Source organism: Balaenoptera physalus (genome assembly GCF_965194825.1).
Source record: "Balaenoptera physalus genome assembly, chromosome: 7".
In the NCBI taxonomy this organism is placed as follows: Eukaryota; Metazoa; Chordata; class Mammalia; order Artiodactyla; family Balaenopteridae; genus Balaenoptera; species Balaenoptera physalus.
In genome coordinates, this window is record NC_138886.1 from 19,468,310 (window position 1) to 19,612,488 (window position 144,179).

A 144,179-nucleotide genomic window follows, 5' to 3' on the forward strand; every position below is an offset into this window, starting at 1 on the left:
CCAGAAAGTGGGCATAGAGGGAACCTACCTCAACATAATAAAGGCTATATATGACAAACCCACAGCAAACATCATTCTCAATGGTGAAAAACTGAAAGCATTTCCTCTAAGATCAGGAACAAGACAAGGGTGTCCACCCTTGCCACTATTATTCAACATAGTCTTGGAAGTCCTAGCCATGGCAATCAGAGAAGAAAAAGAAATAAAAGGAATCCACATTGGAAAAGAAGAAGTAAAACTGTCACTGTTTGCAGATGACATGATACTATACATAGAAAATCCTAAAGATACCACCAGAAAACTACTAGAGCTAATCAATAAATTTAGTAAAGTTGCAGGATACAAAACTAACACACAGAAATCTTTTGCATTCCTATACACTAATAATGAAAGATCAGAAAGAGAAATTAAGGAAACAATCCCATTTACCATTGCAACAAAAAGAATAAAATACCTAGGAATAAACCTACCTAAGGTGGCAAAAGACCTGTACACAGAAAACTATAAAACACTGATGAAAGAAATCAAAGATGACACAAACAGATGGAGAGATATACCACGTTCTTGGATTCGAAGAATCAATATTGTGAAAATGACTATACTACCCAAAGCAATCTACAGATTCAGTGCAATCCCTATCAAATTACCAATGGCATTTTTCACAGAACTAGAACAGAAAATTTTACAATTTGTATAGAAACACAAAAGACCCCGAATAGCCAAAGCCATCTTGAGAAATAAAAGCAGAGCTGGAGGAATCAGGCTCCCTGACTTCAGACTATACTACAAAGCTACAGTAATCAAGACAGTATGGTACTGGCACAAAAACAGAAATATACACCAATGGAACAGGATAGAAGGCCCAGAGATAAACCCACACACCTATGGTCACCTAATCTATGACAAAGGAGGCAAGAATATACAATGGAGAAAAGCCAGCCTCTTCAATAAGTGGTGCTGGGAAAACTGGACAGCAACAATGTAAAAGAATGAAATTAGAACTCCCTAACACCATACACAAAAATAAACTCAAAGTGGATTAAAGACCTGCATGTAAGGCCAGATACTATAAAATTCTTAGAGGAAAACATAGGCAGAACACTCTGACATAAATCACAGCAAGATCTTCTTTGACCCACCTCCCAGAGTAATGAAAATAAAAACAAAAGTAAACAAATGGGACCTAATGAAACTTAAAAGCTTTTGCACAGCAAAGGAAACCATAAATAAGATGAAAAGACAGCCCTCAGAATAGGAGGAAGTATTTGCAAACGAAGCAGCTGGCCAAGGATTAATATCCAAAATTTACAAGCAGCTCATGCAGCTCAATATCAAAAAACAAACAACCCAATCCAAAAATGGGCGGAAGACCTAAATAGACATTTCTCCAAAGAAGACATACAGATGGCCAACAAATGCATGAAAAGATGCTCAACATCACTAATAATTAGAGAAATGCAAATCAAAACTACAATGAGGTATCACCTCACACCGGTCAGAATGGCCATCACCAAAAAAATCTACAAACAAATGCTGGAGAGGATGTGGAGAAAAGGGAACCCTCTTGCACTGTTGGTGGGAAAGAAAACTGACATAGCCACTATTGAGAACAGTATGGAGGTTCCTTAAAAAACTAAAAATAGAACAACCATATCACCCAGCATTCCCACTACTGGGCATATACCCAGAGAAAACCATAATTCAAAAAGACACGTGCACCCCAATGTTCACTGCAGCACTATTTACAATAGCCAGGACATGGAAGCAACCTAAATGTCCATCAACAGAGGAATGGATAAAGAAGATGTGGTACATATATACAATGGAACATTACTCAGCCATAAAAAGGAACGAAATTGGGTCATTTGTAGAGATGTGGATGGACTTAGAGACTGTCATACAGAGTGAAGTAGGTCAGAAAGAGAAAAGTAGATATCATATATTAACACATATATGTGGAATCTAGAAAAATGGTATAGATGATCTTATTTGCAAAGTAGAGATAGAGACACAGCCGTAGAGAACAAACGTATGGATACCAAGGGGGAAACGGAGTGGGTGGGATGAATTGGGAGATTGCGACTGATATATATACACTATTGATACTATGTATAAAATAGATAAATAATGAGAACCTACTGTATATCTCAGGGAACTCTACTCAATGCTCTGTGGTGACCTAAATGGGAAGGAAATCCAAAAAAGAGGGGATATATGTATATGTATAGCTGATTCACTTTGCTGTACAGTAGAAACTAACACAACATTGTAAAGCAACTATACTCCAATAAAAATTAATTTTAAAAAAGCTATAAAAAAAAGAATTGCATATTTAAGTCTTTGGTTCTGGACTCAGACAAATCCAGACTCTGACCCCTACCAAGTAGGTCATATTGAAGAAGTTACCTGGCCTATCTTAGGCTTTCTCATCTGTAAGATGAGAATGATAGTAACTGGTATCTTATAAACTTGTTTGAGATTAAATATGATTTAATACATGTAAAATCCCTTAGTAAATTCTTTTTAAAAATATTAGCCACTGCTAATATTATTATTTGTGGGAAAGCCACAATCTTACTATGTGACTTTGAGCAGTTAATTTCCTGCTCTGGGCCTCATTTTCCCGATTAATAAACTAACGGGATTGGATGAGTCTCTGTCATGGTCTTTTCCAAGTCAAACAACTTTTTATTCAAAGAGAGTCAGATCCAAGCAATGCCTATAGAGTATCAGGTGGGAAATACTCCCTTCCTTTGGGGCTATTTCTATTCGTCAGAAAGGCCAGAGGCACAAGGGGATAAAATAAATAGAAAAGGAGAATTTAACATTCTTTTTTGTTCTTCTTCTTCCACATTACTGGAAAACAAAAGCATTACAAAGGCAGTGGGAAACACCAGGAATATCTCTCTTCTCCTGAAATCATCCTCTCAGGACTGGGAGTAGACCTTAACTCTAGTCTAATGTCTATATCCTCTCATTCTGTTTGAGCCCAGACTTTGAAGTCAGAGAGGCCTGGGTTTGATTGAGCAAGTATGGGTAAATGAGAGATAATGATACCAGTCCTGCAGGACCAATTGAGATAAGGTATATACCCTGTACATAGAAGGGGCTCAATCAGTGGTAATTCCCGTGGTGGTACCCAGTCCCAAGTACCAAGTAGCCAAGCAGCGGTGGCAGTGGTTTTTTCCTAGAAAAGCCTCCACGGTGTACTTGGTCATGGTTTTGGCTACATTCATTTTGGATTCTTGCTCTCTGGCCCTCCTGGAGAGTCTGAGAGTTTCCTAAAGCCCTTTCAAAAATTCCTTTGCTACTTAAATGAGCCAGAGTGGATTCTGCTGTCTGCAACGCAGAACCAGGACTGTAATAGCGTCTGTCAGCCACCACGTTTTATAAATCATTTGGTCTAAATCCCAAAAGAAGAGTTTTATTGGAAAGAAGCTTTAGTCTACCCATGCAGCTCAGCTCCTATCCTTGACTCTATCGAATATGGATTCAAATTCTGCCTTAGTCAACTTGTGTGTAAATTGTCTTCTCAGCTCAACAGAAGCCCCTTAGAAACAGAGGCAGCCTGTTGAAGCCCACTGGAAAATGACCAGAGGAATGAGTGGGGATGAGGAGATAAGGTCCTGAGTCCACCACTGGAAACCCATGTAGCCCAAGGCACATCTTTTCAATACTGTGGGCCTTGGTTCCCCAGTCCGTGAAATGGGAAGACAGCATCTAGCCCAGGGAACTGATAAGAGATCAAAAGGACAAATAGATATGAAGACCCCTTGTCAACTGAAGACCTAAGGGACACTTTAAATAGTGTCTTTTTCCATCTAACTCCTAGGAAAGGCAGGGACTGGGTCAGACTTTCCTCTTTCTGGATACTTAGCTTGGTGATCAGGTCTCTCAGACCAGGGGCAGGGCCAAAACATGAGTCATATCGCCCTCTGGTGGATTTAAACGGAAAGGGTATGGTTTTCAAATGGGTGACAAAGCTACAAAAACAGAACTCACAGAATCCTAAAATTCCAGAACTGAAAGGGCTCTTTGAGACCCTTTAATCTAACATCCTTATTTAAATATGGCACACTAATAAAGAGCCAAGAGGAAAAGTGACTTTCCTGAGGTCATACCAAGAACAAAAGTCAGAGCCAGGGCCAGATCCCAGCCCCTAATGACCATCCAGAGCAGAGGTCATCCTCTCTGACATGAAACACAGAAAACCCTCAGTGGTCAGTGTCCACATGACCTTGAACCCTTGGCACAGCTCAGCTATGCTGTCAGCAAGTAGAGCTTTAGCTGAACTCTGACCAAGATTGGGTAATTTCCCCACCCAGTTATACTGTCAAAAAGTTTTACTTCTTTTTAAAACCTACCATGTCAATGTTTTGATTTCGATACAAACAAACCAAGCTCTAACTATGGCAACTTCTTAGAAACTTAGAAAATATTCTCAAGCATGACTGGATAACTCTAAGAGAAAAGAACAGCAGAATGTCTGATTTCTCCATGAACTAGAGAAACCCTTTTTTTCAGACACCAATCTCTCCCACAGGTGACTGTCTATGAAGATAGAACAGTCCAGAGGAATTGAATGCAAATCACCTTCACATCAACACAACTGCCAACCTGAGTTTGACTTACATAAGACGCCACATTCTAATGGTGCCCAATTAGTCATCGTAATAAATGCTAAAAGAAGTGGGTCGTGTTGGGTCTTTGCAATGGAGAGAAAAGTTCCCATTCAAGGCAATTCTTAGAAGTCTTATTTTTAGCCTCTAAATCCCTTTGGAACCTGAACCAGCCACAGGGAAGACTTCATTCAAGGTAGGGCTCAAATAAGCCACCTGAGTTCTGTCCCCAGAGAGAGCAGGTGGGACTTTGAGTGAGTCACCCTCCCCCCAGCTCTCTCATGGGTAGCAGGGGGTCATCCAGTAGGTCCTGCCAGCCTTGCAGGGTTACTGAGAGGATCTAGTGGACTTCATCCCAGATCACACATTTTAATCCCCCACACGGAATAGCCTGAGTATTCATACCATGTCTAGACAGGATCCTAAAGCTTAGCCTGATTCAATCCTTTATCTATTATTTTTACTCAACAATAACAATATCTGGTATTGAGTGATTACAGTAACACTATTCTAAGAGGTTCACATGGCTTAACCCAACTCCCACCAAAACTCTATACAGAAGGCACTATTAATTATCCCCTTTTTCGAGATAGAAAAATTGAGGCTCACAGAGGTTAAATAACTCATCCAAGATCAAACAGCTAATAAGTGAAAGAGTCAGAATTTGAAGCCAAGTCCACCTGACTTCATAGTCCATTCTCTTAAATCCAACCCCACTCGGAAGGTAATCTTTACCATCCATTAGCTAAATCCTAGTAGGGAGTGGGACTTCAATCCAGAATTGAAGGTCAAAGTCACAAAAGGTGGGCTTCCCTGGTGGCGCAGTGGTTGAGAGTCTGCCTGCCAATGCAGGGGACACGGGTTCGAGCCCTGGTCTGGGAGGATCCCACATGCCGCGGAGCAACCGGGCCCGTGAGCCACAACTACTGAGCCTGCGCGTCTGGAGCCTGTGCTCCGCAACAAGAGAGGCCGCGACAGTGAGAGGCCTGCGCACCGCGATGAAGAGTGGTCCCCGCTCGCCGCAACTAGAGAAAACCCTCGCACAGAAACGAAGACCCAACACACCCAAAAATAAATAAATAAATAAATAAATTTATTAAAAAAAAAAAATCACAAAAGGTTCTGTTTCAGTTTGAGCCCAGTGTCCTCCCAAAGGCACCTCTAAACTGAATTTCCATGCTCATTCTAAGCATTTTTGTCCTCACTCTGTTTCCTTCTAGCAACATAAGTATATATCTATAATAACAGCCAGATAGGAAGTGACACCACGTTGGGAGCCCATTAGGTGTTTCCTCCTTCTGAAGGCAATATGAAATTTTTAGGAAGAATAAAGGCTTTGGAGTAAGACAGGCCTGGATTTCAGACCCAACTCTGTCATCTCTGCTACCTGCTTGTCCTTGGATATTCACAGTGGTCCCCCCTTATCCATGGCGGATACGTTCCAAGACCCCAGTGGATGCCTGAAACCACTGATAGTACTGAACCTTTTTTCTGTTCATGTCTTCCACCCACAAATTTAATGCCTTTTCCATCTTGACTAAGTACTTATCACACACTGTGGCCGTAACTTCTGCAGTCTGAGGTACTACAGCAAAACTAGCACAAATTTCTTTTTCCTTCTTCACAATTTCACAGGTAAGATTCTGTCTTACCATAGATCTTAGCAATGTCAGCGTATGATTTTTTTTTCCTTGTTAAGTCAGGAACTTTCTCCTTTTCACCTATAGGAAGCACCTTACAGTTTCTCTTTGGCAGATCCAAATTGCCAGCATTACTCCTCTTGTACTTTGAGCCACTATTAAGTAAAATAAGGGTTCCTTGAACACAAGCACTGTGATACCATGACAGTCAATCTGATAACCAAGAGGTGCTACTAACTGACTAATAGACGGGAATGAGAATGGCTGGACAAAGGGATGATTCACATCCTGGGCAGATTCACATCCTGGGCAGGTCAAGGCAGACAGCTCGAGTTTTTATCACATTGAAGTCTAAAACTTATGAACTGTTTATTTCTGGAATTTTCCATTTAACATTTTTGGATCATGGTTGACCATGGGTAACTGAAACCGTTGAAAGCAAAACCACAGATAAAGTGGGGATTACTGTATTCCCTCTGGGCCTCATTCTCATCTTGGAAAATGTGGATAATAATATCAACATTATACTGTTGTTATGAGAATTAGTTCAAACCCATCTATGAATACCTAGCAGTGTCTGGCAGGCACACAGTAAGCATACAAAACATAGTGGCAATTAGCAGACAATCAGCCTGCATTCAGAGACTTATTTTCTTCCTATGCCAACCCAGTAGCAAGAGGTGACGGTGGACATCCGGGTAGGAGGATGCACACCTGTGACCTGCAGCATCACAGTGAGATGTGCATTGGCTTTAGATGGATTCCCAGTTCTACCATGTTAAGCAGATTGCTTAATTTTGCTGAGACTCAGTTTTCTTCCCCATAAACAGAGGCAATAAATTCTCATTATATTTTGTGTATCTTCATGATACTTACCATCCAGTCAGGAAACCAGGGTACAGACATAAAAATAAAAGATTAGAGCATCTCAAATAAAAAATGTTAGAAGTCCTTCAATGATGTAAGCTACTGAGTTAAATATTCTGAACTACCTTTATTTATTTTAAGAAATGAGATATTTATAAGAAATACTAATAATACAATAAAATATCAGCCCTCTGGATGTCCTAAAACTGGGGTGTTATAGTTAAGATATTTAGATTGTTTCAGACAAAAGAAATCCATTTGTTTAATTTTAATCAAATAGAGTAGAATTATTTTCAAGAATATTTCACATTTCTACACATTCTTTAAATTTTTTTAATTGTAAAAGCATCATAAATACACAAGAGAGATTCTTGCAATATACAAAAAGAGGCGTGCACAAGAATGTTCAAAACAAGATTGTTTATAACAGAAAACTGTAAAGAATTCAAACGTCTACCAACTGAGAATGATTAAATTTATAGAGCATTGATACAATAAAAAAACTATATAGCAAGAAAAAATGAAATTAAAGCTATAAGCAGCATGGATGAATCCTCAAAGCATAATATTGAATGAAAAGAACCAACTCATGGAACAATGCATGTAAGCGTTATACCACTTTTATAAAATTCAAAGCAAGCAATCCTAAATTAAATAATGTTTAGGGATACATAGAGAAGTAGTGAAGCCATATTTAAAAAAAAAATTTTTTTTTATTTTATAGTAGTGATTACTGCTGAGAAATATGTGAAGGAATACGATTAGGGAGCAATATATGGGTCAATTCAATAGTTTTGGAAAAGTTCCCTGCTGGGTGGTAGGGTCACCTATTTGAATATAATTTTTCTTAATTTACTATATTTATAGTTATAATTATAGATACACACATGCATATGTATAATATTATATATAACAATGTTACATAATAACACTTTTAAACCCCATGCAATTCAATACTGGGCCAGAAATCTGATTCCCTTGCTCCTGATCCTGTACTGTTAATGTCTTAGGAAATTTTTCTTATGTCTATTCTCTGAGTAGATTGTACTTCTCAGTTACTTATTAAAAAAGATGTCCACTAAGGATCTGAGAGTAAGGCTGTAAACTTAATTACAGGAAGAAAGCAATCCACAAAGGCAACTCTGTATCTGTCCCTCAAAGGTCAAGTGATAGAGGGTGGAGAATGGAATAGCACTGGATACCAGGGATGACATATCAACACTCAGAAGGAGGATATGAGTTAACACCTATTCCAGGGCTATCAGGACTAGTTTATTTCCACAGGCCACGACTGGACAGAACTGCATTCCCAAAGAGTTCAGTGCACTCTCCTGTGCTATAAGCCGGTCAAAGAAAAGTCACTGACTTCGTTTGCCCAGGCTGCCATAAAAAAAAAAAAAAAAAAGTACTACAAAAGCATCATAGACTGGGTGCCTTAAACAACATAAATTTATTTTCTTACAATTCTGGAGCCTAAAAGTCAAAAAAAAAAAAAAAAAAAGGTGTTGGTGGAGTTGTTTCTTCTAAAGGCCTTTCTGCTTGGCTTGGAGATTGCTATCTTCACCCTGTGTCTTTACAGGGCCTTCCTCTGTATGTATGTGTCCTAATCTCCTCTTTATAAGGAAACAAGTCCTATTGGATTAGGGTCCACGTCAATGACCTCAATTAACCTTAATTACCTCTTTAAATGTCCTATCTCCAAATACAGTCACATTCTGAAGTAGTGAGAATTAGGACTTCAATATATGAATTTGGGGGGGGACACAGTTCAGCTCATAACAGTCACCAGGGGTTCTTTGGAAAATGACGGGCTTGATTATATTTCAAATTAGCCCAGTGTTGTCCAAGAAAACTTTGCATAATGATGGACATGTTTGCTCTCTGCGCTGTCCAAAAAGGTAGCCCTATGTAGCTTGCTACTGAGCGCTTGAAATGTGGCTAGTGTAACTGAGGAACTAAATATTTTATTTTTATTAATTTTAATCAATACTAATTTTAGTTTTACTTGTCACATGTGGCTAGCGGCTACCATTTTGGACATCTTCAGGATCAGACAGAGCATGAGCACAGGGGAGGCATACATCTGACAGACTGGGAAAGATCAGAATATCAGATTAGAAGGACTTTTTAGAGGACCTTCAGGCAACCCACCCACTGCCCAGAGAACTGTACCCCAGAGAGAAAGAACATTTGGTCCAGGGTCCTAGAGAAGTATGAGAAGCCTCATGGTAGATTTATCTGTTATTCTTTCTTTCCTTCATTGAAATTCTTCTTTGACATCCTCAGAGCATTAGTTCCAGACACTTGCTCTATGTTCCCTTACCAATAACTAGCAGCCCTTATGTCATCCTGCAAAACACCATCTCCCTCTCATCTCAAGGCCTTTATACTTCCTACTCCTTCTGCTGGAGGCTTGTCCCCCAAGATCTTTGTACAATGACTTCCTTCTGGCCAACCAGGCCTCAAATCAAGTGTCACCTTCCTTGATTGCCCTGTCCAGATTAGCAGCCCCCTCAATCCTGTTGCCCAGTTTTATTTCTATCATGATACTTCACTCTATATTATATCGTCTTGTTTATTGATTTTTTTATTGCCCATTTCCTGCTCTCCACCCCTACTGTACTGTGAGCTTCATAAGAGCAAGAACCTTGTCTGTCTTGCTTGCTGCTTTTATCCCCAGTTCCTAGGGATAGATCCTCAATAAATATCCAATGAAGGACGGAAGATGGATGGATAGATGAATGTTTGTCCTCCTAAGAGAAGGAGAAGGCCCCTGCCATGCTTTAAGTCTTATGAAGCAATTAAGACCTCCAATACCCATGCTCTCACCTTCCGCCCCCTAGAAAGCCAGCCAATAGGATGGCCTTGGGCCTCAGCCAACAGGATTGAGGAGACCATGTTGCACCCAGGAAATCCAAGAAGCCATTCATAGGGTAACTGATTACTTGTATAGAGCGCTGCTGCTTGCTCACCCTCACAGACTCATTCCAACAAGACAGCATCATCATAAAAGTTCCCCTCCCTGGAGTGTAGAGGGGGTGACCATGAGTGGGTAAAAGTCACAAACCTAACTGTGTAGGGGGCCCAACCTGGCACCAGGCCCAAGAAGTATAAAACTGTTCCTGCCTGCTGATAAAATAAGTCCACTGTGGGAGTGTTCCCAAGGAAATATTCCCAATATGAGGAGGGGTTGGTGAGGAGGGACACTACATACGATAGTGTAGAGCTATCTACAGCAGTGTAGAGCTGAAAACATCTCAAACACACAGCAACAAGAGAACAGCCAAGCAGACCATGTGGTCCATTATGCAGGTGCACAATCCCTTACTCCAAACCCTTACAGCTTGATATATTTTGGAAATCAAATATTTCCAATTTTAGAAAAGCTATGCATTGCTGCTATTCTTTTTTCTTTTGAATTTTTGAATTTTATTTTGTTTATTTTTTTATACAGCAGGTTCTTATTAGTTATCCATTTTATACACATTAGTGTATATATGTCAATCACAAGCTTCTATTCTATTGTATATCACACCCAGCAGAGTCTGGCGCAGCCCACACTCAAACACACTAATACTGCAGCAAAACAGATGCATAGTCACCCTGGGTGGGATAAAGAAAGAATACAAAGAGCCTCAGATCAATTCAGGTGAAGTTAGGAAAAAGAATTTTCCCAGCAGAAGAGCTTCTGGTTTATGGAGCATCATAGATTTCAGAACTGCAGACAAGAGATAAGGACCTACACTATTAGCAAGAACACAACAGACTTTCAGGTTAGTCTGTTGAGACTATGAAGAGACAGGCCCAGGTTATGTGGTGATACTGAAAAACTTATTTAGTAAAAGAAAAATAGGTCAGTCAATAAAATGTGTTCCACCAACCTGTAAACTACATGCTAACGAGGACTGGGAGAGGATGGGGGTCACAGGAAGGTCAGTCCATGAAGCTGTAAGTACATGATTGAAAGGAAAAGCAAGGACAGGGGCAGTGAGAGCAAGAGAGGGTAGGAAAGAGAAAACTGTGTCATCCAAACTGCCCTTCTTCCTGACCTTCCTCCCTACTCAGGGCTCACCTAACATGGAGAAGTGGCAACAAAGTAACAGGACCTTATACAGCAGAAGAGAAGGAGGTCCAGGGCACATCTATATGACATGCATTACAAATCACGTGCAAAGATTTTTAGTGGGACCCCTGCTGAACACCAAAGAAAGTTCTCACCAGGGCCCAAACTCATTCTCTGTGGCTCAATCCATACTGCAGTGAAAACCCCAGGGACTACATTCACAAGGTCAGAAGCCCTGTTGGGCAAATCACCTGCTATTTTTTCTGGTGCAGACAGAATGGGCAGAAACAAATGATGCTGAGAAAGTTGCTCTGATCTGGAATTTGAAAAACAAGAGCATTCATCCTGGGTCAGCTTTTCAAAACATTGTTTCAAAATGCATGGTCTCCCATCTATGTCTCTTCAGCCTCTCTTTTTCTCAAGAAAGTGAAATTCCACAAGCGCTTTTATTTTTCCTGTTGTGATAAGAACACTTAGCATGAGATCTATCCTCTTAACAAAATTTTAAGTGTGCAATACAGTATTTTTAACTATGGGTACAATGCTGTACAGCAGATCTCTATAATTTGTTCATCTTGCGTAAGTGAACTGTATACCCAATGAACAGCTCATTTATTCCTTTCCCCAGCCCCTGGCAACTTCCTTTCTACTCTCTGCTTCAACTGTTGACTATTTTAGATACTTGATATAAGTGGAATCATGCAATATGTAATCTTCTATGACTGGCTTATTTCACTTAGCATACAGTCCTCCATCCACGTTATCACATATGGCAGGATTTCTTTCTTTTTTAAGGTAGGATTTCTTTCTTTTTTAAGGTTTAATTATATTCCATTGTGTGTATATACCACATTTTCTTTATTCATTCATCCATGAACACAGAGGTTATTTCCTTATCTTGGTCATTGTGAAGAAAGCTGCAATGAACATGAGAGTACAGATATTTCTTTGAGATCCTGATTTCAATTCCTTTGGATATATACCCAGAAGTGTAACTGGTAAATCATATGATAGCTCTATTTTTAATTTTTTAAGGAACTTCCATACTGTTTTCTATAATGGTCATACCAGTTTACATTCCCACTAACAGTGTACAAGAATTCCAACTTTTCCATATTCTTGCCAACACTTGCCCTTCGTTTTTTTGACAAGCACCATCCTAACAGGTATGAGGTGATATCTCATTGTGGTATTAATTTGCATTTCCCTGATAACTAGTGATGTTGAGCACCTTTTCATATACCATTTGATCATTTGTATGTCTTCTCTGGAGAAATGTCTATTCTAGTCCTTTGCCCATTTTTAAATTGTGTGTCTTTTTGCTATTGAGTTATAGGAGTTCCTCACATATTCTGGATATTAACCACTTGTCTGATATAGGGTTTGCAAATATTTTCTCCCATTACATAGGTTGCCTTTCCACTCTGTTCAGTGTTTCCTTTGAGGTGCAGAGGCTTTTTTTGTTTGATGTAATTCCACTGTTTATTTTTGCTTTTGTTGCCTACACTTTTAGTGTCACATTAAGGAAATCATTGCCAAGACAAATGTCAAGAAGATTTTCCCTTATTTTTTTCTTTTAGAAGTTTTACAGTTCCAGGTCTTACATTTAAGGCTTTAATCCATTTTGAGTTGATTTTTGTTACACAAATAAATAAATGACATCCTGTGTTCATGGATCAGAATACAACATTGTTACTGTCCATTCTATTCAAAGCAATCTATATAAATTCAACACTGTCCCTAGCAAAATCCCAATGGCATGTTTCACAGAAAAAGAAAAAACAATCCTAAAATTCATATGGGACCCAAAAAACACTGTGAACAGCCAAAGCAATCTTGAGAAAGAAGAACAAAGCAGGAGGCATCATACTTCCTGATTTCAAAATATATTTCAAAGCTAGAGTAATTAAAACAGTATGGTACTGGCACAAGCCCTTTTGTTAGAAATCATCCTGCTAACAGCCAGGAATTGAACAAGAAGGCTATTCCTGACAAGGAAGGGAACTTTGGGGCTTGAATAACACCATCTGGGTACTACTTTCTGCTGCACCGTCCCCCAGTGTTCCTTGGTAATCCATGAAGATGCTCCAAAGATTCCTAGGATTGAGACAAGAAGGTGTTGGGACTCACCTGCTGAAGAGATCTGATCTTCAAATGCCTACTTGGACACAAAAGCAGAGAGGAATGACAGCCCTGTGGTTACATGCAGGAGCAATGGAGCCAGTAGGCCTGGATGCAAATTCTGGCTCCTCCTAAGAAGCTGTGTGACCTTTAGCAAGCTGCTTAGCCTATATGTGCCTCAGTTTCCCATCAGTAGAAGGGATAATGATAGGATCTACATTATAGAGTTGTATGAAGATTAAAGAAGAAAGTCCACCAACTGTGATAAACACATAGTAAGGGTCTGAGAGAAGCTGGTTTTCACTGGCAATGTGCCAGTAAGTGAAGACTGACTCTGTGTTGCCATCTTAACTCATGCTTATGCCCAGTTCCTCCCAGATGGGTCCTTTTCTTTAATTTCAAGTTTCTCAAACACAGGGAACATCTGCCATGTTACAACAACCCTCAGATTTGGGGATCCTTGGCCCAAATTGTAGGGGTGGAAACTGACACTCAAACAAGAGAAGTGACTGGCCCAAAATCACACAGTTTCTCAGGCAAGACAAGGATTTGAACTAGGTTTTCTGACTCCAATAAACAGTGTTTTTTTTTTTTTAACATCTTTATTGGAGTATAATTGCTTTACAATGGTGTGTTAGTTTCTGCTGTATAACAAAGTGAATCAGCTATACATATAACAGTGTTCTTTTCATAGAACAATTATCCCATTAAAAAATCTTTTTGGTGGGGAATCTATGTCCTTGGAAGGAAAGTTTTTTAGAAATACACAATAGATAGCTGAAGTCAAGATAGACAAGTGAGGTGGATCTGTGCGTAGACTACATAGAAATTTGACCTTGAAATAGAAAAATAGATTTTGGGATCTTGGGCAAGACCTGTTGCCAAACTGGGCCTCAGTTTCCTCATCTGTAAAGTGGGTTTGTTGGACAACATGACCTTAAAGGGACTTTCAGGAAAGGTTTGAATAATGGAAACCCCAGTGGCATTATGCTTGTTGCTGGATATATGAGTTTAGCTAAGTTTTGTTTAAATTATACTTAACTTTATTGCATAGGTGCTTCTGAAACAACAAAGACGATCACTTCATTTTACAGAGAAAAAGAATAGTACCCAGAGAGGTATTAAATCTTTTTGAGGAAAAACAACCTCCGACCATCTCCTGCCTCATCCCCAGAGATATTCTCTGAATTTGTTTGTTCAGAGACATAATCGGTAACATCTAAAATTAGCACCCAAGCTTCTTCCCTCTCCCACTTCATCATCTCTGAGAGGTTCCACAGATTGAAGAATTGCTTATAATGATGATGGAATAACTCATTTTAAAAATCGCAAACTGAGAAAACAATTTTACTGCCTTATCTTTGAATGGTTTCGGCCTGAAAGGAAGATTGTGTCTTCCACCAAACAAAGGGGAAAAAAGCAATTATCTGAGATGAAAACCCCCAGCCCACCACTGTGCCTTCAAAAGATGGAATTCATTGATCAGAGTCAAAGTTCCAGGTCTAGATGGAAAAAAATAAGGTCCCTGCATCATTAATTTCAATAGAATCTAAAACAATGGGATGCAGCCAGGCAAAAATACAGAGAAATCTAATGTTCCCTGTTCCCTAAGTCACCTGCTCTCAGAGTGCAACGGGGCAGAAGACACACTCACACTTACAGCTGCCCAGAAACAGTTTTCAAAGCCTCTGGGCTTTCTTCTCTTTTGATTATGATATATTTCAAACATTCAGAAAAATTCAGAGAACCATACAATAAATACTCACATACTAACCCAGATTTCATAAAGTTCGACATTTTGCCATATACACTTCAGGCATTCTAAGGCCATAACATGTTACAGATACAATTGAAACTGCTTCCCTCCCATCCCCTTTCCTCCATCCCCAAGATAACCACTATCCTGATATTGGTATATACAGTTCCATGCAGATTTTTTTATACGCACTACATATATGTTGTTCTGTATGCTTTTTCTTATTATGATGAAACACTCAGAATAAAATTTACCATTTTAATCACTTTAAAGAGTACAATCTAATGTCATTTAGCATACTCATAGTGTTGTACAACCATCACCGCTATCCAATTCCAGTGTTTTCATCACCCCAGAAGGAACCCTGTGGCCTTTAAGCAATCACTTCCTCTTCTCCCCAGCCCCTAACAAACACTCATCTTATTTATATCTCTACAGATTTGCCTATTATAGACATTTCCTACAAATGGAATCATACAATATATGGTCTTTTGAGTCTGGCTTCTCTCACTTTGCAGGATGTTTTCAAGGTTCATCCCTATTGTTCCATGTATCAGTACTTCATTCTTTTTATGGCCAAATAATACTCCATTTTGTGCATATGCCATAATTGTTTATCCACTTATCTCTTGATGGGCATTTAGATTGCTTCTACTTTTTGGCTATTATGGATAATGATGCTAAGAATATTCATATGCAAGTTTTTGTGTGAACAATTGTTTTCAGTTCTCTTGGGTAGACGCTTAGGAGTGAAATTGCATATGGTAACTCTATGTTTAACATTCTGAGGAACTGCCTGTTTCCAAAACTCTACATGTTTTTATGTTGGTATCATCCTGCATCTACTTTTTTCACTCACCGTTATGTTTTGGACAGTCTTTGGCTGCAGTTCATTTATTTTAATGGTGGTATAGATGCCGTTGCAGGAACAAACCACTGTTCCTTTGCCATTACCCTCTTGCTGGATATTTAGGCTGTTCCTGGTTACCATAAATAACACTGCCGTGAAGGGAGTTTCAAAGGTTTCAGTCTACAGACCCATTCTGTAGAGCAAGAGACTCTCACAGACCACTCATCGTATCTATTCTTAGTTGACAGCCCCCCAAATCTCCCAGAGTGACGCTTCTGGGAAGTGGGTTGAGACTCAAGGTGAGCAAGCTGAAGGGATGCATCAGAACATGCCCCCCAAATAGCTAAAGCTCTCAGACCAGAGGGTGGTCAGTGTATTATTAGTCCCTGTTATTGGCTCCCCTCCCTGGAAGAGGATTACCCATCCCACTCATTGCACTGTGGTCTGCAGTGCATCCTTGAAGGATAGTGGTACACTCCCCGCCCCCCCGCCCCCGCCCCAGAAATGAGGCTTAGCCATGTCATTGGTGTGGCCGCGGGATGTGAGCAGTAATGATGTAAGCGACATAGAAGAGGGAGCTTTGGGAACCATTCCCCGCCTCTTCCTTCCACCACAGCAATGACACATCACAGATGAGGGCTGCTTCCTCAGCCTGGACCCCAAATGAAGAAAGCAACTTGCCCACAAGGACCTACAACATGAGCAAAACAAACGTTTATTGTTGCAAGCCTCTGAGAGGTTGGTGCTCTTCATCACTGCAGAATAACTCAGCAAAAGCTAATGCAAAGGGCCTCTTCTTTATTCTCATCATGACTGAATTCTCTGCAATTTTTATCTAAAGGTCCACCCACCTAATTTTTAAACCCTTTTAGGCATCATTCCAACTAGAATGCATTTACCAAGTTTGGACCCCACCCATTACCCAACCCAGAGCCTGGGATTGAAAAACACGGGAAAAAAATAATAGCAAGTGTTCATGAGAATCTGCTCTGGGCCAGGCACATTCTTGCAGGCAGCATATCATTTGTCCTTGTGTAACCAAACAAGGTAAACCTTGCCATTATCCCCATTTAATTGATGAGTAAATGGATGCTTCAGGGTATTAAGTAACTGTCCTCAGGTGACACCTGATCTAGCAGAGACAGCTGGAGGAACTGAACCCAAGGACTCTCACTCCTCTGGTCCTTTGAGACACAGAGCCTGCTTCCATGAGCTCACTGACATGTGACGGAGAAAACATCCTCCTGTCACACCACAGCTGTTTGTTTGTGCCAGGGACTTGGCGAAGGTAAGCCAGGCAGACAGCCCCAGCTCCTACCCTGGGGGAGGTGACAACATAGGAAAAAAAAAATTTAATACTAATTTCATTCCGTGAATATGAAATATCCAGAATAGGTAAATCCATAGATACAGAAACCAGATTAGTGGTTGCCAGCGGCTGGGGGTAAGGAGAATGGGGAGTGACTGCTTAAAATGTGTGGAGCTTCCTTTTGAGATGATGTAAATGTTTGGAACTAGACAGCAGTGATGGTTGAGCAATATTGTGAAGGTACTAAATGTCACTAATGGTAAATATTATGTGATGTGTATTTCACCTCAATAAAAATAAAACTAACTGTACAAGTGTGTATCATTGCAGTAAGTGCTGTAGAGAAAGTGTTCAGGGAGCTATCCGGCCACAGGACAGGGAGGCTTGCCTTGGTCTGGGGATCAGGGATGCTTCTCAGAGGAACCCCCATTACGACCCCACAGTCACGAGTGCCTCAGTGGGGACTCGGCAGAGGTCAAGCCCCCGCAGAGTGTGCCCTCATGAGTGCTGTGAACCTCCCTCACAGCAGTGACCACAATGCATAGTGATATACCCGTCTGATGGAGGCCTTGTTAATGACTCTTTTGCCCACTGGAAAGCAGGCTTATCCATTCATTCAGTCACCAGGTATACTTTGAGCACAGAGGCCATGCAGACACCGTGGTGAAAACAACGACAGAGTCCCTGCCTGAGGTGGGGCTTAGCACCAAGAGGGGAAGGGGCGATGAGCAAGCAAATCAGTGTAGGCAGAGATGGTGATGGGGAGTAAGCAAAGGAAACAAAGTGAGGCCACTAGAGAAAGAAGAGGGAGGCACTGTGGATGTGGCAAAGGGCTGGAATCAGCTTCCCTGGGAACACAGATGTGAAGGAAAAGGGGCCAGCTGTGCACAGAGCAGGGAGAAGAGGCTCCAGGCACAGGGAACAGCAGGGACAAACGTTTGGAGGCTGAAGAGTGTTTGACACATTAGGGTGATGGACAGCAGGCTACCGAGGATGGACCACAGGAGAGGAAGTCCATCAGCATGGTGCGTGTCTGTCTTTTCCCTGCTGGGAACGGAGCATCTGGCACAGGGCCTAGCAGGCAGTGTGCTTGTACTGGGAGGGATGGGGGTTGAGAAGCTGCTCCTGGGAACCATAAGATCCGGGCCCTAGTCCCAGCTCTCTGCCCACTTGCATTATGACCTCAGGCAAATCCCCGCACCTCTTTGGACCTCAGTTTCATCATCTGTAAAATGGTGGGTGAGGGCCCCATGATCTAGCAGAGGTTGCCACCTCTCTGATTCTGCTTCTATGTTCACACGGCCTCTGCCAACAACCTATGCACAAGCTATGGTTTCCTGAAAAAGGGAGGATGGGAGCAGAGAGGAGAAACAGAAGCCCTCGCCACCCACTATGAAGTGAGCTCCCCGAACCCCCTCAGCCCCGTTCCTGCTGGAGGAGGTCAGGAAGCCAGCAAGGTGCATCCTCTGTCCCTCCCTGGGCCCCCAACCCTCCTCCTCGGCCAGACTCACAGACTCCAGAACTGGAAGAGGGGACTATGGGGGGAATGTTCACCTCCTTCCCTGCCGCTCCCAGGGAAGGAGGCGCACATTTTGCCAGACATCTTGCCTGATAGAAAGTTCTTTCACTGAGTTGAAATCTGCTTCTTGGAGAGTCTACCCTTAGCTTTTATTCTACTCCAGAGAACCCTCCATTTCTCCAGAAGAGAGCACAGAACTTGGGATCACAAACTTGTATCTGCGGCAGACCTTGAAACCTTGAATGACCTGTTTCTCTGTGCCACGTAAGATGAAGATGATGCTGTTATGATGATGGTGATGATGATGGTGATGACTTTAGATAATGCCTATTGGAAGTTTACTGTATACGACAATGTTCTAAGCACTTCGCTTAGAAATAATTCACTTAATTATCAAAAACAACACCATACGATAGGTACTATTATCCCCCATTATACAGAGTAGGGGACTGAGGTTCAGAGATGCTAAGTAACCAGCCCAAGGTCACACATCAAGGATGTGATAAAAACTAGACAGAATAATAGTGTCTGTTTCTCCAAGTCATTGCTAGAACTAAATGAGATTAACATAGCTAAACTTACCGAGCCCTTACTGTGCTAAGCACTTGTGGTACGCAGAATAATGGCCCTTCAAAGATGTCCTGCCTTAATCCCTAGAACCTGTGACTATATCATCTCACACGGCAAAAGGGACTTTGCAGATGTGTTTAAGTTAAGGACCTTGAGGTGGGAAAATTATCCTGGACTATCTGGGTCTAAACTGTATTATCAGTCTAATCACGTGGGTCCTTGAAAGCCAAAAACATTTCCCAGCTGAAGTCAGAGGGAGATGTGACCATGGAAGAATAGGTGCTCAATAAATGGAATCTCCCCTCCCCACTTTCCTTAGAACAATATTTTGAGTTTCATTTTTAATGCTTTGTCATCTCCACTGGAAATCACTTCTTGGAAGCCTCACCAGCAGCCCAGGCCCATCCACAGAGACTCTAAAGTCACTGGTCTGGGGTGCAGCCAGAACACTGACATTTTATAAAAACTGCCCAGATATTCTAACGGGCAGCCAAGTTTGCGAACCATAGGTCTGCAGCAATATCATCCAAGACACGTATGTTGACTTTCATTCCAGTCCTGAATAGATGCACAGAAACCAGACACAGACAAAGGCTTCCTCCAAATGCATTAATGAGCAAAAAGGCTTTGTGACATATCCTCTCTCTCTCCCTCTCCCTCCCTCTCTCTCTCTCTCTTTCCCCCAGCCTTAGACAGTACCTCTTGGAGTCAGCAATTCCCAATTACAAGTGTCAAATTAGTGAAGCCATGTCCGTCCCTAGTAAGCAACAGGACTGTGCACTTCTACTGTCACCGTATCTTCCATATGAGGCTCCTTACCCTTTCCTTCCACACCTGTTACCCCATTGCTGGCTCGAGGCACCCATGTTTCCATTTTACAGACCAAAATACCTGGACTCAGAGTGACAAATGCTTTAGAAAAGCACAAGTGATGCTAGAAATCAGGTCTCAACTCCAAAGCCTGACTTGTTCAGTCCACTGATGTCTCTAGATCAAGCTCCTTACCTCTCTGAGCCTCAGTCTGTCTGTCAAACAGAGGCTGTTGGCAGTACCTCGAGGTTAAAAGAGAGCAGATGCACACCAAGAGCTTGCAAGTAAGTAGGACCAGTACTTGGCTTTGCTGCTCCACCCGAAGCCTAGCTCTACACGGAGGGGCTCTTCCCCAGATGGAGCACAAGAGCAGCTCTACAGAGCAACAGAAAGATGCGTATGGCTTTACTGCAGTTGGTTCCCAAACTTTAACGTGAGTCAGAATCCCCTGGAGGGCTCATTAAAGCGCAGATTGCCAGGTCCACCCACAGGTTCCCTGATTCAACAGATCCAGGGCGGAGCCAGAGAATCTGCATTTCTGACAATTCCTGGGTGATGGGGCTGCTGGTTCTCTTCTAGGGACCACACTTTATTGAAGGCCCTTTGAGGACATTGAGGAGGGAGTCTGACAGCTCCCCTCACACGCAGAACTTCCTTAAACTCCCCCTTCAACATTTCTCCCTCTCTGCCGAGTTCTCTCCTTTGTGAACCTGCTCAAATCTCTGCCCCGTTTCCCACTCATTCTCACTGTGCTCAAATCCTAGAACCTGAGAGTCACACTCTTTTCCCTTCCCCAGCCCCTCAAGTAGAGAAGCCTGGCCCCGGAGGCTTCCACCTTGCTCCTCTCCACACCCCAACGAGCAATGCCCACCAAGCGTGCTCCTTGCAAAACAGACGAGGGATAACCAAGGCCGGCAGTGTTACTTTCGTCCGTTTCGTCCTCACATACAGTATCACCTTTAAGTCAATTAAAATGTGTGATGCACATATTGTGTGTCAGACACTCACTGTGGATCCAGTAGTCGACAGGCGGGCCCACTCCTGCCCTTGGTGAACTCACAGTACAGTGGGGTAGGGGAAGGCGCAGGTAGAGACCACCACAAGGAAGGAGCGATTGCCATGTTGTGGCCATTTCTATGGTAGGATCTGTGGGCGCCCAGAAGCCAGGATCAAATCAGGGTGGGCTTCTCAGGGGAGGTGGTATTTAAGTTGACACCTGAAAGATGAGTAGGAGTTGATCAGACAAAGAGGCAGGAGGAGAAGTTTCCAAGCAAAGGGAGACACACGTACAAAGGCCTAGAAGCAAGAGAGAGGGATAGAATATTCAAGTTACCAGATCCACCCAAGAAGGAGGAGATGAGCCGACTGCGTGGAAGAGAAGAACGTGTGTGTGAAGAGCTTGATTTCCAAAGCCCCAGGGAGGATGATCTGCAGTCAGTGGACTGGGTTCTGTTTGGGGGACGATAATAAACAAACCAGGGTCCATCGCGTATGGCGTCGAGAAAAGGGAAGGACAAGGGGGACAGCTTGGCACAGACATCAAGACCACCCTCGATGGCTATGTGCCCCCGCCTCACCCCGCCGGGGATGGGGGCCGGTGGAGGCGTTAGACACACAGACCCGCCAGTCCTCCCAGCGGCCCCAGGACGGCGCTCTGTGAGCAAAACCTTCTATGCTTCCTGGAAGAGGAGACTGAGGCACCAGGAGGTTACACAAGCCGTCCTAGGTCACACCGCAGACAAGTGATGGGGGTGAGATTTGAATCTACGCAGGCTAGCCCAGGGGTGCGTCCTCTCAGCCACTGTGCCTTATTGGCTCAAGAGAAGAAAAACACAGGCACGCTTTCTCCCTCTCCTTGCTCCAATGCCAGCATTACCAGGAAACTTCTGAAAGCACGCCCATGGGGAACAGAGAACTCCTCCAAGCCCCCAGGGCAGCCCAGACCACACGGGGCTGTGTTCTCCTCGGGACCGACCCCTTGGCATCGGGGGCGCCACACGTGCGTCGTTCTTTCTGAGTCGGCTGGTGTCACTCCGAGTTCTGAAGCCGGCGAAACTAGGTGCACATTCTACGTCTAGTCTCTATGAGCTGCGTTCCCCTGGGCAAGTCACGGAACCTCCTTCATGAGCCTCCACGTCCCCATCTGTAAAGCAAAGAGATACCACGCTCACCCCAGGACGCTGCTGTGGAAAGGAAGCAAGACGGTGTGCGTACAGCACCGGGCATGTGCCCAGCACAGAGCCGGAGCCCAGCCACGGGCAGCCGGGTGGTTTTCATTCTCGGTGGGCTGACCCGGGGGGTCTGAGCGCACAGAGCTGAGGGCCACCAGTCCCCACCATGGGGACGTACCAGGACAACTGCCACTTTGTGGGCACCAGGCGGGTTGTCTGCCGTCTCTCAGGCAACCACATGAGGCCTATTCCCCTCTCACTCCTGCCTCCTTCAAGCTCCCCGTTTCCCATAATGCCTGTGAGAACTTCATAAGATCAGTTGTATGCGTTTGCCAGGGCTGCCATAACAAAGTACCACAGACTGGATGGCTTAAACAACAGAAACGTATTTCCTTACAGTTCCGGAGGCCACAAGTCCAAGATCAAGATGTGGTAAGTTGGTTTCTCCTGAGGCCTCTCTCCTTGGCTTGCAGATGGTGCTCTTCTCCCTGTGTCTTCACATGGTCTTCTCTCTGTGTATGTCTAAGTCGTAATGTCCTCTTTTCATAAAAATACCAGTCATACTGAATTACAGTCCACCCTGATGAACTCATTTAAATTAATTATCTCTTTAAAGACCCTATGTTCAAATATAGTCATAATCTGAGGTAGCGGGGGTTAAGACTTTAATTGCAGGGGGGACACAATTCAGCCCAGAGCATCAGTTACATAAGGCATCTGGGGCAGTGCTTTAGCATACAGGAAGCACTCAGTAAGTGGTACCAAAGGTGAGGGTGATGATGGAGATAATGACTCTCTCCAGATTGGGAACTACTGCAACAGGATGACAAGCCATCAGCGCCCAGCGGGAAGTCCCTTCAGGTCAGTGGGAAAGCCTGGATTTAGGAGGCCATGAACCTGATGAATTCACACATCCACTGACTTTGGAGTCAGAGCCATGTGGGTTTAGACCCTCACGATAACACTCATCAGTTGGAGACGCTGAGCAAACTCACTTAGCTGAGCCTCAACTTCCCTCACATATCAAGGTAACAACTGCCAAGGACTTAGCAGTGAGAGGTGCCCACTGCATGCTCTTTCCTCCATCTGTGAGCAGGAAGACCAGGTTTCAAGTGGCAGTTGGGCCATCTACCGGTGATGACCTTAGGCAAGCCGCTCCCGGGGGCTCAGACTCTTCAGCTCTTGCCTGCAGATGACAATCCCAACTTCACGGGTTGTCATAAGGTGGGAATGAATCAAGGTATGTGAAAGCGCTTTGTCACCTGCAGAGCATCCTGTACAGGTGAACTGTCAGCCCCCTTTCAAGATGCAAATCTTCAAAGGTCTTTGTGAGAGGATGCTCACACCCACACACCCGATTCCAAGAAAAACACAAGAGGTGGGGTACCGTGTGGTTTCATCCTTCATGACTCACAGAGGCCACTCCTGCCGGGTATTTAAATTCTGTGGCTAGAGGAGCTGTGCTTTTTGACTATTCAACTGAGTTTACTAACCACTCCCTAAGGCTGCAACCCACACTCATTCTTCTCTGGTCCAGAGGGAGGGAGTGGAAGGTCAGCGTGACTTGGAAATTTATTCCAAGGCTGTGAGATTCTTTCTGGGGGGCAGGTGCTAAACATGTAAACAGGGAAGTCAGGAGGCGGCATGAATTTTCTGGTCAGTAGGAGAGGAGAGGATGCCCAACCCCGACAGCAGGAGATCCAAGTAGAAAAGTCCAGGAGGTGAGGAAAGAAATAATAAATGGTGATGTTACCTACGGTGAGGCTAGAATTGCAGATATGAGAGCCAAAGAATAGAAGAGAGAAAAGAAAAGAAGAAGAAAGAGAAGAAACTGGAGACAAGGAGGGGAAAGAGAGTGAGTAAAGGGCAAAGCCTCAAAGAATGCCAACATTTAGGATCTTAGGAAGAAAAGGAGCTAAAGGGTTAGACAGATGAAGCCGTCAGAGATAAGGAAAAGGGCAGATCCATGAAGGATTGGGAGGTGTCCTAGCGCAGAACAAAAGACCACAGACTGGGAGTCTTAAACAACAGGAGTTTTTTTTCTCACAGTTCTAGAAGCTGGAAGTCTGAGATCAGGATGCCAGCATTGTTGGTTCTGCTGAGGACTCTCTCCTTGGCTTGCAGACAGCCGCCTTCTAGCTGTATCCCCACGTGGTACAGAAAGAGAGCTAGTTCTCTGTATTTCTTCTTATAGGGACACTAAGCCTACTGGATCAGGGCCACACCCTTATGACTTCATTTAACCTTAAGTACTTCCCTAAAGGTCCTTTCCCCAAATACAGTCACACTGGGGGTTAGGGCTTCAACATGTGAATTTGAGGGGAGCTGGTATACCATTCAGTCCATAGTAAGAGGGCAGAGGGGACATGAAAGAGGGAAGACAGCAGCCCAGTTAGGGGGTGGGGGGATCCTGGCCTCACACTGGGCCTAGAAAACACACTGCCCAGAGTCTCCATCTGGTAGCAAGAACCTTGTGTCCAGACCTGCCTCTGCCCCACTGGAGGTGGATTGGACAAGCCCCTTCCCCTGTCTGGACTCAGTTTCCCTATGTCTACAGCACAGGAGGGGATGCTATTCTCCAAGATCCCCTGGGTACTGTCAGGTTCTCAATGCAGACGGTGAATGCCCCTGGCACTCAAAGAAGAGCCAGATATTTTTCAACAGGTCCATTCAAGGCAAAAAGAAGAGATGGGAGGTAACACAAAGTCAGAGGATTGAGACCCTCCCTTAAGAGCAAGGGACCCTGACTCAGCTGGCACAGAAGCAACACTAGAAGTTGCCTCCAGCAGGCTTTGTGTTTCAAGAAAAGACAGAGGGAGCTGCGTGTCCCCCACCCACCCAACTCCATCTCACTCTAAAATAAGAACTTGAGTGGTGTTTAACTTTAGACTAAATTTGAGAGCCATTATCTTAAAAGAGCTGACTCCCATTTCTTTGCCAGTTTAACTGGGGAAGGCTGCTTTGTGATGTGACTCTGTGGGTCTCAGATTGTCACTCATCCAGCAGGGTCTGTCTTGGAGCCCATGACTATAGGCCCAGGCCATGCAAGGGCTCCCAGCAATAAGAGAGACAGGGTAGGAAGAGCTGAAGTTGGGAGAAGCATGAAGGGCAGGAGGAGCACAGAAGTGTGTTATTTAATTGAGCCTGGGGATTGGCAAGGGAGAGGTCTGAGAGGCTTCCTGGAGGAGGTGATTTCTGAGATGGGAACTGGAGGAGGAGTTCCACCGGTAAGGATATGGGGGAAAGGGCAGCATTCTAAGCAAAATCCTAGGAGTGAGATCAAATCAAATGCATTTGAACCAGGTTTAGGAAGCAAGATGGGACAGGCTGGTAGACCCAGAACACGAAGATCCTAAAAGGCTGTGGTAAAGAGTAGGCTCCTTCCTGAGGGCAGTGGAAAGCCAGGGAAGGATCTGAGCAGGAGAGTGACTTGATCCGACTTGGTTTGTTCATCCCTTTGTATGTTTGGAGGAAGTAGAACTGGACCTCGGACGCAGAAAATACGCTCATGGTGTTCATCATCCACCTTGACAAGTTCCCTTCTTCTTTTTCTCCCTTTGGTTTACTTTTTGTTGAGGCAGTGGAATTTTACAATTCAGTTTCCCCAAGCCTTCAAGGCACACATAAAATGAGGTTACAACAGTTGTTTTATAGAACAGAATGAGGAGCAAAACTTACCTATCTCATTTTATAAAGCTATTATAACCCTGATGCTTAAACCTGATAGGGGTGGTGCCATAAAATAAAATATAAGATGAATTTAAATATGGCCACAGTATTTTTTAAATCTTATATAAAATGCTGTCAATTTGAATTCAGCAAGCAATGCGTAAAATACATCATGCTCAAGTATTACAAGAATATTCCTTCAGACAATCCGTTAATGCACTATACTTGTTACGGACTGACATGTGTCCCCCTAAATTTATATGTTCAAGTCCTGACTCCTAGTATCTCAGAATGTGACTGTATTTAGAGATAGGGTCTTTAAAGAGATAATTCAGTTAAAATGAGGTCATTAAGGTGGGCCTTAATCCAATAGGACTGGTGTCTTTATAAGAAGAGGAAATTTGGACACAGGTACAAAGGGAAGAGGCTGTGAAGACACAGGGAGAAGATGGCCATCTAGAAGCCAAAACGAGGCGCCTCAGGAGAAACTAACCCTACTGACACCTTGAACTTGGACTTCTGGCCTCCAGAACTGTGAGAAAATAAATTCCTGTTGTTTAAGATACCCAATCAGTGGTACTTTGTTATGGCAGTGCTAGCAAACTAATACAATACCACAGAAAAAGAATAAAATAGAAAATCCATATAAACATATCAGTAAAGGTAATAAAAGTAGTTGCTAAAATTCAACCCTTTGTAAAAAAAATTTTTGAAGGGTAACATACCTACAGAAAAGCATATAAATCATAAGTGTCAGTCAATGAACTTTTACCAACTAAATATACCTGTGTAATCAGCACCTGGACCAGGAAGCAAGCATCCCAGAGTCCTCCTCATGTCCCCTTCAAGACCAATAGGCCTGGGACTTCCCTGGCAGTCCAGTGGTTAAGACCCTGTGCTTCCACTGCAGGGGACATGGGTTCGATCCCTGGTGGGGGAACTAAGATCTCACATGCCGTGCGGTGTGGCCAAAAAATAATAACAAATAAATAAATAAATAACTTTAAAAAAAAAAGACCAATAGGCCTGTTATGGTCTGAACTGTTCTCTCCCCACCACAAATTCATATGTCTAAGCCTTATCCTCCAATGTTATTGTATTTGGAAATGGGACCTTGAAGAAGATAATTAATGTTAAATAAGGCCATAAAGTGGGGCCCTAATCCCATAGAACCGGTGTCCTTGTAAGAAGAGGAAGAGACAGCAGGGAGGCATGCAGAAAGAGAAAAGGACATGTGAGGACACAGCCAGAGGCAGCCATGTGCAAGCCAGTGAGACGCCTCAGGAGAAACAAGCCTGCCCGCACCTTGATCTTAGACGTCCAGCCTCCAGACCTGTGGGAAAATAAACTTCTGTTGTTTAATCCACCCTGTCTGTGGTGTTTTATTATGGCAGCCTAAGCAGACTAATGCAACACTTCTCTCCTGGTTTTATTCCTTTTTATTACCCCCCCCCAACACGCATGATATATATCAAACTCCTTAAAATAATTACCTACCGGGCCTTGAGGAGGAGGGTAACAAAAAGAATAGCATCTGGCACACAATATCATAGTACTGAGTTGAACAAAGCTAGACAGAGAACGAATTTAGGTAAATGTAAAACACAGATGCGCGTGTTCTGGTAAAATCTGTATGTGCACTTGTTTTAATTCCATCTAAGTGGCACGTGCAAAAACATCATTCAAAGCTGTGCGCCAGGGCTTCCCTGGTGGCGCAGTGGTTGAGAGTCTGCCTGCCAATGCAGGGGACATGGGTTCGAGCCCTGGTCTGAGAAGATCCCACGTGCCGCGGAGCAGCTGGGCCCGTGAGCCACAATTACTGAGCCTGCGCATCTGGAGCCTGTGCTCCGCAACAAGAGAGGCCACGATAGTGAGAGGCCCGCGCACTGCGATGAAGAGTGGTCTCCACTTGCCACAACTAGAGAAAGCCCTCGCACAGAAACGAAGACCCAACACAGCCATAAATAAATAAATGAATACTTTAAAAAAAAAAAAAATGTGCACCAGACACACTTCTACTTTATTTCATTTAATTCTTACAATTGTTTAAAAGCTATCCACGATGCTGTACATATATCCAGTCTGTGGATTCTGACTGATGCATCGTATTTTATCATGTGCCTACACCATATTTTATTTTTCTGTTTCCCCAGTGTACCCTAAGGACCTCCCAATCACCTTGCTACCAAAAGCAGTGCTGTGATGAACATGTTTGAATATGCTTCCTTAGGGACCTACATAGACAGCCTTGGATGCTCACCAGAGACCAGAGATACTGGAGTCCATCGGTATGGATACACTATCTTGACTGAATTCTGCCTGATAACTCTCCAAAGTCCCTGCATCAGCCTACACCCCCACCAGTGGTGTGCATGTGTCCCTGGTTCCCCAGATCTCTGTGAATGCTTGGCATTATCCAATTTTCTCATTTTTGCCAGTCTAGTGAGTGTAAATGTTCACTGTTGTGTTAACTCGTGCCTCCCATTATTAATGAGTTTGAGCAGCTCTTCATATACTCATGAGCCATCTTGGTTTCTATTGTTGTGGATTGCTTATTTGTACACTTTGTCCAATTTTCCACTGGGTTCCCTGTCTTTTTCTTAACAATTTATAGGACTTCTTGCATATTCCAGGTTTTAGATGTGGCATCTGTATGTGATATCTGTCTATAGGAGAGTTTCTCAACCCCAGCACGACTGATATTTTGTCCTGATAATCCTTCCTTGAGGGGCTGTCCTATGCATTGGAGCATGTTTAACAGCATCCCTGGCCTCTACCCACTAGATGCCAGTAGCGCCTCCAGCCCAGTTGTGACAACCAAAAATATCTCCAGATATTGCCAGTGTCCTGGGATGGGGGGCATAATCACCCCCAGCTGAGAACCACTGGTCTATAGGTTATCCCTCCCACCGGGTTATGGTTATCTAATCCCATTGATTAGAAATCCATAATTTTGATTAAAAATAAATTAATTTTTGATATTATACTTTGGGGGGTTTTGTTTGAGAAGACTTCCTCACGCCTAGGTTATAAAAATGTTCCCCTACATTTTCTTCAATCAATCAGTTTTATTGCTTAACCTTTGAGTTTTTAATTTATCTGGAGTCCACTTTTGTGTTCTGGGTAAAGTAGGAATCCAGTTCTCTTCTAATATATGTAATCAGCCAGCTTTCCAAAGCCATCTGCAAGTCAGTGGGACCTTTCCCATTGATCTGTGGTACCATATTTATCATATATCAAGTTCCCATATGTGTGGGGTCTGTCTCTAAGCTCTCTGTCCTCTTCCATTGGCTTATTAACCTATCCTTCCATGAGAACCACACAATTCTTCTATTTCCATGACTTTTTAATGTGTTTTAATATCTAGAAGATATGCCCCTCCTCTTTTTAAAAGTTGCCTCAGCTATTTGCAGACCTTTATACTTATCAATTTCAGAATAAGTGTGTTAAGTTTCTCAACATATCTATCTGGAATTCTGATTGCAATTGTATCAGATTTACAAATTAATTTGAAGATAGTTGACATGTGTACAATGTTATATTATTCCATCATGAATGGAGAATATCTCTCCATTTATTTAAAACTTCATTTTACATCCTTTAATTGAATTTAAATTTTTCTTCCATAGATGACTTGTTTATTCCTTGATAAAATAATTCCTAGGTATAGTTTTTGTAACTACAGTGAGTGGCGTCATATTTTTTCTCTTATGTATTTTATGGTTGGTGTTTGCTGGTGTGGAAACATGCTATTGGTTTTTAGTAGTTGGTCTTGTGTTTGGCAATCTTGCTGAATCCTCTTATTAGTTTTAAAAGAGGGTCTGCTGATTCAGTTGGCTTTCTTTGTCGATGATCATAACACATGTGAATAATGATAGCTTTACTTTTTCCCTTCAATATTCACACCTCTGTATTAGTTTGCTGGGGAAGCTATAACAAAGTGCCATAGACTAAATAGCTTAAACAGCAGAAATCTATTTTCTCACAATTCTAGAGGCTAGAAGTCCAAAATCAGGTGTCAGTAGGATTGGTTTCTTCTGAGGCTCTCTTCTTGGCTTGCAGATGGCCATCTTCTCCCTGTCTTTACATGGTCTTTCCTCTGTACATGTCTGTGTCCCAATCTCCTCTTCTTACGAGGCCACCAGTCCTATTGGATTAGGGCCCACCCTGATGACCCTATTTTAACTTCATTATATTTTTAAAGACTCTATCTCCAAATACAGTCACAATCTGAGGTTCTGGGGGTTAGGACTTTAACTTCTCATTTCTTATTGTTGGTATCAGCTGCAGGGATAACCCAAGGTGCCCCCATAGTTTTCTGTGTCACAGCTGAGTTGTGCCAGGCAGGCACTGGTGCCCTGAGGCAATGAGTGGGAGAGAGGAAAGAGCAGAAGTCACCTCTGTCCCCTGGTGAGGCTCCCCATCCCCGTCTGCCTCTGGCTCATGTTCCCTCCACATGCCAAGTCAGGATGTCCTCCCCAGAGTTTTCCCACAGACTTCATGCCAGTTCTTCAGTGTCTCCATGCTTCACTCTCCTTCCATAATGTCCCCAGAGTTCAGCTTTTGGTGGCAGGGGGTAGGGCAGGAGGGCCAGCAGCAGTGGAGTGAACCATCCAGCCCGAAATCCCCATGATCTGATTGGGCTTTAGAAAGATCTCTTTGGCTTCAGTGTAGAAACTGAATTAGAAGTGGGCAATATTGGAGCTCAAGAAACTAGATAAGGGGCTATTGCAATAAATGAGCTGTTGACTCCTAGGCAGAGGTAGTGGTGGTGGGAATGGAGAAACAGATGGTGTTGACAGAAGTTGGTAATTCTTTACACGCTGGATAGAAAGCAAGAAAGAAGTCATGAATAATTCCTAGGCTGCTGGCTTGGGCAACTGGGTGGATGGTGGTAGCTTGCACAGTATAGCATGAGACAGTCTGGGATTGGGGGAAGGACTCAAGGAGATTGACATACCCACAATACATCCAAACTGAGATGTTTAACAGGCAGTTGGAGCTATAGAGCTGGTGGTCAGGAGAGAAATATGGACTGGATGACCTTGGAAGTCATCAGCCCATGAATGGTAATTGAAGCTATTGGAGTAGATGAGCATAGGTGAACTTCCAGGGATGGTGCGAGGAGGGAGAAGAATAGAGGGCCTGGGACCTATCCCTGAGGATTACAACATTTAAGATCTGGTCTGAAGAAGAAGAGACAGCAAGAGGCTGAGAAGGAGTTATCAGTGAAATACACACTGCTGTCCCCTTGGCAGCCAAGGAAAGAGTGTGTGTTAAGAAATGTGGCCAGGTGAGAAATCAAGTCAGATGAGGCCTGAAAGGTGTCCCTGGATTTAGGGGCATGGAAGTCATCAGTGACCTCTGCCCTCAACAGAGGAGGTTGTCATTCTCACCATAGTGATAATAATAAATGGTCTCATTAACAATGATATCACCTTAGAACTATATGGCATTTTGTATTTTTGCAAGCAGTTTATATTCTACAACCTTCTTTTGTTTTATGGAAACTGTGACCCAGAATATAATTTGTGAAGGAACTAGGGAAGATTTTTCTGGAGAAGAAAAGACTTGGGGTGTGGAGGGATGTTTTGAACATGCTGGGAGTCTTGAATACACAAAACGCTGTAGAGAGTCTGCTGTGGGGAAGCAGGACCCGACTCACATGTTTGCAAAGTCAGAACTGTTTAACAAAAGAATGCGCTGCTCCAAAGCTGAAGAGACCCCCCACCCTCACCCCACCCATTCCAGCCTCTCGAGCCCTTTCAAGTCCATGGTCTCATTTTGCCCTCATAGCAATTCTCTGCAGAGAGGTGATTCTCCCTGTGTTTACACATGGGGAACCTGAGGTTCAGAGAGGTTAAGGAATATGAAGAAGATCACACAGCAAGAATGTGGATGGAGTGGGGCCTAGGCCGGGTCCTCTCGTTCCAAGAGCAGTGTCCTGGCCATGCCAGAGTTAAGTAGCCTCTTAACAGGGAAGCCCAGGAAAGGGCTACTGCCTTCGGGAAGGAGGAGGGTATGTCGGCGGTAGGGTCCCCTACTAGAAGTGGTTGCTTCCAGCTAAGCAATCAATGACTATGATTGTCTGCATCACATGGGGTAATGCATTCTTGACAGATGAGGAAACTAAAACACAGAGGCTAAGAGACCCATGCTGAAAAATGAAGGCGTGCCTCCTGTTAATGCCAGTGCATGAAAGGCTGTGCTTCTAGAGGCCTCAGCAGGAGAATTCCAACCTTACAGGGTGGCTGTAGCCATGGTTACTGATCCGTTTATCTAGATCAGTGCTCTCAGGGGCTGGTGGGAGTCTTTGCCCCCATTGCCCTGCTGCAGGGACAGCCTTGGTGATGACTGGGTCCTTGCACGGGACCAGCAGCGGCCCAGGCTCACACTCCAGGTCAGGGCTCTTCGGTTCATACTCACCTGCTCAGCTCTTCTCCTGGGGATGTTACCATATCAGGGAATAAGGACGCCAAGGACTACGAGAAACAAGTTTTGAGCAGTGACGCCATGTAACTATCACAGAAGCAAGGGCAGCCATGGACTGATTCAGCTCTTGAGCAGAACTCATCCCTTATGCCTAAGAAAGTCACTAAGATTCCTATCCATTTTGGGTGGTATCATAGAATCTCAAGGGGGTGATAGAGAACATTCTGTTAATCGGGGCAGGGAGAGCTCCTACGATTAATTTGAAAGAAATTATAAACAATCCAGGTATCCATCAACAAGAGAATGAACAAATAAATTATAGTATAGCCACACAGTGTAATACTATACAGCAGCAAAAACTGGATGAACAAGGGTATTCATGTGTAGAATGTTGGGTGAAGAAAGCACACTGCAGAAAAGCACATGCACTATGACATAATTCAATGTAATTTAAAAGTCTGCAAAGCAATGCTACACATTGTTTAGGTATACATGCTGGTGCCATAAAAGTATAAGAGAAATGATTGGGACAGATAAAGACTTCATTCAAGGAATTGGTTACCATTTGGGTGAAGAGATAGTGGGGAACATGCAATAGGAAAGGGATACCCAGGAGTTTCTACACGACTGGAAATATTTGTTTCTTAGGATAGGTCAAGTACACCCGTCTTACAAGATTCTTTAGGCCTTTTGGCTCTTAAAATATATTGCCTAATAATTTTTTGTGACTATGTTCACACTCAAAGCTGGTAACACAAATCATAACATTCATATGCGTTCATGAATCTGTCTCTCCTGCTGAGATGTGAGGACACACCCTCTTGAAGCCAAAACCACATTCCTAAGCTGCTCCCAAATTTCTGACCCACTAGGTTTGGGGGTAATTGTTACACACAAGCAGAAAACTATCACGAGGAATCACAGTGTATTACAGAGCAAAGCAGGGACACTATGAAAGTGGTATTTCACCAGGCTATCTTGTGGCCTCCAAAGACCAAATAGCTAAATTTATTTTTGATCTGCAAACCCCCAGGTGGTTAGCACAAACCCGGAAGAGCCTGCAGCCCCAGAATTCGTGGGCGGAGCAGGCAGCACGTTAGTAATTTCAGTACGGCCTCAGACCATTCTTAATCAACTTTGAACTTTTTCCAATCAAACCTACTTGCCTCAACAAAACACACCCTGAGGACAAAAAGTAGACCTTCAGACTTCTCTGCAAACCTCCAGAGCTCAGCTAAGCATAGAGCAGGGGCAGCTGATTTATGATGCTTCAGAGGTGATGAGGAAAACCTCCCCAACCTGGCCGGGAGATGCTGTGCAGCCATAAGGGACAGAGTGACAAAGAACGGAACCAAAGACCTCTACCCTTGCAGCTCTCCTTGCAGCCTGGTAAGACACTGTTCCAGGTTTCGTGTCCTGTTTGCCATCCTAGACCCATACTTCCAGTTAGCACAGAGGTGAGGGCGGGGTAGTGATGGGTGAAAGGGCGCTCATGAAATAACCATAAAGGGAAAAAAAAGAAAAAGCATTTGGCAAAGCAAAGGGAGCCATCTTTTTCCCTGGGCTGCAATTTCTAAAGCTGATCCAAAAAGAAATCTCTATTGTCAGGGTGGAAAAATGGGCTTTTCCCTAAAACGAGCTCTTAAAATTGTCCAAGAATTGAGCCCTCAGTGAGAAGAGGAGGGATGAGGTTGGCGACGGAAACAGATATGGTCATCTGGGTGGAAAGTGTGTCATCATCCCGATGTGCTGTTAGGGGTTCAGCTTGTGACAGTGAAGACTTTGTGCTGGATTAGAAGTAGTCGCCGCAAAGCTAAATTCCACTTCCCCATTTCTTGGAGGTGGACTAGAGAAGAATAATGGGCAAAGGTCACACTACAAGAAGAAAAAATGACCTCCCCACAAAAACAGGGAAAAAAAAAAAAAGGTTTGAGAGAGTTGTTGTTGTTTGGGTATTTCTATAAAATTAAATAAAGTAGTTTAACATAGTTCAAAATTTGAAAGACAAAGCAGATAATTTTACACAGAACCCAGAGGCCTCAGATTTGTCCCTTGGAAGCTTTCCAAGGATCTCTTTCACTTGCAGATGGAAAAGCTGTGGTCCAAAAAAGGGAAGGCAGGAGCCATGGCCACACAAAGATTATTGGCCAAGCTTAGAGCAGGACCCAGGAACCCAGGAAGGGGGCGACACTCATGAAGTATCTGAGCCTTCCCAGTTCAGATGGAGAATGAATGTGAGTGTGCAGAGCTGGGCATCTGTTAGCTATTACTGCCATTAATCTTCATGGGGACAGCCTGCCCAGGTCATGCAAGTTGCTGGTAAGGTAACAAGGACTAGAGGTCAGGAGCTCGCTGACCCAGCAGAGTGTGTACACAGGAGCAGCATCTGGGTCTCTGGGCATTGCGTTTTCTCCTGCCTGGGCCCAGCATGGACTTCTCCAGCAGCTGGGCCTGGGGACAAATGAGATTAGAAATATGGCAGGGAGTGCTACTTGAAAAAGAAGGGGTCCAGGACTGAATGAAAAGACAGACAAAGGCAGCAGGCGGAGCGTCTTAATTCCAGAGAGACCTAGGTGTAAATCCCAGCTCTGCCCCTTCCAGCTGTATGATCTCGGGTGAGTCATGGCACACCTCTCAGCCTCCATTTCCTCCTTTTTGAAACGGACATCATACACATGCAGCTTGCAGTGAGCTCCAGGTATCTAAGAGGGGCTTAATAAGTGTTATTAACCCCTGAATCCTGAGCTAGAAAAGAGAAAGGGAAGAGACCCACACAGGCACACACTTCACCTGCCCAAACTGACAAGACTTGCTGCTGCTTTTAGACCACTCTCTTAGCTGCCTTCGTACAGACCCATCTCCTGGTGATAGAGGCCAGGACACACCTTCCATCTCCATCACCAAACCTGCGTTAAGGTCACTCACAAGACGCACTCCCTGGCTCTCCAGTGGGCCAGATAAAATACCAATGGGTTTTGGAACCAAGATACCCTATACCCTCCCTTCTGCCTCTTTTAAACCTTCCCTGGCTATGCCAATGATGGCATAGAAGACAGCTGGCAAGAGCACGGTTCTGGAGTCAGGCAGAGATGGGTTCAAGTCCTGCCTCTTCTTCTATTTGGCTGAGTAAACTTGAACAAATACCCACCTCTCTAAGTCTTGGTTTCCTCATTTGTAAAACTCCAATGATAATAAATACCTATTTTGCAGGGTTGTCATGAATTAACGTAATGAATTTAATGAGGTAATTAATTAATTAATGTAACAAATTTAATGAGGAAATTAATAAATTAATGTAATGGATTTAATAATAATATTTATTTAAAATATTATAATGATATAATATATAATATGTATAGTATAAAATATACTATTATATATAGTATATTATAGCATACTATAATATATAGTATAATAATATATTATAATACATTATAATATGATTAATGTGATGAATTTAATAAATATAAGGAATTTCATAATAAATAACAAATGATATTATTATAAATATTATAATAATATAATGATATATGGTATAATAATATATTATAATACACATAGTATAGTATACTATAATTTATATTGGTATAATAATAAACTACAATATTATAGTATAATAATATAATAAATAAATGTAATGAATTTAATAAATTAATTTGATGAATTTAATGAGGAAAAGTAATTAAACCACAATCAGTCAATATTTGCAGTGGTTGGATACACCATGAAATCACGGTAGGCTGCCCTCCCCAGAGGAGGTGGGTAGATGTGCTGAGTCCTAGAAATTCTACCTGTGCTGTGTAGTAGTTGTGTGAGTCTAGGTAAGTCACTTAACCTCCCTGAGCCTCTGCTTCCTCTTAAAGACAATAGACATCATGCTTTCCAGACCTCAGAAAGTGTCTGTAAAATTCGACTAACATACTGGAAATAAAAGTGGTTAGAAAACTCTGTAGCATGACTCCATAAAAGGATAATAATTATTCAGATATGACTGGACATCTGTAATTCTAAAATGTTTCCATCCCATAATTATCTCGAATGCAAGCAGAAAAGATGAGAATTAGCAGTGGGAGAGGTAAGATAAAAATCAAAGGATTTTGAAACCTCTAATGGCACAAACATCAAAATTTCATCTTAACTGGTTTTTCACGGCTATTATTATTTTATTTGGGGTTGAGATTTTTGGGTGTTTGTTTCCTGAGAACATTGTCTTTTTTCTTTTCTCTAAAGTTACTAAACAGTATAAATACTCCAGTTAAGAGCTTTAATAAGGACACCCATGTGAATTTTCAGGAGCCAAAATAAAATTCTATGAGACGACAAAAAAATAGGCCAGTCTAAAGCAATACTAGCCATTCCCACGAATGAAATGAGGAATCCACAGAGCCACTTAAGTGTCAATTCCAGAAGCTGATGGTCTTTCCAGATCTTGAAAAGTGGTTAGGAGCAAAAAAACTGCATCACCCAGACCTGGGACTGGATCGCAGTGCTGCAGCCTAAAATGCTCGTGACCCAGAGTCACCTCATCCATAAACAGGGATAATAATACGTGGCTCAGAGGGTTGTTTTGAGGTTTAAATGGATAAACTATGTAAAGAGCTTACCCAAGTGCCTGGCCTAGTAACTGTTCAACAAATGGTAGTTTTAAAAGAAAGCTCCCCTTGAACCTTTGGGGCCTTATTGTACTTTTCTGTTTGTAACTGATTTTCCATATAATATCTGCTTTTGTCCTCTCAACAACCCAAGGAGGTCTGTAGATTAGGATTCATTAGCACCATCTTACTGTTGAGAACACAGAGAGAAGTGAAGTGACTTGCTCGTGGTCACCCTGGAGACGAATGGAAGTGAAGACTGGGCTCCTTCGAAGCCCTGCACTGAAGGCCTGGTTTCCCAGACCTCAGAGTAAGAAGCTAAGGGTAGCAGTCCCCATACAAAGTCCTTACCAGGATGGAATTCAAGACCTCAGTGCCTCGAGGGGGAGCAAATGTGACCCACTTCCCCTACCCCCACTCCTCCACATCCGACCTTCCCTGCCACACACACACAGCCTGGTGCCAGAGCTGCCCAGCTGACCGCAGTCGGAGCTGCTGACACCTGCTCCGGATGAGCAGGCCTGGCGGCGGCTAGAACACCAAAACATTCTGCCCCACAGTTTCCAGTAGCTGAACGTACACGCCTGCTGCTCACCTGCTGAGGGAAATCTCTCTCCACGGACCACGTCAGCGGGTTTACCGTAAAGCCATCCTCCAGTAACTTCCAGCCTCAGTCCCTGATGAGTCATGCCCCCTCCCATTTTCCTTTTGATACAGAATGGAGAGACCCCAGAAATGAAGGAAATCACTGTTGAGCCTCACAAGGCCTTGGACTTAACACATCCTGAATCATCTAGTCTACCAGGATCCCAGACATCTAGACCCTGAGAGTTGGAAAAACACTCAGAGACCATCTAATCCAGGGTAGGGTGAACTTTTTCTGTAAAGGGCCAAGTAGTATATTTGTTACGCTTAGTGGGTCACATCCAATCCCTATTGCATATCCTTATTTTTTAAAAGCCATTTTTTTTTTTTTGGCCACACCGTGCAGCATGTGGGATCTTAGTTCCCCAACCAGGGATCGAACCCGCACCCACTGCGTTGGAAGCGCAGAGTCTTAACCACCGGACAGCCAGGGAAGTCCCTAAAAGCCATTTAAGAATGGAAAAACTATTCGTAGCTCAGGGGTTGTACACAAACAGTCTTGTTGCAGAATTTGGCCTGAAGACCATGGTCCATGGGTCTCTGACTCATCTAACCCTCGCGTTGCACAGAGTTTAAGTACATTTGTCTGAGGTCACTCAGCCATCAGGACTGTCCCTCATACTCAGATCTGACTCATGGGCCACTCAGCCTCCAGAATTAAGAATACTTTATTTTAGTCTATTTCTTCAAAAATCTCAATCGCTGGTTCTTAACCAAAATGCTTGATTAATTGTATTGTCAACATTCAATAGTGAAAATGCTGTATATGAATGCAATAGAACAAAAATTGTTATTTAAAATCAAAACTAGCCGTGGTTGTCGGTGCCTTCCAAAGACAGATGAAATCATTTTCATCAGAGTGAAGGTACATCTATACAGTGGCCTCTAGTCTGACGGAGCTGATAGGGACAGAGAAAGGAATAGACGGACATTCCCCAAAGCCTTTCCTTATTTCTCTTGCACTAGTGAAAAGGCAGGAGGCTGGGGGAAGGAGGATGAAGAAGACTGCCATGGCTTTGCAGCATCTTTGATTGTGCAAAGAGACCCCCCCCCCCCCGCCAGGCCACGTGGTCTGTAGTATCAGCCTAAATTGCTCTACTTAGTAAAAGGAGGGGAATCAGGTGGCCTAAGAGGTGGGGCTCCTAATAATGGGAACACAGAGGGGAGAAACCGGATGGCAGAGCAACATGACAGTGTGACACAGACAGATTGGTAAGATCGGGGACTCCCAATGTTACTGTTAAGTGGTTTGCATTAATAAGATCTAAGGCCCCTTCAAGTCCCTGGAACCTCTACTAGAGTGTGACTTCTGTGGACATTTGTATTGCTGGGGTTTTTTTGTGCAAATTGAAGAGGTGCTAGGGAAAGCAGGGTAGACCAGGTCAACACACACAGAGACAACCCAAGGACTTAGAACACACTGGGCAGAGAGAGGATCTCAGAGCAGATGTGACCAGGAAAAGGTAAGCCTCTCCCCATCACAGAACTGCCTGCCCAAAATCCTTCTCTCTTCTTGCTATCAGAAACTTCCCTGGCAGCTAGGAAGGGCCCTGTGACATCAGTAAGACACTGACAGAAGTCTTGTAGGAATTCTACAAAAGCCTTTCCTTCTCAATAAAAAGGAACAGACATGGTAGCACCATCATGTTCTACCTTTCTTCTTTCTTTGCCGTCTATTCCACACCTAGACAGCAGGAGACATCTTGCTGCTGTCCAACAGAAGCACTGATGGAAGTGCTCTATACCTGTACTGGCCCAAAGCAGTAGCAACTAGCCACTTGAAATGTTGCTAGTATGACTGAGGAACTGAATTCTTTTTAATTTTTATTAATTTTAATTTACCTAAATTTAAATAGCCACATGTGGCAGAAGCTACTTATTGGACAGCTAGGACTAGAGAATCATAGGATCTCTGACCCTGAAGTTGAGCCATCCATCTCCAAACTCCTTGTTAATCAAGAGAAATCCCTAATTTGTAGGTTACTGTATATTGAGTTTTCTGGTACCTGCGGCCAACTGCATTTTAACTGATACTCCCGGGGAGAGAGACTAGGAGAGCCCCAGGGCCCCCACTCCCTAGGAGATAATATTCAAGCCATCAACCCCATTTTATTTGCATCTCAAAAAACAGTTAAGTCAGCTAACATCAGGGCAGAGGAATATCCCCAGAATAAGGAAAGGGTGGAACAAAGTCCTCCCCTGCCTCACTCAGATCCTCTCTTTGACCAAAGACACAAATGTCTAAGACAGCCAAGGTTGTGGGGAGCTGGTAGCCTAGGATCAAAGTGAAGTGTAGAGATAGAGGTCTGGGGACTGCCATGTCCTGACTTGGGTCCTTTCCCTGCCACACTCACCTTGAGCAAGTCACTTCTTCTCTCTGAAGTTCATGTCTCGCATGTCTGAAGTGGGGGGATAGTCAAACTCTTCCAGCCTAGTTCAAGGAGTTATTGTAGGGTTCAACTCAGAATGGATGAAAATACAGTTTGTCAATAGGAAAATGCTGGTGAGGAAATCCTGGAAAAGGTCATTCCTAGAAATACTGGAGGCCTCAGAAAATCCTGTCACCTGGTCTGAGAAGCAGAAGCGCCTAACATCCTGGTCTGGTCGGCTATTCAGGCCCAGATTTCATCTCTAAGCGGCAGAAAGTTCCACCAGCCTTGCGAAGGACCAGATGCGGGGAGAGGAGTGGACTGGAGATGGGCAGCCCAATTCTCATAAACAAACTTAAGGCAGGCACAAGACATTGATCCCTTGAGTGGCCATCTCGCTGGGACCTGACATGACTGCAGATAAGTACCCTCAGACATGCACAGCCTAATCTAATCCTCATCACTTCCCCATGGGAGGTATTTCTATCCCCCTGATCATGATGGGTCAAGTCTAAACACAAAAGTAGGTAGTAGGTTAGCAAGGCTTCAAGGGTAGCTTTGAAGTAGGGAGCTGGGAAGAATGGGCCCCTTTCCAGGAAATGCAAAAAGAAAAACTCAGGGGACCAGAGTTTTGAGGGAAACAGTCTGGACCAGAAAAGCAGCCTCGAGGCTGGAAGTATAGACAAAGGGTTATACACCCCCACCTGTAACCCTTTACCCACCAACTACGAACAGATTTGTGTTGCAGTTACTATACACTGTTAAAGGAGAGTTTATTTAAAAGGATATAGTCATGACCCTCATAGAAATATAAAATAAACACGTATCAAGGATTTTATTTAGCTCGTTAATTAGTGAAGGAACTAGTAAGATGTCACAATTGGTTCAAAGAATCACATATACACAAACAAAAAGAAATGTTGAAATGAAACTACAAAGAGATGCGCAAGTAGCTTATCCCACAGGGGGTGTGCTAAACCAGCTGTACTTGCACTGGAAAAGAAATCATGAACACGAACCATCTGCACTGCTCTCAGTTATCTACGACTTACAGAGTTCTGAAATAGCTCAAAGGCAATGAAAGGCACAGCGGCCCCAGAGAAACACCTAGTTTTCCACTGAAGACACCAGGAATCTTTTCAGTCCACTTCACAGTCATTCACCATCTTCCCTACCACATCTAGGTAGGTACCTCTATCATCCTAACTACTAGATCCACAGCTGTCTGTGGGGTCACTCCTTGAAATGGATGCCAACATCCCAGGAAGTTATCCAGCCTGTTCTGGAGCTAAGGAGAACTGAGTGAAGTGCTAAGAGGGCATGGAATATAGGATTCTTGAGCTCCAAGAGGTCTAATGCCAATGACTGTGTTTTACAGAAGCAGAAACTGAAGCTCAGAGAGAAAAGGGCTTTTCCTAAAGACACAGAACAGAATGGAATGACACCCTATCCTCCACAGCACACACTTTTTAAGGCAGAGGGGCTGAAAAAGGAGGTGCCATGGGGCTATTCATTCCCCCGCGGAGGAGCTCTTTTCCTCCCTGAGTCACACCTGCAAAACAGAGGAGTACCTCCCCCCCTGTGCTGTGGGTTGTGAGGTTTACCTAGGAAAAAATGCCTCACAGCAAGTGCTCCAGAGAAATCATTTCCCTTCACCGTCCTGAGTGACCCCGTGACCCCAGGGCAGTCCCAGGGGTCATTCTGCTTTCACTCCCTCAGAGATGGGTCAGGAGCTCCTTTCTGGCCCAGATTCAATTAGACTGGAACGGCCTCAGGCCACAGCTGCACTTCCTGTGCCAAGCCGCCCCTTTTGTAACAAATTTTGAGGAAAACACACCAAACAAGAGGAGAATTCAAAAGTAATTAAGTCTAAAAGTTGCCCCCACCAGGAGGGGCTCTGGAGCAGGGGCCCGAAAGCGGGTGGTAGAGACAGCCAGGCGGCAGTGGGAATAGGGGGGCCAGAGCCCCAGCAAACCGTGCCCTCAGCACGGGGAATCCGCAAACAGACACGCTGAGTTCGTTTCCCAGCAGGGCAAAGTCGGTGTGACCTTCAAACAGCCCGCAGGGCAGGGCTCTGCGCGTCTTCTGGGTCCTGATATGACTGAGCATCCGTCACGTAACTGTGTGGTGAGCAATCTGGCCTCAGTCCTCTGCCACATTCTCAATTTCGGGGCATCCCTAATTTCTCTCTGCAGAGAGATTCAGAAGAGGCCCCAGGCTAGAAAGTGGTGGGATTTTGTTTTGTTTTTTCCAACATGCACACTCACACCAGCATGCAACGGGGCCTTTCACCTTCTCTGGGAGCAAAGGAAGCAAAAGCATCCAAGCAGGAAGGGACCCTCAAAGCTTCTGGGACCCAGTCTTCTGCCTTCTACCGGGTCAACTGAAAAAGCCACTGCGGGGAGAATCCTGGCTCTTCCAGGACTGATCAAGAAGCCCTTGGATGAAAGCCCTTCCCATTTCTCTGACACTTTGGAGTTTACAGGTCACTTTCTTATCCCAGTTATTGCAGAAAATTTGACCTCACTCTACCGGATGAGAAAAATGGGATTCTGAAAGCCCAGATGAGATGACTAGGGCCACACAGCTGAGTCAGGACTAAAACCCACTACTTCCATCATAGATATCAATGAGCAATGGGGAAACTGAGGTCAGAGGAGGGAAAACAATGTGCCTAAGGTCACACAGGAGGTCACCCACAGGGCTGGGGGCAGAACCTGTGTCCCTCGTAGGTCAAAGCTCTTCTCACTCCACCGCCTTGCCTCTCTCCTTGGAGATCTCTCAGGACAGGCACTCTATCTTTGGCACCATGGGCATTTCCTTTTAGGAAAAGATGGCAAATAGTTTTCCTGTCAGGTGGATGGATTGCCAATGGCTGCATGGAGCTCATTGTTACAAGAATGATGGTTCGTGTGAGCTCAGCAGCAGAGAGGACACTTGTTTATCAGCGTCTGTCATGAGTGTTGTAGGTAGACTGGTCACTCTCAATTTCCTGTGTTTGTCTGGATTCTATTCTCACTCCCTTTTCTCCTATGTTGAGTAGCATTACTGTAGGCAGAATATGAAGGTGACAGAAACAGTCAAATCTAGAACCCTGAGAATGAAAATAAGAGAAATGGACAAAAAACTCATGAGAGCTGCCACCTTTACAAGAATTCTGATCAATTCTGATCTTTTTTGGAAAAGCCAAAGTTCATAGGTTAAGTGTGGACTCAGCTGGGACTTGGTGCTGCCAGCCCAGGAGTACAATGAATAGAGATGCCATGTGATGGGAAACAGCTCGCCTGAAAACCAATACCTACCTTTACCTACCTGCTTATCATTGTGATTTTCAATGTGGAGCTTGTGTTTGAAACCACTGCTTGCTGTCTTATGGGATAGACTCTGAAGGGCAGCGTAACACGGGCTCTCACTGTAATTCCATTTTAACTCCTCTGGGAGGTGAATGGCTGTCTCTCCGAGGTGCTCCCCAGTGCCTCCCACTACGTGAATTTAACACAGGCCTCTGTAGTAGGCTGAATTACTATTCCCAGTTCTTCTCTGCCCTGTCATTATTATTAGGACTACATATCCTTTTTGCCATGTCACTTGTCATTCCCTCTGAGTAGAAGAAATAAAGTATATATCCAAGCCCATTAACACTGGACTCGGCCATAAGACTTGTCTTAGCCAATGGGACGTGGGTGTTAGTGACAAAGTGCCAGTTCTAACAACGGCCTTAAGAGGCATCACACGCTTCTGCTCACCTCTCCTGTACTCCTGCTATTTGCCATGTTAAAAGTTTCCTCAAGCAGTTTCTGCCCCTTCAGTTCAGGTCCTAAAATGAAGACATGTGAGGCAGACCTGCACTGACCTTCATCCTAAAGCCAAGCCCTGCTGATCCAAGCTAAGCCCAACAGAGACACGTGAACTGACCAGCAAATCTGTGAGTAAGAAAAATACACATTATCATAAGTCACCGATATGGGCGTGGGCAGATGGGATTATTTGTTATGCAGTATTACCAAGCAAAAAACATTGACTAATACAGACACAGAGACTATTATTTGGGTTATTCCACCCAAAACATAATCTCTAAAGTCAATCAATATTTTCATATCATGTAATAACAGGCAAATGGACAAATTTTTTTATTTATATAGATTGTAAACTGACACCATGGCATCCAGAGTTTGTACATTAGTCCCTTATGAACTTGGATAAGATGTGTCTACTCCCAAGGCTAATCACTACTCAGGGATTCAGGGGTTCAATCCAGGGCCAACAAGCAGAGATAAGAAGAAAGTATTAACACATAGAGGACAAAAAAATATATTGCAGAAGTCCACTCGTTGCCGAGATGTTATAAGCAATGAAGAGTTTGGGGAATTTTGTTCCCTTACTACCACCTCACGTCCCTGGGACTATTTAAGAACAGAAGTTCTCGGACATCAAGCATAGATCACGTTCATAAAAGAGGTGAGGAAGAGTTCAAGCTTCTTCTTCAATAGCAGAGCCCTTTGTTTGAACACAATCTTACAGGTATCCTCAATTTATGAAATTGTTAAGACTGGAGGTGCTCTCTTTAAAGCCCATGCAAGACGCCAGGGCCCTTTCTGTTCAGCTTTTCCTTAACCCCCTGGGGTGGTCTTTACATGGCTATCAGTTTTGGCAGGGAGGAAAACTGAGGTCAAAGAAGGGAAAATGACTACAGACTCCCGTGAGAAAGCCATGAGACTTTAGGGTCTCTGAAGACTCACTCCGAACTCCAGAACCCTGGATGCCTTCCAAGCCAATAGTCTGGAGGTGGTGGAACAACAAAAAATCTAAAGAAGTAGCTATGAATCTTGATACCAGAGGCATGCCCAATCCTGGCCACTGTCAGCAAGGGAGGTGGGGACTGTTGCTTCTCTCTAAAGTAAGACTCCAGCTGCAAGGTTTTGACACAAGGAATCAGCAGATGAATCTCGAGATCACCTCCTGTATTAGAAGCCATCATTCTGCTCACAGGCATCATTGTGCCACGTGAATCAACGTGGCAGGAACAGAAGCCCTTCTAAGATCTAGCTGACTTCTGATAGAGGGAGATTTGAGACACTCCCGGGAGCCCTTCCATCTCACAGCTGTCAGTGCCTCGTGCTGATGCTTTCAATCTCATGCCTATCCTGAATTCATAATGAAGTGAAATCACAAACCATGCACCAGCAAAAAGAAGGCATCTTTTCTATATTTCAGTACAAGCCATGGAGGAAAGGGATAAAAAGGACTGAGACAGAATGAGACAGGCCCTGGCTCTAGTTAACAAACTTCCGGGGTTTAGGCTGAGTATGCTCAAGTAATAAGGAAATGAAATAGCTATTTCTCCACTTTCCTCGGGGGCAACATTATATGACATTGCTTGCTCTCTTCTGAAAGCAAATATAGAAATATGTTTTGAATCAGTGCATCTCGGAACTGGCAAGTCACTATTTAAAGGGACACAAGCTGTGTAGGATGGAAGAATGAGATCTCGTGCAATGTACAGAGAACCAGCATGAGGATCCAGTATTCCTGGTGGCCCTCTGAGACTCACACAGCCAAGTCTCTTTCCTCTTCCAGGCCTCAAGATTCCCGGGAATTTAAAGGTGGGGGAAGGATCAAAAAGAGGATCAGAAAGACCTGTCTCAGGCCTCCAGAATTCAACCCCTTGCAAAGTGGCCTACTTTGGTGCTCTTGACCTTGACCCTGAAAAGCCTGCAGGATCTGCAGTTGCCAGGGAATTGGATCTAATTTTCCTTTCATTTAAGCTGAGAAAGCAAACAAAGCATTTACTTTGTGTTGAAGATTCAGGAAAATTGCCAGGATCACTTTCATTTCTACAACAGAAGGAAAATGAAGTGAATTGTTCATCCTAACACCATCAGAACCAATTGAGTTTTTTTCCCATCTTTGAGGGAAAACTTGATTAGACTTACTGGTAAATCTCTTGCATCAACAATTACGAAATTTAGAATCATTGTTAATGTTCACATTAATAATGTTTAATTTTCATACTAGCCATCATTTTATGGTATAAACATTTAAGCATTATTTTGAAAGCATTTGAAACAACAAATGAAAAGGATCTTCAATATATATAACAGAAAACTAAGTTACCAAATTTATTAGCACTAGAGAATTTTCATCTTCTTAAAAAATATTATTTCCAGGAGCTCAAACAACCATAAAGAGTGGGAGAAAAATGTATTCTTTAAAACTTCTTTTCTTTTTTTAGCCTTTTCTCTTGCTGACAAGTACTATAGTGCTCAGAAGTTGCCTAAGAGAAGCTTGTATATATGGTGTTTCTTCCTGACTTGACAGAGGCAGGACTGAAACTTAGGCCCCTTGCTTCCCAGTTCAGTTCTCAGGCCACAACACAACAGTCTTCATGTTATGAATTAGTTCTCTCTGAAAAGGCTTCTCGTCTCCAAAATAGACTCTTCCCAACCACTAGGTAAAGCTTGCGAAGCCTTTCATAATTACTCACTCAGAAGCAAAGATTCCCCAGCACAGAAGCAAGTCATAATATAAATACCCCATAGCCTGGGTCTGTGCCAAAGCTGCAGACCCCATGTGCCATGGGCAGTCCCCGAGCCCAAAGCTGCTCACCCCAGAGAGCATTAGAGACTTATACGAAACCACCCTCTAGTGCCTCCTTTTCCCTTGTATTGGACACAGGGAATAGAACTTCCTACCCTTGTCTGCCTTTTTTCTCTCCCTCTTTCCATCTATCCCTCCATCCATTCAGTCATCCATCTGTAGTAGACTGGATCCACTAAGGCCCCAGTTCTCATCCCGCCCTGTACCAATGCCTTTGCCATGTCACAGTTAAGTGACCTCCCACTCACCTCTGGGTCCAGCCATGGCACTTGCTTTGGCCAATGGGGTGTTAGCAGATATGACACAAGCAGAGGCAAGAAAAATTACCTGCATGTTTCTACTCATCATTTGTGGCCTCTTCCATTGGCACAGGCTAGCTTGGTAGGATATAACAGGCATGTGAAGCAGAGTCAAGTCACCCCAGTTGTCTGAGCCATGGCCACACTAGATCATCCAGTAGCCAGCCAATCCCCCAGACGTGTGGTCAGGCCCAGCCAAGTTCAGCAGAGCTGCCTAGCTGACCACCCCAGACACATAAGCAATAAATAGGCATTGTCATAAGCCACCGAGGTTTTGTGGTTATTTGTTACTCAGCATTATTTTGGCAATAAGTAACTGGTATAAGATCCAACAACATTTACCAGTGTCTTCTATATCCTATGCTGAGTTCTGAGCCACAAAGAAAATTCAGTCATGGTCCTCCCTCCTGGGGATCCCAATCTGCTGAAAGAGATACACGAACATCTTTTTCTTTATCTATGAGGATCTTACCTCACCATCCCCCAGCAGAACTCCCAAGACCTAATTTCTATCTTCTTAACAACAAGAAAACTTAACCGGAGGCAGAATGAGGTAGTGGAGTATCAGTAAAGATACAATCCAGAAGCAAATGAAATTTTTTAAAAAATAATTCAATCATATAAAAAGGCCAGGGATGGGCATTTCAGGGCTGGTATCATGTTCTGCAAAGTCAGGCAACCAGGATTCTGCTATCTGGATGTTCCCCCATCCTCAACACATGGCTTCCACCTCATAATCCAAGATAGCTGCTCAAGCTCCAGCCTTCACTTCCATATTACAACCAGTAAGATGGAGGAAGGACCAAGTAATATTTCCAGAAGACGCACAGGATACTACCACTTATTTGTCATTGGCCAGAACTTAGTCTCTTGACTACCTCTACTGCAAGGAAGACTGGAAAATAAATCTTTTTCCAGACAGTTATATGCTCAGCCACAAACTGGAGGTTCTATTAATAAGGGAGAAGTAGAAGATGGAAATTGGGAAACAACTAGTAGTTTCTGCTGCAAGTCCAAACAGGTTTTGGATCAAACAGACCTAGATCCATATCATAGCTCAACCAGGACCTCAACTTATAAACTTGGGAAAATTCTTTCCTTCTTCAGGCCTCAGTGTTCCTATACAATGGGGGCAAGGGAGAAAGTTGGTCTGCATGGCCTCTTAATCTCCTTCTGGCTCTTCCCTTTCCAGAATCATAGAATGAAGATTCTGAGTGGGTTAGCCTTCCATCAGAGATATACCTATTTATAAACCCAGGTGACATCTCCTCTTTAGTCTGAAAGCATTTAGTGAATAAAAGGAAAAATGCCAAATATAAACCTGTGTTGGATAAAGAGAGAGATCTACCTGAGCTCTCTCATTGCTACTTTTTGAGTTGCAAAGAAGTGGCTGTCTCGGGAGCCTAGAAGGTCCTAAGTCTGATTAGCTATAACCCTAGTAGTGGTCAGAGAACAAAGATCAATTACACCACTCAACTCCTGCTCCTGACCCAGTGCGCGAAAGCTATGCGATCCAAAAAGATTTGAGAAGGGAGCAGTCAGATATTCAAAATCCAGCCAGGCAACATTTATGTGACCCTGTTTAGAGCGGGAATAGAGAACAAACATTTTAATTTACCACCATCAAATTATATAGCCCATATGTGCACTTTATAAAGAGGAAATAAACCTTTGCTCTAAGTCTAATTAAATTCTTCTACAAGTCTTATAAAGCCTTACAATTCTGTGATGAAAGAAACTACTTACTCCCTTCTAGGTTAGGACAATATCACGAGGCTTTCAAATCTTAGAGTAAAAGTCTCTTCCATCTGACAGACGTAAGAATCTCTTCTTCCAAAATAAGCCTAGGTCTATGGCTTTGTCTTTATCTACTTTGAAATCATTGTCATTGGATCTGCAGTCAGATTTATTCTACTCTTATAAATCAGACTCATTTAGTTTACAACTCAGAAATCCTCTTCCTTTAAAATTTAAATCTCTCTCTCTTTGGAAGAAAAAATTTCAAAATGGCACTGAAGCCCAGGGCCAGGCAGAATGCTCCATCTGCCATGAAATTCATGGCTGCCTGAATTTTGTATGAAATGTATGAATAACAAGAAAACAGCAACATTAGGTATTGAGTGTTTTCTCTGTACCTATTACTTTGAGTTCAATGTCTCAACAAATCCTTGAAAATTCCTGAGAGTTAGGTGTTATGACCCCATTTAGAGGCATGAACACTGAAGCTCAGAGAAACCACATAACATGTCCAAGGTCATATTTCATCCTAGGTAGTTTCTCCCAAACAAAGCCCTTAGTACACTGCCTGGCACAGAGTTTCCACTCATGTTACTATTGTGCTAACTCCCCATAAAGTGACTCTTGCCTATATTTGAGCAAGGTGGCCTCAGGGATCCTCTAACCCACAGCATCTAGCTGACTTCCATGGGAGAAGCCCATAAGCTGTCCTGTAGAACTCCGGCATCCCTGCCAAAGTCAGAGGATTTGTGTTATTGTACTAGTTTTTGAGAATGTTGGATTTCACTTTTTAGGGCTTTTTAAAACAATCTTAAGAAATAATCTCTTCCGTATGCCTGGGGAGTTGGCAAATTGTCTTGAAATCAGTTATAAGGCTAAGTGAAGAATCACCATGAAAGGGTAGAACTCCAAATTGGTAGTTTCCAATCTTTCTTTACAAGGAGCAACCTCTAATTTATCCAGTTGAAGAGATGACTGATGGAGTTCAGGTGGCTGGATGTTAGAAATGGAAGACTTTCTGTACGTTGCACATGGATGTATTGTCAATTCTAATGGTGCATCTTTGCCCATCAGTAGACCAGAGAAAATACTGGAAGAACGTATGTGGATACACCAGTAGATAAATCCAAATCCACTGATTTGTAAACCGTGAATCTCTCTTTCTCAACTCATTTTTTAAATTTTTTTCTCTGTAAGACTTCGTCCTTTGTCTTGTAACATACTTCTTCTCTGTCCCCCTATAGCTTGACACTGTATGAGTATGTTTTCCCATATCCCCTCTGTTTACTTCTTTCAAGCATCGAGGCAACAATAAATATAGATTCTTACTCAAATCCAATTAAAGTATATTTATGCACCCTCCTCCACATGTATATGGCACTCTGCTGGGATTTGTAATATAAAGAGACATAATAAGCAATATGGCTGTTCAAAGGTCAGGAAAAAAAAGGTGAGGTATCAAGCTTCCCTCTTTATCATTCAGTCAAGTTACTCTATCCCCCTCTGGGTCAAGTAATATGATGGTGCTTTGTGAGCACAAAAGCTTACAAAGAGAGCACAGAGAGGTGGGTGGCTATATAAAGACAGCCTGGTGAGACACTGGGGAAAACACAGATGTCCTTCCAAAATACACACATGGTGCAGTTCAACAAGCAATTTCATAGATGCCCGTTCTTCTTGCCCTGGGAGAGGTGGGAATTATGGGTCCCATTTCAGAGATGAGCAAATGGGACTCAAAGAAGGGAAGTGATTTGCCGTGAATGGGAAAGGCAGAAGTCTGAATCCACACAGGGTAAGTAATTTTTTAGACCATGGACCTAGCAGATGACTTGGTGTAAGGCGAAAACATCCTTGAATGAATAGGGAAAGACCACATTTTAACTCTGGATTACATGCTACCCTACACTGCCCATGGCTCCTTCTTTTCTATCCACTGTTTCAAAAGAGGAGGGAGAAAGAACAAAATTCAGCACCAAGAGGGAGTTCTTGAGAAATGGCCTACACTGTAGCATTGTCCTGTGGGCTGTGCTCAGGTGAGAGGGACTTGTAAAGGGACATGCCTTGCCTCTTTGGAAGCCAAGCCCTTTTAGTTGCTGCCCAAGAAGTCCCAGAATGAAGCCCTCTGGTTCTGCCCCACAGCAAACAGTGTCACTGTGAAGTTTCACTGTAATAAAGAGATGATTCAGTCATTACTCAGAGAAACCATAGCATTTCAGAGATGTTCTCCTGGACCACAGCATGTACAGTGATGCGAGCTTCGTCTTCCTGCCGCAGCCTTTGCATTTAGTGTCAGATCTGAGTAATAAGTGACATATTAAATGACTGGTGACAATGTTTACCCTTCCTTCCTCCCCACCACCATCACACTCAAAAGTCAGCCAACATGACAAAATTTCAATACCAAAACCTTCACCGAAAACAGTGAAACTTTGATTCTCTCCATTTTCCCACAAGTCTCAAATTGATACTGGAAATTTTTTTTGTCTCCAGTGTAATCGAAAAATATGTTTTTGTTTAGAAGCAATCCAAAAGTCAAGCCTATTTTTAGAATGTGAGATTACAGAGGAGTATTTTTCCAAAAGGTTCTTAAGTATCAATTATGTAAGAGCCACAAAAGGGTTTTATTTGCTACCATCACCTTGGGGCTTTGAAGGGAGTCTAGGGGTTAAGATTCCTGGAAATTGAGAAGCCTACATTTTTTGAAAGAATAAACCCAATTTTCAGCTCAAAAAGTATGGGCAAGAGATGAGTTTACATCTAAAATGATGCCCTGGGACTTCCCTAGTGGCGCAGTGGTTAAGAATCCACCTGCCAATGCAGGGGACACTGGTTCGATTCCTGCTTGGGGAAGATCCCATATGCCACGGAGCAACAAAGCCCGTGCACCACAACTACTGAGCCCACGCCCCGGAACTACTGAAGCCTGCACGACTAGAGCCTGTGGTCCGCAACAAGAGAAGCCACCACAATGAGAAGCCCGTGCACCACAACGAAGAGTGGCCCCCGCTCGCCGCAACTAGAGAAAGCCCGTGCGCAGCAACAAAGACCCAACACAGCCAAATAAATAAATAAATAAATAAATAAAATGATGCCCTTCCACAAGCCGCTTAGAAGAGAAACATAAATCTCTCTTAATATTTATTATATAGGTCATAGACATGATGTTGTATATCAAATCAGTACTTCCTAAACTGCATTTATTCACATAACATTGTTGGATCTGCCTATTATCTCTACTATTATTCCCTTAATATTTTTCTTTAAACCATCTCATTACTTTACACTAAAACAAATGTACCACAAATGGAAAAGGTCAACGTAAAAAAATAGAATAAAAACAAAATAATGAGCTGAATTCCTAGTATGATGCTGTCACCTGCAAAGACTCTGAGCCTGCAGGCTATTTTCTTTTTGTTATAAAGGGAGATTGTCAACTTTCTGTAGGCATTACAGAGTGGGTAACACCTAGCGGAGACTTCACCCTTTATGTAACTGAAAAGACTCAAAAGGGAGTTGGTCTCTCATGATATGATTCAATGCTATATAGTGTCATGTCCATGTTTGACCTTAAATCATTGCACTTCCCACTGGGGGACTGCATCCCACACTTTGGGAAAATATGAATGCCTGTGCCTAGCAAACGTCCCAAAGCCTCTAATTGTCTGTGAGTTGAATGGCGGTTGGCTGACCTAAGCTGGACTTAGCTTGACTGCTTGCCTGGAGTGACTCTGATCTATGTCTCTCATTCTTCTTCTGGGACTAATGGGCTAATGGGCACACAGTCTGTCAGGGCAGTGGCAGAAGAGCAAGAGCCGAAGTGGCAACATGCTAGGAATTCTAAGCTCAAAACTCTAATACTGGCCCTTTTGCCCATAAACCATTGACCAAAGCAAGTCACTTAGTCAAATCCAAAATCAAACACAGGGAAATACACTCTGCTTATGATGATGCCACGGAGAAGGTATGACCATTGGCAGGGGTAAAGAATTGGGGCAACAATGCCATCTACCACACTCATTTGACCTTTCTGGAAACCTTCATTTGACTCTCTCTTACAATATCAAATGCAACATTCTCAGAAGTAAATTTTAGTTCTTACATTTATGGTCAACTGATTCTTGACAACAGTGCCAAGACCAAGACCATTCAATGCGGAAAGAATAGTCTTTTAAACAAATGATGCTGGGACCACTAGACATCCACATGCAAAACAATGAAGTTGGGACTCCTACCTTACACCATATACAAATACTAACTCAAAATGGACCAAAGGCCTACATGTAAGAGTTAAAACTATAAAATTTTAGAAGAAAATATGGTAGTAAATCTTCATGACCTTGGGTTAGGTGGTTGATTTGTTAGATATGACATCAAAAATACAAGCAACAAAAGAAAAAATGGTTAAGCGAACTTCATCAAAATTAAAAACTTTTGTGCTTCAAAGGACACCATCAAGAACGTGAAAAGACACATTCAGAATGCAAGAAATATTTTCAAACCATATATCTGATAATGGTCTAATATCCAGAATATATAAAGAACTCTTAAAATTCAACCATAAAAAGACAATCCAATTTTTAAATGGGCAAAGGAGCTTAACAGACATTTCTCCAAACAAGATATACAAATGGCCAATAAATACATGAAAAGATGCTCAATATCATTAGTCATTAGGAAAAGACAGATCAAAATCACACTGAGATACTATTCACACTAAGATGCTTAAAGTAAAAAAGACAGACAATAACAAGTGTTGTTGAGGATATAAAGCGAATGAAACCCTCATACATTGCTGAGGGTAGCGCCACCTTGGAAACAGTCTGGCAATTTCTGAAAAGTTAAAATTGAGTTACTATCTGACTCAGCAAATTCATTTCCAGGTATATATACCCAAGAGAAAAGAAAACACATGTCCATAAGAAAACCTGCACACAAATATTCATAGCAGTATTTTTCATAGAGTCAAAAAGTGAAGAGAACCTAAATGTCCATCAACAGATGAATAGATGAACAAAATGTGGTATATCCATACAATGGAATATTATTTGGCAACACAAAGGAATGAAGAACTGATATATGTTACAACCTGGAGGTACCCTGAAAAGGTAAATCATATTGTATGATTTAATTTATATGAAATGTCCAGAATAGGCAAATCCATAGAGACAGAAAGCAGATTAGTGGTTGCCAGGGGCTGGAAGGAAGGGGGAATGGAGAGTGACTGCTAATGGACATGGAGTTTCCTTTTGGGGTGATGCAAATATTCAGGAATTAGACAGTGTTGCACAATTCTATGAATATACTAAAAACTACTGACTTGTACACCTTAGAAGTATAAATTTTATGGCATATGAATTATATCTCAATAAGCTATCATTTTAAAAACTGAATTTTCAAAACAATCCAATTAGAAAGTGGGCAAAAGACATGAAGAGACATTTCACCAAAGAGGATGTATGAGTGACTAATAAGCATGTGAAAGCATGTTCCACATTAGTAGCTATTAGGGAAGTGCACATTAAAATCACAATGAGATACCAGGACACACCTATTAGAATGACTAAAATAAAAAACAGTGAAAAAACACACTGGAGAAGAGAGTTGCTGGTGGAAATCTAAAACGGCACAGTCTCTCTGGAAAATAACTTGGTCAACAACAGAGCCCATTCACAATTCCCGAGAAATAAAAATAGAATCTGGGTAATAAAATAAAGCCTAACCTTTTTTTTCTTTTTCTTTGTGTCTCGTCTAGCTTCACTTTCTCACACGATACCATGGACAAAGACCTCCACCCGGCACTTCAGATCAGCGTTCCTAGTGCGAAAGGGCTTGCCCGGCACTGCAGCTTGCGGCCGTGCAGACGCGCCGCACTCGACACTGCAATTCAAGATGGCTGCAGCAGGCCGCGTGCAGAGAGGCTGCACCCGGCGCTGTGATCTGGAGCGTGAGCGGCGTAACTGCGCGAGATCCAGGGGAACTCCCGCCCCTTCCGCCGCGGAAGAGACCCCTGCAAAGCAGCCCCGCCCTGATGGCCTGGGGAGCGGGAGTGGGCGGAGCACAGACTCCAAGCGGGAGCTGGCGTCTCTGCATTCTTTGATCAAAGAATAAAACTTTCCTTTGCTTCTGAACCCAAGTCAGTCTAGTTATATTGGCGCGAGCGACACTAGGCAGGAAGACCCCTGTTGGGGACCAGCTTGGAAGGGTTGGTAACGATTTGGCACTTTCTTTTAGAGCTAAAAATGGGTTTTACCATACAATCTAGAAATTGTACTCTTGGGCATTTACCCCACAGAAGTGAAAACTTATCTTCACCCAGAAACTGGTACATGAATGTTCAGAGTAGCTTTATTTTTTTTTCCATAAATTTATTTATTTTATCTTTGGCTGCGTTGGGTCTTCGTTGCTGCGCACTGGCTTTTCTCTAGCTGCAGCGAGCGGGGGCTTCTCAATGCAGTGGCTTCTCTTGTTGCGGAGCACGGGCTCTAGGCGCGCAGGGTTCAGTAGCTGTGGCTCGTGGGCTCTAGATCGCAGGCTCAGTAGTTGTGGCGCACGGGCTTAGTTGCTGCGCAGCATGTGGGATCTTCCTGGACCAGGGCTCGAACCCATGTCCCCTGGATTGGCAGGCGGATTCTTAACTACTGTGCCACCAGGGAAGCCCCCAGAGTAGCTTTATTTGTAATGGCCAAAAACTAGAAACCATTCAAATGTCTTTCACTGGATGACTGGTTAAACAAAGTGTGGTACATCCATACTGTGAATTATGAGTCAGCAATGAAAAGGAATAAACTATTGATACATGCTAAAACTTGGATGAATCTCAAGGAAATTATGCTGAGTGAAAAAAAAAAAAACTAAAAAGATACATGTATACTGTGTGTTTCCATTTGTGAACATTCATGAAATGACATAATTATAGAAATGGGGAACAGATCAGTGGTTTCCAGGAGTTAGAGATGGTGGGGAGAGGGGGTGGTGTGGCTATAAAGAAGTAGCACATAAGGAACTTTGTGGTGATGGTAGTTAAGTGTCTTGGTTGTGGTGGCAGTTACATGAAGCCACATGTGATAAAACTGCATGCAGCTACACACAGACACACATATGAGTACGTACGAAACTGGTGAATGGTCGAATGAGCTTAGTGGATTGCACCAATGTTAATTTTCCGGTTTTGATACCATTAGTGATACAAGATGCTAACACTGGGGGAGACTGGGTAAAGGGTTCATAGAAACTCTCTGCACTTGAAGTTGAGACACAGATGTAGAGAACAAACGTATGGACACCAAGGGGGGAAAGCCGCAGGGGGGTGGTGATGGTGGTGTGATGAATTGGGCGATTGGGATTGACATGTATACACTGATGTGTATAAAACTGATGACTAATAAGAACCTGCTGTATAAAAAAATAAATAAAATAAAATTTAAAAATTAAAAAAAAAACTGCACATTTCTTTGCAACTTCCTGTGAATTTGTAATTATTTCAAAATGAAGTTGTTTTAAAACCTAAATTTATCCTTATCCAAAATGTACTCTTCCTGAATTCTCTAATTTCACATCCACAGGTGTGAAAGCATCAGCCCAGACTCACCCTTCACTCTCAGTATCAAATAATAATAGTAACAGGCCACATTTATTGAATGCTTCTTCTCTACCAGGTACTACAGTCAGCCCTCCATATCCGAGGGCTTCACATCCACAGATTCGACCAACCACAACAGAAAATACTCAGAGAAAAAAAAAAAAAATTCCGGAAAGTTCCAAAAAGCAAAACTTGAATTTGCACCTCTCCAGCAACTATTTACATGGCATTTACATTGTATTAGGTATTATAAGTAATCTAGAGATGATTTAAAGTATACAAGAGGGAAATATGTATGGAAATATGTTAATATAAATGTTTCAGACATTACATGAAATTTCTAAAAATCTTATATTTGTATTTGTATGGAAATATGTATGGAAATATGTTAATATAAATGTTTCAGACATTACATGAAATTTCTAAAAATCTTACATGTTCTGGTATAATGTTATAAGTAATAATCCTAGTTATTACTTTAAAATGTATATCTCAGAAATAACTAATTTTCTTGTCAACTGCATTATTATGAACTTTCATCAAATCTTTTACCGTGGTCATTTTTAAGTCTTTTGTCATTTACAGACAGTTCTGGGTGTACTCTGATGATTTTGCAAATATGTTCCTATAAAAGGGTTTCATCTTCAAGAAATTCATGGAAAAGACTCTGACAAGTACAGGTTTCTGGTAACTGACTGTACTGCTGAACTGAATGAATAACCATTTTCAGAACTCTAATGAAAAACTGATGAACTCATAAAAGTGCTAACAAAAGATCAAGATGAAAAAAAACAATTAATTACATGGGACTGCGTGAACTGATGAGGATGAGTATAATTTTTGTGACTTTCTGTCTGAATTTAAAAAAAAAAAAAAATCCCACAAGGACTCAGAGGCAAAGAATATACAAATCAATTTTCACTGCAAAGTAAAGGAGTTGTTACAGTGGAGGATTACTGGACTGAATGTCAATATTATGACATAGTATGAGTGTGTTTCATGTTTGGTAATTGCAATCATTGTTGCTTTTGCTGTGGTCATCCATGTACAATGCTTGGTGTCAGTCTATTTATCTCTTGTAAAAATAAAATACAGTGTGTGTGTGTGTGTGTGTGTGTGTGTGTGTGTGTGTGTGAAAAAAATAAATAAATAAATAAAGTATACAGGAGGATGTGCTTAGGTTACATGCAAATACTACACCATTTTATATAAGCGACTTGAGCATCCTCAGATTTGGTATCCTTGGGGGTCCAATTCCCCCCACAGATACCGAGGGACAACTATACACGTATAACATTCCATGGCTGGTCTAATGTATTCCTCACATCAACGCTATTATAATTCCCATTTTAAAGGTAAGGAAACTGAGGATTAGAGGGGTAAATGACCTTGGCCAACGTCATACAGCAAATTACCACAGCAGGTTTCTCGTGCAGGCAGTCCAACTCCAGAGCCCATACCCTCTGGTATCACCAGATTCAAAATCCACCCACTTATCTTAGGCCAGTGCCTTAGTTCATTATTCTCTACCTGGACCAGGGATTAGTGCAGGAACCTGCTAACTAGACTCCTACCCCAGATCTAAGCTTGAATGGTAAACCACCCCAAACAGAAGACTATCTCCCAATTTCCCCATGCAAAGATTTTTTTTAAGTATTTTGGCCAACCTGAGTATATAAATGTTTTATGCTATGGATGAAATAACCAAACATCTATTTACAAGGATTCAATACAGGATGTGTGTATACAATGGCATATTATATATTATAAAATATATTAATTTAGAAATACCGCTATCCTGGGGGCTTCCCTGGTGGCGCAGTGGTTGAGAATCCGCCTGCCAATTCAGGGGACACGGGTTCAAGCCCTGGTCTGGGAAGATTCCACATGCCGCGGAGCAACTGGGCCCGTGAGCCACAACTGCTGAGCCTGCGCGTCTGGAGCCTGTGCTCCGCAACAAGAGAGGCCGCGATAGTGAGAGGTCCGCGCACCGCGATGAAGAGTGGCCCCCGCTTGCCGCAGCTGGAGAAAGCCCTCGCACAGAAACGAAGACCCAACACAGCCAAAAATAAATAAATAAAATAAATAAATTAAAAAAAAAAAATATTTCTCTTATGCAGTGTATCTTCTACTGGTATACATGCAATGAATTTACTGATTGTAATCCAATTCCATGGAACACGCTGCTTTCACATATGTCTTCTCAATAAATTATCACAAAGGTCTTAAAAAAAAAAAAAAAAGAAATACCGCTATCCTTATTCTCCCATTTTCTGAAACAATTTCATTCAAATGCTTCTCACATATCTCTAACATCAGTATCTTTACAATTTTCATCTGACACAGGTTTCCAGAGTATATTTTCATTTCTAAGTTATTTGAAAAAGTCCTATTGAATCCATATATAATACTGTCCCTGAAAAGCTAAAAAATACATTTATACAGCATCAAGAAAAGTTATGTTTTTAAAATTTGTTCTGTAGGTCAGTAGTTTTCAATGCTGGCTGCAAGTTAAAAATCATACTGTATTATAAACTTCAAAGTTGCTAAGAGACTACATCTTAATTGTTCTCAACACAAAAAAGAAATAATTATGTGATGCAATAAAGGTGTTAGCTAACACTACTATTGCAATAGTAATCATATTGCAATATATAAATGTATCATACCAACACATTGTACATCTCAAACTTATACAACATTATATGTCAATTATATCTCAATTTTTTAAAAGTGTGATGGGGGAAATCATCTGGGGAGCTTTCCAAAACTACCAATGCCCAGAAATAGTGATTTTTACTGGCCTATAAAGTGGGTACTGGGCGTGGCTTTTTTTTTTTTTTTTTTTTGGCTGTGTTGGGTCTTCGTTTCTGTGCGAGAGCTTTCTCTAGTTGCAGCAAGTGGGGGCCACTCTTCATCGCGGTGCGGGGGTCTCTCACTGTCGTGGCCTCTCTTGTTGCAGAGCACAGGCTCCAAACGCGCAGGCTCAGTAGTTGCGGCTCACGGGCCTAGTCGCTCCGCGGCATGTGGGATCTTCCCACACCAGGGCTCAAACCCGTGTGCCCCGCATTGGCAGGCAGATTCTCAACCACTGCGCCACCAGGGAAGCTGGGGCGTGGCGTTTTTAAATGTTCCTCCTTAAGGGCAGCCTTTGCAGAGAATCACTGTTTATGTGTGTATTTAGCCATCTCCACAATGTAACTTAGTAGTTCTCAGTCTTGATTACGTATAAGAATCACCTGGAAAGCTTTGTAAAACTACTGATGCCCAGGCTTCACCCACCACTATCCCCAAGGATTCTAATTTATCTGGAGTTAGGCCTGAGGGTATTCCTATGTTTTAAAAAACATCTCAGATGAATCTCACTTGCAGCCAGAATTGAGAACCTTCAATATTACCACTTAGGAGTACTTCTTTACAACTGAGGTTTAAAAGACTGTTTTAACCACCATCGAATACTCGTATGGCTTAGGTCACATAGACCAACTGCTCTGTAACCATGGTAACAGATAATCACCAGAACTTGTTTAAACACGTTTCATCTGTTAATAAACTTTTATCTTGATGACCATCCTCCTGAAAGTAACCACCTGAACCCCAATCCACCCGTCCAACAGAACATCCAAAACTGTGCTGAAGTTTTGCTGGCTTCTGTTCCTTTTGTACCAGGTGACCTCTAGAAGCATCCAAAGATAGCACTGATTGAGAATATTTTAACCTAATTTGGCTTCCCCAAATAGAAATTGGTTGTCCTAAATAAAGGAACTGAGAGTTCCCCAAAGGTGAGAGATTTTGTCAGGACTCAAATATAAAATAATTCTTTTCCTGAAAGATAGATCGGGAAGAGAATGCCACTTTACATTTGCACATATCATCAGTAACAACCATTTCTTGAATGTTTACTATACCTAGGCACCGTGTTAAATGTTTACCTGACCTCATTTAATCCTAAAAATATCATTTAAAATTAAATAATAATTATTATTATTCCCACTTTTTAAAAATAAATTTATTTTTAATTTTGGCTGCATTGGGTCTTCATTGCTGCATGCAGGCTTTCTCTCTAAAGCGCGCGGGCTTTAGTTGTGGCATGTGGGCTCAGTAGCTGTGGCTCGTAGGCTGTAGAGTGCAGGCTCCATAGCTGTGGCGCCTGGGCTTAGCTGCTCCGCGGCATGTGGGATCTTCCCGGACCAGGGCTCAAACCAGTATCCCCTGCGTTGGCAGGCGGATTCTAAACCACTGTGCCACGAGGGAAGTCCTATTATTCCCACTTTAAAGAGGAAGAAACCAAGACATGACGTCTATTTGCCTAAGGTTACCACCCTGCTGGGTACGGAGACAGAATGTGGACCCAGGTCTTCTGCATCCAGTGCTATACTGCCCCCTTCTGGCACAGCCATCCTCAAGATGCTTTCACCAGAGGCACCAGGACTTCCATTCCAGTGCCCCAAAGGACAGCATGGCATTGTGGACGGAGGGAAGGACCACTAGAGAGAGGATCAGCAGACATCCTCCCTCCTCCCTGCATTTGTAGTCAGTCCAAACCCCTCTGCCCCCAACATTCCGTGGTTCCCAGGCCCTGTGACATCACAGACAGTTCCATCTCTGCTCTGCCAGCTGCAGGTGAGTGAGGCTCAAAAGTTAGCCCTGAGAGCAGGAGGGATATTTTTTCATACTTAAAGGGACAATGTCTCCATCACTCCTGGGCACCTTTTCACTTTGCTTCAGGAAGCAGACGCCATCCCTCTTACCATGACCCCACTGTTTCTCTCTCTGGGTCCCAGTCTCCCCACCTGTGCTGAATGACCCCTAAGGGCTCCTCCAGCTCTGGAAATCTTCCTGTTTGACCTCATTGATCTTTCTTGTTCTGGTCGAAGTTCTGTGGGGTCACTGAAGACCTGAAGTTCACAGCCCATTGTGGGTAACCCAAGGGCCCTTTTCTTTGGCTCCTGCTTCCACCTAGAGGAGGGCGCTGGTAGTGCAAGAAACACCACACCCACCCTGCCGCCCTAACCAAAATCAACTCCACATTTTCATCAGCATCAGCATTTACATTTATTGAGCCTTTACAATGTGCCAGACAGCTGTGCTAAGCACTTTCCATCATTATTTATGTGAGGATTATTTAATCCTCACAACCACATTCTAGGGTAGATACTATTATCATTCCCATTTTACAGATAAGAAAACAGAAGTTCAGGAAAGTTAAATTCTTTTAAATTTCATAGCTAATAAACTGTAAATCCTTAGGAATTATACCCCAGAGAACGTGCTTGTAATTGCTACAGTGTTCAGATCCTTTCCATTTCTGAAGAGGGTTCAAAAGTTCAAAACTCTTGGCTACCAACACTTAGAGGAGAAAGTGGTTCTACTCCCCTCTCTTTCTCGGGAAATTGCTGGGGAGTAAAGATATGCAAAGCATCAGCGCTAGATTCAGATAAACTTATATTTGAAAATATCTGCTGAGCTGCTGCTACAGAATGATCTCCAAGATGCTATGTACGTATAAGCTGCTTTAGCAGAAGAGACCTCCACTCAACGTGTGGAACAAAAACTGAATTTATTTCTCATTAAACAAGAGAGAACTATGCTCTGATGACAAAGTCTCTGAACAAAGCTAATGGCTAATATTTAAGGGGTTTGTGGAGGCACTGAGTTCGTGGACAGGTGGTGTTTCAAAGGCAGGAGTGCTTAGGAATGGTAGACCATAGGCCATGAAGTACTGTCTGTGGATGTTACTTTCAGGAGAATGGTCATCAAGATAAAAGTTCATTAACAGATTAAATGGGTTTAAACAGGTTCTGGTGATTATCTGTTACCATGGTTACAGAGCAATCAGTCTTCACTTAGGAGTGTGGGAACTCCTTTTTTATTCTCAGTCTCCCCCTTTCGGCCCTCCCTCAACCAAAGCCTCAGGAGAGACCCTCAGGGATTGTCCAGATCTTCACCACTGTTGTCGACTTTCCTTGAAGACACAGTTACAGTTTTCCACTTACAGAGATCTGATGTTCAGTTTGAGCATCAGCCAGCCTGATGTCTTCTTGTTTCTGTCTTTCAATCAGCTGTGGAGCCAGAAGTTGAAACAGTTGCCACATAAAAGTATTCAACTCTCTGGACAACAGCCAATGAATGACTGTGAGACAAACAAAAATAATTAAAAGTATTTTTAAGAGAATGTGGAAGGCAGTCTAGAATCATAACCTATATTTCCCAGGCATGACGGAAGAAGATAAATTTCAAGTGATACCCTGTGTCTACCTCAAATAGCCAGGTTGCCTTTTCTTTGGGCTTAGATATAGATTAACCTCACCTGTGGTATTAATCAAGGTACAGCATGAAGTGAAAGCAATGGTGCATAATCCCCCGATTAGCCAAAATAAAATCCAAAGGTATTCTATTATCCATTACTACCTGAGCTAAGAATTTTCAATTGGTCAGTTGTGCCCTAGGATGTGGCACATCCTTGTGGCCCAAGTAGGATGTGGGCTGTGCTGCGTACTATGTCAGTCAAGGTGAAGGAAAATGAGCCCCTTGTGTTGTCCACCTCCTTTGGAGGGCTCACTGTCCTCAGAAGTCTGGGATATTGATAACCCCATGAAGGGTTTTTTTCCCTTCCAACACTGTGTAAGAAACACAGGCCACTGAGGGTGCCCGGGAGTTGCACACTCGGAAAGGTACACATAGTCATCACAAAGAATGGTAGGTCTTAGTCCCGGTTGGCATTGAAGAGTCTGATTTCCCAGTAAGAAATAAACCATGTCAACAATCAAGCAGTATTACTGTCCACCTTTATTTATCAATTTTCCTTGGGAGTTTAGAGGAAGAACAGGAGAGTGCTGAGTGCTAAGGTCTCCTTAGAGTGGTATCACTGGACAGATTTGGACAGTTGTCCTTTGGCCATTATGGAACATGAGTTCTTCCAATGGTCTTTCTGCTCAAAGTATATATATATATATATATATATATATATATATATATATATATATATATATATATATATATATATATATATATATATATATATATACACACACACACACACACACACACACGTGTCCTCATCCACAGGCTCCGTATTCTTTAAGAACAGAGGAACTTTTGGTCCAGGAGGGCTTAAAGTTATTTTGATTTCTAATTAATTTTTAGGACTATTTAAAAATAATCGGAAGGTCAAAGTTGACATTTCTCATTCCAATTTATTGTATCTAAGTTCACTATTTCAGGTCTGAGTCCTTTGCAAGAAAAGAAGAAAAGTTTCCCTGAAGCTGTTGGTCTACCCCAGAATGTCCTGAAGTTTATTCAGTCTCCTACTGATTCATCTTGATTTTGTTTTCAATTCTGAATCTTTGCCCAATCTACCCTTAAGAAAAAGGTTTTACCTTTTGAAATAACTTTTGAAATAATTTTAAGTGGTGCATTTTCTGTGTTTCTTAACTTCTCAAGCCCTTAATTTTTTGGAATTATGCATAGATGGGTTATTTAAATCTTCTGGTCTTTTCCATCCTGCTGCTTTTAAACATTTTCCCCCATTGTTGAAGGTTAAAAATTAAGTTAACTAATTGATACAAATGTGGTAGTCCAGGGCAATAAGTAACTGAATAACAGAATCCTGAACTAGACAGCAACTTTCTGTTGTTCCAAAATTTGAGATGATTTTAAATATTTCTCCTCAATTCAGCTCTCACCCAGGGTTTAAATTCAACTTCTCTGGATCCACCTTCTGGTACAGGAGTTTTAGGGGAATATTGTGCAATGTTTTGTTCTCTTTTCTAGAGAAATGCCCCATGAAGAAAGTTTATTTAGGTAGTTAGGGAAAGGAACAAGAGAAGTTTAAGTGGGTGGTAGAGATAAAGCTAGGTGGAGAGAGGGAGACATGCAATGCAAGTAGGTTTCAGGTTTGAGTAGTAAGATTTTTTCTTCTTCTTTCTGGGGCGAGAGCATATCAATCAAAGAAGCCCTCTATTGAGTGTTTGGTGTTTTTGTCCTCTCTCTTTTCTACCGCCCCTCTTAAATCTATTATTTTTGACACTGAAAGTTTGCCATAATGGCCATTGTAATTTTAAGTCATCTAGCAAAATTTTGCCATTAATTAAGATAAGCACATCAGAGTACATTCAGTGAGAGTATATATACAAAGCAAGAGTATTTCCAGGAAGAGGAAGCAACTTTAATGCAGCTGAGACCATGACAAACAGGAAAGAATACACTACAGTTAGTCAAAAGTTTGTACTATGCATGACATCTTGAATTCCTTGGCCAAGGAGAACGTAAAAGGCTTCATATGATCAACGCCCTGGAAATCACTAACTCCAAAATACAGGCTGAGAAAAGTGACTTTTCATTGCTTTACCAACACAGACGTGCTCATGAAGGTTTGGAGAGACCCAAGGCAAAGGTTTAGCAATTTCCTTTACACAAACTGACCACCAATCTAACAGACCTCCAACCATTAGTTCCCGGGGCTGCCTGGCGGTGGAGGCAGGTCAGACTTATGTTTTCATTTCTTCCTTATGAAGCATTTCCTTCTACACTCAATATACATAAGGCAGTCTAGAACAAAACAAAATCCCATGAAGCAAGAGTTTATATAAGTAGATGAAGATTGAAACTATAGCAAGCAGCAGAAGAATCAGCGTATTAATGGTAAGCATATTTGCTAAATGGTGCATCTCCAAAACAAAAGATCTAATTGCCTTATATTAATTTCCATTTGTTTATAAATCCTAAGAAAATAAATTCATTAAAGAGAGCTCAGCGAAATATGTCATAGCTCAAATTATGATGAGAAACTCACTTGACAGCAGATCCAAAGGACTATTGGAGATTGAAGCTAAATGGGCCCAGAAAGTACCCCTGTTGGTCCAAGGATCCCACACAGTAGCGACATCGTATGTGTCTAGTCTGCTCGCTGTATCTAGCCACAGTATATAAATTGTGCTATACTGAATAGCTTATGTGCAGGAAGTTAGAGATTTTGTATTAATTATTAAGAAGTCAAGGGTAAGGGCTTCCCTGGTGGCGCAGTGGTTGAGAATCTGCCTGCCAATGCAGGGGACACGGGTTCGAGCCCTGGTCTGGGAAGATCCCACATGCCGCGGAGCAACTAAGCCCGTGAGCCACAACTACTGAGCCTGCGCGTCTGGAGCCTGTGCTCCGCAACAAGAGAGGCCACAACAGTAAGAGGCCCGCGCACCGCAATGAAGAGTGGCCCCCACTTGCCGCAACTAGAGAAAGCCCTCGCACAGAAACACAGCCAAAATAAGTAAATAAATAAATAAATAAAAGTGAAATTCTTTAAAAAAAAAAAAAAAAGGAAGTCAAGGGTAAAAGAAACAGGAAGATCAGTTCAAAATCTATTGCCATAATTCAGGCAAGAGCTGATGGTGGCTTGGACGGTATGAGAGTAGAGAAAGTGAGAAGCAAATGCCCATGAGTGAGACAACTCACATAGTGAGTTGGGTATTGTGAGAAGAATTTCCTACAAGGGGGTTTTGCCCTTTAAGAAAGGGAAGGGAAAACAGGAAGCATTCAGAGACCTGGAAAAGTTGATACACAGTGAAAGGACTTTGGGATGAAAACAAGGCCTTGTAATTCTGGACCACCCAAACTAGGAAGATCCTTGAAGAGATCATCTAACCTAACTTCCTCTTATTATTGATGAGAAGCCTGAGACACAGAGATAAGCATGGACTTACTCAAAGCCATACAGCAAGTTGGTGGCAGAACCAGGACCTACATCTATAAGACTGTGCTTCATCACCATGTTCTCATGGGACCTGGACCAGCTAGAATAGTTTGGAGCCAATGAGCTACATGAAGGGAAGGGAAAGGAAATGCAATGACCACTGACTGGGCACTTTGTGTACCCATCACCATAGGGGTCAATTTTCATATGTTTAAACCTTTACTTTTTGCAAAGTAGGCACTGCTTTTCCCATTTTCCACATGATAAAAGTGAGGCTCGAGAAGGTTAAGGAACCTACCCCTAGAAATGGGGTAGAATACAGATCTCTTTAGAAGTCAAGCATGTTTATGTGGATTTCTGCATGGGCTGGGATTCTGCTATAGTGGGATCCTACCTGGAGCATGAGCACAGGTAAAGGGCTGGCACTTTTCATCCACAGTCTTATGTTTATTTAGGAAACAGCCCTGCCCAGGGAACCGGGCTCAAATTCAAGATCGGTTGATTCAATAAGGCACCCCTGCAAGCAAAGCTGGAAGAATAGGGGCTTCAACTCCTTTCCATGGGTAAGAAAATTTTGTATAAAATAGGGATAGTGACCTTAAGAGAGAGCAACCTAGGCTGAAGGGCTTGGACCTGCTGGCTGTGGGGAGCTACAAGAGATTTGGGAGAGGGAAGTGTTATTATACTTTGGGAGAAGCTGACCCTGTATGACCCACCCCCATCACAGTAAATTTCCAATGGGGCATCTGGAATTCAGGCCCCAGAACCCAAGGCCCCATTCCTTTCTTTCATACAGCAGCCCACCAAAACCTGGCCTCGAAGATCTTCTGTTTATGCTGCAAATGCTGTGAGGAACCCAATGCCACAGATGACTCCAAGATCCCCAGTCAAACTCAAGAGCTTCAGCCATCAAAGCATGGTAGGTACCAGGCGAAAACACCCTGCCTGGCCTCTCGAGGCTTCATTTTGCTCATCCCCCTTCCTGCTGAGATACCCTCAGATTTCCTTCAACTTTTGATTGAATAATTCCAACCTAAAATGAAGTGAAGATTGGGTGGCTAAGTACCCAAATCAATAAACAATAGAGCTTAAAAATCTTGAAACTTAAAGTGCGATTCATGAATCAGCAACATCGGCATCACCTGGGAGCTTGTTAAAGCTGCACTTTCAGACCCTGCTCCAGTCCTACTGAATCAAAACCTACGTTTTAACATGACCCACAGGGAAACCTGAACATACATCACAGTCTGAGAATCTCTTGTCTAAAGACTATAAAGATAGCAGTTAAGAACCCTGCCTTTGGGGCTGGGGTTAGATTCAATCAGCTCTGCCACAGAATTGGGCAAGTCACTTACCCTTTCTCTCTGAGCGTCAGTGTCCCTACCTGTAAAATGGGGATATCCACACTGTATTATTACTTTTCAGGATCACTGGGAGGATTAAATGAGGGAATATATAGAAGCACCAAGCACAGGGCTTGCACTAGGTAGGCATTCAACAAAGGTCAACAAATGGAAACTATAGTATATAGGTATTGGCCAGGATAGGATAGGCTCTGCTGCTAAAACAAATATGCCTTTAAATCTCAATCATTTACAAAACGAAAGTGTATTTCTTGCTCATGCAAAGTCTATTAGACGTCTTTTTTCATCTTTAGTCAGAGCATCTGGAACACACAGTTTCCAAGGCAACCATGTATAAGAGGAGAGAGAGAGGGAGAGAAGGCATCCTGACCTTCAGTTTGTAATTACATCCTTCTTGATGATCCAGGACAAAAGGTCATAGTGGAGAAGACTGGGGGTCAAAATCAGCAAATTCAGACAGAAAAAAAAAAAGAAGCATTATTGTCAAGATCAGGCAAAGCTAGGACTGACAAACACACAGTTGGGCGGTGAGTGGTGGGGTCAGGGAGGCTGGTCAGGCAGCTGGCACAATCCCACTAGGAGACAGGACAGTTCAATGGCAGGAAAAAAATTCTCATGGCATATTTAGCCAGAAATCCATAGCAGGGGCCTTTAAAATACTTCCCCTGAAAATAATTTCACGATAAAAACCAAGAAACTTAAAAATGTCAGTCCCTTTTTCCAAGATGATAATAATGATAATTACTGAGCCCCAATTACATGCAAGGCACTGTCTACGCACAAGGGACCCAGCTGTGATCAGATAAGTCCCCTACTGTTTCAGAGCTTACACACTAGAAAAGTGATCTTATTTAATCTCTGTAATAACTCTAAGAAGTGGACCTGATTATCCAGAATGGATATATCATTTTGCAGGTCTGAAAACACAGACAGAGAGAGGTGAAGCAATTTGTTCAAGGTTTGCGGCTAGAAAAGGATAGTCATTTATTACAGAATACAGCTTAGTCTGTTGACAAGATTGTATGTTATTCTTTTAAGAATCTAGGAGTATGTCAAAACAAAGCCTTATATACAACAGTGGTCATCACAATGGCATTTATGGTAGTGAAATTTGAAAGCAGTCTAAACACCCAACAATAGAACATTGGTTAAATAAATCCTGAATTATCCATAAAATTCTTAAAATTTAGTGACATGAGAAAAATGTTTATGATAGGTACAAAGTAAAATGCATGCATAATATACAGGATGTGATGGACTATGTAAAAATATGCATAGGCAAACACTGGAACTGTGATCATATCTGAGGGGAGGGGTGTTTGGGGCATTTTTTCCTACTTCATATTCTTCAATATTTCCTAGCTTTTCTATAATGGGTATGCATTATATTTATAAACAGGAAAAAAGTAAACTTTATATTTTAAAAAGAATACATATTTTGAATCCAGTGCCTGCTTATGAGGCAGAGAACTCAGAAGACTAGAGGACGCAGACTCAGGTACTCCCCACCCCACAATAATCACCACTGGTCCATGTGCCCTGCTCCAGTTGGCAAAACGCCTTCACCTCTGGTACCTCCTCTGAGCCTCCCCACATGACCACGTGGAATTACCACTGCCAGGTCTGCAGAAGGATGAGCTTGACGGACAAAATCTCAAGCAAGATAATGAAGCGTCCCGTGTGATTTTGGGAAAATCCCTGCTCCATCCAGAAAAGAGGACCTCCTATTTCAGCAGCAGTGAGTTTGAGGGTGAGCTCCAAACTGGGGTCCTAACACTGACCAGGAACCTCTGGGGGAGGGGGCCTTGTCCTAATGACCAAACCCCAATTTGATATTGAGCTAAGTGGGGTGACAGGAGTGGCAGGACTGCTGCCTTCAGGAAGCTGCAGTTACATTCTAGGACACACTGGACAGGGTCCAGGGGTCTAAGACCTGGCTGCAGGACCCTCTGAGCTGGGAATTACATGAGGAGCAGGAGGTCTGGGAAGAAAGAACACATATCCATGCTTTCCTTCTAAGCCCTTGTGGCATTGTCTTCTATGTGTATTGCATGTGATTGTTTGCTTAATGTCTGCTTCGGCCACCAGACCGTAAGTTCCAGGAGGGCAGGGCCTACATCACTTTTGTTCCTCCAAACTCAACCAGGTACATGGCAAATAAACATGCCAGAAAATGCTTGTGGATTGAGCGTAGTCCAGTGGGGGGAGAAATGCCTCTGGTTCCTGGGCTGTAGCCACATCCAGGAAGGAGAAATGCAGCCCCATTGATGGGCACCAACGCTGTACCCAGGTGACCTCACACAGCTCACAACCACCCTGTTAGGCTGGCTGTTGAGAGGTGAGCGTCATCCAGCCCAGTCACTTCAGAATTCTCGTAACAGCTAAACCCTCCTGGCAAACAAAATTTCAAAGTCCAATTTCTATAAAAAATCAAAGGGGTGGGGCTTCCCTGGTGGCACAGTGGTTGAGAATCTGCCTGCCAATGCAGGGGACACGGGTTCGAGCCCTGGTCTGGGAAGATCCCACATGCCACGGAGCAACTGGGCCCGTGAGCCACAATTACTGAGCCTGCACGTCTGGAGCCTGTGCTCCGCAACAAGAGAGGCCGCAACAGTGAGAGGCCTGCGCACCGCGATGAAGAGTGGCCCCCGCTTGCCGCAACTAGAGAAAGCCCTCGCACAGAAACGAAGACCCAACACAGCCAAAAATTAAAATTAATTAATTAATTAATTTTTTAAAAAAGCTAATTATAACAACAAACGCTTTAAAAAAAATCAAAGGGGTCCTGCTCTACTCGAATTGGGGGTGAGGGTCTGGAAGCCCCCCTAGCTCCCCTCCCCCCACAGGGCTCCATGGAGCATAGTTTAAAAACCTCCCTCTCTATGGACTTGAGGACACGGGGAGGGGGAAGGGTAAGCTGGGATGAAGTGAGAGAGTAGCACTGACATATACACACTACCAAATGTAAAGTAGCTAGCTAGTGGGAAGCAGCCGCATAGCACAGGGAGATCAGCTCGGTGCTTTGTGACTACCTAGAAGGGTGGGATAGGGAGGGTGGGAGGGAGACGCAAGAGGGAGGGGATATGGGGATATATGTATATGTATAGCTGATTCACTTTGTTATACAGCAGAAACTAACACAACATTGTAAAGCAATTATACTCCAATAAAGATGTTAAAAAAAAAATAAACCCACCTCTCACTGTATAGAGAAGGCTTTGGCCCACAGTGGGAAGGGACTTTCCAAAGGCCCAGCAGAGAGTGGTGTTAACGTCAGAACCATCATGGGCCCAATTCTTCTATTTTCCAGCCACTGCACTTTGCAAGACACCCTGCTGTCACTGAATGCTCCAATGGGGTACCAATGCGTCCCAGGCCAGGATCCACGTGGCTCACATAGTATTCCAGAATCTGACAATGACCAGGGATGGAGGCGACCGGAACAGTCCACCCAGGGCCAGAGCAAAGCCTTCACTCAGTGTGATTTTTCCCTTTCTTCTTTCAGATGTGAATTCACATGTTTCCAAAAGAGGATTTCACAAGAGAAACCCAAGCCGCTACTCCCAGGATCGCTGGCCGTACCAGCCATGCCTCATTGGGAGACCCTGAACATTCTAGACGGCAGCCCCCTCGCAGGTCTCCGAGGCTGCACGGCTGCTGGAGGGTCTCCGGCAGGAAGGGGGCGGTGAACAGGGGCCATGAAGACTGATTCGGAAACTCCCCAGAGGAGGAGAAGACATCTGAGCCATCCCTGTGCCGCCAGCAAGAGTCACTTCAGCTCCCGGAGAAGCCACTGTGGAGGAGCTGCCTCCAATTAAAGTCCTTAGTTGCATCTTAGGCCTGTGTCCCTCCTCTTTTGCCCTCTCCCAGCCCTACTTCTGAGATTCCCTTGAATATAGAACAATTACAATTAGGCATCTCTTATTAAGAAATGAGGTCTGATTCTAAAACACTTTCGGTCACTCCTTACCAACCTAACGAAGTACTTAGGAGAGGCTGGTCAGCAATGGGCAGCTATAAATAGATGCTGTAATAACTGTCCAGAGCTTGAGGGCACAATACTGCTCGCCTACTGTGGGACTCAATTTGGTGCTCAGGGTCATAGTGAACAGTGGGGCAGGTAGTGCACAACTCTACAACCAGCAGCCCTATAGTGCAATGCACAGCCCATGCAGTTGTAGAAAGCTGTTTGTGCTAAAACGCAGAGCATGCAAACGTAACATGCAGGACACCCCAAGTGGCTTCAGCTTTAGCCAGGGAACCAGGCACAGAAGCATATCACTTCACCTTATAGACAACAACTGGGAAACAATAACAATGGGGAATTTTGCAACCAACTTGGGGATTTGGGGAAGGCTTCCTGGAAGAGATGGTGCTTGAGTTTTTTGAAAGTTGAAAGGGAATTAGCCAAGCAAAGAGGAGAGGGGAATGGTATTCCAGAAGGAGGGAACAGAATAAGCAAATCTGGAAAACAGAAACACAAGCTGGTAGGAGTATAAAGTAGTGAACTTCGATGCTTGGAAAGACAAAAGTGAAAACCTGAGCCAGGGTGTTGGGAGAGGTGAGGGGGACAGAGCTTTAAGAGCCTCGTATCCAGAAAAAGAAAGTTGGACTCTATCCAGAAGGTAATGGGGAGCCAGGGAAGGTAATGTTCAGGCAACAAAGTGACATAGCCATATTTCTGGTTTTTGCAATATGAACACGGTGAGTTGTTAAGACAATACATTAGCACTCCCTGTGTCTGCCCCCAGCACTGAAGAGGAGAATAAAGGAAGATGATGTCTTATACCACAATATTCTAGATTAAGATTCACACCTACAGTGGAAAGCCCATCCTGGCTGCAATTTGAAGGATGTGCAATTTGAAGAAGTGTGAGCAATAACGATAACAGCAGTGTATAAATCTGGTATATTACTCTTCTAAATGCTTTATAAATATCAACTCACTTAGCATAATAACCCAACAAGGATAGTACTGTTACTACTCTGGTTTTACAAATTAGGAAACTGAGACACAGAGAACTTAAATAAGTCTCTGAAGATTACACTAATAGTAAATGGCAGAGCTGAGACTTGAACCCAGGACACCTGATTCCAGAATTGATACTCTTAACCAACCAGTTATGCTGCCTTCACAATGATGGTAGAATGACATTCAGTGATTGCTTTTGGCTCCAAATTGACAGTTCATTGCCTGTTCTTCAAAACTGGAGTTGGGCCCTTTAAATCTTTTTCTCTTGGCAGCTAGTGCAATGTTAGGCTTCGTCAGTAGGGGGTGCTGGAGATACTGGAAGAGGAAGGGCTTTCCGTCTGTTCTGGGGAGCTCACTTAGCAGGGAGCAGCACATGTAGCTCCTTGGGTATCTGGCTCTGGCAGTTCACATGGCTTCTCCAGCACCTAGATCCTGCTGTATATGGTGGTCAGCAGCACTTAGCAGCCAGCAGCTTCTCCCAGTGACTTCCCCCCAACAAATGGGGTAGTGCCGCCACCTCTCTGTGATAGCTTTCCCTAGCACCTTAGAGGGCAGATTTCTAGAACATTCTGTCAACATGGCATCTCAGAGACTTCCCTGCATCCAGTGGGCCACAGCCATGTCCTTCCCAAGATCCATATCTCAGCTGGAGATGCAGCGGGGGGCGGGGGGGCTCTTCCTTGGGGGCTCTATCTCAGCCCTGTGGTGGTGGCTATGCGTTAGACCTGTTATTTCTGTATTCTTTACAGGATCTTACTTCTTATTCACCAATCCATTATTTCAACTCCCTGTTAAAGTTAATAATTCTTTATATTAAACTTCTTATATTCAAATTACTGTGCGCTTTCTGTCTTCTGATTGGCCCCTAACTGATACAGACATCCAAAAAGAGGCTGCCTAGGCAATCAGGACAGACAGTGATGTAGGTGTGAACTAGGTCAGCATCCCTAAGATGGAGATGAGAGCCCCAAGTTACAAAATGTATCTCAGGTAAAGCTGGCCAATTCTAACTCAGAACCATACAGAGAAGAAGATTCTGCAAAATGAAGTTCTTGACTTCTTTCGCAATGCAGAGAACTGAGAAGGGGGTGGTGGTGAGGCCAAGTTGAGCACACACAGGAGGTCATCTCATCTTGGGCTGTGTCAAGCTAAAGGAGTCTGTGGGACATCCAAGTGGCCACATCCAGAAGGAGGTTAGAAATATGTAGCAGGTAAAGTTAAAAGAACAATGGCTGAAAGGAAACAAGGGAACCTCCAGAAAACCCTATGTTCCTTATGTCTTGGAACTGTTTCCTGCAACAGATACAGCAGGTGCTTTGCACATAAAAGATGCTCCTTAAATGTCACCTCCTGCATTTAGAAGCCACTTCACAGAAAGATGGGGGGAGGCTCACATCCTATGAATTTGTCAAAGGGCTCTTGGCCTCAGGGTGATATGTTTCTTTAGAGGATTTTCAAATAATAACAATAAAAATAGTAATGGAAGCCACAGCTGGACCTTACCTCTGACTATGGCAAACCAGCTGGTATCAGACCAATCTTCCTACTGAGAGCAGTTTAAAAGGCTGTAGTTTCTTTTTCTTAAATCTGTCCGAATATGTCAAAGAGCTACCAATGCAGTGAGGACTTGAGGGGCCAAGATCCTCAAGAGGAAGAAAGTGCAGAGAGACGAAATGGACATCAAGGTCTTCTGACCTCCTCAAGGCACTTGCCAACTCCTAAAAAGAGTCTAAAAGGCTGAAGAACTGGGCAGAGCTTTCAGTAGACTCACAGCTTAGAGGCTGAGGGCTCACCCTGGAGGAAGAGGATTGGCTGTTAAAAGTTTTTAAAATACGTTTCCAGTTAAAACCTCTGAAGAGCTAGAACCTGCAAATCAGTGCTAACCAGAAATATACTAAGTCTTACTAGGACTAAACCCGGAGTCAAACTATCCCAACTTTACTTTTCTCAGAAGCAAAAGTAAATCCTTTCTGAAGGAATACCCAGAGTCTTGTACATCTCTTCAATGTTTCATTTTTTAAAAGTGTCTAGCATTCAATAAAAAATTACCAGGAATACCAGAAGATAGGACCAACTGACCAAAAAACCAAAAGGAACATACTTACAGAAGAGCCAGATATTGGAGTCAGCAGATGTGGACTTTAAAATATTGAAGAAAACAGATGACAAGATGGATAATTTCATCTGAGAACTGTAAACTATTTTAAAAAATCAATTAAAAATTATAGGACAATATTACAATAGCTGAAATTAAGAACTCAATTCAAAGGATTAACAACTGAGTAAACATAACTGAGGGTAAGAGTAATGAAGTGGAAGATAAACCAGTAAAAAATATTCAGACTGAATCATGAAAAATACTGTATCACAGATTCAAGATGTGCTACGAATCCCAAACAGGATAAATACAAAGAAAGTTATACCTAGGCACATCAAAATACAATTACTGAAACCCAAAGCAAAGAGAAAATTTTAAGAACAGCAACAAGACTGATAATTGACTTCACAACTAATGAAAGCCAATGACATCTTCCAAAGGTTGAAAAGAACCCAAAAAACCTGTAGTACTCTAGAATTATTGACTTACCAAAAACTTCCTTCAAAAATAAAAACACAATAGAGACCTCTCAGCAAACAAAAACCCAATCTGTCACCAGAAGATCTGTACTGGAAGGAAGATACTAAAGGTACTTCTAAATATAAATAACACTATTCTAAAGAAAAATTCCAAAGGTAGTTTCAGGAGTAGGTGAATGATTCTAGACAAATGTGTGGAAATGCAGGAAGGGATAAAGAGTAATAACAAAGTAATAAATGAAGAATAATAAAAAGTAAACATGTGGATAAACCTAAATGAACACTGACTATACAAAGCATTAATAATAATGTCTGTTGTGGTTTAAAATATAGCAAGAATTGAAATCCATGATAACAAGACCACCACAGACAGAAAGGTGAAAGAGTTCTAAGGTCTTTGGATTATCCAGAAAGTGATAGAAGGATCCTCTTATAATAGAATTGAATAAGTGCAGGATGCATGTTGTAATCTAGGGTAACCACTAAGAGAAAAGAATACATACCTCACAAGCTATTAGAAGAGAAATTATACAAATCACAAAAACTTAATGCAAAAGAAGGCAAAAATAGTACAGAAAAAAGAACACAGAAGGGGAGGACCAATAGAAAGTAAACAGTAAGATGGAACATTTAGGCCCAAAACTATCTAATATATCAGGAAACACACTAGACATAGCATAGTAAATACTCCAGTTAAAAAACAGACTGAATTTTTTTAATCCCATACGTTCACAAGAAGAGCACCATAAATATAAGGATGCAGATAAGTTGAAGGTAAAAGGATGAACAGATATACTACGTAATCACCAATCAAAAGAAAGCTAATGGGGCTTCCCTGGTGGCACAGTGGTTAAGAATCCACCTGCCAATGCAGGGGACACGGGTCCGATCCCTGGTCCAGGAAGATCCCACATGCCGTGGAGCAACTAAGCCTGTGCGCCGCAACTACTGAGCCTGCACTCTAGAGCCCACGAGCCACAACTACTAAAGCCCGTGCACCAAGAGCCCATGCTCCGCAACAAGAGAAGCCACCTCAATGAGAAGCCCACCCACGACAACAAAGAGTAGCCCCTGCTAGTCGCAACTAGAGAAAGCCCGCACGCAGCAACAAAGACCCAACACAGCCAAAAATAAATAAATAAATAAAATCTATTTAAAAAAAAAAAAAAAGAAAGCTAATGTATCAGACAAAGTAGATTTTAAGGCAAAAATCTACTAAAGAGGGATATTTCATAAAGATAAAAGGGTCAAACCATCAGGCAGTTCTAATAATTCTAAATTTGCATGCATGGAATAACAGAGCAAAACTTGTCAGAAGTGAATTAAAATATACGTTCACACAAAAACTTGTACACAGTTGTTCATAGCAGCATTATTCATAATAGCCAAAAAGTAGATTTGATGAATAACCCAGCTGGATGAATGGATAGACAAAATCTGCTCTATCCGTGCAATGGAATATTATCCAACCATTAAAAAGGGATAAAGTATTGATACATGCTACAATATGGATGAATCTTGAAAACATTATGTTATGTGAAAAAGCCAGACATAAAAGGCCACAAACTGCATGATTCCATTTATGAAATGTCCAGAATGGGAAAATCCAGAGAGATAAAGTGGACCAGTGATTGTCAGGGGCTGGGGAGAGGGAGTAACGGGGTGACTACAAATGGGTAGGGGGATTTTGTGGGGGGAAGAGGTGATGAAAATGTTCTAAAATTAAACAGTGGTGATGTTTGTGCAATCTTGTGAATATACTAAAAACCACTGAATTTTATACTTTAAAATGGTGAATTTTATGGTATGTTAATTACATCTCAATTTTTTTAACTATGTAATTAAAAAAAAAAAAAACTTTGTCAAAAGTAAAAGGAGAAACAGAAAATCTACAATCCTAGCTGGAGAGTTTCCTCCCTTGGTCGCTGACAGAACCAACCAACCAAAATCAGTAAGGATATAGATTTGAATAAGGTAAGTGAAAACTCACACAAATAGACACAGGTAGAAAACAGTATGCAGCAGCTGAAGAAAAGCCATCATCAGATGACGGAGCCCTTACTATGGACCACACTATGAACCAGGCCTTGTGCTTTGCACGCATCACCTCAATTCATCTCCCTATTATCACGTGCCCCCTTAATAGATGAGGAGGAACAGAGAGGGTGAGCACCTGGCCCAAAGTCACCAACCAGCTTGTGCTTAACTTCCCTGCTAGGCTATCTTCTGGTACTGAAGTTCAGAGACATCACACTAGAAACTTTATTCACATAAATATACCCCACGGTGCTGGAGTAACTGAGGTCTGATGCAGAATGAATAAACATTAACTGTTAATGAACTACATCATCCACAAAAGCATAAGTCGGGCACCTAAAGCATTTAAGACATAGCGAGAGACAAAAAATAATAATAATAGCAACAATTTCTTGAGCGCTTACTCAAGTTTGCAACTCACAGTTGTAAGCACTTCACATTTTTTATATCATTTAATCTTCACAATCACCTGCCAGGTAGGCACACTTATCCCCATTCCACACTTGAGGACGGAGACCCAAGGATGGGAAGGACGCGGCTCCTAGGTGGCAGACCTTGGATTTGAATACATGTGACTCTAGAATCCAAGCCCTCCGCTCCCACTTCACGACATGGCACCATCTTCACCAGCTCCATGCCTGTCATCAACACAGAGCCTTGAAATGGCGCACATGTTCCTTTGTGGAATCTCATCTTCACAGCAACCCTGTGAAGTAGGCAAGACAGAGATCACAGAATTTTCTAAAAGAGGAAACTGAGGCTCAAATGCGAAGAAATGTACCTCATGGGCACACCTGAATGCCCCACCCACTGGGTGAGACCACCGGAAACTCTAAAGAGAAGAAAAGGCAGGAAACAACACATCAAGGGTCCTTTAAGGAAGCCGTAAAATGGAAAAACTGCTGTTTTGTCAACACACACACATTTTTATTCTCTGTTATTATATTTACCAGGGCTTTATGGTTGGAATGATAAATATGGGCTTCTATTGATCACATTCACAGCCCACACTTCCGCTGTGGCAGGTGAGAAAGACAATGATCGCCTTCATGAATAATTCTCATTGAGCAAAGCGGGCCGCAGCATTTGTTGGCTGAAGAGAAATGCCTAAAAGAGCCATTTCCAAGGGCTGGTCTATGTACATGCTTTCTCTTCTCTGGCCCAGAGTAAGTGAACAGTCAGATTCATCTCTTACATGGTAAGTCACCCACATAATTACATTTCATCTTCACCAGATTCATTTACAGAGTGAACTGACATTCAGAGAGGTTAACCTAACCAAGGTCATACTGCTAAGAAGTAGCAGATCTGAAATGAGAATACAGCTCTCCTGCTGGCTAGGCCAGTGTTCCATCCAGAGGGGTATCAGGTCTGGGACACCTCACTTGTGTGGGTCTATAGAACCTTTCTGCATGTAGATAAAGGCATAACAGAGAGAAAGGCCAAGGGTTAAAATGGAACAGAAAAAGATGGGAATTCCCAGATCTTTGGCTTTGAAAGGGCCATTAAGAATCATCCAATCTACCCATTATACAGATGTGTAAACTGAGGACCAGCCTAAAGTCACAGAACTAAAAGTGGCAGTTGAGGACCAGAACCCCAGTCTGTGACAACTTCATCATTCAACTGAGTACAGACAGCAATTTGCAAAAGCTACTATAGAGATGACAAAGCACTCAGTCCACAGAATTTTTTTCCTTAGCAAGTCCAGGTCACGCACAAAAAGTACAAGGTGCAGTCTTTGTCCTTGAGGAGCTTATAGTCTAGCTAGAAGAATAGGTATATGCACAGGAAAACAGAATCAATAACATAAAACATCAGTAAAGGCAGCAACTACATCAAGAATTTAAAGGCCGCAGAGTCAGGAATTCCCTGGCGGTCCAGTGGTTAGGACTCGGTGTTTTCACTGTGGTGGCCTGGGTTCAATCCAAGGTTGGGGAACTACGATCCCGCAAGCCACGTGGCATGGGGAAAAAAAAAAAAAGTGAGATGATTTGGATTACTGGATTAAGAGGTAATTTTTTAAAAATAAAAATAAAAAATAAAGGAGGCAGAGAGTGGCAGGTCTGGCTATGTTGAAAGGCTTCCTGAAGGAGGGGTAAGGAAAGCTGAGCTTTAAAGCATGCATAGGAGGGAGAGGGGCAAGATAGGGAGAAGGGATAAGAGGTACAAATTACCATGTATAAAATAAATAAGCTACAAAGATATATTGTACAACACAGGGAATACAGTCAATACTTTATAATAACTATAAGTGGAGTATAACATTTAAAAATGGTGAATCACTATGTTGTACACCTGAACCTTGTATATACCTCAATTCAAAAAATTTTTTTTTACAAAAGCATGCATAGGAGTCCAGCAGATACAAAGGAACAGGTATGTCAGTCCAGGAAAAGAGTTTCAACCTATGAAGGATTTTTATGGGCGATGAAGCCAAAATTGCAGATGAAGGCCAGGTCTTAGGTGCTGGGGAGCCTTTAAATGCCAGGCTAGGGCTTTTGGATTTGGGCCTAGGGAACAACGGGTCTTCAAACTTGTTCAGAAGCAGAGCACCTGGCAGCCTCTGAGCTCTTCATGGAATTCCACAAGTGACAGATTACGCTTCACTCCAGGAGTGTTAGTGTTAAGGAACAAACTGCCATTCTCTGTCTGCAGTAGTAAACCATACCCACGAGCAAGCATGCCGTTGAACAAAATACACCCTCCAATCAGACAGGATCAGTCTCTTCCAAATATTCCCATTAGCAGTTACAGGCTGTTTGCTTCCTACTCCTGAAGGCCTGTGTGCTAGCATACAAGCCCAAGTGCCATCGTTTTTCAGAAAATGTAGGGAAAAAACAACTTAAAAACGGAGAACATTCTGAGAACTTACTTATTCACTTCAGATTGGGAAGAGGCTTCTTATCATCTAAGGGGCCCAAGGCAATGCCACAAAGAGCAGTGTCCTGAGTCTCCATCTGACAAGAAGGGGGTGGGGACAGGAGCATCACCTGAGACCAAGCTTTGGACACACGTTCAGCCCGGTCTGGTCATCTTCACATTTCCTGGGCTCTCCAGACAATGAAAGGGATGTGCGGGTGGCCCTTTCATCCACGCCCACAGTTCTCAGCAGCACAGAAAGCACCTCAGAGTGGGACCATCGGCTTCTGCAAAGGCCAGGGGTCAGTGTGGGATGTCGACAAGCCATTCTTGCGCAGGGTCCTGGAGTGAGAACAGTATTCCCAGTGCTGACATGACGGACAGCCTCAGAGTGCCCCCAGATGCTGCTCCCCTCGCCTAGGGCTCACCGTCGGCCACCATGGGCTCCTGAGGCCTCCCTGACTTCTCACCTTCAGCCTTGGAAGAAGATGAGTACCTTCGTCCCTAGGTCACCTGGCCAGGAATGGGCAGCACCCTGTGCCCAGGATGTGGGCTTCTATGAGCTGGCAGGGGCATGGAATCCTTGGAGAGTCTGTGTGTCGTGTGCCCAATGCCTGGGGGAGCTGAGAGGTCACCAGGAGCCGGATGTAGTAGCCACCAAACACTGCCAGCAGCTGCTGGGCCATTTCCTGGAAGAGGTAGGGAAGCAGAGTGAGGGCCACAGGAAAGTGTCTGAAGCACGAGGGGTACGCCAAGTGGTCCTTACACCGCTGGACCAGCAGTAATGCTCACTAGGAAGAACCCGGCAAGGCCCTCACCCGGGACAACTGCAAGATGCCTGAACTGGTCTGGAACTCCAGCTCTCAGGCTCTGTGGGGCTCCTGCAGCCTCAGTTTCCTCATCTCTGAGGTGGTAACCTAACTGCTAATAGGTGATAATAATATGCACAAAAAAGCTAGGGAGCCTCAAAGCACTAGAGAAATTACCATTGGTTTATACCAGCCAATTGTGCACACACACACACACGCACACACACACATTTTTCCAGTTTCAAGTGTCTGTGATTTTGTGAAGTACATGAGGTCAAGGTAATGCACTTGAAGAAAATCACCAGTAAATGGAGGCAGGGTTGGGGGAATACCCCTCTGACGGCAGGATTCTTCAAGTCATACACAGTAGTACCTGCTGAATTGCTTCAGACAGTACTCCTATATTAAAAGTGCTTATCAAAACTGGATTTATCACAAAAAGACAAATACGGTATGATTCCACTTATAAGAGGCACCGAGAGCAATAAATTCACAGAGACAGAAAGTAGAATGGTTGTTTTCAGGGGCTGGGTAAGGTAAAAGAATTTGTATTTAATGGGTATGTTGTTTCAATTTGGGAAGACGAAAAAGTTCTGGAGGAGGACGTAGTGATGGTTGCACAACAATGTGAATGCGCTTACTGCCAGTGCATCGTACACTTAAAAATAGTTAAGGAGGTGAATTTTATAGTCTGTATATTTTACTGCAGTGAAAAAAATTAAAAAGTGAAAAAGAGGGAAAAAAAATTTTTTAATTGTATTTAATACATGCTCTTAACACATTTGGTCTCTAAAGTTCCATCCACCTGTCTGGCAGTTGGGATTCCAACAAAGATGTTCCAGTTTCTTTTGTGGGGCATGGAAGTCTTTCACAGTACTTGCGTCCAGTCTGAAGGTAATGAAGTAAAGTGTGGGTTACACCCAGCCTGTTTATGTCAGTACAGTTAGGGATCAAGAATAGGCTTTCAAATCAAAAGGGCCAAATGGGAATGTCAGCTCAGCCACCCTGGGATGGACCCTGAGCAAAGTCACCTCACCTTGCTTAGCCCACTTCCTCATCATCAGTAAAAGACAGAAAGTCACAGCACCTTTCTGGTTGAGCTGGAGTGACGACTAAAGGCACTAATGGACAGAAAGCCCAATACCTAATGCGCAATAAATGCCATCAATATCACTACCATTATCATTATTCAAAAAGCAGAAACTCCACCTAGCATTGTAGGATCCGTGTTTCCTTGGAGTTATCCTTTGTGCTAGAAAAATGTTGAAAAGTTCAAACAGCCTACCACTTACTAACTCAGATTGGTCTTCCCGCCCATTTATTCTAAAATTGATAACATAAGAAGCAAAGAACTGTGACAAGAAAATTGGCCTCCTGAGAATCACAGGACTGGTTTCTGCCTTGGACTTTGCCACATTCTCCCTTGTTCTGCGACCTTGGGTGAGTCAGCTGACCTCTTGGAAGCTTATTTCACCCATCAAGGAAGAAGGGAAAATAATCTATACTTCAGAGGATATGCTAAAGAATTTTATGCATGATAAAAACCTGTAAAAATGTAAGAGGTCATTATAACTATTTCTCCACCTTTCGCATACACTGGGTTCCTCCTGAAATATGACAGTCTGGCCCAGGTTGAGACTTGGGCATTGTTTGTATTTTCCTTTGCTATTCTATAAGGGCAGCTACTTTAAAAACATGTGCACACACACTGAGACTTGATATTCATGACAGGAAATTGTATTACTATTGGTTTGAATGAATTTGAAAAAATAATTTAAAAGACCCATCATAGTTAATAAGCTATTTCACATAAACCCAGACATGCATGCACAAGAAAGAACGTGATCTTATCAATCTGTTCAGGTCTTTGAAGAGATGAATATATTTATCATTTTCTCTCATAACGGTCCTATTTGCAGGTCCCCCCACTCCCCATCCATGCAAAAGGGAAAGTCTGGGCTGGTTTGGACCTTTAATCCCCAAATCTACTGGCTAAAAAGAAAATGCAAGTGCTCTCCTGTATCACACCCTGCCGGAGGTCGCCCCTTGCTGCATGTCTCCCAGACAGTGGGTCTGTCCTCATGGTGAGAAGAGGGTTGCACAAACCGCAAACCACATTACCAGACTTCTGGTCTACCAGCTCTTGACCATACCCAACAGACAGCTTGGGTGGCAGGACCCAACAGAACTCTGGAGCAGGAGGAAATGGAATTCAACAGAGATGCATACAAGATTTAAATATCCAACTGCCATTTAAGGAGATGGATGGAGAGATGACAGATTGATTGATAGATTTAAAAATGACCCAAATATTCATCAACATGTTCATGGTTAGGTAGGCTATGATCCATCAATATGCAACTACACATCCAATACAACTACACAAAAGAATACCAAGATATTTTTTAAATGGGGTGCAGGGGCACCCAATAAGTATAAAATGATTCCTCTAAGCTATCTTTTAAAGTGCTGGGGTGAGGAAAAGAATATTGAAAACTAGTAGGCTAGAAGAGGTGTATGGTCCCTACCAACCCAGTAAAGGCATGTCCCCAGGAATCTAGAACTTGAGAGCCCCACACGGACTCTATGCAAACACCTGGTGGGGGAGGAGGGGGCCTGACTGGCCCAGGTGCCTGTTACCTCTGGCTCAGCCTCAGGAATAAGCTGGCAAAGCTCGGTCTGCATGAGTGGCCTCTCCGTGGGACGAGGACTGCTGGGCAGGAGAGGAGCTTCCTCCAGCAGGTTCTCCGGCCCCTCGGCCACCGTGGGGCTCACCCCAGTCTCCATGACAACACACAGCTGGCTCAATCTGCTTCTCAGCAAGGACTGCAAAGGAAACAGAGACGGACTCGGTGGTGTCCTAAGTTAGGTGGATGTAGGACGCCAGGTGGTTCCCTGAGCCGCAGACCCACAGAGGATGGATAGACCGTCTACAGACTCAGATGCTGACCTCAGGAGACTCTGGAGCTGAGCCACACTGGAGAGATCAGATAATTCCTGCAAAAGTATGGTCAGAAGCACTTTTCCTTCCATGCTCTCATCTGCTCCTCAAAGCAGCCTGGGACGTGGGAATCTTTACCCATATGTTGCAGATGAACAAACTGGAGCTCAAAGGAATTGCCCAAAGCCACACAGGAACCAACGGGTCCGGATCAGGGCTAAGCCACAATCCTGACTTCAAAGCCAACTATAGCACTTGCGGGGCCCTGAAAATGGATCCCAGGGAAGAAGCACAGGGCTCGAGGACAGGCGAGCTGGGCTCCAAACCTGGCATCACCAGCCAGCTATGCGGCTTCTCAGAGCCTCAGTTTCCTCCTTTGTGGAAGTGGAGCAAACTCTCCCCGTTCTTTCTCAAAACATTCAGGATTTCAAACAAGTGAAAGTCATCTAAATATACGGTATTTTCCTCTGCCAGAATCTTTATTATTGTTGTTGTTATAAATGAAATATAGTCTCACTGTTATTTATTATTATTATAGCTAAAATTTATATTCACTGTAGAAAACGTGTAAAATGTGACTAGTTAAAAAGGAAAAGAGGACTTCCCTGGTGGCGCAGTGGTTAAGAATCCGCCTGCCAATGCAGGGGACACGGGTTTGAGCCCTGGTCCAGGAAGATCCCACATGCCGCAGAGCAACTAAGCCCGTGCCCCACAGCTACTAAGCCTGCACGCTAGAGCCCGCAAGCCACAACTACTGAGCCCACGTGCCACAACTACTGAAGTCCACGCGCCTAGAGCCCGTGCTCCGCAACAAGAGAAGCCACTGCAATGAGAAGCCCACACACCGTAACGAAGAGTAGCCCCCGCTCGCCGCAACAAAGACCCAATGCAGCCAAAAATTAAATATAAATAAATAAATAATTCTTTAAAAAAAAAATTCTTTAAAAAGGAAGAGAAAAACAGCCATAATTCCCTAGGCAAAAACAACCATGATTCTACAGAGGTATTCTTCCTTCCAAGTAACTTTTCCTTAGACACTTGTTCCAACACTGAGGTAATGCAATCTATACAATTTAGCCTCCTGGTTTATTTTTTTGATTTGTTTTTCACTTAAAGTATCTCACCTCTTGGCTCATCTTCATTTCTCGAACATGGTCGGACAAAAACTGCACACAGGCCTCCAGGTCGAAGTAGACAAACCAGAGCTGGGGAGAGAAGCAGCCATGACCGCTGAGGCCAAAGCCCACCAGACCTTGAACTCTCCATCTCTGAGACCGGCCTCACCTCCTGCCTCCTCGCTGGAGGCTTGCCCTTCTGGGGATGACCAGATTCATCCCGGTCTCCGGCGTGAGCATGCCATTCTGCTCTCTCCCAGAGTCCCCCCGCACGACGGGGTCTCCTTTGGATGGCTGGTAGACAAGTGGCTTCGTGTGCAGATTTGGAAAATGTCAAACCCTGTGCCCGCTGGGGGCCCACCTGTACCCACACCCCGGGCTCCTCACCAGCTAAGAATGCGAACATGGTGCTGAGGAGATTTATCAATCCTCCCAGGCAGAGCCCAGCCAGGATCAGGCACCCTGGGCCTCAAGCAGCCCAGCTGTGTCCCAGACCCACTGTGTGACCTCCTTCTAGTCACGTCAGATCTCCCCATCGCCTTGGGGCCAAGAAAACAGCTACGCCAGGAGGACAAGGCCCTCAGGGTCTGACCTGCCTCCCCAGGGACCTCATCTGGGTACTGAGGGCTCGAAATAGAGGAGGCCCCATCTCTTTGCTGAATAAATGTTGAATGAGGAATGTGGCTTGGATGGTCTCCGAGCTTCCCTTCCAGCCCCGCCTCGTGGACGTTCTAGGCTGCTGGTTACCACCCAGAGAGGAGTCTCCAGAAAGAAACACTGGAGCGGAGAGGAAGGAAGGGCTGCCGACGCCATCTCCATTAGCAGACTCCGGGGGACACTGTGCAGACTGGGAAAGCCCAGCCCCAAAGTGGGTCCACTGGAGAGGTCACTCCGAGACACAGTACCTGAATCACACTCTGGCAGCCTTCCACCGTGTCTGTCACCCCCAACAGCACCCGGTGTCTCAGGAGGGCTCCGTTGGCAGCCGCCAGCCTTAGGTCCGTGTTGGCATTGGCCTGTAAGACAAACGCCAGCCCCATGGCCCAACCTCCATGCCGCCGGGGAGCTCTTGGGCCTGGGCAATAACCACACACTGTCCCTCCCCGAGACACCACGGGACAATCCTGGTCTCCAAGACACATCCATTGTCTCCCCTATAAGACAGACTGTGGCATTGTTGGGACAATAAATTCAACAGTGTCAGAGAGCCTCGAGTGAAGCCCAGCTCTGCTACTTCCCGGCGGTGTGGCCCTGGACAAATGTGTCCCTTCTGAGTCTTGCTTTCTTCAGTTGTTGAAGAAGGATAAAAAGTGTCTCCGGCCCTTAGGAACATGGTGAGATTGAACTGAGATTGTGTGTGTGACGCACTTAACCCGGTGCCTGGGACAGTCGGGGGCCGCACATATCTGCGGGAGGAGGGGGCTGGAGAGCTCTGAGCATCGATTGTGGAAATAAAGCATCTACTTTCCATACTACCTAACCCAGTGACTGGCCCTCCGAGGGGGCGCTCTGGGAATCCATCTCCTTCTTTTCCCACCAGAACCAAATGACGCCATGGATGACAAAGTAGGTGCTAAGCAGACCGGGGAGGAGAGGACAGGAAGGGTGACAGGACCCAAAGCTCTAAAAGACCCTACAAGGACTTTCAGATGCAATTAGAAGGCAACCCAATCAAAGACAATGGTCCCCAAAACAGGAAGGACCCCGTAGGGAGCTTTTGAATGTGTGAGAAGGCCCTTACGGTTGTCACAGGCACGGGACAGGCAATGCTGGCATTTAGGGACGAGGACCAGGGATGCTAAACACATGCCTTCCACTGTAGGCCACGTCCCATGACAGAGAATCTTGCACGTGGAAGGACTGTCCCCCAGCCTACCTGAACCCCAAATGTCCCACTGGGCATGAGCACATGTGAAAAAATCTATTCATAATTCTCTGACTGGCCAACCTAATTCCATTTTACATATAAACCTAAAGTGTTTTGTGAATAGGTTTTAAAATACATTGAATTTTCCAGGAATGCCACTAAAGGCACACCTCATTTACTGCGTTTCACTTTATTACGCTTTACAGATACTGTATTTTTTTTTTTTTTTTTTTTTTTTTACAAATTGAATGTTTGTGACAATCCTGAGTCGAGCAAGTCTATCGACGCCATTTTTCCACCAGTGTTATTTTTTAACTAAGGTATCTGCATTGCTTTTTTTAGACATAGTGCTTTTACACACTTAATAGACTACAGTATAGTGTAAACATGACTTTTATATGCACTGGAAAGCCAAAAAATTCGTGTGACTTTCTTTATTGTGATATCCGCTTTATAGCGGTGGTCTGGAACCAAACCCACAGTATCTCCAAGGTCTGCCTGTATTATGAAAATCAAGGGGTGATTATATTTTGTTTTGCCTAGAACTTTAGCAAGGGTGTTCACCCTTTCAGAAACCCCTATCACCAAGATTTCAGGCCCTGACTCCATCTCTTAACTACCTATATAACCCTGGGCAAATAAGTCACCATCTCTCTGCCTCCACATCCTCACGCCCAAATTGGAGATAACACCCCCTAATAATAAGGGTTAGAATAAGGATGAAATGAGTTAATTCACGTAGGACACCTGGAAGAATGAACACTCGATATATGTCACCTAGTAATACCTTTATGATGACGATACTGAACGGAAGACACCATGTTTTCCACTGTACCATGTTGGCCACAAACGAATATTTTTAGGAATTTTCAACATACCCTAGTGATGTGTTTTACTCTATAGGGGATAAAAGAGTCTTGCCTGCCTTCATAAGCCTTCTGATCTTGAAAAAGTCTAATAATGACCCAAACAAGGGGAAAACAAGGCAGTGTGTACAAATGCTGAGGCTCTCAAGGATGCTATGTGATGCTGGTAGGACACAAACAGTAAGAGTGACAATGGTCAGGAAGGGGGATCTGCATGGTCCTGAGAGATGAGGGATCCGAGGATAAAGAAGTCCTTGAGCTGAGGCTCAAAGGAAGACCTGAGCGAGGCTGTGTGACCACAGACTAGTTACTTAACCTCTTGAGCTTTGGTTTCCCCACTAGTGAAGAGTAAATAATCATAACAGTTGATACATAGTGAGCATTTATGTAACACCAAGTAAGATTATAAGCACGTTGCGTGTATTAAGTCATTTAGTTCTCCCAACAATCCTATGAGGGAGCTAAAATTATTATCCCATTGTACAGATGAGAAAACTAAGGCCCTGAGAGGTTAAATAATAAATCACCCCAGGTTGCAGGGCTGACAAATGGCAGAGGTACCCTGCCTCCTTGTGAGGTTGTTGTTGGGCATGGATATCAGGCCCCAAACACAGAACACATAAGTGCTCATTAAACGACGGTCATATGAGAAAGTAAAGGATCCTGGAGGGGATCAACAAACAGTGATGACAGAAGGGCTATTATGTACCTGGGGCCTCCACGCTGCACCTACGCGTAAAGATCCAGGGTCTTGTTTGTCTCTGTGCCCTGTGCCTAGCACATCCCCTGGCACTTGTGGAGGCTTCATAAATGCCAGCTGAATAAGGAAGAAAGGGAGGAAGGAGGCAGAGAGCCACAGTAGCCATTCCCTGAACTGCCTCCCTGAAGCACCTGCCAGGTGCCAGATATTTTGCTTGCTCCTGATAAAGCAGTGCACTTTGCTTCTTCCCCCTCCCCAAGAGAAGGTTCTTGCTGCAGAAGCAGCCAGCTCCATTGATTTTTTTATATAGGCCAAACACAGGGGCCATGAGAGCTTCAGAAGAGCCCAAGGGCAGCATTATTCTGTCAGCCTCATTGCAAAGCCTGACAAAGACCCTTTCAGAATGATTAAGCCATGACGTTCCTATTTGTCCCTGTGAGCACAGGCACTAAATGGAATTCATACCCCCAAACCCTGACCACATTTCCCAACATCCCGCCCTCTCCTCCTGAGTGACGCAAGAGTGGAGTGTTTGCTAAAGATCTCAAAGTCCAGCTCTGTGCCAGGTGCTGGGGGAGCTTCTGAAGCAGCTGGAAAGACAGTGGAGGGCTGGTTGCCAGAATAAGGGTCCCCCAAGGATGTGTAAATCCTACTTCCCAGAACCTGTGAATTTATGTTACTTGGCACTGAAAAATTAAGGGTGTAGATGGAATTAATGTTGCTAATTAGTTACCCTTAAAATAGGAAGATTGTCCCAGATTATCTAGACAGCCCAATGTAATCACAGGGGGCCTTGAAAGTAGAAGAAGGAGACAGAAGACTCAGAGTCAAGAATGTGAGAAGGACTCAACCCACCACTGCTGGCTTTGAAGATGGAGGAAGGGGCCATGAGCCAAGGAACGCAGGTGGCCTCCAGGAGCTGGAAAAGACAAGGAAACAGATTCCCCCCCTAGAGGCTCCAGAAAGGAGGCAGCCCAGCCCTGTCAAACTTTTAAACTACAGAACTGTAACACAATACATTTCTGTTGTTTTAAGCCACTACATTTATGGTTATCTGTTACAGCCACAGAACACCAATACAGTTGGGTATTGACTGAGAATATGGCTTGGAATCTGAGTGTCCTGGCCTTGAATTCCAGCTCTGTCATTGATTAGCAGCATGACCTTGGACTACTTCTTGGGCCTTTCGGAGCCTCGGGTTCCTCACCTGCAAAATGAACGTAAAAGCCTCTACCCAGAGATTTACTGGGGGGTTTAATGAGTTAATGCATGTAAAGCATTTAGTAGATGACCTACAACATATGAAGTGCTCAACAGTAACAAAAGACAGATGTTGAAGAAGCAGAAGACAATTAGCAAACCATACATTAAGCCAGGGGGTATCAATCTCCTTTGTGAATGAGATCAGGAATCAGAGGGTTCAGGCTTTGAACCTCCACTCTGCCACTCAGAGTGGGATTGGGACAAGTTACCTAAACTCCCTGATCACCCACCCACTCTCTGCCTCAGAGCTCGTTACTGGGGTCAAATGAGACACAACTGTCAACCAAGCACCAGGTAGAGTCCATCCACCTCTCCCCAGGTACCTTGTGCTGTGAGGTGGGTCCAGGAAACACCCTCGCTCACAGGGCTGTGGCGAGAACCCAGGCAGAGGAGGTGCACGGAAGGGCTCAGTCGCCTCAAAGTGCCGTCCTCCCCGCTCCCAGGCTCTCTCAAAACACAGCCTGCTTCCAGAAAAACAACCCACAGGGATCAGAGAGAAAAACAGAAAGGATTTAATCACACGTGTGGTTTGATTTCTTTTAGTCACTGGGCACGTGGGCCAGGGTGAATTTTCATGGTTGGGGAAATTCTTTGAAGCAGGTAAAAGAAAAATCTGACTTGGGATTCTCCTGTCCACACAGCCTTTCTGGAGGGAGCGTGGCTGGAGTCCCCAGATGTCTTACCTTCCTCTGGTGTCTCTCGAAAATGAGCACAAGAGTCAGGGTCAGGCTCATGGCAGCCAGGGTCACGAGCAGCACACCCACCCAGTGGTTCCCCAGGGCGAACATCTGGCTGGTAGAGTAGATGTTGGCCCACACCACCACATAGAACACCTGGGAGAAGCCAGAGAAAGAGCACGGTCAGGAACACCAGTCCTCAAACGAAGCAGCTCCATTCCAAGGGACACCCTGGCCACTTCTGACACCCTCCATGGATGCGAGAGCTCACGGGGCCAGTCAGAGACTGATGGGGGTGGGCGACTGGGGTGGTCTGTGAGAATGGGCCCTTGTTCCTTGTTCAAAAGCAAAGGGAGAGGCAAGGGGTTAGAATAGCTACTCCAAATCCTTGCTTACTCTGAATTCAAATAAAACAGAAAAGGGCAGGGGGCTTGGGAGTGAGATAAATTTGAATCAGAAGCCCACGTTGATCCTTCAACAGCTAGGTGACCTTGGACAAGTTGTAACAACTCTCTGGGCCTCAGTTTCCTCATCTGTAAAATGGGGATAATAATACCTACTTCACAGTGTTGTTATAAGGGTTAATAAGATAACCTATGTAACAGCCTAGCACTTCTTAGGAAATCAGTAACTGCCAGTTGCCATCCCTTCCCCTCCTAGAAGCAGGACATGGGAGTCAAAAGTGCTTTTTGACCATTTATACATACAGAGGAGTGGCAGGTCACAGTGGTTAAGAGCACAGATGCGGAAACCAGAGTGCCTGGGTTCCAACACTGGCTGTGCCATATTCTGTATGCCTGTGTGTGTTTATGTATATATATAGGTGTATACATATGTTTATATGTATACACACACACATATATGATTAGAGCCGAAATAGACCAATCTGTTGAACAGATGGGGAAACCAAGTCCCAGAGAGGAGGAAAGTCTTGACAAAGCCAGACACTGAGTCCAGAGCCTCAGTGGTGGGTCTGCAGATTCCCAATCCCCCAGCTCTGCCCTTAATAAACCCTGCCTCCCATCCTCTACATGGGGAGCTGGTTACAACTCTCCCCCATGAATCTCCTCTTATACCAAACCCAGGTCCAGGTGTACTGCTCTCTCCCAGGCAGCCCAGCCACCAGCCCCCAAACCTGTTACCCACGCCAACAGGCTCCAGGGCACTACGCCGAATGCAGCAGCGTCTCAGAGGCCTCCCTCGCTCTTACCACAGCGAAGGCCAGCCGCATAGGCCTCGAGTTGTAGATGATGTATCTTCTCACTTGGGGCTCCAAGAGGGCACTCTCAGCCAGGCTCCTGTACTGCTCAGCCGGGACCTGCTTGGCCACCCAAGGGAAAGAGACCCGTCAGCCACAGAGAACCACGCCCCACTCCTTGCCACCAGCAAGCGTGTTGTGGCCAGTTCACGCGGCTATCACGTGGAAGGGGGATGAGGTGCATTCCTGGCTGCCCCCAAAGGCAGAATGACGAGCATGGAGCACTGCATGGCAGTCACAGGGTGCAGCTTCTGGCTCAGAGGAGGACAGGCACCACTGGGGAGGTGGGACAGCTCGAGACGCAGAGGACATCCAGGAGAGGGATCCCTGTAGCCCAAGGCTCAGCACCTCACAGCAGACCCAGGATAGCCTAACGGTTAAGGTGCAGGCCGTGGAGTCAGCCAGCCCTGGGTCTCCAAACCTTGGCCCTGCCCCTCGTGTGCTGTGTGACCTGGAGCAAGTAACCCCACTTCTCCTCAGTTTCCTCCTCTTTAAAATGAGCATTGGGACTCCCCTGGTGGCACAGTGGTTGGGAGTCCACCTGCCAGTGCAGGGGACACGTGTTCGCGCCCTGGTCCGGGAGGATCCCACATGCCGCGGAGCAGCTAAGCCCGTGCGCCACAGCTACTGAGCCTGCGCTCTAGAGCCCGTGCTCCGCAACAAAAAGAAGCCACCACAATGAGAAGCTCCCGCACCGCAACGAAGAGGAGTCCCCGCTCGCCGCAACTAGAGAAAGCCCGGGCACAGCAACGAAAACCCAATGCAGCCTTAAATAAATAAATAAATAAATGTAAAAAAATAAATAAATAAAATAAAATGAGGATAATCAAAGTACACCTTGTAGAGGTGATAGGCATATTAAATAAGATAATACATATACAATATTTACAATAAATATACGTATAGTATGTATATACATATTATCTGGACATCTTTGGGGGCCGTTGTTCTCTTACTTAGATAGATACGTGTGTCTAAGTGTATGCGTACACAAGCCCAGTGCTGGTTCCATAGTGAACACTTGATACACAAGTGTTATTCTCAAACTGTACCATCAGTAACTATGAATACAGTCCAAGATACTGAAAATTCACATCTTCCTGCCCAAATAAAAAATGTCATAGAGCAAAGGTCCTATGAGAATGGATTGCTTAAGAACACAAAATTTAATCATTAGAGATGATATTTAGGAACATGGTAGAACAACATGTAAACTGTTCATCAGTTAAGAAAACCCAATCTGAAGACAACTGTTTAAGAAAAATGTTCTTTTGTACAAAGGCTGAAAGGAAGCGTGGGAAGTAAAACCAGCTCATGTGCTGATGTGGGGCTAGTACTGTCAACTTGGAAAGTTTCCCTTTAACGGTGATAAAATGTTGTTTTAAACCATAATGCAATTCTGTTTTAAAGGAGTAAACTCTCAAGTCTTCAGGGTAAAATTAGCCATGTAGCTTCCTCATCCATAAATAATCCTCCCTGGGCAGTGAAGATGAAGGCCTAATCATGCTGGAGGATCTGAGAAGAGCAAGAACCAGAACTTAATAGCAATACCACAATTTATTGAACATTTACTATGTGCCAGGGCCAGTGCAAGTGTTCCTCGAGCACTACTTCTCCTAATCCACACAAAAACCCTGTGTAATAGGTATTAATATTGCCCTCGTTTTACAGATGATGAGACTGTGGCTCAGAGAGGTTAAGTCACCTGCCTAACGTCACCCAGGCAGTAAGCAGCTGAGCTGGATCTGCATCCAGATCTATGAACCCCCGTGAAGCCTATGCCTCGAATCACTATGCTTGAAGGTACTGCATTATTATCTAATGAATTCATGCACCCTTCCCTTTGCAGAACCAGTTCCTTCTCCTAAAATGCCCTTCCTCCTGTCCACCCAGCAAACTCCTTTTTTTCCTTCAAGAGCCCAGATCATGTATCTGCTCCTCTGCAAAGCTTTTGTGAGAATGAATAAAGGAAACCTCATTTATCCCAGAGTTGGGAAGGCCAGAAGGAGGTGCTCTCATGCCCTACCACTCATTGTCATCTGCAGACTCCAAACAGGAAAAGAATCACCTTGCATCTCCAACAGGAAGAAGGTCGGTTTCTGCCTTTTACTACCTCAGCAGGAGGAAGGAAGATCTTCTCCTCGCCTGGCAATAGCCCAGCCAATGACAGGCTGTCACAACTCAGTCAATGAAAAGCCACTACACTTCGAACCCCCAGTTTCCCCCACTGGCCTCTTTGTTTATAAGAGCCCCTCCCAACTTCTCTTTTACCTCTATAAAAGAATGGTCCTTTCCTTTGTTTCTCCAGACTTGCCCAGTTTTTATTACAGCATGCTTGTCCCGAATTGCAACTTTCTGCTATTACCGAATAAACCCATTTTGCCAGTGTAATAACTGGCTGCTTTAGTTTTAAGGCAGACACGTTCATAACCACTGCTCCCCGAGCTGAGTTTATCATTTTCTCCTGTGAATGTCTTCAATGCCTTGTGCATCCCTCGACTGCAGCGTTTATACCATACTGTTCTGCTTTACCTGACGCGTGTCTACCTCGCCCACTGGGCTCTGTGAGCAGTGTGACGCCAGGCACGGGGACCTAGTCACCTCTGTAGTACTCAGTGACCGCCTAAGTGGCCAGCACAGGGTGGACACCCCAAAACACACATCTGTTAAGTGAATTAATTGGAAGGAGAGGACATCTTCCTTATACCCCCTACCATGTTGGGCACAGGGTAGGTGTTTAATAAAAATGTTGTGAATAATTGGATGATAGAATAGACAGACGGACAGACAGGTAGGTGGATGGATGGATGGACGGAAGAAAAAGTACTAAGGACTCAATAAAGTCAGCACTCACCTGAATGCCCCAGGTCTGCAGTTGTTCTTCGGCGGCTCCCAGATCGAAGGAGATGGGTGCACAGGTATTGTCAATCCGGAGAACGGTGAGGACCTGGCCATTGTGGAGCTCTGAAAGCAGACCACAAGCTTCATCTGGCTGAGCGATAAGGACTTCGGGTGAGCCCAGACCTTGATGGCATCACCTCCTCTGGCCTTGAGAACATTCTCATGGAGAGGAGGGACTTGCCATCCTCAAACCCCCAAGGGAGAAGGACTGGACTTGACTAGAAAGCTCCCAGGAGACAGAACTGAGGCCGGAGGCTATTAGGACATTATTTGAGACCACAAAAGGAAGAACTTCCCAAGAATGTGAGCTGTCCACACACAGTCTGGGAGGTAGTGGGCTCCCCCTCACAAGGGATATTTAAACAGAGATTGAACAACTAATTGCACTGAGGAGATGATCCAGCAGACATTTATTCGAGGATGGCAAAGGAAGCGCAACCAAACAACTTACATCCCTAGTGCGCTCGGAGTCTAAGTAAGAGGTAACAATGTGGTAGGCACAACAGTGAACCCCCAAGGATGTCCCCGCCCTAACCCCCAGAACCTGTGAATACGTTATCTTACATGGCAAAGGAGAATGGGGGTTGCAGGTGAACTTAATGGTATTAATCAGCTGGCCTGAAATAGGGAGATTATCCTAGATTATCTGGGTGGGCCCACTGTAATCACAAGGATCCTCAAAAGTGGAGGAGAGGGAATTCCCTGGCGGTCCAGTGGTTAGGACTCCATGCTTTCACTGCTGAGGGCACAGGTTCGATCCCTGGTTAGGGAACTAAGATCCCGCATGCCCCGCAGCGCAGCAAAAAAAAAAAAAGAAGTGATAGAGGGAGGCAGCAGAAGAGCCAGGAGGGATGTGACTACGGAAGAAAGGTACAGAGAGATGGAACTTTACTGGCTTTAAAATGGCGGAAGGGGACTTCCCTGGTTGTCCAATAGTTAAGAATCCGCCTTCCAATGCAGGGGACGCGGGTTCGATCCCTGGTCGGGGAGCTAAGATCCCACATGCCACGGGGCAACTAAGCCCGCGTGCTCTACAGCCCGCACGCCACGACTAGAGAGAAGCCCGTGTGCCGCCCGCTCGCCGCAACTAAAACCCGACGCAGCCAAGTAAATAAATAAATATAAAATTAAAAAAAAAAATGGCTTAAGCCTTCAGAAGCCAAGGACTGTGGGTGGCCTTTAGATGCTGGAAAAGAAAAGGAAGCAGATTCTCCGCTGGAGCTTCCTAAAGGAATGCAGCCTTGCTGACCAGGGCTGTCAGACTGTGAGCCGACAGTCTGGCCAGTGTCAGACCTCTAACCTACAGAACTGTAAGAGAATAACTGCATTTGCTAAGCCACTGTTAGTGGCACCTGTTACAACAGTCACAGAAAACTAATCCGCTGACTTACACGCAAGCCCTCCCCAGTGTCTCTGCACTCGCTCAACATTTTGAAAGCATATACTGAGTGAAGTCATACCTCAGAAACACACATAATCTCAGGCTTGTCACAACGGCTATCAAAACTCCTGCCCTGCAGGGCTGCAATGAAGCCAGACCAGGAGACCCGGGGGAGGCCAGCTACAGTGAAATCCCCTCAGGACCAGGGAGGAAGGGCAGCAGAAAGAAGACAAACCGACTTCCCTTCTGAGTAGAGAAACTGAACAAAAGGACCGAGATCTCCTTCCGTCACATACGAGGCCCAGGGAGCCACCAGTGCGCAGCCAGGGCAGCTGCTGCGGGGCAGTCCAGCCCTGAGATTCCAGGGTCCCAGCGTTCAGCACGCAGGGCTGGGAGCTGAATATGTCAGCACATTTTCTGTAGCTGTTGCTCAGAAGAGGAGGCAGGACTGAAGGGATTAAACCATGAACATGTTACCTGCTGGCTCAGGGCCCAGCTCGGGGCAATCCCTGAGTCTTATAGCAAAATGACTAGCTCTGCCTTCCTGGGAATCCCTGGCCCACCAAACGCTCCTCTAACCCCTCACCCTGTCCATCCCTGGGCCCTGCCACCTGGGCCAACAAAATCTCTCCCAGCTCTGTGCACCCCCTGGTATCTTCATCAGAACCCTAGGCCAGGCTCCCTTCACCTCTCCCTGTACCTGCCGTAGTCTCCTAACTGGATTCTCCAACCTGCTCTTCCTCTTACAATGCATTCACACAGCAGCCAGAGCACAAATCAGATAATACAAATTCTCTGAGTAAAACTTTCAATAGCTTCCCAGTCCTCTGGCAAAAACCAACCTCCTTACCAAGCTCCCCCGGCCCTTCGAAGAACTAGCCTCCTGCCAAACTCACCTTGAAGGCTCAGCCTCATTCTGTCTTGCCACCCCAGCCTCCTTTGCTCCTTGGACATGTAGTGTTCTCTCCCACTCCAGGGCCTTTGCACGTGCTCTTCCGGCTCTCTCCCTAGGACACATCCACCTAGCCTCACTCCGTTATATCCAAGTCACCATTTGTGTTCCACCTCATTAATCCCTTGCCCAGGGAGTCTTCCCTGACATTCTAAACTCGTAGCAGATCAAATCTGTCTGATAAACCTGCCCATAACTACATGCTCTTCTCCTTTATGCTTATCAAAGATGAGCACATGTGTATGCAATTACTTGATTAAAGTCCATTGTCTCCATCAGACTCTATACTCCCACATTGGTTTTGCACATCACTGAATCCCCTGAGCTGGGTTCAGTGCCAGGTGTACAGTAGGCACTAAATAAATGCTTCATGTATAAATGAGGTGGGGAAAGCACAAGCCAGATGGTTTGGGGTTCAAATGGTAACTCAGCCTCTCACTAACAGAGCACCTTGAAGAAACAATTTAATCCCTGGCCATCCCCTTAGAGGATGATTATATCCACCACAGAGGATTTTGCAAATAATTAAGATGATGAAAATTAAGCGCTGGTGCAAAATGGGTACTGAATGACTGGCTGCTACTGTTGTCATAATTTAAAAGCCAGCTTGTCAAAGCTCCTAAGTTACCATAAAGGCACACCAGTTTAGCTGTGTTGGTTTTTACCTTCCCACACCTTGTTCCAGAAAGGATTTAAGGTGGCTTCATAAAATAAAATATGAAAAGATAAAATTATAAAATTAGATTTAAAAATAAGCAAATGAGGGAAAACAGACAAAAAGAAGATCAAGACCAAAATAAAACAGAACAATAAAATATGATAAGAATAGCTTCCAGGGACTGAGCCCATCCTAGGCACCAGGCACGGGCTTAGGCTCACGGTCGTGATTCCATTTAATCCTCCAAGACTCCTAGAAGGTGCAAAACCATTACAATGGAAAAGGGAACTGAACCTCTGAAAGGAGAACCAGCTTGCCTGGTGGTACCAGGGGAAATGAAAGTAAGAAGAGAAGAAGTGAAGAGAAAGGGTAGCATAAAAAATGCAGGCAGTCGTGCTGTGCGGAGCCTCAGACTAGCCCACCACTGCACAGCACAGAGCAGAAAACCCACGCTGAGCTGGACCCCAGGCGTGGAGGTTGTGAACCGCTCCCCTAGCCTGGCTCTTTGCACTTTGAGGACAGTGTTTGCCTGAGCAATGCGAGGACTTTTCACAGTGTCTCTGTTTCCCTTTCAAACCATGAGTTCCTGGATTCTTGGCAATAATCTCGCTCATCTGTTCCTCAAAGGGAGAACTGCAAGTCCTCCACTTAGAAATACTTGTTTTTACACCTAGGCTAAGAAAAAGGATCTGAAAAGCTACCAAAGAAGCGTGTGTGTGTGTGTGTGTGTGTGTGTGTGTGTGTGTGTGTGTGTGTGTGTGTGTGTGTGTGTGTGTACAGGGAGCTATTTCCTATGAAGGGGCAAGAACTGGCTTGCCAAAAACCAGTAGAGCAATATCTTCAAAGAGCTGAAGGCAAATTATTCCATTCCATTTCATTCTACTGGTGTGTGTGTGTATGTGAACTGCTTTCCTAATAACAGTAGTCAAAAAAGGAACCCTTGTTTTAAAGTTTTAAATCATCTAAGAAACAAGCCACAATGCAAAATGCCATCTCCCCTTGCCTATGCCCAGCCACTCATTCATTCATTCATTCATTCAACAGAATACTTATTGAGCATCTACTATGGGCCAAGGGTTTCCCTGGTGGTGCAGTGGTTAAGAATCCACCTGCCAATGCAGGGGACACGGGTTTGAGCCCTGGTCCGGGAAGATCCCACATGCCGCGGAGCAACTAAGCCCGTGTGCCACAACTACTGAGCCGGAGCTCCAGAGCCCGTGAGCCACAACTCCTGAAGCCCGGGTGCCTAGAGCCCATGCTCTGCAACAAGAGAAGCCACTGCAATGAGAAGCCCGTGCACCGCAACGAAGAGTAGCCCCCGCTCACCACAACTAGAGAAAGCCCGCACACAGCAACAAAGACCCAATGCAGCCAAAAATAAATAAATAAAATAAGTAATAATAAAATTTAAAAAATAATAATAATACTACGGGCCAAGCCATGTGCTAAGTACTATAGACACAGTGATGAACAAAGCAAAACAGGGCCCCTGCACTCATGGAGCTTACAGTCTAGTGAGGAAACTGGACATTCAACACTTTATTACACAGGTAATTATTTAATTATAGACTGGTAATTGCTATAGGGAGAAACAGGGATATAGCAGAGGGTCCCGGCTTAGGCTGGGCCATCAGGAGAGGATTCCCCATGGAAGGGATATCTGAACTTAGCTCTGAAGAATGGATGGAAATTAAGCAGGGAAAAGGAGGCAGGGAAAGGGCATAACACACAGAAGGGACAGCAGGTGCAAAGGTCCTGGGGCAGGGCAGCATGGCAGGAACAGAGAACAGGGTCAGCAAGAGCCATTTAGGCAGGCCTTGCAAGCTGGTGAATGATAGATCTTCATGCTAAGCCTAATGGGAAACACTGAAACAGAAAGTGATTTGGTTGGCTGTGCATTTTAAAAAATCTCTCTGAGACACCATGCAGAGAACAGAAGAGGCAAGGAGGAGAGGTGCTAGGAAGCTACAGCAGGGATCCTGGCAGAGGGCAATCTAAGGAGTTGGCGACAGAGAGAATAGGTAGAAATGACAGAAACTGGCCTGGAAACACATCCCCAAATGCCCACCCTCATCTAAGGATGCCCCTCCACTCCCCTCCCCTCGATCATACTATGTGAGTCCAGTTCAGCATCCTGGGTGGACAGGGGAGGAAGGAATTGAGGGTCATGATCCTACCTTGCCCCCAGCCAGGAGGGCTCCCGCCAGGCAGGGCGCTCCACCCAGGGGAGGAGGTGGGCAAGGGGCCGGCCGCCCCGCTGGGGTCCATCTGCGGTTCACACGCCATTGCAGAGCCAGCAGGACTTCTACTTCCCCTTCTCAGAGCTGTGGTGCATCCTGGAGCAGCCAGCTCAGCTTCGCCTGCCTTCAGAAAACAACATCACGAGAAAGAACTTCAGGCCTCGTCCTGGGCAGGCCAGGTTCCGCAGGCTCTCAAGGCCAAAGCCATCACCAGACCAGTGAGAGCCGCCCAGAGTCTTTCCTTGGACTGTGGTCTTGCTGATTATGCTGAGGAACGTTCTCAGGAGTGAGGGGGAAGAGCTAAAACCCTCCAAGGCCTTGGCTGAGACTTCCTTCTGGTCTTGGATCTTCTCCAGCTCAGACACATCGAGGGACCCACAGAGAACTCACGAGCTGACCAGGCCCCACTCCCAGGCATCTGGGATTTCCCCTCCTGACTGAGTACAGGATAGGTATATTCATCGTGGGGAGCCTTGTTTATACAAAGCAGCAAAATGTTATGAAAAGAAAAGAGCAAGGACTTTAGCACCAAAAGACCTAGATTTGAACCTTCACTCAGCCCTCACATGCTCTGGGGCATTCACTGTCAAGGTACTTAACTCCCTGAGCCTTTCTGACCTCATCTGTAAAATGGGTTCAGGGAGGCCTATCTGGCATAGCTGCTGTGGGGATAACACAAGGAAACATAAGTATGGCATCCACTACCCTGCTCATCGTAAGGCCCATTTCCTCACAGGTTTTTCCCATTTCACAGGAGAGAAAACAGAGGGTCAAAGATGTGACATGACCTGCCCAAGGTGGGATGGCTGGGAGCTGTGGAGACAGGAGATGGACCAGGCCATCCAGCTCCAGAATCCAAGCCCATCATTCCCATGCCCCTGAACCTCAGCACCCAGGTCTGGCTATCGCTGAGCCTCTTCCTTAAACTGCCTTAAAAAAGACTGGGTTGGACTTCCCTGGTGGCGCAGTGGTTAAGAATCCGCCTGCCAATGCAGGGGACACGGGTTCGAGCCCTGGTCCAGGAAGATCCCACATGCCGTGGAGCAACTAAGCCTGTGCACCACAACTACTGGGCCTGCGATCTATAGCCCGTGACCCACAACTACTGAGCCCATGTGCCACAACTACTGAAGTCCGCGTGCCTAGAGCCCATGCTCTACAGCAAGAGAAGCCACGGCAATGAGAAGCCCACACACCACAACGAGGAGTAGCCCCTGCTCGCCGCAACTAGCGAAAGCCCGCGCACAGCAACAAAGACCCAACGCAGCCAAAAATAAATAAATAAATAAATTTATTAAAAAAAAAAAAAAAAAAGACTGGGTCGAGGGAGACTGCATTTCCCAGGTGTGATCTAGTAACAAGCTCCAGTTGGCATCTGAGCTGCCAAGCTGTGGGAGGGCAGGGACCATCTCCCCTCACCTAGCCCAAGCCTGGCGCACAGTAGGCACTCCCAAATATCACTGAGTACCAGTCAGTCATATCACCCCTTATTTCCTCCCTCTTATCTTGTACCCCCAAGAGGCATGAAAGCAACAACAACGGCCCAAGGATGTCTGCCCTGCACTTGGCAATAACTGAGGCCCTTTCCTGCCTCACCTGATTATATCCTAGGCCCAGGAGACAAACAGAATCCTTGGATCTATTTTCCAGACCAGGAACCCAGGGACATCATAGCTAGGAACCTGCCCAGAGAAGGTGTACTGGAATCTCAGAAAGGTCCTTGAGCCCACCCTCCCTCCTCCAGGCAGGAGGGACCACCCACAAGCTGGAGCTGCACAGACGTCCTTCCAGACCGCATGGAAGGTTCATGAGCTGCAAAATCCCACAACTAGACATTGTCTTTGGGAAGAACTCCCAGCACCCCAGGTGGCCCAATTAGCCTCCACAAAGTCGCAACCAGGAGAATTCATTCACCTGAAGGCCATTGAGCGTAATGGATAAAAGCAACCTGCACAGTCCTGCCACTTCCCACGTGTACGACCTGGAGCAAGTGACTTGTATCTGCCTCAGTTTCTACACATGTAAATGGGAATAACGTAATGAGGCTGTTGTGAGGCTTAAAGAATTCATACTTAAATCACTCGAGAGCAGCACGGGGCAAAAAGGAATATAGCAATCATTATTTTTACTCCACAGACACTCCCTAAGAACCTTCTAGTGCCAGGCCCTGTGCTTGCTAAACTATAAAACCAGAAATAAAATCTTAAGTCCCTGTTCAGCCCTCCCTGCTGGGTACCACCATCTGGTGGGAAAGACAAACTCAGAGAAAGAGAAATAACAAACAATGACCAAAGAAGGCAGTCAGAGGGAGCCGGCAGCACCTTGGAATGAGGGAAGAGCTCTTCAGGAGGCTTCTTGGAGCAGGGAAAGAGGCTCCTGGCTTGGCAAAGGTAGAGCAAGAGAAGGGGCTACCAAGTAGGGAGAGGTACAAACCAGAGGACAGGATGGGCCCAATCAGGGCAGCCTCTGCACTCACCCTGCAGCCCCTCATCCAACCTGGAGGCTGCAGAGGGCAGGAGGGGTGTTGGCAAGACTGGCCAAGGGCAGGTGCTGACCCATCACCCATCAGTGTGTCCTGACCTGCCACCCCACTCAGCCCTGCACTAGCCCTAGGGGGCAAGGGAGGGAGGGAGAGGCACCAGGGTGGAGTCCGAGCCAGGGAGCGAGCACGGCCCTGAGGTTCCTGTAACTAACTGGTCATCCACTCCCCAGCTTCCTTAACTCCCACTGCTGATTCCACTTAACCAGACCTTCCAGTTATCCATCGTTTTGAGCTGAGTGGCAAGCCTCTGCAAAGGAAGATATCCTAAAAGTCCCGCTGAGCAAAGGTCTCCATTTCTGCAGACACTGAGTGCCCAGCTTCCCCAGGAGGCCCTGTGCCTCACTGAGGGATGTGCGTGTGTGCCTTCGTGTGTGTTGGGGGAGAGGGCGAATCCTACAGTTTTTACAAGTCAGGTTTTGTTTTGTTAAACTGGAAAGTCCCAACAAGGGACCACAGAGGGTCTGTCACAGAAGTTTTGGGGTGGAAAAGCCTTGAGAGACAATGGCTCCAAGCTCTCCACTTTCCACATGAGGAAATTAAAACCCATAAACGAAAGAGAACTATCCAATGTCAAGGAGCCAGGTGGGGGATGGAGCCACAACGGAACCGAGCTCATTCGGGCAAGGGATGTTCCGCCGCATCTGGCCTTGGCCTTGGGCGGCTGAGTCTAGCTTCAGGTTCTGCCCTCAAGTCTCCTCCCGGGTCTGCTGCCTCTGGGCCTCCCTCACCCCGAAATCACTCCCACTGTCCCAAGCCCACCGGCTCCCAGGAGCCGCCCGAGAGCAGCTCCCACGCACGATAGGGGGAAATGGGGCCCAAAGGCGCAGGAAGAACGCGGACGCGGCCCGCGGCGCCCATCCCAGACCAAGACACGGGCGCCCAGGCGGCAGCGCGGGACCCGCGCGGCTCAAATCGGGGCTCGCGGCCGCCCGCGCCCGGGCCCGCGCGCAAACACAGGGGCGCGCGCCCCGGGCCCGCGCACACTCACCCGTCCGCGCCGCCGTCGCCGCCCTCACCGCCGCCCGGGGAGCCCGGGGACGCGGAAGGTCGAGGGGCGCCGCCGCCCCACAGCGCCGCAGCCTCGGGGCACCGCTGCCCGCGCTCCGCCCGCCGCCCGCGCCGTGCGCCGCCCTCCCGGGTCCCGCCCCCGGGCCGGGCAGGCCCCGCGCGGTCACCCCACCGGGAGGAGCCGCCCGCCGGGCTCGCCTCGGGGCCCAGAGGGAAGCCGGCTCCCGGGCCCGCTTCGGAGCCGAGCTGGGAGCTGCCTTTCATCAGCCGGGCTCCCTCCCGGGACGCCGGGAAGCGCCTCCGCGCTCGCCCACCACGTGCGTCGCTTCTGGGGCTCGGGGGTGGGGGTGGGGGTGGGGGCCGCGCCCCGGCCGGAATGAGTTCCCGCCCCCCTCGGAGCCTCGGTCTCCCCGTCGTGAGAGCAGCGGCTTGCCTCTGAGGTCCAGCCCATGTCTGACAGTCACGGGACCCGGTGGATGAAGAAATATTTGGACCAGAAATTTCTTAGGACTTGTTTTTTTAATGAAAAATGATACGTGCACTGTGTTAAGAGCATCGGTTTGGGGATCAGGCTCCCTGAGCTCTAAGCCAGGTGTCTCCGATTTTTTAGGTCATCTTCGCTATGGTGTTTAACCTCTCTGTGCCTTAGGTTTCTGTAAAAAATAGATGATACTGTTTCATGGGATTGTGTAAAGCTCTAATCAGAAAATCGGTGTGAAGTGTACACAACTGCCGGACACATGATGGCCGCTCACTAGACGTTGGCTGCCACCCCCAGCACCATCACTCGAGATTTCAGGGGGGTCTAGGGAAGCACTAACCTTGTGTACGTTTCCATAGAAAGGTATGGACAGATGTGTACACTGTGCATTTACACAAAAGGGAACCTGTTCTATTCCGTTGGACACCCTGCTTTTTCATTCAGCAAAGTTCCTTGGCATTCACCTCATGCCAGAACACTCCCCCGTCTGGTTTCTTTTTAAGGGGTGCGTACACCTCCATGTATTGTAATAGGAAGGCTCTTTTTTTCCTTTGCCTCTCTCCGCTCGCGGACATGTAAGGGGAATTCCCACTCTTGCTCACAGGCCTTGCTGGGACGGTCACAGCCACAGTGCCGGGTACCTGCCACACCCTGCCTATCTACAAGTGGACTTCCCGAGTCAGAATATGGGTGCAATTTTAATTTCAGCAGACATTGCCAAATTGCTGGGGGCCTCTCGGATCCCAGGACTTAGTTGCCTTCATGCTCTGCCAGAGGCAGAGGTGGAGTGCTTGGGGACACGAGCGGAGCAGTGATTGAGGAATAAGCAGCTGATGCTGCCCAGGCAGCATCCTCATTCACCAGACAAGTGAGCATCCAGCAAGCAGGCTACTAAAAGTTAGTTTATTCATTTATTCATCAAAAGATCGACACCGAGTGCCTGCCGAGTGCCAGGCATTGTTCTGGGTACCACTGAGCAAGACACACAAGATCTCTATTTAGTTTGCCTAATTTCCCAAAACACAATCTGGGGGCATGGGAGCAAGATTCATGGGCTGTTGGAGTTTTCCTACCTGCTGACTGGATGTTGAAAGGGATGCTGGGACAGGTGTGTGAACTGGTCACCATCTAAATCCTGCCTCCCCAGCAAGGCCTACCTCCTACACGAAGCCAGATGTCATACTCCTGCCCTTTCTGCCGAGCTACCTTCACTCTGCATTCTCACTGCCTGTCGCTCTGGCTTGAATGTTGACACATCAGCCTCCTTTGCTAAGGAGGCACAGAAGACGTGGGCCTTTGGAACTGGCTGACCAGGCTCCACCACTCACTGGCATGTGAACTTGCACAGGCCGGTTCCCCTCTCTGAGCTTCAATTCCCTCATTTATAAAAGGATAAGAATATCTGCTAAACTGAGAGATTTTAAGAATTAAATGAGATGATGAAGTGCTTAGCAGAAAGTGCTGAGTAAAAGTGAACTGCAGGCTTCTCATTGTGGTGGGTTCTCTTGTTGTGAAGCATGGGCTCTAGGCGCACGGGCTTCAGTAGTCGTGGCACGAAGGCTCAGTAGTCGTGGCTCGCAAGAAGCCTGCGCACTGCAGCGAAGGGTAGCCCCCGCTCGCCGCAACTAGAGAAAGCCCTTGCGCAGCAACGAAGACCCAACGCAGCGATAAATAAATTTAAAAAAAGAAAAAAGTGAACTGCATTTCTGGGCAATTCTTTTGCATCTCCTAAAATACAGCAAATGGCAAGGCCTAGCACTATGGCGTGAGGGAATGGGGGCTCCATGGAGAATGGAGAAAGATGAATGAAATCTGATAAAAGGTGAGTAATACCTAGTAAAGTCCACTGGAAAGCAGTCTTCAGTGGCGCTATCTTGATGGATTCACAAGGCTCTCTGTGGTAGGCCCAAGCCCCTCCCCACCCCCCAGCCTACCCTGTACTCATCTTTACCCACTGTCCCCCAACCTCTGAAAACCCTAAGCTCCAAGAGCACAGACCATCTCTCAGTTCCTCCTACACCTGTGCTCTCTCTCACTTCCAGTTCTCAGTGGTTGCCATCCTTCTCCATCTGGAAGGTAATCCTCAAACCTCGTCCTCACCTCATTGCCCAGGTAACTGACACATTCTCAGGTCTCAGCTGAAAGGGCCCTTCTTCTAGGAGCCCTCTCCTGACCTGAGCCCAGGCCAGTCCCCCATTCTCACAGTTACGCTTCCTTAACCTATGGCCACACCTAGCACTCGCTATGGTCATTGTTCAATGTCCCCTTTCCCAAAAGGAGAATAAACCTTTGGGGCACAGGGCTCTTTCTCCCCATGCTCAGAGCTGGCCCCCAGCTATTGTTACACACATCTGAATTAGTGAATGAATAGCTATGAATGAAATTATCAGGGCCTCAACTACAGATAAATCCAAATAACCACAAACCCCAGCCAAAGCCACACTTACTCAGCATTTGCCCCTTCGTCCTGTCATGTTTGCAAGGGTTACAGGCCCATGTCTGAGGGCTAGCTGCCAACTAACTGGCAATCTTGGTGAAGCAAGAGGGAAAGAACTGCTTCCTGGCCTGGAAGAATCTTCAAGTGTGGCAGCAGACGGGACAGGAGAGAGCCTCAGAACCATGGGATGAGTAAGTGAAAAGGCAAAGATCAAAAATTAGATCTTGTTTTTTGGAACTCGTCTGCCAGTTGTAGAGTCACTCACTTTCTCTTTTAGAAACACACTGCTTGAAACATTGCCATGGCCTGAACAAACTGAACTAAATCATACAGCAACCCAGGCTGGAAAGTCAGGCAGACCTGGGTTCAAATCTAGGCTTGGCCACTAATTAGAGCCATCTTAAAAAGTATTTCCAAAAGCACATCCCACAGTACGTTCCACTGCTCCTGGCTCCATTACACTGATTCGAAGTCCTGGGAGTCACATCACACAGCACTCCCCTATAGGATATGCACGTGAGAGCTGGCCCTAGACACACCACTGTCCTTGGCTGGCAGGAAATGTGCAGGGAGTTAGACAAGTCACATGCTATTTGTCAGGAAACCGGGTCAAAACCAGCAGAAATACTTTGGTTTTTTAAAATTTATTTTTATTTATTTTTGGCCACACTGTGTGCAGCTTGCGGAATCTTAGATCCCCAACCTGGGATCGATCCCGGGCCCCCTACAGTGGAAGCTCGGAGTCCTAACCACTAGACCGCCAGGGAATTCCCTGGTGCAAGTTTTTAGTGATCTGGATAGAAGATCAAACCAGCCACAATATTCCCTAAAACCAAAGCCTAATCCAGGGCAAGGCCTTAACTCTGTACAATTTTGTGAAGGCTGAGAGAGGTGAGGAAGCTGCAGAAGAAAAGTTTGAAGCTAGTGGAGATTGGTTCATGAGGTTTAAGGAAGGAAGTCATCTCCATAATTCAGTAATTGTTGATGTAGAAGCTGCAGCAAGTTACCCAGAAGATCCAGCTAAGATAATGAACGAAGGTGGCTACACTAAACAACAGGTTTTCAACGTAGACAAAACAGTCTTATGTTGGAAGAAGACGCCATCTAGGACTTTCACAGCTAGAGAGAAGTCAGTGCCTGGCTTCAAAGCTTCAAAGGACAGTCTCTCTTATTAGGGGCTAGTGCAGCTGGTGACTTGAAGTTGAAGCCAATTGTTCATCGACCACTCTGAAAATCCTAGGGCCCTGAAGGACTGTGCTACATCTACTCTGCCTGTGCTCTAGAAATAGAACAAAGCCTGGATGACAGCACATTTGTTTACAACATGGTTTACTGAACATTTGAAACCCACTGTTGAGACCCACTACTCAGGAAAAAAGATGCCTTTCAAAATATTATTGCTCGTGAACAATGCATGTGGTCACTAGCTAGCATGGAGAGAGCTACTGTTGGCAATTATAGCAGAGAGATTTTTTACTCACCAAATAACCACAGGATGTGCCTTATTTCTTAGCCTCCCTTGCAGTCAGGTTGGCTCATGTGACGCATGAGGGTCAATGAGCTTAGAACAAGTGTCATTTATTTCAGGATGTAAGCATAGACGAGCTGGTGCATGTGTGCCAACTTTTTCTTTCCTTGCCTCTGGAATCATGGGAACCATGTGCTAAAATGGTAGAGCCACAAAGTGGAAATGATCTGAATCACTGCATCACCACATGGAGAACAGCTGCCTTGGTCACCCAACATGTATCAAACATTGTAAGAAATCTTTGTTGTATTAAGCCACTGAGACTTCAGAGTATATCCTATACCAACAAATAAGAGCTATTATTAGACATATAATCAAGGATGATTAGGATGAGAAAACAACCAAATTTTAGAAAATTAGGAAACATTTTTTGAGTACCTAGAATGTTCCAAGGATCGTGTGGTACTTTCAATTAATTTTGTTGTTGCTTTAACAGTGGTTGTCAACTGGGTGGTTTTGGTCCCCAGGGAACATTTGACCACGTCTGGGACATTTTTGGTTGTCACAACTGACGGGGTACTATTGGCATCCAGTGGGTAGAGGTCAAGGACACTGCTGACCGTGGTCTGGATACACTTAGCAATACCAGGAGGAAAGTCCTAACAAAACCAGGTATAGTTTGGGACATATTAGGATCGAGATGCTTATTAGATAACTAAATGAAAATATCAAATAAGCAATCTGAGAATTCTGGAGTTCAGGAGAGTTGGAGATATAAATTTGGGTCTTCAATATAGATGGTATCAAAGCCATGAAATGTAGATGGTCTCAAAAGGGATGTAGAAACATCCAAGAACAAAACCACAGGAAAGGATGGGGAGGAGCCAGCAAGAGACTGGAGAGGCAAGGCAGCTCATGGCTGCAGAAGGGAGGCTAAGAAAGTGGCTCAAGAAGGAACAGCCGATCCTGTCCAATGATACTGAAGGTCAAGCAGGCAGAGGATTGGACGCCAACTTGGTCATCATTGCTGACCCTGACGAGCAGTTTCAATGGCATGGCAAGCCTGACTGGAGTGCTTGAACAGTAAAAAATGGAAAAGCTCGTATAGAAAATTCTTATCAGGAATTCTGTAAGAGGGAACAGCAACTAGAGACGGAAGTGGCCTGAGATCCACCCATCCTCAGTCACATAAAAGATACAATTTTTTAAAAGGCCATCTAATTCCCCCGTAGTTTCAGCACGATGTTCTTTCAATTGTTTCTATGTACCAGAAATTATCTTGCAGCCGAAGACTTACAGCTTCTAGTGGGTCAGAGGGCATTTTTTTTAAAAAATATAATTTATTTATTTTTGGCTGCATTGGGTCCTCATTGCTGCGTGGGCTTTCTCTAGTTGTGGTGAGCGGGGGCTACTCTTCGTTGCGGTGCATGGGCTTCTCGTTGTGGTGGCTTCGCTTGCTGCAGAGCATGGGCTCCAGGCACGTGGGCTTCAGTAGTTGTAGCAGGCAGGCTCTAGAGCGCAGGCTCAGTAGCTCCACGGCATGTGGGATCTTCCCAGACCAGGGCTCGAACCCGTGTCCCCTGCATTGGCAAGCGGATTCTTAACCACTGCGCTACCAGGGAAGCTCAGAGGGCATTTAATTCTTAAGTGCTAGAGTGAAGTTACTAATAGGTACTGCACTGAGCATTAGCCCACCAGGAAGGAAATATGCTTGATAACCCATCCAAGGCTGCCCCAGGACAGGGTGCTCTGGAGAAAAAGCAAACTTCAGATCTACTAGTTGCTTGCTGTTTTTTTGGTGTGTTTTGTTTTTTTTAATTTTTTGGCTGCAATGAGTCTTCGTTGCAGCGAGCAGGCTCCAGAGCGCACAGGCTCAGTAGCTGCAGAGCAAGGACTGAGTTGCCCCGCAGCATGTGGGATCTTAGTTCCCTGACCAGGGATCGAACCCTTGTCCCCTGCATTGGAAGGTGGATTCTTAACCACTGGACCACCAGGGAAGTCCCCTGCTTGATGTTTTTCGAAACAGTTGTTGGGTGAAATCACAAGTGATTTCCTTCCTGCTAAGATACGTACCATGAATATTTTCTAAGTATGTATGTTAATGTGTGTGATACATGTGCTAATTTAATTTCCTTACTGAAATTCTGCAGAACATCTGGGTCAAAGTGCAGTTTGCATTATCAAAGAGGTTGAAGCAGAGGCGAAAAATATGCATGACAGAGTCTTGACTTTTAAATGATTATTAGTACACTATCAGTACACCAAGTAGTGACATGTAACAAGTTCTTGAATTCTATCATCTAGTAATTTTAAATAAGAGAAACCAAAAGCAGCCCAATACTAGTACCCATTGTTCTAACTCTTAGCCGGAAAGGACTATTTTAAGGCTGGCTGTTCACATAGGTTACAAGTAACTATTTACTACTTTTTCATAGATAAAGCCCCTGACCTTCAAGAAAGATTTAAGGAAAAAAAAATATTTAATCCCTTTCTTTCTTAAGAAAATTGTTTTCTTTTAAACTATATCTAAGGTCATAGGAAGGAACCTTCATGATCTAACTTTTGAATAAGTAGAGTTGCAACATAAAGCTATGACTTAAAATTTAAAAAAAATATATATCTAAGAAAGAAAAAGTCAGTGTTCATAATATGCCACTTGAGCGAAAAGGCATAGGAAAACAGACAACATATACCCATTAAGTTTCTAAGAAATATGAGGTAAAAAGATAAAATCTTTGGATAGGCTATAAGTTTGTACAAAGAAGCTACAACTGCTATTCTGCAAAAAGTGAAGGGACCTATTATATAATATACAGAAATAATTTAATGCCTTTTCACAAGAACGTAACCCAAGCCTTGCTAAAGCCTCATATTCTACGAAGGCATCTAAAATGCCAATCCACGGCACAGCGCTCTTCCCTTATCCGTTTATGCGGTAATTCTCGTGGATTTCTGGCCGGATGTCACAGACAAAGGCCAAGAGGTTATCCAGGACTTCATCCCTGTTCTGCCGGAAGTAGGTCTGAAGGATGGTCATCTTCTCCTGGGTGTCCTTCTCCACTTCAGTGCTGCAACTGCCGTGGGATCCCAGAGCCTGGAGTCGGGGAGCAATGACAGAGGGAACGTCAGGACGACGCTCTGGCTGGGCAGGAACAACATTTAATAAGCAACTTTCTGACTTTTGAAGAAACCCAGTCTCATAATGAATATAAATAATCAGCAGCGTGACTGAAGAGCATGAGAGAAGTCAGGGTTCCCGTGGTTATTAGGAGAAGTTGATACAATCACTTGGGTGGCCGACCTTTCAACATCTATCAAAAGGTAAACAAACTGCAGAGCATATCCACTGCCAGGAAGTTATCCCGGAGAATGACACAGTCACATCCCTCTACAGTCTAACGTGCAGCCTTAACCAGAGACTGGAATGAACCTAAAGAACTAACAACTGAGGCCTGGTGGTTAGTAATGTGTCTCCTTGTGCGGTTTTAAAGGGGGTAGATACATGGTGGGTTTTAAAAAAAAAAAAAAAATCTCTTAAAAAATAACAAACACAAGGGCAATACAATTTAGGAGGAATATACAGTTTCACCATTACTGGTTAATGTTTTAGCTCGTAAGTTCAACAGTGGTTTCACCAGTATTAAGAATACATGACTTCTGTTCTTTCAAATAGAAATATTCTACAAGAATACACAAGAAACTGTTAACAGTGGTTATCTCTAAAGAGGACTGTGGGTCTGGGTGAGAGGGAAACTATCCCCTCATTGTTGCCCCATTTTATTGCTTGAAATTCTTAGTGCATGGCTGCCTCACCTCTTCAGTTTCCGTTTACAACTTAACACACACTGATGGACAAATTTTCTTTTACTGTCCACTGTCTTCTCATTGTTAACTGTTATGCCTGCTTTATTAGAATGTGACCTATCAGGTTCTTAAGGCATCACTTTTTTGTGCCTGACTCTTTTCATCACCTAAACTGCTGTCGCCTCATTATGAAGTTTTACAACTATATCCCTTCACATCTGTGTAACACATCAGTTTACAGAGCATTCTCTCATGTGACCTGTTACCTATTGTTCCATAACCTATGAGGAGGCTATCACTCCCCTGTCTACAGTTGAGGAAACCGGGGCTCAAAGAGGTCCAAGTGAACTGGCAAAGATTCAAACCTAGGGCTCTTCATACTATCACTGTTCATATTACAGGAATACCCTGGAGCATTTCATAATGGTTGGCTCAGCTGCTACCTCCATTCTATGATTATGTAAACTATATGCCAAGCTCAAAGCCCCAGAATTTGTTTCAAAAGTGAAGAGATTACAATGAAACACTGCTAGAAAAATTCAGAGCTCATGCTTATAGTGCAACACCGAGACTGTCTCTATAAGCAACTGCAGCATGATACAAAAATAAGATGACAAGATGGTTGCCCCGTCCAGAGTTTTTCTACACTGTCTTGTGGGCAGTCGGACAACTTACAGCACCAATCTGCCCTGGCTCACGAATCAGAGACCCTTTTTTTTTTTTTTTTAAATAAGCGGTACCTTATTTTATTTTATTTTATTATTTATTTATTTATTTATGGCTGTGTTGGGTCTTCGTTTCTGTGCGAGGGCTTTCTCTAGTTGTGGCAAGCGGGGGCCACTCTTCATCGCGGTGCGCGGGCCTCTCACTATCGCGGCCTCTCTTGTTGCGGAGCACAGGCTCCAGACGCGCAGGCTCAGTAGTTGTGGCTCACGGGCCCAGTTGCTCCGCGGCATGTGGGATCCTCCCAGACCAGGGCTCGAACCCGTGTCCCCTGCACTGGCAGGCAGATTCTCAACCACTGCGCCACCAGGGAAGCCCCCAGAGACCCATTTTAAGTCTGAATAGTACTGTCTCCGCCCAGTGCCCCAGTGCAAAGATGGACGAAACTTTTCCTACTTAATGCTAACAGGGAGGCACGAGCCTTTAATCACTGGACTTGGACCTGGGAGGGTATGTACCTGGAACTAGTGGAGGCCACAGTGTATCAACAGAACTAGAGAATGAAAACCACAAAGCCAAAGGCAGAGATGAAAGATGGAAATAGTCCTGAGAGCATTATTTAAGCTCCTCGATCAAAATAACCTTAGCCTTTACCTGGGTTTCCAATCATATAGGTCAATAAATTCCATTTTGCTTAAACCAGTTTGAACTGTTTTCTGCTGCCTGTATCCAAGAGTCCTGATAGAGGTTCCTTTCTCTACGAAGCCTCCTCCATCCTTTCCCTTTTCCAGAATTTTCCCTACTTTCTCTGTACTTTCTGTATCTGTTTTTGTACTATTATTACATGCATCTTACACATTGTGGTCTAGCCTATACTACTGATAAGTGACTCTACTAAAGTGGGGCTCCACGTGATTTATGTTTATGACCATTACAGCCCTCTTCAGTTGTCAGTTTGCATGACTTATTTTATTACTAAGTGTCCCTGACCCCCAGGCATTTTATTACTAAGTGTCCCTGACCACCAGACTGTACGCTAAACTCCATGAGGGCCATGTCTATTTCTGTTCACAGCTGATCCTCTAGCATCTGGCACACATTAACTGTTCAAAAGATATTTAATAATATCTATATTCAATATATATATTAAATAACATATCTCTATAAAATTATCTATATTTAATATCTAATTATATCTATTAATAATTCAATAATTTAACTGAATAAATGAAGACTAGGATTCAAATGTTAGTTAAAAATTAATCACCTTAAGAGATTCAGCCTAAGCATCCAATAACCAGATTTTCAAACTTCTACCAGAATCAGAATCGCTGAGCTATGCTGGATATTCTGAGAGCCTAAGGGGAAGAAGGAAGCCTCAGGAAACTAAGGCAGTAATGAAAATAAACTGAGCCCACCGCAGCTTCCTTGGCCTTGAACTCCTTCTCCCTCTGCAGGCGGTATTGTTCAATTTCAGCCTGGGCTTCTTCTTTGGCCTGCTTCAGCCTCCGGTTCTTTCCTGTTTTCAAAGGAAGTGGTTAAGAGACAGCAGAAGAGGAAGCAGAGACTGAGATGGTAAATTCTAATAATAAACAAAGACAAAAGTTTAAAGATACAGTCTCAAGAGACATGCATGGGGAAGAGGGAGAGAGGGAATTCAGAGCTAACTAATAGTACAGGCTCCTGCCTCCTGTACTTTAAACTAGACTGTACTTAAGAAGTGACTAGATAAAAAGGACCGCCTTCTATACCTACAGACCGTAAAAATGATGCAAAAAATTTTGGAATGTGTCAGAATACTCTCTCAATCTCAACTACTAAGAACCAACATAAAATGGGCGACATTAGCCACCTGGGGAATTCTTTCTCTTCCTGAGAAGTAAACACCTAAGTATGCTGCTGATTACAATTGGAGCTCGGCTTAGAAGCTTAGCAGGGAGGCTAATACACTCCCAAGGGACATCAACCTAAACTGTAACTAATGAAATAGATGATGTAATATTGGAAACTAAAACCCATGCCTGTGCACAAGGAAATACGTAAAAGTGGTTCTGGGAAGGAATTCTGAATGGGGAGCACTGGACACAAGACTGCACGAGCATCTAAGACGTGAGGAGACACAGGGGCTCTGGTTTTTAGAAGAGCATAGTTTAACATAAAGCTGTAAAAATTCTCCAGGTTCTATCAGAGGCTTTATGAAAACAGACCACAAGATCAACCAACAAGTTTCCCTGTTCACCAAACTTCTAAGACACCCAAATGGGATGGTGGGGGAGGGGGGCAGGTCCTAGACAATCAATTGAGGATTTATTTAATTGAGTAAAAGACATCCTGTATCTAAAAGCAAGCTGTTATAATTCTTTGTATAGCAACTGCCGAAATCCCAGTCAGCCCATGTAGATGAATGAAACTGAATTTAATCTTCCACCTCCTGATTAACAACAGGATTTTGAACTGGTGATGACCCCATGACATCAATCCTTCACGAGGCTAGTCTAAAACAATCAATAGGTGCCTAAGCCCCACAAGGACTATTTCTCCAAGTATATATTTACTCCAGTACTATTTAGTGCCTACTATTTAGGGTCTGCTGGAGCCAACTTCTATCCCAATGCCCCACATGCTGTCCTCCTCATCTGCTATATATTCAAAGCCATATTCCAAAGCCAAGGTTCTTTTCCAAACCAACAAATTTTAACATAGCCTGAACATTATGCAGCAGCTCCACGTAATTTCACAATACCACTGTCTTGATCACTCCCAACAACTATGGCTCCCTGAATTAATGACTTAAGGTAAACCATTCTCTGCCTGTCAGCAAACATCTTCAAAGTTCAATTTTGACTGGCTTCTCTGAAAACCAAAAAATATCTGAGGATGAAATCATTTCTTTTAAATCTTGTTTTTTTTTTTATGGGCCTTACATGTGGAGGCATTTTGTTTCACTCCAATGACAAACCACATACAAAATTTTTAAAAAGTTTATGGTCCAAGCAATGATTTCATGAAAAACTGGGGTTGGACCATTTTACCACATCATCCCAATTCCTAACTGGGTGTGTCAACCGTAATTACAGATCAAGAGAGTAACTTCTTCAAATTACAGGTCTTCTCAATACTTCTGTTCCTAACCACTGAAAATTCTGAGATGTGTATTAGCCATAAACTCACTCCTTTAAAACAAGTTCTTTCAGTCCCTATGTAATAGCTACCTGAGATATACAAGTCCCTGCACCAGGCCTGATGGGATAAAGGAAGATGTATAATATGACCCCAACCTCCAAGGCACTCAGAATCATTCTTACCATATGCCAAGTACCTGTTCCTGCACTTCCCCCAAATATTCTCACATGCTTCCCAACAGATAAAACTTCCGCTGCTGATGAGCCATCACAGGACAAACTCTGAGAAGTCATTCTGGAAATACTGCATCAAGGTCATGATCAGAAATACTCCGTGAGGAACACAGAACTTCCCAGTCACCAGAGCAAGAACAGAAGACTTGTTCCCATCTCCAGCTCCCTCAAAGAAAGCTTTTCCAATGAAATACAGAGTACCACACAACCCCTAATTGAGAAAGTAAAAGAGCCATGCTTGAAATCTACTTGGGTATGGGATGAGAGTATAAATCCTATTCTGGGGGAAAAAACACCAAGAAATTACTAAGATTAATAGTTTTTGGTATTTTACCCTGGCTATGTTGTTTCCCAGGGTATGGTCATATCATTTTTCTCTGAGCCTCATTTTTCCCATCTGTCAAATAGGAATAGAAACATCTATCTCACCAGATGAGAAACTGAAGATATAAAAGTTAAATTAGACATAGTCCCTATTCTCCAGGAGCTTAGTCTAGTGACTGAGCCATATAAAGAAACAATTTACTGCACAGTGATGACGGGAATACGTACTTGGGGAGGACTCCTAGCCTAGTCTGAGGGGAAAAGATGAAGTCAGGGAAGGCTTCCTGGAAGAACTACTGCCTAAATTTTGATATCTGAAGAAGCCTAAGTGTTAGAGAATGAAGAGTAACCTAGGAAAAGGCTCTTCCAATCAGGAACCAGCTGTGCAAAGGCTTGCAGGTGAAATTAATCAAGGTGCCTTTGAGGAATCACTATGTCTGGAACGAGTACCTAAAAGGGAGATTAGAGAAGAAAGCCACAGCCTGATGCAAAAGCACCTCCTATACCCTCTTAAGGAATTTAGGCTTTATTCTGCAAGCACTAAACGTCTGTTGACTATAGGGGCGGTGGGGAAGTCATATTTGCAATTGAGAGGTATGACTGACTGCAGTGAGGAGAACCAAATGGAAGAGAGGAGGAAGCCTCCCACTCACCAATCTAGATTCGATCCACCTGCTAAGTTGCTGAGCAACCTCACATTTCTCAACTCTAGCCCTCCTCTCACCTGCAATTAATCTACCCCAAATCGGCTTCCTTCACTGGGGCTTTGAATACCGCAATAAAGACCACAGATGTCCCAGGTACTATGTTTGGCACGTATTAACCGCACTGAAAAAACAAATGTAAGGAATTAACGAATTAGGCTACTACGGGAGCCTCAAAGAACCTGATGCCCTGGACTAAGATGCTGGCTGTAGGGATGGAGAAACAGTGAACAAATAAACCTTGGCAACTGACTAAACATGGCGAACGAGGGAGGGTCTGAGACGTGACAAAAAGGACTGTTTCCAGACTGAGCAAAAGTGTAGATGGTGGCTCCCTACACTGAGACGGAGGACCCCAAAGCAGTAAGTGCGAAGGGGGAGAACAACGCGTTCCGTTTGGATAATCCACTTTACACGCCCCCCAGACCCTAAGAAGGACGTCCACTTTGTCTCCACGCCCTACTAGCCTACATTCGCAGCTCTAAGGCGACCTACAAGACTTCCAGAGCCTCGGATCCAGAGAGCTGCGAGTCACACAAGCTTCCGCGTCTGTAACCAACCCCCCACCCCGCCCCCGGCCCTGTCAGCAGTTTTTCGGGCCTCACCCACCTACCACCTCCCGCGGCCTGCCCGCAACTCTTGGACTCGCGCCACGCCTGGCTGCCCCAACCCCAAACTCACGCTTGCGGGCCTCGGACACCTTCTCGGCGGCCCGCTTCTCGGCCTGGAGCAGCTGCTGGATGCCCTGCGACTGACTGGCCATGGCTGCGGCAGCGTCTCCGAGACGCCACAGACAGGCCTAAATCCGCTCGAACTCCCCCTCGGGTCAGCTGACCCAGCCGTCCAAGATCTGCGCCTGCGCCCGCCGCTCCGCCCACCATCACGTGACCTGCGCAACGCCGCGTCAGCTGACTTCACTTGGCGTCTTGTGACTCGGAGGGGAAGAGGCGAGGTGAGGCGGGGTGGGGCGAGGTGGGGCGGGGCGGGGCGAGGCGAGGGGAGGCGAGGCGGGGCGGGGCGGGGCGGGGCGGGGCGGGGCGGGACGGAGGCGGGAGATCAGAGCGTCTTGACTGCGCCTGCGCAGGATCTGCTGTTGCTGCCTTCGTCTCTCACACGCAGCTCAAGGCTCTTTCAAGGTCTGTCTTTTCTCTGGTTCCATCTTGGTGGCCGCTCTGCCACGTCGTTATTGCAGTAATCCCTCCCTTTATAGTAAGCTCACTTCGAGATCCAGAGAGGAGGGGCCAAGTCAAATCACTTTCCCCTATTTGGCCCACTGCTGTACTCCCGCCCCTTTCTGGAGTTTTCTTGGCACTCGGAATATATTTGGGGACAGGCTAAAATTCTTGCCAGGCTCCTGGGTTGGAATCTGAATTGGGAATAGGGAGACTTGGGGTGAAGTCTCCCACTAATCTGTGTGATTTGAGGAAGGGTGTTTTTCTCTTAACCGAAGTTCAGGAAAGGATTAGTGTTTTCCGTAAATATTTGATGAATGCTTGCTGCGATTCTAGACCGCTGTTGGTACTGAGGATACAGCAGAGAGCAAGACCAACAAGGTCCCTGGTGGAGCACGCAGTTTATGGGCAAAAACAGATTAAACTAAAGGGAAAATTACAAACTGGTAAAGTAATGAAGGAAAAACGCAGGTTGCTCTAAGAAGGAATAAGGAAGAGGGGGTGTGGAGGTGACTGTGAAGACTCTCCCAAAGAAGTGGTATTTAAAATGATATCAGAAGAATGAGAAGTTAGGCAGGAAAGGATAGTGGGAGACAGTGGGGGTGGAGTGTGATTAGGGGACAAGACATGCATATGTGGATTTGGGGGGAGCAACATGGCACAGAGAAGTCTCCCACCACAAATAGGGAGGTAGGAAGCCAGTGGTTGAGTTTACAATATGACAAGCAGTGTCCTAAACGCTTGACAACTCCTTATGGTAACTCAGAATTAGTGTTAACCCCATTTTGTAGCTGACCAAACTGCAGCTCACAGAGGTTAAGTAACTTACCCGAAGTCAAATCCCTGTTGACTGTGAGATAAGGTGTATGAATCTAGCCAGGGCTGCAGAGTGGAATATCTGACCCATTGTGCTCTTCTCTGAGAATCTTGAGGGCTGTGGAAAGGACCAGGTGATCTAGAATTCACCAAGCACGACGAGCATAGAATGATGCCAGAACTTTTAGATAGAAGTATCTCTGTACTTGAGAAGGAGCTGGATTCCTGCCTCAGGACATTTTCATTTGATGAGGTTAGGAGTGGGGTTGAAAAGGATGCTAAAATCAGAAACTCCTTTCCCGATTTAAGAACTGTTACTTGACTGATCTCTGGAACTTTTAATTCCAGTCGATGATTTCCTGGGAAAATTTGTCATTTTTGGTATTTCAAGAAAACATAATTCATTCAGTCAGTCAACGGAGGACAGTACACACTTCTAAGGGTATGATGAGGATCAAAAGAGCTGGGTATCACCTCCTAGAGAAATGGAAATAAAAACAAAAATAAACAAATGGGACCTAATGAAACTTAAAAGCTTTTGCACAGCAAAGGAAAACATAAACAAGATGAAAAGACAACCCTCAGAATGGGAGAAAATATTTGCAAATGAAGCAACTGACAAAGGATTACTCTCCAAAATATACAAGCAGCTCATGAAGCTCAATATCAAAAAAACAAACAACCCAATCCAAAAATGGGCAGAAAACCTAAATAAACATGTCTCCAAAGAAGATATACACATGGCCAATAAACACATGAAAGGATGCTCAACATCACTAATCATTAGAGAAATGCAAATCAAAACTACAATGAGGTATCACCTCACACCAGTCAGAATGGCCACCATCAAAAAATCTACAAACAGTAAATGCTGGAGAGGGTGTGGAGAAAAGGGAACCCTCTTGCACTGTTGGTGGGAATGTAAATTGATACAGCCACTATGGAGAACAGTATGGAGGTTCCTTAAAAAACTAAAAATAGAACTACCATATGACCCAGCAATCCCAGTCCTGGGCATATACCCTGAGAAAACCATAATTCAAAAAGAGTCATGTACCACAATGTTCATTGCAGCTCTATTTACAATAGCCAGGACATGGAAGCAACCTAAGTGTCCATCAACAGATGAATGGATAAAGAAGATGTGGCACATATATACAATGGAACATTACTCAGCCATAAAAAGAAACGAAACTGAGTTATTTGTAGTGAGGTGGATGGACCTAGAGTCTGTCATACAGAGTGAAGTAAGTCAGAAAGAGAAAAACAATTACCGTATGCTAACGCATATATATGGAATCTAAGAAAAAAAAAAAAAAGGGTCCTGAAGAGACAAGGGGCAGGACAGGAATAAAGACACATGTAGAGAATGGACTTGAGGACACAGGGAGGGGGAAGGGTAACCTGGGATGAAGTGAGAGAGTGGCATGGACATATATACACTACCAAATGTAAAATAGCTAGCTAGTGGGAAGCAGCCGCATAGCACAGGGAGATCAGCTCAGTGCTTTGTGTCCACCTAGAGGGGTGGGATAGGGAGGGTGGGAGGGAGATGCAAGAGGGAGGAGATATGGGGATATATGTATATGTATAGCTGATTCACTTTGTTATACAGCAGAAACTAACACACCATTGTAAAGCAATTATACTCCAATAAAGATGTTTAAAAAAAAAAGGTGGGTATATATGCAAAAAACCCAAAAACACTAATGCAGAAAGATAAACGCACCCCAATGTTTATAGCAACATTATCTACTATTGCCAAAATATGGAAGCAGCCTAAATGCCCATCAACAGATGAATGGTTAAAGAAGATGTGGTATATATACAATGGAATACTACTCAACCATAAGAAAGAATGAAATTTTGCCACTGGCAACAACATGGATGGATTTGGAGAGTACTGTGCTTAATGAAATACGTCAGACAGAAAAAGACAGATACTCTATGGTATTACTTATATGTGGAATCTAAAAAATAGAACGAACTAGTGAATATAACAAAAAAGAAAAAGACTCACAAATATAGAGAACAAACTAGTGGTTACCATTGGGGGGGAGGGGCAAGGTAGGGGTAGGGGATTAAAAGCCACAAACTACTATGTATAAAATAAGTTACAAAGATATATTGTACAACATAGGGAACATAGCTAATATTTTATAATAACTGTAAATCGAGTATAACCTTTAAAAATTGTGACTCACTATGTTGTATACCTGAAACATATAATATTGTACATCAACTCTACCTCCATTAAAAAATTAAAATTAAATATAAATATGGGACTTCCCTGGTGGTCTAGTGGTTAAGACTCCATGCTCCCAATGCAGGGGGCAGGGGTTCGATCCCTGATGGGGGAACTAAGATCCCACGTGCCACATAGCGGGGCCAAAAAAAAATTAATTAAATTAAATATAAATAAATAAGAGATAATAGTAACACCAAAGTGGAAACAACTCATATGCGTATCATCTGATGAGTGGATAAACAGAATGTGTCATATCTTTACAATGAATACTAGATGGTCATAAAAAGGAATGAAGTACTGGTACATGCTGCAGGATGATTGGACCTGGATAACACTATGCGAAAGAATCCAGGCACAAGAGACCACGTACTGTACAGTTCCATTTATGTGAAATATTCACAATAGACAAATCTATAGAGACAGAAAGTAGGTTGTGGTGTCGGGAAGGAAGAAAATTTCCCCGACCCTTCTAGGTTCTTCTGGCTGGTCTAAGAATTAAGTTGACATGAGACAGATTTACAGGAGAAAGTCAAACAAAGCTTGATACGTGTACGCATGGAGGGACCCAGGAAAACAGTAACTCACCAAAGTGGCTGAAATCTTCACCTTAAATACTATCTTCAGCTGAAGACAAAAGAGGATATTTGGGGCAGGGGTTTGGGATTTCCAAGGGGAGGAAGGCAATTGACGTAAGATGGAAAAGCAAATGCTTGGTGAATAAATGTTTGCTGGGCCATGTAGGGTCAATGGGACTCACAGTGGACTCTGGTCTCTTAAGAGTTTCCCCCAACACACTTAACCCATATTCTTTGCAGACAACTCTGGTGATAGCTCTGCTCCTGTAACAGGTCCTCTATTTAAATTCTTCAGGCAGTTAAGGGGAAGGTCAAGGTTTCTTCCTGAGTCTTTTTTGGGCCTTGATTATATTCAGTTCAAAATAATCTGCATGCTAAAGAGACATTTTGGGATGGCAAATTTTGCTCTCCTACATTCCCATTCTTGACCCTTCTTTTAAGAAGTTTCACGGTCCAGAAGCTGAGTTGGTAGATTGTTCCATCTCATTAAACCAGTTCCTTTAGTCCTGACACTAGGTCAGTCCAGTTAAATTCATTTCATGAAGCAGTGATGCAAGTGGGCTCTCAAAGTTAGGTCTGTAAAGTGTAAGCAATCAGGTATTTAATAAGCATTTCTATGGAGACAAAAGAAAAACAAAGGTTAATGATTGGAGCAAATTATAAACCCAGTGTCTTAAGTCCTGAGAGCTGCCAGTCAAGAAGATCTCTAAATGTCAGCATCTAAGCATCTTTTGCAGTTTAAAATGTCTCTGATGATATCATCAGGTATTCAGGTAAACTTTCTGAGTGGCCCACACAGCAACAGGCATGAAGATTGTCTAAACATGAACTGATGGATATGATTATAATTTTATGACTTTTTGTCTGAAATATTACTGTTTTTTTTCCAGACATAAGGAAACTTTTCCTCTTATGCCAACTATGCCTTACAGCAATTTGGTAAATTATACCTTTGTAAGCAGAATTGAAACATTTATCTTTTTCTCCCTACCTAATCCCTCTAGAATCTGGAAACTCATAGGGAATATTCTTATTTTCAGGCAATATCATTATTTGCATAAGTTCACTAAGAATCTGTTCTCCTTATAACAGGGCACAATTGGAAACATTGGTTATATTACCAGGGCTTTGACTAGAATGTCATATTTGAGAGAGACATGCACAGACTCGGATATGACCAGATAGCTTATTGGCAAGAGTATCTTGACTTTCCTCTCAGCTTCTTTTCATTCTCTTGTTAATAAATTGAATGTTTTTACTAGCATCTGTAAGACTCATGAGAGGAAGCTGAGACACCAGTCAGACTCCATAAGGCTTCCCAAACCGTTGTTGTTGTTAGAATGCTTAAGGTTAGCTGTTATATTGTATCCACCTTTTAATTTGCTCTTTTCACAGGTACGAATAAAACAGCTGTTTATGATGAGAGCTCTCTAAAAAATTTACCAATTTAGAAGTTTTTTCAATTTAAAGGATCCATCTTCTGGCCATTGATGAGTAGGGTCTTAATAGCGACTGAAACCAATAAGATGCAAGAGGCGTCTGCACAAGAGAGTGCAAAGGATGTGGCCCTTGCAAGGTCCAGGAAGGTCCAAAAATAGTCTTAAAAAGTGAAGGCCTTGCGGACTTCCCTGGTGGCACAGTGGATAAGACTCCACGCTCCCAATGCAGGGGGCCCAGGTTCCATCCCTGGTCAGGGAAATAGATCCCACATGCATGCTGCAACTAAGAGTTCGCCTGCCACAACTGAGGAGGCCGCGTGCTGCACCTCAGACCTGGTGCAACCAAATAAATAAATATTTTTTTTAAATGAAGAACTTTATTGCATCAATAATAAAGCAACAAAGGTTGACATGACAAAGGCCTCTTATGGACTGGGACCCCTTGTGACAAACTCCCCTGAGAGGTGGCACAGCTGGACAAAGGGACTGCTAGGAATCCCAGTCTATTTGACTGGCTGCCAAATGCACACCGGTGTGTGCACCTTCCGGATGGCAGAGACCAGAGAGACTATTCCAATGGGTTTATAAGCCAAGTTCTCAAGACATAGAGCAAGGCAAAAGGAAAACCTAATCAGACCAATGGTTTTCCTCCTTATAACAAAGGACACAAAAGACAGAAACAAAGAGAAACAGGGATCATCTCTGGGAAGAAAAGGATCAACAAACCAAGAGTACTCAATCAAATTTCAAACTAAGAGTTGCTGAGTCCAAGGAGCTAGCCCTACAAATATTTCTTCCTGCTAATCCAATTTTAGAAAAGAGGGAAAACTCTTACCATTCTCATTTCCAACAAATCCTGCAGGCAGAGATCCAGGAGACTGACTGACATGGAAAGGATTCTCACCTTCCGTCAGGTTTTGTCAGCTGTCCCAGGGTCTCTTAACTGCAGCAGCTTCGGGGTGAATTGTGTCCAGTTGTTAATGCAAGTTCATGTGCCCAATGCACAGTGAGGCCAAACAAACTGAAACGCTGGAGTTTGGAGCAGAGAAAGGTTTATTGAAAGCCCACGAAAGGAGACATGGTGGCTTATGCCCTGAAAAGCCTCCAGCTCCCCGAAGGGTTTCAGCGAAGCATTTTTAAAGGCCAGGAGGCAGGGTGGGGGGATTCACAGGGTATGTGATCAGCTTGTGCACAGTTCTCTGACTGGCTGATGGTGAGGCAGCAGGGTGGTGTCACAGGGGTTAATATTATCAATCCTTAGGCTCCAGGAGGCCTGGGGCTTCCATTTGGTGGTGGCAGGGAGGGGTTCACCACTGCATAACAACTCAGGAAATGTGCATCAAATACTGTTATCTAGGTACTTCAGAGAGGAGCTAAAGCAGAGGACATGGGGGACTGCCTGTCCCAGGAAGGCCCCACAGGGTCCTGCTCGGTTACGCAGTCACTAAAGCTACATCCTATCCTCATCGTGAGCTGTCACAGAGGAAGAAAATTTCCTCTACCCTTCTAGGTTCTTCTGGCTCGTCTAAGAATTAAATTGACACGAAACAAATTAACAGGAGAAGATCAAGCAAAACTTAGAACATGTAGGGCTTCCCTGGTGGCGCAGTGGTTGAGAATCTGCCTGCCAATGCAGGAGACACGGGTTCGAGCCCTGGTCTGGGAGGATCCCACATGCCGCGGAGCAACTAGGCCCGTGAGCCACAACTACTGAGCCTGTGCGTCTGGAGCCTGTGCTCCGCAACGAGAGGCTGCGACAGTGAGAGGCCCGTGCACTGCAATGAAGAGTGGCCCCCACTCGCCGCAACTGGAGAAAGCCCTTGCACAGAAACGAAGACCCAACACAGCCAAAAATAAATAAATTAATTAATTAAAAAAAAAAAAGAATTACAAAGACTAAAAAGACTTTAAAAAAAAAAAAGAAAAAGAACATGTATACATGGAGAGACACAGGAAAACTGAGTAACTCACCAAAATGGCTGAAACTTTCACCTTAAATACCATCTTCAGCTGAAGGAAAAGAGCATAGTGGGGGTAGGGGTTTGGGACTTCAAAGGGGGAGGAAGGCAACTGACACGGAGATGGAAAAGCAAATGCTTGGTGAATAAATGTTTGCTGGGCCACGCTGAGTCAGTGGGACACAGAGTGGACTCTGGTCTCTGAAGAGTTTCCCCCACCATACCTAGCCCACAGTGCTTGCAGGCCCTCAATCTAAATTCTTCAGGCAGCTAGGTGGAAGGTCAAAGTTTTTCCTGAGTCCTTTGGGCCTTGATTATTTTCAGTTCAAAATAATCTGCATGCTAAAGAGACATTTTGGGGTGGCAGGTTTTGCTGCCCTACAGTTGCTAATGGGGCTGGGGGAAGAGGGAATGAAGAGTGACTGCGGACTGGTACGGGGGTTTGGGGGGTGATGGAAATGTTCTGGAATTAGATGGGGTGATGGTTGTACACTCTTGTGAATATACTTAAAACACCAAATTGTACATTTTAAAAAGGTGAATTATGTCGCAATAAAGCTGTTGCGAAAAGAGAGATGGTGGATGTGAAGATTTGCACAGTTTCTAGTCCACAGTAAGTGCCAGGAAATGGAAGCCGTTGTTTTTTGCTGGCTAGGGGGTAATTGTTTGATTTACAAATCTAGTTCTCCACTTAACAAAAGCCTTCACATCAGGGTTTCTCTAACAGCCAGCTTCCTTGAAGCATATAAATATCTACAAATTCCAGAATTTTTTTCCTCGAAGCATTTCAAAAGTTTATTGTATAAAGAGAGAAACACTAGACAATCTGTCCTCTGAAATATTCAGGCTGGTTTGGGTTTTCTGATTATCTGAGTGGGTGTTTGTTGTCAGAACTTGGGTACCCTGGGGAGATGTCCCTCAATAACTAGGAAATGAGGGTGAAGCAATTGCTTCCAAGGGAAGCCTTCAAGTCTTGAGCCAACAGGTCGGAACAAAGATTAGCAAAGTCATCTGAAGGGTACAGAGTTGATTCCAGGCCTTGTTTCCCTGATGAGGGAATGTATTAGCAAGTCTAGGAAAAGAATGTGCCCATTCTGAGGTGGGGCTGTTCAGACACAAGCCTGAAACAAGTTGAGGGAGCAGCAACCATCTTTCCAGGCCCCAGGTCGACAGTGACTAAGGGAAGCCGGGTCTCTCATTGCTTGGGCTAAGGAAACTGAACAAGGTTCAAATCCCAGCCCTGTCATTTACTTGCTGGGTGACCTTCAGCAAAATTCTTAAACCTCTGTGAGCCTCAGGTTTTCATATGAAGTTAATAATAGTATAATAGGGTTATAATGAGGATTAAATTAGTTAATACATGTAATTAGTTTAGAATGTATTCACTACTCATAAGAACATAGCTATCTGTTCTGATTGTACATGGAAGCATGGGAAATAGAGTTGATTTTTACTTTTTACATATTCTAGAAGACATTCAAATGAAGATAAGTAGTTTCAAATGTTTGCTAACCTTCTGTTGGTTGAGGGGTCTTCAGGGATTTTTAACAAAGGAGCTGATCTGACTGTCAAGGAGCGGGTAACCAGCCAAGCTTGAGGCGTTTATACTGCTTGGGGCTGAGGGCAGGGGGCGTGGAGAGCTTTTGAGGCAGAGAACACAACTTGAGCAAGAAGAGCTCTGAGGCAAGAGAGAACATGGAATATTCCAGAAAGAGCAGTGAGGCTGGAGTGCACAGAGGGAGGGGTAGAGGGTCTGAGACGAGGCCAGATCAGGTGGGCCCTGGAGGCCTTGCTAAGGACTTGGACCTTTATCTTTTATTTTATTTTTAAATTTTTATTTATTTATTTATTTATGGCTGTGTTGGGTCTTCGTTTCTGTGCGAGGGCTTTCTTCTAGTGTGGCAAGCGGGGGCCACTCTTCATCGCGGTGCGCGTGCCTCTCACTATCGCGGCCTCTCTTGTTGCGGAGCGCAGGCTCAGTAGTCGTGGCTCACGGGCCTAGTTGCTCCGCGGCATGTGGGATCTTCCCAGACCAGAGCTCGAACCCGTGTCCCCTGCATTGGCAGGCAGATTCTCAACCACTGCGCCACCAGGGAAGCCCTGGACCTTTATCTTAAAAGCAATGGGATGCCAGCAGAGTAGAGACAGGGATGCATTTGTCTTCTGAAAAGATTGCTTTTGCTGCATCTGTATGTATGTGTATGAGTAGTTTTTGTTTTTATTTTTGAATTAAATGAGGCTTAATATGTAATCAAATATAATTAATTTTTATCCTTTTTTCACGATGTCGACAAGAAATAATCAATAGCCGATCTTGGAAAGAAATAGAAAATTTTATTCAAGCCAACCTGAGAATTATAACCTAGGAGACAGTCTTTCAGAAAGCCCTGAGGACTGTTCCACCAGTTAGAGGTCAAAGCACAGTTATAGGACTTCCCTGGTGGTCCAGTGGTTAAGACTCTGTGCTTCCACTGCAGGGGGCATGGGTTCGATCCCTGATCTGGGAACTAAGATCCCACGTGCCGAGTGACGCAGCCAAAAAATTAAAAAATAATAAATTTTTAAAAAACCACAGTTATATACGTTTTTGAGAAAAGGGGTTATATATTAAATGACATTTACACAATCCACATCTGCATGTACAAAGCGAGTAGTGGGTCATTGTGACCCTTTACAAGATTAAGAAGTAAGATTATCTCCTAAGAAGTTATGGAGTAGTGGGTCATCATGACCCTTTTGTAAGATCAAGAAGGAAGGTATCTTCAAAGAAGGTCTGGTTAATGCACATGCACAGTATACACTAAAGGGGAGGGAGGAGGCCAAACAGGCAGAGCAATATTTTATGTTTAAATTTTTCTTGTCTTGCCATAAAATATGAATTTTATTTCATCAGTGAGATTGACAGTGTTCAATTTTATCTGAGTTCTGTGCTCCTGGAAAACAGCAACAAACCCCCTTGACCTTTGTTTTCCAAAATCCCCCACGCTTTTGTGTTTCTGGAAATAACTTACCTGAAAGAACCACTCTTCCCCAAATAATTTAGAAAAGACTCCCTGTCACCAGTTGTCACGACTCTTACAAATTCACATATGACTCCCTTGTTTATCTGTGGCAAGACCAAACACAGATGACCCTTCTTTGTCTCCTGAGTGATTAAGATTAGAATGGTTTATCCCTCTGAAACTAGCCAGACACAAAGATAAACACTTCCTAATCGGCTGATTGAGACTTCTTCTGATTGCAGAACAATTCCAACTCTACATCCCCCCACCTTGTAACTTACCTACTCCTTCCTATAAAAGTCTAAGATAAAGCCACTCTGACAAGACCCTTTGATCTTCACATTTGGATGGCTCTCCCTGTTGCAATAGCCTGAATAAAATCACCCCCTTAATTCCCCTGTGTGTTTTGTCTTTGACAATCTCTTTCAGACAAATACATTCATAAGCCAGAACTCCTTGGTGTGGAAACTATGATCTTGGCACTTATGTGCCGTGTAGCAGGATGGATTCAATCCAATTGAACACATCATTCATTGAGCATCTTCTATGTGCAAAGCACTTCGTGAGACACGGGACTGTGGGATGAATAAACCTGCCAGGAGCAAAATACTCTTACCTTCTAGGTAAATTATCATCATCACAACTTTCATCGAGCCCGTACAACAACCTTTTGAAAAAGATCTCCCCATGTAGATATTATTGTCTCTGTTATCTTAGCCTCAGTTTTCTCTTCTGTAAAATGAAAATAATAGTGCCTACGCTGCAGGGATTTGAGAGGAATTAGTGAGTTAATGCATGAAATGTTAGCCTGTTATTATTACAGCCTATGTTGGAAAAACAGTTTGGTCTTCTTAATGCAGTGAGAGGCCATTGTCTACGAGCAGAATCTAGATCACACTCAGTGTCTGCCACTCTCTTAGCTCACTCATGAACCAAGTGGCCAGAGGCAGATCCTTGCAAAAAGGTCACCTTGCTTTTGCTCCTGTGACCCCTGCCACCCTGGTGTAGCAGATGCTGTCACTGCCACACCCAATTCCCTGTGGCCTTTTAGTGGGCTCCAGCACATTGCCAGCTGCCAGTATCTGCTTCTCTCAGCCCGAAGGCTCTTTTTTTTTTTTTTTTTCTTTCTCCCCAGAATCGAGGAAGGTTGTTCTTCCCAGGTACAGATCCATCTGAAAGTGACCAGGGGCACTCTCCAAGGAGCAGTCCTCAACCAGTGACACTAGGGAGTTGGTATTAAATATCTCTGTTCCCTCAACTTTTGGGTGGGAAAATTCTGAGTCATATGTTTTGTGCTAGGTTTTCCCCAGGGAATTAACTCTACACTCTCTACTGGCTTAATAACGCACTGCCCCTTTCTTGGGTCACTTCTGCACTTCCTGCACCTTCCACATAAACACTTGTGCTCAAGTCCATGATTCAGGGTCTGTTTCCCAGAGAAGCCACACGTACCACCAGGCTCAACTGATTAGACAAAGTCTGAGCCTTAATCCAAGACAGCCCCCCATGGTGGGCCAGAACTCCACTCTGTGCATGATTATGATTAAACTAAGCAACCTGATTCTTTTTCTCAGGGAACAGAGAAGAAAGAAACTAAGGTGAGAAAAAGAAAAAAGCAACAGATGAGTTAGATTCTGGCACCCCCGTTGATGTGCTTCCCCGGGCATGTGTATATCTCTGTGCAGTTTTGTTTTGTTTTGGCCTCACTGCATGGCTTGCAGGATCTCAGTTCCCCGACCAGGGATTGAACCTGGGCCATGGCAGTGAAAGCCCAAAATCCTAACCACAAGGCAACCAAGGAACTCCTTCTGTGCAGTTTTATTAACAACTTCCACCACTGAGTCAACCTAAGCACAGTCTTAAAGAAGAAGAAGCCTCTCACAGAGGCTACAGGATCAGACTTGAGTTCAGATCAGTTCTGTGTGGTCTTCAGCAAATACAGCTTAGCGCTTCTGAGCCTCAGTTTCCCCAGTTCTAAGCGGGAAAAGACTAAACACCTCATAGGAATTTGTAAGGATTAAATAAAGGAATATGTGCTAGACAACCTGGGACATAGTTTGTGATCAGTAAATGTAGCTCGGTCCCTTACCTGAGATCATCTACAGGTACTAGCATGTACAAAAAGTTCCTGTCTTTTGGCCACCATGGTGAGCCTAGGCAACCTCATAAATTTCCTCTAATGAAGCTGAGATATTTTCATTTTTCCCTGCTGTGCTTGTCTGTGTCTTGCATAGATTAAAAACTCCCAGAGGAGTCATTTTAGAGTATGTGGTCTGACCATTTACAACCCACATCATCTACTGTGATACGGGCAAAAATAATCAAACAGGAAAAATCAAAAAAGGTTCAATTCAGTCTTCCCTGAGCCCAAAGTTGCCTCTATATTTTTGGTGGCTTAGGGAACATCTAGAGGGTAAGACTGAGAACAATTGTTGGTCGGCTTTGGAAGGAAGAGCAGCCTTCCGCCAGCTGGTGTAATTTGAGCGACCACCGAGAAAGATGCCCTGCTCCACTGACTTTTATCCTACCTTCCCTTCAGGTTTGTAATTCATTTCGATTCCTCCTGAGTACCTGATCACACCAGGTCCTGAGCTAAGCCTGAGGGTCTCAGATAAGAATCTGGCCCAGGACCTGCCCTGAGGAGCTCACCATCAGCAGCATGATTTTCCTCCTTTGTGAAATGAAGGCATTGGACGAAGTGATTTTTAAATCCATTCTTACGTTGAAATTGTATGATTTTTAAGAACACGAGGTCAATTCTAAGAGGAAGCCCTGTGAAGAAAGGCTTTGCTTGGAGATAAAGATAAGGATGGGAGATGATTGAAATGTCGTATATTTTTGCAAAGGCTCCAAAGTGTTACCAAAATACGAACCCAGCATCTCTCTTTCCATGAGTCTAAAAGGACTGTCACGTAACTGGGACCCTGTCACATGGATAAGCTGTGTCCACCTCTGAGATTCAGAATGTCTGGGCCAGACCTCTACAGTCAGTTCTGTTTTAATGCTTGTTTTGTAGATGTGAATTTGTCCCAATGCAATTGATACATCAGAGAATAACTTGGGTGTAATGCAAATTTTAATTTCATCCACAAGAAACACTAGGTGAAAGAAGAAAACAGCACCCTTCTGACCCAACTTTGCAGTGGCAAATAAAAAACAAATCTGGACCGAAGCAAGAGAGACTTTATTTGAAGGGTTTATTGCAAGGAGGGGAAGGGGACAAGGTACAGTTGCAATGGGGAGAAACATCCACCATAAGATCTGCACCCTCTCAAGGTTTAGGCCAGGAGGTTCTTTTCTCGAGAGAAGTAATCAAAGCCAGAAAGAACCAGCTGTGGAGAGAAGGATGAGAGTCTGGTATGATGGATTGGACAGAGTAACTCAGAGAATGGCAGCCCACTCTCAGGAGGCCACAGGAGGGGGCGGGGCGTGCTGGATGTTGGCTCAGGTTCACAGTGGGCCAAAGCTCAGGGGCCTGGGGGAAGGAGAGAGTCTTAAACCAAAGTTTGGCTGACAGGAATTTTGTTCTGATTGATCAGTGGGACAAAACAATTAAGCTACTCATTTACAAGGTGAAGAATGGGAATTTGCAAGCTGTGTGTCTGGCCTTGTCTTAGGTTAATAAGGGGGTCATCCAGAGTCTTATCTAAGTCACATGGGAAATGTGGGGTTTTGGGGTTTGTTTGTTTGTTTGTTTGTTTGTTTATTTATGCTTCTGTGCGAGGGATTTCTCTAGTTGTGGCAAGCGGGGGCCACTCTTCATCACGGTGCGCGGGCCTCTCACTCTCGCGGCTTCTCTTGTTGCGGAGCACAAGCTCCAGACGCGCAGGCTCAGTAATTGTGGCTCACGGGCCCAGTTGCTCCGCGGCATGTGGGATCTTCCCAGACCAGGGCTCGAACCCATGTCCCCTGCATTGGCAGGCAGATTCTCAACCACTGCGCCACCAGGGAAGCCCCTTGGGGTTTTTTTTTTTTTTTTTTGCCTGTTTCTGGAACACAAAAATGTGAGGGGGTTTCTTTAGCCATCGCTGTTTTCCAGGATTACAGGACTCCAGTTAAATTCAGCATTGTCACTGGGAATATGCAAACACACACACACGCGGGCACTTCAAACACCCACAGCTGCCTCGTTTCTCCATCTGTGTTACGAGGCACAGCTACCCCCATCTGGTGTCACAGCTGGCTCTCAGATTTCAGATAACTTTCTCCCACCATTTCACCATAACTCACAAGCTGTAACCCCTCCCCAACTTCCACAAGCAAACTTCAGTTCTTTCTCAAGGAAAGGTGCCATATTTATCGCGGTAGTTATGTATTTCTTAACCATTTAATATGTGTAAGACTACGGCACTATTTTTATTAGGTTCCTACCTTTTTTTTTTAATGCGGCACTGAAAACATTTTCCAGGGTTGTGCCCTTAGCCCATTTTCTCCATAAGCCCTGTGGTTTGTAATTGCACGGTTTGACACAGCACAGTGCTTCTCAGGAGCACGTAACATAGTCATGTGATAGCAGAGCTGACTGTACTGGCTATAGGACCTGAGGAGCCTCTTTGGAGAGAAAGTACCTGGAGCGATGACCCCACACTAGTGCAGGATCACTGGCCTCTGCGGTGTGTATTCTGCAGGGCTGTGCTCCGTGGCGCCATGAAGGTTTGTGTCTAGCACAGGGGTACCCAGCGGAGGTGGGGAGTGGGACTGGATCCACAGCTTGCTCTGCTTGCCAAGCTCTTGGCTCTGTCTGCTCGGAGGGAGCTCCTGTTCTTAACTTGCACAGGAAAGAGGAGGAAGAGAGTTTTTAGTTGCATTTGGAACTGGAGTGAGTTAATTAAATGAACAAGATTGTGTCTGAAACCCCAAAATGAGACTCTACTAATAACCTAAAGAAGTGCTTCCAAATCTCCTAGAAAAGGATGCTGTGTATTGAACACTCAAGGCCCAAGGCAACTGGCCAGGAGCTCTGACTGCCCAGGGCCCCACCCAGGCTGCTCTGAGGGCTCAAGGGATGCAACACCCCTACACCTTCAGACTCCAGGGTGCCATGCAGAGCTTTGACCAAAGTGAAGGTAAAATTAAAGGTTCTCACCAAAATGATATAATGGGACCATTACTCAATAGAAAAGAGGGGAGGGGTGGGGGGAGGGAGAAAAGATATGTGCCAGTTGAACCATCTACTGGAAAATTAAAGCTATTTCTGTATTAATGTGACCACACATCCCAATGGACCCAGTATAGTCTTGGTGAATGTGACCCCTTTATTCTCAAAAGGGTCCTGCTCACCCTATTTATTCTCCAAAAGTTGAGACACCTTAATAAATATTTGGTGAAAAAGCCTGTGGTGTAATAAGAAATATATATTTGGTTTTTGTCCCTGGTTTCTGGCATGGTGATCCTAGATTCTAAAAGGATTCTAAAATGCTTGGCATTTTCTAAGTGATAAGAGTGTCTTTAGTTATTTGTAATGAGCCCTTTCAACCATACCTGAGTTTATGCTAATAAGGTGACCCTTGGTGAGCCCTTAGATAGCTTAGAATGGAGACTTTTCCCCAGAGGAACCAACCCTGTGATTATAGGATCAGAATTTTCAGCCTCACTTCATCTCTGGGGAGGTGAGAGGGGCTGCCAATTGAGTCCAATCACCAATGGAAAATGATTTATCAATCAAGCCTACATAATAAAACTTCCATTAAAACCCTAAACAGTGGGGTTTGGGGAGCTTCCCAGTTGATGAACATATCTATGTGCTGAGAGGGTGGCTCATCCAATCTCCATGGGGACAGAGGCTACTGCACTCTGGACACTTCAGGACCTCACTTATACACCTCTTCATCTGGCACTGGTCATTTCAATCTAATCCAATAAAAGAGAAAGAAGAAGCAATCTTCTTTGACCCAACCCAAGGCTACCACTTACTTCAAGTCTTCCTTAATCCCCTCCTTCACCTCCAACTAGAGTAGATCACTTCCTTCTCTGAGCCCTGGTGTTTGACCAGGTTCAAACCCCTGCTGGAGAGCCAGGAATGCTCACTTGCATCACTTACGAATGTTTTTGGCTACAAGCAGCAAACTCATCCAGCAGTGGCTTAAATAAAGCAGACACTTACTATCTCACTTCATAAGAAGACTAGGAGTCCGAGGATCCAGTGAAATCCAGTCAGAGGTCCAATGAGATCTTTCAGGAGAACCAGTCTCTTCTCACATTTTGGTTCCTCCTTCCTAAGCTGTTAGTTTTTTTCATTTTCACTCTTGTCATCTCAGGGTCACAAGATGGTCATAGCAATTAGGCATAAATCCTCATACCAACCTCCCAAAGAAGAAAGGGCATGAGCAATAATGTCTTCTCCTTCTGAAGCTCTGTCTTTTCTGTGGATATTGAGGCCCCCAAGCAGATGTCCCCTTAAGTCACTTTGGCCAGCACTGGGGCCAAGAACCCTCACAAAGAGGGATGGGATTGCCAGGGCTGCCTTAGACAAATGGTAATTCTTCCTGGGGCTGGGAGAGGGAATCTCTGCCCTTACTGCATCCTGGGGAGGGGTGGGTGGAGGGTGGAGAATGGTTTTTGGGCTCTGAAGCAGCCAGCCTTGACCATCCATTTCCCTTGGCAGTCAGTTTCTCAGTGCATCTGCACCTCCAATACCCGGGCCCTTCTTGCAGACCTCGCAGGAGGCAGCCCTCCTCTCTTCCCCCTCTCAGGAGTGCTGAAAGTCCCCCAAGGAGCTGGAGAGCACTCAATAAATATTTTATGAATAAATGACAACAAAAAAGAAGAAAAGGTTTGATTTTATGAAGTGAAGCAGGAAGGGGGAGAATTTGGAAGAAATGCGTTTCGTAGACTTAATGAACAATAGAACACATAGATTAGGAATTCTTTGCCGGGAGCCCATGACTGAGTGTCAGGGGGTTCCATGAACCCCTGAAACTGTACGGAGAGCGTAAACGTGTATATGAATCTTGGGTATGGAGTGTCCTTGGTTTATGTCGCATCCTGAAAGTTTCTGCAACCCCCAAGAGACCTAAAAGTCCCACCTCGAATGGCCTGAAATGACGCTCTTCAATTACCAGAGGGCAAACCAGGAGCCAGCATCCTACGGTGAATTATAACCTAACTGATCAGAGCAGCCAGGGCACCCAGTTCCGGGGACTTATCCCTGGACGGCAGCCTTCTCCATCCGTTCTCCTTTTAGGAAGCCAGTGCAGAGCTGCCCTTACTCTGCCTCCCGGCACAGCCTGGAAAGCGTCTCTCACGCTGACTCACTAGCATTCTCCCCCGAACAATTGTCTGCAGGCTCCATCACTCACTCTTGCTGACACACTGGCCTGGAAAGAGCCGATTCTAAGTGAGTGGCTGTGTGGGTATAGGGAACACTGGCGGGGAGGGGCTGAGGAAAGGAGAAGGGGTGGAGGTAGAGGGGGTATCCACCATACAGAGTCACCCCAGCCTGGAAGAGGGAAGGGAAGTTTACTTATAGATGCCGGTGAGATACCTGTTAAAGTCTAAGCAGACTCTGCAGAGCTCAGAGCTTGCGCTTGGGAGTGGGGAATTGAGAGAAGTCCTTCTCCTCCTCTCCCTCAGTGAGCAGCTGCTTCTCACTTATCAGGATGGAGGGAAGGCTGCTGAACCTGCTTTGGGAGGCTGAGTGTGCTGATCGGGGAATAGCACCCCAGCCATAATTCAGTGTGTGAGACCAGGCCCGGGAGAGCTTTCTCTGTTCAACCTCCCCGGTATGCACCCTGGTTGATGCCTGGACTTGCTGTGTGATCTTGGGAAACTCAATTGGCCTCTCTGGTTCTCGGTTGGAAGTTACAGGGTTGCACTACATCATCTGACTGCACAAAGGTTACTCCGGGAGGGTTCCAGTGAGGGGTCTTAAAGGCTGAGAGAAGAGGCCCCCAAAGAGGAAGCAGAGGAACCCTGGCCTCTGGACATCTCATACCTATGATTCTCCAGCATGGCTGCCCTTTAGAATCGGAGAGCTTGGTAAATATCAGGATTGCTCCCATACCTACTGACTCAGAATCTTGCCGGGAATGGGGACTGGAAAGGGGACTTTCAGAAAGCTCTCCAGGAAATCCTGAAGCAGCAGGTGTTGGAGATAAAAGATCTGAGCCAACCCACAGTGCTGCTAAGCACCTCCTTCCCAGCTGCCCTGCTGCCCACATGGGAGATGCCAATTCCAGAAGGCAGTCTTCGCTTCAAAGGGAAAGAAAAAGCCTTCTGAATCCAAGAATCTCTGACAACAGTGGGGTCCACGTCTCAGCGGGTTCTCCGCGGGCAGTGAATCTCCGGCAGCCAGCCGCTTGGAGCACATTCTGCTCACACACATCTGTTGCGCTGTGCTGCCAGTCTCCCCCGAGAAGCATCGTTTCCAGAGCCACCAGTCTACGAAGATCCTGAGTGGAAATATCACTATCATTGAGGTGGTGACAGACACAATACCAAGAACAGTGTACTTATTATCACTGGAGAAAAACATTGAATGGGTTTCTGAATAACCTCGGAATGGCTCAGCATGCAGGAATTCATGATAAAACGTGGCCCCGCTCCTCTCAGACGTGCCCTTGGCACCATTGGTTTCTGAAATTTGCATTCCTAGACGGAAGATGAGGATGCAGAGAGCCTGCCGGCTGAGATGGGGTGGGGAAGGGAAGGGTCCAGATGAGTGCCGGGTGGTGGTTGCCTAGGGAAAAAACGATACGGGCTGGAATTGTTTCATCACAATGACAGGATTTGTGTGGTTTCAGAAAAAAGGAAATTTATGACCACACACGAAAGAGCCCTGAGCTGTATCTGATTCAGTGTCATAAGGAAACTGTCTCCAGCTTCTGGTTCTGCTTTCCTCTGTGGGAGCTTTGGTGTTGGCTAGGCCCTCCCATTGCAGAGGTGGCAGAGATGATCCCCAATGGCTCCAGGCCACCAGCTTAGCCACTCCAGAGAAAGGATTCCTCTTTGTCTAGAAGATCCAGCCAGAGTCTGAGGGTGGAGTCTCATTTCCAGGTGTGTCATCTGAATTCCCAGAGCAAAGCAAAGCATAGTGGCCAGGCCTGGAGCCAAAAGGCGAGGTCAGCCGCACTCAAACCACATGAACTGACAGGATGGCAATGGCGTCTTAAGGGAAAATTAGGGTGCTGCTATTGAAAGAAGGGGGGCCAGATGCTGAGAAGGCACTCAGGAGCTCTTTCCAATCACCACAGCAGGTATGAAAAGTGCTTGCTTTGCCTATGCTGTGCTCACTTCTACCATCGATTTTCCTAGATGGATATTTCTTTACCTGCTGGTTATATGCTTTGGAGGAGCAGCTGTGACCCCTATCACCTTGACACTGGCAGCTCGAAGCTTACTACATAGTAGGTGCTTAATAAATCTGAGTGGAATGATGTAACTAGCACAGAAGTCAGGTTAGAAAATCCTGAGTTTTTGTCTTGATTCTGTCCCTAACTTGTATGTCAGCTTTGAATATGGCTTCTTCCCCTTGGGCCTCTTTCTAATATACTAGATGAGGGGTCGGCAAACTTTCTCTGTAGAGGGCCAGATAGTAAATATTTTAGGCTTCATGAGCCATAGGGTCTCTGTCACAATCATTCAACTCCACCTCTGCAGCATGAAAGCAGACAGATAATATGTGAACAAATGGGCATTGCTGTGTTTCAATAACGTTTTATTTACAAAAACAGGTAATGGCCCAAATTTGGCTGTCTAGCCAGAGTTTACCACTCCTCTAGTAGATGATTGTTCCCTTTAACTATTGCTATGTGACAGGCCACTCGGAAATATAGCAACTTAAAAGAACAGGACTCAGTTATTTTGCCCGTGAATCTGCAATTTGCGAGACTCATCAGGTACGGCTTATCTCTGCTCCAGGCAGCTTCAGCTGGGGAAATTCAGCTGAGGTTGGAGGAGCCGCTTTCAAGACTGTTCACTCACGTGGCGGACAAGTTGGTGCTGACTGTCAGCTGGGAATTCATCTGGGGCTACCGGCCAGAGGCTTGATACATTTTTTCCCCAGTTTTATTGAAATATAATTGACAAAGAGCCCTGTATAAGTTTAAGGCGTAAAGCATAATGCCTAACTTCTAGATATTGTGAAATGATTGCAACAACAAATTTAGTTAACATCCATCATCTCATATAGACTTCTGTTTTAAAGAAAAGAAAATGTTACTTCTTCATGCGGGCTTTTTGCATAGGGCTGCTTACGCTTCCCCACAGTACGGTAGCTGTGTTCTAACAGTAAGTACTCCAACAGATGAGAAGTGGAAGCAGTCAGTGTCTCAAGGTCTGAGTCGGGAAACTGGCACAGTGCAGCTTCCGTCACCTGCTGTGATTGGTCAAGCAGTCACAGAGTTCACAGAGTTCCCACCTCTCAATAAAAGTAATGTCAAAGAATTTGCAGCCATATGCAATTGATCACAATGACCTCTAAGGGCTCTGCTAGTTCAGATGCATCACGGTATGAAGACTCAACAAGCTGACCTTGCATTCCAGGAGCAACTGTCTAATTCCTTAAGCTGACTCTGTAAGAGAGCATCACCATAACCCATACCTGAATCCCTCAGGTCCCTCAACATCTACAGTGCCCTGCAACCTCTCCCTCCTTTCCATCCCCACCACCACCCCTCAGAGCCACCTGAAGGTTGCAATGGCCTCTTAACTAGTCTCTTGGTTCTCAGTCTACCCATGTATGCTTCCAAAGTCATCCCCCTAAACCATCTCTGTAGTGCTCCCTAATCAAAATCGTTGGTGACTTCCCACTGCCAGATTGGCTCCACTTTCTCTTCCAGGCTTACTTCTGAATACTTCTTTCAAGCTGAAAAGTCATATCCTTTGCCTGAAATGTTTGATTCTCTCTTCCATCCCTCTTACAATGAAATGTGACCCAGCCATTTAGGGCCAGCCTCTAAAAGTCCCTTGGTGCTTTTCCTAATTCTTAGACTTTAATTGTGTGGTCTTTATTATATGGTGGGACGCTTAGGCCAACTTTGATCTTATCCTCTGTGCTTTTCTTATCCCTGTGCTATATGCAGGGACCATAACTTATTCCTCTCTGCGGCTTTGTATACAGAGGGTGCTTGGAAAGAGCCTGGTGAATGGAAGCCAACAGAAATACAGATCTCAACCTCTTGTCACCCCCCTTCCTGCCTCCTTGTCGTGGGCAATCCCAGGAACCAGGGCTGCAACTTCCCTGGCTTATGAGCCTTTCTCCTGTGCCTCTTGATTCTGATTCCAGGTTATGAGTAATTGCAGCTAATCTTTCCAGGAAAGGCTTATGCATGTAAAGGGGTCCAATATCAGCTTATCCCAGAGAAAACTGAAGAGTTGCCTGCCCCATTAGAAACCAAGTTTCCTTTTGGCTTGGTTTGTTTCCCCAGCTAACTGGGTTTTTGCTTCTAGTCTATGCCTTAACATTTAGGCCTAACTCTGACCTGGCCCCTTCCCAGCCCAGAACCATTCATTTGGCAACCCGTGCTCCTCAGGATGACATTCAAGCTCCTCATCCTGAAGTCCTTCATGACCTGGTCCTCACGTACTTGTCCACCTTCGTTGCTGTCAAATCTCTCTCCTTGAATGAGTCTCCCCTTATTCCATTATATCGTGTGCTTTAGTCACTCTGAATTGTTTGGAATCACTGAAAAGATGAAGCCTCTTCAATGCCTTGGGACCTTTGCCTGTGCTCTTTCCTCTTCCTGGAATGGCCTCCATGCTGTGTCTGATCGAGACCAGGCTCTAATGTCACCACCTCCATGAAGCCTTCCCTCATTTTCCTCCTCCTCTTCCAACTGGGTTAGAATGTCCTTACTCTGCTCCTGTGGACCCTAGTGCTTCCCTTGGCCATAGCACCTATTACACTGGGTTGATGGCACTTTAAAAAAAATGTCTGTTCCCCTCTAAATTATGATCTCTTAGAGGGCAGAGGTTTGAGCTTTTTTCCTCTTCTAATGCCAATGCCTTGGCACAGCAAACGTTTATTGGACGGATAAATGGTTGCTCATTACTTTGTAGACAATTTTGGAAAATAGAATAATAAATCTTAAAAACTCAAGTAACACACTGGGGGAAAAACAGTTGTTATATATATGATAAAGAGTTAATATATCTATATTACAAAAATCTTTTATGAACCAATAAGGAAAAACTTAATCTCCAAAGAACATGAGGCTAAAAACATGAACACAAAATAAACACAAATGGCCAATAAACATATGGGGTAAAAAGCCCAATAAAGCCTTACACATGAAACATTATACCATTTCATGTTTCATATTAGTAAATGTGAAAAATGGCAAGATTTGGTTTTAATGAGGTTGTGAGGAAAGGAACACTTTCCTCCACTGCTGGTGGAATATTCCTGAGCTCCTTTTGACAATATGTTCTAAATGTCTTTTAAATGTGTAGGCTCTGCTAACCAACTATTCTACTAGAATTTTTACTCCAAGGAATTAAACAGTAATACACACACATCTTCACATACAGCTCCCATTAATTCCTCATTCTTTTCTGATTGATCGCTCTGCCGCTAAGAATAGACGGACATTACAGTCAAAGGAGCTGATAGTATCTCACCACTAATTCGGGAACAAGAGCAGAAAAGTCCTCTAGTTTGGCAGTGGTTTGATTATTGGCTACCAGCCTGTGGGAAGCCTTTCTCGGGCTGCTGTAATAAAGTTGGTCATAATTTATATAGGATCCACAAATTCGTCATCTGCTGTTCTAGTTGAAAAACATCCAGCAATTACTTGAAAGATCAGTTTGGGTGGAGAATTCTGGCTTGGCAATTGGAAAGGGAAAGTATTTATTGAGCACCTCTGTGTGCCAAGAAGTTACTTATATGACCTCATTTTCTCTCTTGTTGGATAGCCAGCATTGTCTCTAGTTTACTGATGGAAAAACTAAGATACCGTATAAGGAGGAAAACTAGGATATGTACCAGGTATGCCCCACTTCAAAGCCCATGGATTTTCCATTGGAGGACAGTAGACCAGTTCTTTACAACTTAGCACTTGGACGTGCCATTGGTTGGTCAAGCAAAGAATACTAAACATAGCTCTTCTGATCGTTCTTCATTAAACTGTATTGAGTGAAATATTGTATGACACCCACATGCAGTAGCTTCAAGTCTTTTCTCAGGTACATAATAATAACCTATCATTCAATTGGAAGGAAAATAATCTGATTCTGAGCAGGACAGAGTGGAACAGGCTACTGAATGGATTCTCAGGGCAATTTCCTTTAAGCAAGTACTCAATCAGAGTACCCAGATGTGTTGTGATAACTGTTTGGGAACAGACTTCCCTGTCCTGGCAGCTTGGAAGTTCCTCTGAAATGGTTCCTTTTTTGCACATTCTATAAAATCAACAGACAAGCCTTACTGCATCTGCAGCATATCATAAGAAAATAATGATTATTTGGCTGATGCCACAGTACCTCTCCCAGAGCCACAGGTATTGGTGTCTCATGCCTTAGCGCAGCCCTGTGATGGGCGTAGCAAACCTGGACTTGGCTCTGTGACTGAGGTTGGGCAGCAAACAGGAAAGATCAAAAATGTATCAGACTACTTAGAAGTGACTCACTGGGTCTTTTTTCTTTTATCGCTGTTGTTGTTTTGGGTAGAGTGGTTCAATTTGCAGTTAAACATTTTTTTAAAAATTGGATTTGGTTTGTTAGAGGTTCGATAAATACATATAGTTCATGTGGATTTTTGTTTATCTGTTTGTTTAGGTTTGTTTTTGCTTGCTTTAAGTTCAAATACCTGCTTCAAAGGTAGGGTGAAATATAAAATTATACACGGACATAACGCACAGCAATATAGCCAAGGAATATAACTTTAACCACCCGTAATAAAAATTAAATTATACCGCTCACATCAGCAGCCTCATTTTATCTTCTTGGTGTTCCTGCCTATCACCATTCTGCAGATGGGGAGTTTATCGCAAAAAGTAATTAATGGACTTGTGGCTTGTCCAATATTATATCCAGTGGTTCGCAGTCTTCTTGTGTGAGAAGATGCCTTTGAATACTGGAGTTTGGGGCAGGCCACTTGGTGGGGTTAAAAGACCTACTAAGATGAAGGGAGCAGAAATTACGGTGCAATGGCTGCCAGAGTCAGAGAACGTTTTAGAGCATAAGGGAGGCAGTTAACATACTGTTTTCTGGAAGGAACCATCCATGCCACTATGCCCCTCACCAAGTAAACTTCTTTAGTGCTCTGACCCCACCCCTTATATATTCTAGCCGAATACAGTAGTCAGTAGCCGCATGTGGCTACTGAGAACTTGGGGCCATTCTGAATTGAGATGTGCTATCACTAAAATACACACATGATTTTGAAAATTTAGTATGAAAGAGAGAATGTAAAATATCTCAAAAATCATTTTTTCTATTGACTACATGTTAAGATAACACGTAATCTGGATTTATTGGGTTAAATAAAATATATTATTAAAGTTTATCTCACCTGTTTTTGTTTTTTTTATAAATTTATTTATTTTTGGCCACGTTGGGTCTTCTTTGCTGTGTGTGGGCTTTCTCTAGTTGCGGCGAGCGGGGGCTACTCTTCGTTGTGGTGCACGGGCTTCTCATTGCCGTGGCTTCTCTTGTTGCGGAGCATGGGCTCTAGGCACGCGGGCTTCGGTAGCTGTGGCTCACGGGCTCAGTAGTTGTGGCTCGAGGGCTCTAGAGCGCAGGCTCAGTAGTTGTGGCGCATGGGCTTAGTTGCTCCGCGGCATGTGAGATCTTCCCGCATCAGGGCTCGAACCCGTGTGCCCTGCATTGGCAGTCAGATTCTTAACCACTGCGCCACCAGGGAAGTCCTCACCTGTTTCTTTTAACTTCTTTTAATATGGCTACTAGAAAAGTTCTCAGTAAAATTATGTATGTAGTTCACATAATATTTCCATTGCACCAACCTGCTCCAGAGACCAAGTTCCCTTATGTTCCAGAAAATACACAACACTTCATTGCAGCTGGCTTGATGTTGCTTCTTACCTTTTAACAGGACAATGCAAGGGACATGGTTCCTGAAGATAGTACATGATTCAAGACAGATCCTGACCAAGGGAAATGGTCAGGATCTGTACCTGCTAAAGAGGTACAGCCATGAATCAATAGCATACACCCAGAATACAAATCGTCCCAGCCTCCTTCCAGTTTGGAGATCATTCTTTACATGATGCACTTTTTCTTTCCAATTTAGGGGAATTTTATTTCAAATTTTGCCCACAGAATGAAAGCTTAATTAATATGTTTTATATCATCCAACATTTGTAGTTCACAAAATTCAGAGGTACATGAAATGTGTCCTTGGAGTTCAGGGAGAGGCATGCCCTGCTATGCCCTGCATCTCGTAGCCACTCAACATTCCATCCAGCAGGCAATATGCAATGGCATCTTCTCTTAGTTATTACAAAAATTTTTTTACATAATGATTAAAACTTTGCATTACACACAGAGAGACAGTCCAGTGGTTGAGAAATGCTGAATTAGTCAGATCAGGGGACAGAGCAGGCCATAGGCAGACATTTCTCTTCACCCCTAACCTCATATATAAATAGCACTCATGTTCTAAGGTTGACCGTAGTACCGTTGTTGTTCAGAGACCACCAGATTGGGAAGGGACTTCAGCAGTTGTCAGGGCTGGTCCCCGCTCTGTACAGGGGTCTCAGTGTAATTCTTTTTTTTTTTTTTTTTTAATTTTATTTATTTATTTATATTTATTTATGGCTGTGTTGGGTCTTCGTTTCTGTGCGAGGGCTTTCTCCAGTTGTGGCAAGTGGGGGCCACTCTTCATTGCAGTGCGCGGGCCTCTCACTATCGCGGCCTCTCTTGTTGCGGAGCACAGGCTCCAGACGCGCAGGCTCAGTAATTGTGGCTCACGGGCCCAGTTGCTCCGTGGCATGTGGGATCTTCCGGGACCAGGGCTCGAACCCATGTCCCCTGCATTGGCAGGCGGATTCTTAACCACTGCGCCACCAGGGAAGCCCTGTAATTCTTGATAGCAGCCATCTGTTGGAACCCCCCACTTGGAATAGAAACCTCCCTCCCACTCCAGGAACCAGGTGGTTGGAGGTTTTTTTGTTTGTTTGTTTGTTTTTAACAGCTCTGACTGTATAAACTTCATGCATATATTGAAAAAAGTGGTCAGATGTTCACTGTGCCATGACCTTAATAAGATCTAGAGGGCTTCCCTGGTGGCGCAGTGGTTAAGAATCTGCCTGCCAATGCAGGGGACACGGGTTCGAGCCCTGGTCCAGGAAGATTCCACATGCCGTGGAGCAACTAAGCCCGTGTGCCACAACTACTGAGCCTGTGCTCTAGAGCCCGTGAGCCACAACTACTGAGCCCGCGTGCCACAACTACTGAAGCCCATGCGCCTAGGGCCTGTGCTCTGCAACAAGAGAAGCCACCGCAATGAGAAGCCCATGCACTGCAACGAAGAGTAGCCCCCGCTTGCCGCAACTACAGAAAAGCCCTCGCGCAGCAACGAAGACTCAATGCAGCCAAAAATAAATAAACAAAATTTTAAAAAAATTTTTAAAAAATCAGTAGCCCTGAAAAAATTTAAAAAAAAATAAAAATAAAAAAAATAAGATCTAGAATTCAGAGTAAATTCCCTCCCCCAACAAGGATGAATTTCAATGCAAGCTTAGCTACTTATGTTTTTCCATGCCTCATAACCAATTTCACCATCAGTTGCCTCACCTCAAAAAAAGGAGGAAGGGGGAGTGAGGAAACAGAGCTTACTGAGTTGTAGAGACACGAGAGAGGAGAAAGGATTCTCTAGATGCTAAGTGCTGCATGCATGCTGGTCAGTTTGTCTCAATTCAGAGTGCTTATTTCTTTAAAACAGGCA

General features: G+C 44.4%; 3 protein-coding genes and 1 long non-coding RNA gene across 20 annotated transcripts; 2 read left to right on the forward strand and 2 right to left on the reverse strand.

Moving 5' to 3' along the window:
* The first annotated feature begins 21,932 nt into the window (after positions 1 to 21,932).
* LOC309664732 lies at positions 21,933 to 58,318 on the forward strand. Its single transcript, XR_014266011.1, has 2 exons — positions 21,933 to 27,865; positions 58,196 to 58,318. It is a non-coding gene; the product is annotated as an uncharacterized lncRNA (long non-coding RNA).
* Positions 58,319 to 66,616: 8,298 nt separating this feature from the next.
* Positions 66,617 to 71,095, forward strand: TEX48 (testis expressed 48; the record flags this gene model as incomplete). Its single annotated transcript, XM_082469520.1, has 3 exons — positions 66,617 to 66,923; positions 68,885 to 69,013; positions 70,613 to 71,095. Coding segments are annotated over 3 exons (696 nt in total), but the record flags the coding sequence as incomplete, so codon positions are not given.
* A 118-nt stretch (positions 71,096 to 71,213) lies between these two features.
* On the reverse strand, positions 71,214 to 104,112 carry TMEM268 (transmembrane protein 268). 17 transcript variants are annotated; one of them, XR_014265993.1, is made up of 13 exons: positions 103,062 to 104,112; positions 99,277 to 99,463; positions 94,062 to 94,171; positions 91,160 to 91,270; positions 89,956 to 90,105; positions 88,865 to 88,928; positions 88,019 to 88,126; positions 85,482 to 85,592; positions 84,746 to 84,885; positions 84,586 to 84,666; positions 83,161 to 83,346; positions 79,843 to 80,400; positions 71,214 to 77,555 (listed from the first exon to the last, which is right to left on the reverse strand). XR_014265993.1 is itself a non-coding variant. In XM_082470447.1 (13 exons), exons 1-12 carry the CDS (start codon positions 103,338 to 103,340, stop codon positions 80,221 to 80,223), a joined length of 1,707 nt encoding a protein of 568 aa, XP_082326573.1. In that variant the 5' UTR covers positions 103,341 to 104,112; the 3' UTR covers positions 77,755 to 80,053; positions 80,182 to 80,220. The 17 variants fall into 17 exon arrangements, 16 of the variants coding, with proteins under 16 accessions (XP_082326573.1, XP_082326574.1, XP_082326575.1 ...); XM_082470447.1 differs by lacking the exon at positions 71,214 to 77,555 and having other exon boundaries at positions 77,755 to 80,053; positions 80,182 to 80,400; XM_082470448.1 differs by lacking the exon at positions 71,214 to 77,555 and having other exon boundaries at positions 77,755 to 80,400; positions 91,160 to 91,267.
* A 5,373-nt stretch (positions 104,113 to 109,485) lies between these two features.
* Positions 109,486 to 117,037, reverse strand: ATP6V1G1 (ATPase H+ transporting V1 subunit G1). Its single transcript, XM_082470460.1, has 3 exons — positions 116,808 to 117,037; positions 113,161 to 113,261; positions 109,486 to 110,369 (listed from the first exon to the last, which is right to left on the reverse strand). Exons 1-3 carry the CDS (start codon positions 116,887 to 116,889, stop codon positions 110,196 to 110,198), a joined length of 357 nt encoding a protein of 118 aa, XP_082326586.1. The 5' UTR covers positions 116,890 to 117,037; the 3' UTR covers positions 109,486 to 110,195.
* Between the last annotated feature and the right edge of the window lie 27,142 nt (positions 117,038 to 144,179).

Bases quoted from the DNA above. Each gene is read 5' to 3' on its own strand.
- TMEM268 (XM_082470447.1), bottom strand. From the start codon at position 103,340: ATGGGCTGGACCTCAGAGGCAAGCCGCTGCTCTCACGACGGGGAGACC. The intron at 88,127-88,864 runs GTGGGTTGAGTC...TTCCTTATTCAG, and splicing joins CATCTTCAAAGCCAGCAGTG to CTGGCATTTATGAAGCCTCC. The intron at 80,401-83,160 runs GTAACAGGCACC...TACCTCTTCCAG, and splicing joins TTCCTGAGGCTGAGCCAGAG to GAAATGGCCCAGCAGCTGCT.
- ATP6V1G1 (XM_082470460.1), bottom strand. From the start codon at position 116,889: ATGGCCAGTCAGTCGCAGGGCATCCAGCAGCTGCTCCAGGCCGAGAAG. The intron at 113,262-116,807 runs GTGAGTTTGGGG...CTTTGAAAACAG, and splicing joins GGTGTCCGAGGCCCGCAAGC to GAAAGAACCGGAGGCTGAAG. The intron at 110,370-113,160 runs GTGGGCTCAGTT...CCCCGACTCCAG, and splicing joins TCAAGGCCAAGGAAGCTGCG to GCTCTGGGATCCCACGGCAG.